This window comes from Macrotis lagotis, chromosome X, assembly GCF_037893015.1.
Source record: "Macrotis lagotis isolate mMagLag1 chromosome X, bilby.v1.9.chrom.fasta, whole genome shotgun sequence".
NCBI classification, from domain to species: Eukaryota; Metazoa; Chordata; class Mammalia; order Peramelemorphia; family Peramelidae; genus Macrotis; species Macrotis lagotis.
This window is the reverse complement of record NC_133666.1, coordinates 112,368,583-112,512,761: the sequence shown is the minus strand read 5'-3', so window position 1 is coordinate 112,512,761 and position 144,179 is coordinate 112,368,583.

The following is a 144,179-nucleotide window of genomic DNA, read 5'->3' as shown; positions in this document are numbered from 1 at the left end:
GGCAGCCTACTGCCTGTCGAGGATATCTTTTGTTTTATCTATGCTAGGTATTGATATTTTTTTCTTGTTCACACATTTTGATGATATCCTTCACATTATTCCCACTAGTTTATTTATTGCTACCGGCTTATAAAATATTATTATATCATTAATATAGATAAGCCAAAAATATTAACATTGATTAGGAAACCAAATGAAGACTTATTAAAAGATAGGTTAGTACTCTAGATAAAGATTTGTTTTATTTTGTTTTGGCCTGTTGTTTTCATCAGTACAAGGAGTTTCTTAGTGAGGAAATTCTCTTTACTAATGTAAAACAATGACTGTTCTATAACTTATATTCTTACAGAGTTGCCTGAGGCAATGACATGTTAAATGATCCTCACCAGGGATACACAGTTATGTGTCAGAAGGAGAGAAGAGCTAAAAGTCATTCTGACTCAAAGGAAACTCCCTCTATCTACTATGTTACATTACCTTTCTTCTTGGTAGAAATATATTTGTTCTCTCTAGCTTCAAATGAGATAGCATATATAAAGTACTTTACAAATCTGAATGTATTACAAATGCTTAATATTATTTCATTGTTTATCAAAGAAATTTTGGGGGGATGGCAGGTAAGGAGATTGCTTAGTATTATAGTTTCAGATTTCCAAACATACTGAGAAAATTAAAGATGTATAAGCCACTTCTGGAAAAGAAATAAATGTTGAGCATGCACAGGCATGCTATACCAACAGAAATTGTCAGGTGGAGCCAAGATGGTGGAATAGCAATAAGAAGTAGAGTGATCTTCCTCACCCTTAGGCTCTCGAACAAAAAGCAAACCACACCAAAAAATCTATTCTCCAAACATCTAGAAAATTTACCAAACCAAGACCTGATAATGAAATGCAAGAAAAAGTCATCATGAGTCATTTTTTCTAGCTCAGGTTAGCAGAGAGGACTGCCAAAGGGATCAGCACAGGAGCACACCTTCCAAAACAAGGGAGAGTTTATGCACCGGGAAAAAGGAAATCACAGTCCTGGGGTTCCACCATCATTGGAACAGCACCAATTGACGTTTTTTATCACCCATTATCCATTTCCATTACAGAATTAGAACAGACTGAGGAGGGTAGTACTGTCTAGAGATAGAATTTAGGGACAATGCATGTACACAGGTCCTAGGTAGTGTAACCAGACAGTAACAAGTTCAAAGCAAAGAGCAGCATTGTGGCTCAGATCTCAGGAAAGAGTAGAATCTCAATTCTAGCTTCCAGTCTAATCGGAAATCTGCAGAGGAATACCTAGGACAGGAATACCAGATGAAAGGGGAACCTCTAGTTCTGTAACTCTGAAGCAGAAAAGCTTCCCAGTTGGTTGGTAGTGACTGAGTGCAGTAGAAGTCTACTTGCTTAGACCCAAACCCAGGTCAGGAACTTGAAGAGCATAGGACAAAAGGACAGCATTCAGACTTTGCCCTGGATCAAAGAAGAAGAGGATAGTGGGAGTTATTGATACTTGAATATCATCTCACCTGAGTTGGTCAAAGGAGATAATAAAACATATAGTTACACACACACACAGAGAGAGAGAGAGAGAGAGAGAGAGAGAGAGAGAGAGAGAGAGAGAGAGAGAGAGAGAATACATACACCCAGATGATTAGGTATAGAAAAATATTTCATTCAGCAGGGAAACATAGTGGAAATAAGATAAGGGAGAATTAGAGAGGCAGTAGATTAAGGGAGATGTTATTTTTTTTCTCAAAAAGGACCATAATATTAGGGAGGTGATGTCCTGACATGCAAGTGAATTGAATTTAAGTGAGGCAGGACTGTGTATTAATCCTAAGCAAAACAACTTCTAATTATCGATATACAAAAAATATAGTTCTTTTTGAAGAGATAAAGAATGGGAATCTGAAAAGGTATCCATCATTTGGAGAATGGTTAAATAAGTTTTGGAATATAAATATGTTTGATTATTATTTCACTGTAAGAAATGATGAGGAGCAGCTTGGTGGTAAGGTGAATAAAGTTATGAGCCTGAAGTCAAAAAGACTCATCTTTGTAAGTTCAAATTTGACCTCAAATACTTATTAACTGTAGAACTCTGGACAAATCACTTAGCCCTGTTTGCCTGAGTATCCTTATTTGTAAAATGAACTAAAGAAGGAAACAGTAAACCACACTGGTTTTTTTGTCAAGAAAACCCCAAATGGAGTCATAGAAAGTTGAATATGGTTAAAATGACAACAAGAACAACAAATGATGAAAGGAAGGTTTCAGAGAAACATAGGTAGATTTGTATCAACTACTGTAAAGTGAAGTGAACTGAACCAGGACAATTTTATAATGACAACAATATGTAAAGAGAAACACATTTTAAAGAAATAGAAACTCTTATCAGCTTAATGAAAAAAGATTATTCCAGAGCATTAATGGTGACACATACTATGTCCTGATAGAGAAGTCAAGAATTTAGAATGCAGAATGAATCATATCTCTTTGAAAGTAACCAATGTTGAAATATCGTTTCCATGACTATGTGTGTGTTTGCAATGGTGACTTTTTTTCTTTTTTGAAGTGGAGGGCAGTGGGATTGAATAAGAAGGAGAGAAGGCAAATTTTTGTTGATAGAAAAATGCATATATTTTTATATATATGTAGCATGTAGTTCTTAAAAAGATTACAAAAAATACATGCATACACACATACAAATTGCCTAAAATTTAAATCATAATACCACTGTCCACATATACTTTATTGCCCTAAATTTATGATTTATTCCAAATTTTAATACCATAAATCATACTGCTTTATTACTCCCTAGTTTCCAAACAAGCAGGGCTTTTAATTTCTGAAAAAAAAATCTGTCTCCCCTTACACCATGAAAGAAAACATCAGTTTGATAAATAAAATTGCAATGGAAAACTCCTAGTCCAAAAAACCCTAAACATATTCATATAGACATTTTTAGGCCTAAAGTGGTTTATTTATAAAAATTTCATACATTTATTTTTTCTTTCATATTTATCAAATATATTGTCCTTACAGACTGTGTCAAACTTCATACCAGAGGCATAGCTGATCATTTTTTTGAACACTGACAATTACAAGAAACAAAAGCAGCTTATCACCTGTGCAATCTAATGTATCATTGGCATTGCTCTGGGGTAAAACAAATATAGACTCACCATGTATAATACTGGTCACTAAGAATGTGTGACTGTAAAATGAAGTAAATTGCCTAAGGTTCTAAAATTGTACTGTCTGAGACCCCTCTATCACGTGGATTTCATACATTTACTTTATTTGTGAGAAATTCTGGGAAGTCAGAATCTGTTCAAGGACCATGTAACTTATGAGTCTCTACCAATATCTTTACTTTTACTGAATCAGTCAGAGAATACATCAATTCAAAACAAAGGACATTTATTCAAATGTCCTTACAATACAAAATAATAAGTATACAGATTACCACAACAAAATGTGAAGACTTTTTAAAAAATTTTTATTGAAATCTTTCTTTTACATCATTATAGTTATCCTTGGTTTCCTGAATCTTCCACGTCAGAGAGGGCCATATTATATTACAAATAGCATTTTAAAAAAGAAAATAAATCAGCAAAGCTGATTGATATATTGAAAAAGTTTGAAAGCATGTGTGATATATAACAGCTGTGCATCTCTCTCCTCCACAAATGGGATTGGGGTTGCCTTCTTATATTTTTTTCATTTAAGTCTTGCCTGAGCTTTATTATTTTATTACATTCACTTTCACTTTGTGCGTATTGTTCTTTTCATTCACATCGTTGAAGTTACTGTATATCTTGTTTTATTGGGTCTGCTGATTTCATTCTGTATCATTTCACATTTCTTTCCAAATTTTTCTGTATTAATCACTGACATAATTCTTATGAACCAGCAATATTTAATTACATTCAAATAGCATAATTTGTTTAGACATTCCCCAACTGATGGGCATCTACTTTTGTTTTTCAATTCTTTGATATTATAAAAAGTGCTGATAAAATATTTTTGTTTATATGGAAACTTTTGAAGTCCTTGCTATATAAGCCAAGTGATAAAGTCTCTGTTTCAAAGGGTGTTAATAATTTTAAATTTATATCTAAAAGGGTTGGGTCTTTCACAATTTCACCAATAATATATTAGTGTGTCCATCATAACACAAACCCTTCAACATTGAATATTGTCAATTGCTAAGGTATCTGAATTATTTTGATTCTCTTATTAATGATTTGCAACATTATTTTTTGTAGTTCTGACAGATATTGTGCAATATCTGTTTTTATAACTTGGATGTCAGACACTTATCAGAAAAACTGATACATAGTGGTTTTCCCCTATTTGATCATTTCTTATACTTGGTTTGATAATTTTGCCTACACAGAACCTTTTCAGTTTAGTGTGGTTGGTTTTGTTATATTTGGAAATTGCTTCTGTCTCTTGTTTGCTCAAGAATATATATCCAACCCATATCTAAGACAAGTACAATATCTACCCAATTTTATTATCGTATGATCTTTAATATCAAGATCATGTATCCATTTAGAATACTTTGTAGAATACCATGTAAGATGTTAGTCTAAATCTAATTTCTGTCATATGGTTTCACAATTTGCCCAGCAATTTTAACCAAATAAGATCCCCCTTAGGTAATTTATGCTTTCTACTTTATCAAATATTGAATTATTGAGTTCAATTGTTTCTGATTCCCTCTTGTCTGGCCTGCTCTTTTGACCTTTCTATTTTAAAAGTAATATTAGATGGTTTTCTTGACTACTTTTTAGTATGGCTTGAGATCTGGAAAAGTTATTTCCACTTCTTTGCTATTTCATTTCATTATTTTCCCAATGAATTTTTTATTGTTTTATCACATTTAATAAAGTATCCATTTGATAATTTTATGAGTTTATCATTAAATACATATTAAACTTTGTTAATATTTTTCTTTTAATTATATTGGCATGAGCATTGAATATTTATCCAGTCATTTAATTTTTTTCTTGATTACTTAAGGAGTAGTTGAGTCTAAATGCCTTTTGTGTTCATTGAGGTAGATTGAGGTACAGATATTTTATATATTTTGTTGTTAATTTTGAGTGGGATTTCCTATTCTATTATTGCTCTTTGTGTTCTCTAGTTTTCCTTCTGTGTTTTATATTTCTCTGGTTTAGGGATTAGAATTATATTTGTCTCATAAAAGGATTCTAGTGGGGTGCCTTATTTCTAAAAATTTGAGAATAATTTGTTAAGTACAGATATTAATTATTACTTAAAATTTTAAGGGGTGGATTGGTGGTACAGTGCATAGAGCACTGACTCTGGAGTCAGGAGTACTTGAGTTCAAATCTGGCCTCAGACACTAAATAATTGTTTAGCTGTGTGACCTTGGGCAAAAGTCACTTAACCCCATTGCTAGCCAAAAAAAAAAAAAAAGTTTTGCAGAATTCTCCTGTGAACCCATCAGGAGCAGAGATCCTATCTGCCTCCTCCATCCCCTCCATACCTTTACAGTTTGACTGAAATTTAGCATATCTGATCTTTTGGTTTAGTTACTTTATTTTATTGAAGACATTATTCCATTTCTTTTGTGTATATTTTTTGTTCATGTCATATAACTATATATAAAATATATTAAGATTTTTAACAAATTTCTTTAGGTCTGGTTGTAAAATTTTTACCTTTCTCATCTCATCTTACTGATTTGACTTTTGTTCTCTTCATTTTAATTAGATTAGTTAAAGATCTACCAATTTTATTAGTCTTTTCCAAGGATTGGGTTTTAATTTTATGTATCATTCTGTTATTTTATGACAATTTATCTATTTCTTATACTAAATTTAATTTCTTCTCTTTTCTGCTTATTTTATTTATTTGTTGTTTTTCAAATTTTAAAAAAGTGATCATTAAATTAATTGACACTACTTGTCCCTATTTTGTTAATGTACATTTGTAAGGATGTTCTTTTTTTCTCTGAGGTCTGTTTTAAATGCATTCCAGAAATTTGATCATATTGTTTTATCATTATCTTTTTCTTTCTCCTAATTATTGTTTTTATGTTTTATTCTTTTATTTATTCATTGTTTAAGATTTCATTTTTAAGTGTTTTGTTGGGTCTGTTTTTTTTATTTTAGTCCCTGAACCAATGAAGATTTTTTTATTATATTATTATTTCTTTCTTTTCACATTTTTGCAGTATCTCTGTGGCCTAATAAATACTCAGTTTTTGTTAATATTCCATGGGGTGCTAAGAAATATGTATATTCTTTTGCCATCCAAATTAGAAGATGCCATGAGTCTTTCAGCTAGAGTTTTCCAGCAATTTGTTTAATTCCCTATTGTTTCTTTTGTTTATTTTTCTCTTAGACCTTTCCAAAACCATTAGATGATATTGAAGTCTCCTGTCAGCAATATTTTAGTAGCTATGTCTTCTTATAATTTAGTTCAAATTTCCTTTTTCAATGGGAATGCTAAGACCTTGGAAATGAATAAATTTATTTCTAATATTGTTGTTGTCCAAGAGTCCTTTCAACATAAGGCAGCATCCTTTTTTGTTAATTTTTATTTTTTAAAATAATTATTTTTGATAGCATAATTCTGACTTCAATTTTCCTGAATTCATGTGATGCATTGTAATTTTTCTCTATCTCCTCAGTTTAATTTTGTATATTTCTTTGTTTATTTAATGTTATTTAATGTTATTAATGTTATTTAATATTATAAAAGTAAGTCACAAATTATAGATTTTTTCTCTTAATCTATCACTCAAATTTTATTGGGTTCAATAAATTTATATTTAAAATTATTAGAGCTGTTTATATTTCCCTCTATTTCTCTTTCTATTTTTTCCAATGTGCTTGTTTCTCTTTTCGGAGAGGATTTCTCTCACTCTTTTTATTAGTCACTCTGTCTTCTGACTCTCTCCTTTTCAGTCCTTGGGTGCTACATTTATTCACCCCGTCTGGATTTCTGTTGTCTGAGGTGTTTGAAAAGTAAATAATGATTTCAGGTGTAATTTTCTTTCTAAGAATGTTTGAAATGTCTTTTTATTTTTGGTTATCATTTTTTTCATTTATGGTTTAGCTCTGATTTGCATTATAGGTCACCCTGTTGATGCCATTTTCTCAAATTCCCCTTATTCCTGTACCCTCTGTCTATGTATATTCCCTCTATAATTAGTTCAATATTATTCTAGTTATTTGAATTCTTTCTGATAACTTGTATTATTTTTTTCTTGACCTAATAGTTCTGAAATTTGTATATAATGTTCTTTGAGTTTTTACTTGGGAAATTCTTTTTTCTTTTCACTTAATAGCATTTATAACTATTATTATTATTACCATGTTTATTACTATCACTATTAGTGAAAAAATTTTTAAGAAACCAAGTATTGTCTACCCTATAAAGATATAAAATAGTTTAACTTGTTTTTGTTTCTCTTGGGTCTTGATTTTTGGAGGTCAAATTTTTGGTTTATATCTGGTATTATTTATATTTTTGTCATATTTATATAGGACTTATTTCATAAGGTGACATAAAAGTTTGAATTCCTTCTATTTCACTGAATGATCCTTTATTCTTTTGATGTATCATACTTAATTTTGATGGGTAAGTGATTTTTGATTGTAGTGCTAACTTTTTTGCCTTTTGGAATATCATGATCATAGCCTCTAATTTTTTTAAAGTTGCTGCTGCCAAGTTCTGATTTATCCTGGTTATGGATCCTTGATATTTTAATTGTTTCTTTCTTATGTTATTTTTTTCTTGACCTGATAGTCCTGAAACTTGTCTATAATATTCCTTAGACTTTTTGCTTGGGGAATTCTTTTTTTTCCCCTTTTCATTTAATATATTTTTTCAATTATATATAAAGATAGTTTTCAAAATTCTTTTTGGTAAAATTCTGAGTTCTAAATTTTTCTCCTTCCCTCTCATCCACCTCCTTCCCTAAGGCAGCAAATGATCTGATAAAGATTATATATATATATATATATATATATATATGTATATATATATATAATCATGTTAAACATATTTCTATATTAGTTTTGTTGTGAAAGAAGAATCAGACAAAAAGGAACAATCATCAGAAAGTAAAAGACAAAAAAAATTTTAAAAAGTAATATGCTTCAATCTGCATTCAGACTCCATAAATTCTTTCTCTGGATGTGGATGACATTTTCTGTCACAAGTCTTTGATATTGATGCAATAGTATTCCACTACATTCATATAGCACAATTTGTTCAGTCATTCATCTTATTTGATGGGCATCCCTTCAATTTCCAATTATTTGCCACCACAAAGAGAGCTAAAAATATTTTAGTATGTGTCAGTTCTTTCCCTCTTTTTAACTATCTCTTTGGTATATAGACCTTAGTGGATTCTTTCAATACCTCTTTTAGCCTCCAGTTTCAGGACATCAGGACAGTTCTTCCTTGATAATTTCTTGAAAGATACTGCCCAAGTCTTCTTTTTTGATTATGATTTTCAGGTCCTAATGTTGTCTCTCTTAGATCTATTTTCCAGGTCAATTGTTTTTCCATTGAAGTACTTTACATTTTTTCCCATGGCCAAATCTAACTTTTTTTTTTTTGGTACTCCCTAGCTCCCCTTTTACTGGAGTGAGAGAGGGACCTTTTTTGCAGTTCTTTTTGGACTAAAAGATTATTTTGCCCCATCTTTCAGCTGGTTGTGTTGTTGCAGATTTGTTTAGGGGTGCTATTTTATCATTGTTTGAAGATGAATATGGAAGTTACAGTGACTTACTGCTTCCTCCACCATCTCCAATATTCCCTTGTACAATAAGTCTTCCTTGCTGAGCTAAAGGTGCTCTTTACTGTGACCATTTGATATTGTGCTACAATGCTATTTCTTCTCTTTTTCATTAGTGGTCCAGGGGCTCTTCAATTTACAAACCATAAATTATCTCTCCCCCCACCACTCTCCACACACACACACACACACACACACACACACACACACACACACATAGAATTGTATACCCAGTCAGGTAGCTAATGTAATCCTTAGATATTGTTAAGACTGTGTTTTCTCCCACTTACAGTTTTTTTGTTATCTTAGTCTGAATTCTTGTCTGGATTATAATATGAAATTTATTGCAAACTTTGGTTATATCTAGGCCAAATACCTCTTTAATCATTCTAGAGGCTCCACATAACCAAAATGCCAAAGAGAAGGGATTAACTGTGACAAGATGGTCCTTTTCCAACTCACAGAGTGCCACTTTTTGACATGCACATCAACCTTTTAGCAAAACTCAAAATTGAGAGGTTTTATTAGAGCTTATGAAATTGTCAGATTTTGACTAATTTCTTAATAGCAAGCAAAATCTCTCTTCTGCCTACTTTTCCTCCTAACTTCCTACCACTGTGTGAAAGTTACCATTTCAGGTTATAAAACTATATATTTAGAAAACATTTTTGAAAAAACTCAGTGCAAGTAATAATAAAAACATAGATTCTGTCTTGAAACTACTTAATATGCATAGGATTATATGTCATCTTGTCATCTGACATCAAAGATTTCAGTTCCCCATTAACTATATTGGTTTATCCTTTCATTCTTGAAATTATTCTCTTCAGTACAGTAAAATAGAAAAAAAAGAGATTTTAACATTCTCTCTCTTTTTAATGCATTTTCATTAACTTTATTCACCCTAAGTAGTGAACGTTTCTTTGATTTCTTTGTGTTCTTTATTTCCTGAAACATTTTTTTAAAAGAAATATTAAATTCTTCGTTGTTCTTTTCATGATCTTAAACTCATTCTGGTTTTTAGCTTTTCTAGCAACATGCTGCAGAGCTATATTACTCTCCTAATTTCAGTTTTAGTTACCTACCTCTCATCTACAACTTGTACATGTCCTTTTAAAATCTGAACTAATTAATAATCTCCCTGTTCAGGTTCAGTGGTTCCTATAAACACTCATTGCCCTTTTCTTTCTCAAAGAAATTATTTATGATTCTATTTCACTTTTGAAATTTATTCTCATCATTTTTGAGTCAACTTCAATATTAGAACATCAGGTCATGAAATGCTACCAATTATACTTACAAATTCTTTAAAGATAGTTTTCTAAAACCTAGTGTATATGTAAGACCATACCTAACATTATCCTCCCACTGATTACAAATTCTATGTCACAATTATTATTTCCTAAAGTTTCTGTTAGCGAAAAGTAACTTCTTAATGATCAAAATCGGAATTAGAGTAGTTATTTTTTCATCATTTTTCTCTACCTAAAACAAGTCATCAATAATAATGTTTTTTTCCTCTGTTTTGGGGGCTGCTCAATAACCAGTAAACTGTTGAGTTCTGTTAGCATATATTTTAATACCCTTAAAAGATTATCACATGCTTTTTCCATTCTTTTTTTACTTTAGAATATTCATGTATTTTTATTTTTCCAAAATAAATATATTTCAGCACTCAAACCATTCTATAAAGTATATCTTCTACTGCCTAGATTATCAGTTATTGTCAGAAAGGAGAAGTATGTCTTGTGGGAATATGGTCCTAATATTGATCATTTAATTTGCTTAGCTTTTATTGCCTTTCCATCATGACCTTATTTGCATTATTGCAGTGGTGTGATAATTGGATAAAATGCTGAATTTGGAAATAATTTCAAAAGGTTTTCTAGGAAAAACTGAATTAATCCACAATTCAATTAAGAGGGAAATCCTAACTCTATCTCTTCAGAGACAATCAAACAATGAAATTATCAATATTTAGCAGCATCTCTTGTTTTGAATGAATACTAGTTAATAATTCAATCTTGTTTAATTTGTATTTCTTTGCTTATTTATATTTTTATTCACAATCAGACCCTTCATATTGTAAAATATGCAAGTTTATTCAATTTTATATATCTTAGTGTTAATTCCCCTACATATTTTTAATTCCATATTTTTACCAGATATTTGATAATGCTATTAGTTTCCCCCCATCATGTATGTTTTTTTATTTATAAATTTTTTAAAACAATTTTATTTATTTAAGGCAATGGGGTTAAGTGACTTGCCCAAGGCCACTCAGCTATGAAATTATTAAGTGTCTGAGGCCGGATTTGAACTCAAGTACTCCTGACTCCAGGGTCGGTGCTCTATCCACTGTGTCACCAAGCTGCCCCCAATATGTATGCTTTTTAAAAATTCTGATTCTAGCTACATTAATATAGTTTGCCTAACCTCATACCTTTTATTTGTTTAGAAAATTTTCCCTTAGTATAATTGTGAAAAATAGTTTCCTTTTTGAAAATTATGTGATCTTTTTTCATCCTTTTTTATCTATTTGGACTTTAACACAGTACAAATAAGACATTATATTTTTCTTTTTTTCAAATTACTTTCCAATTTTTTATTTTTGAATGAATCCTTCAATGATTAATATTCTAGCCTGCTTACCTATTTGCTTCTTATTTTTGATTTATATTATACTGCAGATCAATTTTTCTATTTTTTAATTTGCTATCAGATAATTTCGATAAATACTACTTTTCAGTTTAGTCTGAAATGCAGAATTGCCATGTCACCATCCTTAAAATTTATTTCCTTGATGTCACTTGATATTCTTGAAATGTTATTCTTTTAATGGAATTCAGTAATGGGGGAAGGTCAGTTTGGATTATAGGTTTTTTGAAAAGCAATATCAAGTAGTGGAGCAGTTAGATAATGCAAGTGATTGAGTGCCAGGTCTGGAGTCAGAAAGACATCTTTATGAGTTCAAATTCAGTCTCAGATACTTACTAGCTGTGATTCTAGGTATGTCACTTAACATGATTTGCCTCAATTTCTTCATATCTAAAATAAGCTGGAGAAGAATGGCAAGCCACTTCCAAATCTTTGTCAAGAAAGCCTCAAGTGGGATCGCAAAGAGTTGAACACAATTGAAATAACTAAACAATGACACAAATGGTGTAGTGGTAAAGAACACCCAACTGGGAGGGAGGGAGGGAGGTTAAGTGGCTTTGAGCTAGTCAATTCACTTCCCTGAGCAACAGTTTACGTATCTATAAAATGAGAGGGTTGCACTAGATGATTTGGAATCTCTCTTCCAAGTTCCAATATTTAATGAAGAACAAACTCAAGTTCTAAATTAAAGCTTCTCCAAAGCTGCTAGATTTCCAGGAGATGATTATTCAGTTAATTGTAGCAACAGACAGTAAGTAGGGGGCTCACTAGGAATTTTAAGGCTCAGCTGCTATGATGTCACACCTTTGTTAAATGAAATATTCCAGTAAGTTCTATAGACATACCAGTCTTGACTCAAAAAACAAGAATAGAAACCAATATGAATTAAATAAAGCCAGTCTTTTTTCTTATGTCTTTTTTATCTCTAATTCTCAGAATCTTAGCATACTTAAAGGATCTATTCAGAGGCTTTTGGGGGCAGCTAGGTGGTGAAGGGGACAGAGCACTGGCTTTGGAGTCAGGAATTTGAATGAAGTCTCAGATGCTTACTAGCTGTGTGACCATGGGCAAGTTACTTAATCCTGATTGCCTTGCATCCAGGGTCATTTCCAACCATTCTGATTCATATTTGGCCATTGGACCCAGATGGCTTGTTGGTGATTTAAGACAGTATCACCTCACTCAAATCTAGTTCATGTGCTTGCCATGACATCATGTTGTGGTCTTTACAAGAGAAGGACAAATATCATTATTCAGAGGCTTCTCTATGAAACCATCCCTAATTCTTCCAGCTGCTAGTGGTCTTACCTCCCCCCCCCAATTTTACATGTATTTAGGAGTAGGATAGGATTTGGTTGGCCTTTTGATTTTTGTTAGACTTGGCAACTCTTCTCTAAGGAAATTTAGTCAACCAATGCAGGTTAGTTTCTCCTCTGTCATTGGACTTATCTAGAATACTGAGGATTAAGTGGATTGCCTAGGGTCCCACAGGAAGTTTGCATCAGGAGCAGGACTTGTACCCAAGTCTCATTGGCTTTGAGGCCGCCTCAGTCTCATTACTTTACATCATGCTGCTTCTTATACATCTATCTATAGAACTAGACTTACTTTTAAGGAAAGTGCCCAGTTCAACTATATTCACTATTTCATTATTTTCTGGAATCCCTGACTCTGGTATTCTTTGTCCACCGCAAACCATTAACCTTCTTACACTGACATGCCAATCTACCCCTGTGACTTCTTTCTCTGAATACTTGGTTCTTCCTAGAATCATCATTTTAAGAAAAATCCCCAGAGCATCCATTGTCACTCCTTTATTAAATTTTAGGATCCCCTCCTGACTCTCTGGTCTTCATTCTTAACCATTACCCTGCATAGGTACCCTTTCTCCCCCTACTCCATTTTAGCTATGTTGTGTTTACCATTGAAATATAAGCTCCTTGAAGGGACTTTTTTTTTGCTTTTTTACTTATAATTGTATTAAAAGCAACTAGCCCATACGTTGTCACATTCAATGACTCTTGGCTTGCGATAATAGTTGAGTTAACTATTATTATTATCAGTGGCATCATTATTGTGTTTTATATCATTTAATCATATTTGATGATTATATTTCTGAATCTGAGTTATAAATGTTTTATGCATGTATATGTCAACTATTTCTCCCCAGAAGAATATAAACTCCTGGATGGCAGGGACTGTTTTATTTTTTGTTTTTGCTGCACTCCATACTTTACTCAGGCTTTAGAGTAACACCTTTCATACTGAGGTGCTTAGTATATGCTTGTTGAATTGAACTGGGTCTCCTTGTTGAGTAACTGCTATTATTATTCTCAGTGTGTGTAGGCAAATAAAATAGGGCTGATGGACAGGAAATTTTTAAAAGGAGAAAGAAACAATCAGCTAAAGAGAAGAATAATGAGAGATAAGAAAGGATCATTAGAGTATCTACAGGATAAGAGTTAACTGGCTGTTTCTTCTAAGCTAATTTCAAAATGTTTCTGTTATTATTTGTTCTCTAGGAGTTGATGGAATTTTAGGAATCAGAATGAAACCTCAAATTCAATCAGTAGGAGATATTATTAATTCTAATCAATACTTTTATGCAATGTACAATCTTAGTTAAATAGGGCAGAGGTGTCAAATATAGCAGTCCTAGTGGCACGACAGAAACAGATTATAATGTGATTTGGAAATATTTAACAAAATAAATAAAAATCCAATAATATACATATATACATATATACGATATTAATAGGTGATTTTTTTTAAAGTCAATATGCAGCTGACAGGAATCCTTTTGTATGGTTTTTGTAGCATCAATTCCTTTTTTGGGGGCTTTGTTTTGTGGGGCAATAGGGTTAAGTGAGGTTGAATTTGAACTCAAGTTCTCCTGATACTAGGGCCAATACTCTATCCACTGTACCATCTAGCTGCCCTAGTAGTTTCAATTTCTATTTGAATTTGTAACAGTGGTTTAGAGCAGAGCGGTCTAAAATGCTGCCTGTGGGGCCTGTGATTTTATGTGGCCCCCTGAGGGTTTACTAAATACTTAAGTAAATGAATCCAAGCTACTGCGGAGTTCTCACTAAAATGGCAAATCAAAACATATTGTCTATTATTTCAATAAGGTTAGACAGACCTGGTTTAGAGCATTGCAAGATTAAATGATGTACCCAGAGTCACACAGATAGTGTGTCAAAGGTGAAAACTGAATCCAAGTTTTCCTGTGATTCTCTAAAATCCCAAATCCCAAAACTCAACTTTTTGATGCTATTATCTATCACACTTTTCTTGTTCTCTTTTGTTTTTCTGAATATATTTTTATAATATCATCATAGTAATATTTCTGGAGGTCATAATCCTACCCTGATAATCCTTGCATGTAGAATGGGCATGTTGTTTGGAAAATTTGCTTCCTCTATTCTGAAGGGTAGCTTATCTGTCTACCAATTCTGAATTCTCATCTCTTACCCTACCCCTCCATCACTTTCTCCCTATCGCCATCTCTTTTCCTCTTTTTCTCCTTTCCTTCTTTATTCCTTCCTTCTTTCTCCTTCATATTGTTCCTCAGAAAGGTAAAGCTCATAATTCAGCCTACTTCAAAGAAAAAGGAATGAATGACTAATGAGTACAGAGCATTTTGAAAATATGAAGTACTTCATGATTGTTGAGCAATAATAACCACTAGGAAAACAACAAAGTCCCACAATATTCCTTTCTGAAAATGAAAAATGAGGGGTCTGTTCCCTATCCTTTCCTTGTTTGTATAAAGGAAACCCTTATGGAACTTGATGATGATTATAGCTCTTGAAGTACAAAGTTCTGCATTTAAACCTAATTTCAACTATGAGTAGCAATGTGGCATAACAGATAGCTCATCTTAAATCAGGGACACCTATATTTCAAATCTGGGAATTCCTCAATATCTGAAATCACAGATCCAATACTTCTATATTGCCAGAGAATAATCCTAAAGAATAACTTTGAGATAATCATTAATATTTATATTGATATTAAACTAATAATAGTGTAATGGAAAGTATGAATTATTTGAGTCAGAGATCCTGGGTTTAAATTCTGGCTCTCTTATTGGATCTATATGATCTATATAGCAAGTCATCCAATCATGCTAGACCTCATTTTGCAAAATGAGAAGGTTGGGTTAGATGATCTCTTAAGTTTATACCAGTTCTAAATCTATGATCCTATGATGAATCAGTACATATTTATTAAGAAACTAAAATATAAAAGGCATTTTATTAGGCTCTGATAAAAAAAGGAAAAAAATGAAGCAGCTCCTGTCCTCAAGGAGTTCACATTTTATCAGTGAAACATGTAAAGGTAAGAAAATATATACAAAATAACTACTAGTTTATAATTGTTGGTAGACATGGGATGAGGGGCAGGATTAGGAAAGGACTAATTTGGAGGAGGCATTTAATTTGAGTTTTGAAGGTTTTGAAGGTAATACTTGTCCTGGTTCTGGGGAAAGATATTTGATCTTTTCTATTCCCTCCAGCATCACTCTTACCTAACTTCATACTCTTTCTATTTTAAAATCAGAGCCTAGAAATTTAATGGGGCAAACCAGATAATAAAAGTTTACTATCCTTTAGCCTCGGGACAATACAAATGGGCTTCAGATATGATTCCTTTCTCTTCATTTTTTAATAAAAATTCTTAGGACAAAAAGTTATTAATTTTCTCATAATAGCTTGGAACACCCAAATAGGGATATTCCTAACTTTCAGATATGGGTTTAAGTCATTTTTAAAGTTCTGTCTCCTATTTATTTTTCATATTTTCAGGTAGCTATTGGCTTCTTTATATTTGAGATAATACAACTTGGTTAAGAAAACTCTATTACAGTGTTTGATACTGTATAAGAGACTGAGTGATATGATCAGGTGTATGCTTTAAGGAAATCATTTTGTTAAGTTGTATGAAGTACAGATTGGAGAAAGGAGGGCAATGAAGAAGTTATTTAAATAATTTAGGCAAGAGGATAAGGAAATTGATGATGGAGACACTGTAGGCATAAAATTATTTTTTTTAAAAAAGAATTAGCAATGAATTAGCAATGGAGTGAGCAGAGCTCTGATAAATATTCAAAGACAGGATGAAACAAAGATAATGATCCTAAAAAGGACACTGAAAAGAAGTAGTCGGACAGACAGGATGAGAACCAAGGGAAAGAAAGGTCACAGAAAACTCAAAGAGGAGAGACTACTATAGGGGAAGTGATGGCAACAGTGTATATGCTTCAGAGACATTAAGAAGGATGGTCATTGGAAAAAGACTGTTGGAGTTGCCAATTTAGAGACCATTGGTAATCTTAGAAGAGCTGTTTTTATTGAATGAAGAAGTCAGAAATCAGATAGCAAGAAGATGAGAAATAAGTAAAAGCAGTGTAAGTAGAGAATAAGTGCTAAGAGTTTGGCCATTAAAGGAAGAGAAAATATAGGATAATGCCTTGAAGGGATAGCAGGGTCAAAAGAGGGTTTTCTTTTGTTTGGGGAGAGAAAGACTTGGATATGTTCACAGGAACAGAGGGAAAAATAATAGATAGGATATTTGAAGATTAAGTGATGGTTTGGAAAACACTCTCTTGGGAAAAAAATCTTCTTTATGGTACATTTAGTAAAATGATAGTAAATTTAAAAAGTAGTTTGAAATTCCTGAAAATGCAATTTGTGACTGTGTGGTTTTTTTGTTTGTTTTGCCATTTTACTTAGATCCTGCATAGGTAACTTAAATTGCTTCACAAAAATCCATATTTCTAAATAAAACAATTACCAACAACTGTTTAGTTCTTTTCATTTCTGATGCTTTTGTGTCTCCCCATTCAATCTTTATATTTCCAATCCATTTTTGTTAACTTTCTAATTTGGTCTCTAGTAATATGCAGCTATCTCATCAGGAAATACATTTAGCTCAGTGGCTAAATTACTGAGTTGGAATTTCATTTTCTTTGGCATTTTAAGATATACTAAGTAAACTAATAGCAATACTTTCAGGACTATGAACCTCCTTTATCAATTTACTGCCCATTTCTCATTGTTAAATTATTTCTTGAAATGATTAGTTGTTGAGAATGATAAGAGAGACATTAAATGAGTAATGTAAGGATACTTGTAAACACACACAAACACACACATATTAGCTTTAATGTTCAGTTCTTTCAGAAATGTGCTGCATTGCTGGATGCAGAATTTCTCAAATTTGTAATGACCAGATCTGTGAAATTAGCTGCATTATTTAAAAAAGCTATATTATGGATTTTTCCTGTTTAAATAATATTTTAAAAATGAATGCAAAAACCTGGAAATGGATTTATTTTATCCAATTTCCTATTTTTGAGAAGAAGGCTATAAGGATTGTTTTGAATAATGTTACCAAAATGAAATCCTCACAAAAGTACAGAGTTCAGCTATATTCTGGAATGAGATGAAAGAATGACAAACCATAGAGATGACATCTGTAAAGGGGCAAACTTTGAAAACCAGGCTGATACTTTTCCACAACCCTTTTAGTCTGTTCCCTAGATGCTTTCATATGAAAGAAGAAATGAGACCTGATACCAATTTTGGTCTCTTGCTTTACTTTTCAGTGCTTATACTGTTTTATCATTGTTCACTTCTCACGAGGGGACTTTCAAATGTATGACTCTATTGTCATATGTTGTTTTCCTTGATTTTGTATTATAAAAGATTCCTCTGTGTTTACATGCATTTTATATACACATAAATACATTACTTTTCATATATGACATATTCTACATATATAGTATATACTATTAAAATAAATTAAATAGTTTGTAAGCCATAAAATAGTATTTTAATATGAATTATGTGCAGTGATAATACATGCACACACATCTATATCTAGAGAAACATATATATGTAGATATAGGTAAATATATATATATGTGTATATACATACACATACATATGTATATTTATATATACAAGTGTGTGTAGATATCATGAATAAGATAATAAGGATACATATATATACAGATATATATATATATATATATATATATATATATACATACATACAGCATGAAGGTTACCATCTATAGGTCTTTTTTTCATCTCTTACTTTTTTCATACACATTTTTCTAGATGACAAAATTACTGGTTATAACCTCCGAAGAGTGCAAAATTTAGATCAGTCTTCCAAAACTTAAAATGATTCAAGCTATACACATGGTGAAAGACTGTGTTTCTTACCCAAATTTAACGTATTTTGAAAAACTCATCACTGTAAGGTTGACTACCAGGTAACGAATAATTTTAAAATATTATATAAATAAAACAGCATATGCACCAATAAAAAGCAGATTATTTAAAATATTTTACTATTTAACATTGTAAGCAGTATTTTAAATGGACAAATTTTTTGCCATTTTATAATTGACTTTAAAATGTAGAGAACGTTCAGCAGAGACAAGCACAGCTTTATAGACTCTGCTCCAACAAGGTGTCTATCATCTAAGTATCATAGTCATTCAGGATTGCTTATAAGATATAACAACAGAAATAGCTCTGTTTAATGACCCTCTAATCATAAATAGCAGGTGAAGCATGAAAAAGGAAGTGCTCCAAAGATGTATGCCAAGGTTATGAAGAATATTCAATTTGGTGTCTTAGTTGAATGGAAATTCCCTAAGGATGCTGAGGCCTTTTAAGTGTCCCTCTTTGCTGATGACATTGTACTGGTTGACTCAAGTTCTGGAACATTGCAAAACCTCCCAGATGAGTTTTATAACTACTAGAAAGAATTTGACCTCTCTATCTATATAAAACAATATAAATGAAAGATATTTATCACTCAGATTATGCCATTCCTTGGGATGCTCAACTTGTAGATCTTGTGTGTGTGCCACAATTTATGTATTTATATTTGTATATCTACATATGTAACATATATACACATACATATAAACATACATATATACATCTGAGACAGATAAGACAAATGAATAATTAGTTCTGCTCACTATTAAGGAGGAGGAAGAAGGTTAAATTACCTTTAGAAAATTGTAAAACTCATTTTAGGTCTCCACATTTCTCTTGGAAACAAGGGCTTATCTTTTAAATAACAATCTTTTGCTCATGACAGACCAGTCTCCTGTAACTGAATTTTGATATTGGAAGGAAACGTGATATCTCTAAGTAATTCAGTAGTTAACAAAAGACCACAAAAGGAAGATATTCAACAAGGAATGGCAGTAAGGACAACTTTTATTTACTGAGACAGTTATGTAGCATAGTGGATAGTGGACATGGAGACAAAGAAGACTTGACTTCAAATCTCACCTCAGAGCTTCCTAGCTGTTTGGTCCTAGACAAGGCATTTAAGCTAATTGCCTCAGTTAGTCATCTATAAAATTAGTATAATAGTGCCCATATTTCATAGTTGTTATGAGGATCAAATGAGACAATAATTGTAAAGCTCTTAATGAAATACCTGACATGATAGGCATTGTATAATTGTTTATTATTATTATTATTATTATTATTATTATTATTATTATTTATCATTAATCTGATTAAAGGCCCCTTGGCCCCACTCATAGTGATACACTAGCCAAACCCATGAGAACTGAGCATATGATTGAAGCACTGGCATTAAGAAAAACAATGACATACTCCAGAATGTTGGGTGTATTACTTGTGTCAAACTTTTGAAAGGGTTTGTAACATGAATCTCTTAGGATGGATAGTCACAGATAAGTAATCAGTATCATTGGAGGAAGTGACTAAATCAACCAGACAGTAGCCTCATTAATAAGTGTGTTAATATATACTCATGTTATAATTTATTTTTAATTCTTTGGAGAACAAATACAAAATAAAATACCACATAAATTAGCTATTTAATAAATGGAGAAGTATATATTAATTTGACCTATTAAGGATTTATTAAATTTGCACTTACAAAGTGCAAGAAACTGCTTTACTATGGGGATACAAAGATAAAATGAAAATATATCCCTTAAGTCATACAATTAGGAAGTGTCTGTCACAAAATCAAGTCTTCCTGTAAATGAGTTGTGCTCTATGTCCACCAAGTTATCTAAAATAAAACTTGGGTGACAGGTGAACTTGGTTACCGCCAAGAAACAGAATTCAAGTTTTCTTCCTGTTGCTCATATTTTCAGCAGATCTAAGGACATCACTTTTTAAGAGCAAAGTCCATTGAAATGGGAAATGAAAGATATTTGATTCCCATAAGATTAAACTTTATTGGCTTTCCTCAAAAGAGAGAACAGAGGAAAGAGGACTACAGTGTGTTATGGCATAAACAGTGACTAGACAATGACAAATGTGACATTAGATGATTAGATGTACCTTGCTGCCATTATATGGTGTGTCATTTTTAGAATTCTTATTGCCATAACAACATAATACCATTTTAGGTCTTTTTAAATGACAATTCATTTTTTTCTCAGTCAATTTGTTCTTTGATCTAAAGACTTGCTTCTTTTCTCTGAAGTTGTTCACAATGCAGCATGATACAGAGAACATAGATAATAATTACACAGACTTCAATGGGGAAAAATAAGTATTTTAAATGAAAGCTTTCAATTCCTTTCTTGTGTATTCAGTCCATTAAAGATGATTGAAGCAATTCCAGTCTCTTTCTAACATAATACCCCTTTTCCCTTTTCTAAATGTAGCTAAAGAACCAAGATTTAGACTCTTCATGATTAATCCATGTTCCAGGAGAAAATTAGCTATTCTTTTCCTTCTTGTTAGTGTGTGTGTGTGTGTGTGTGTGTGTGTGTTGGGGGGGTTACCTAATGATAGTACAGGAAGAATGCCCTTTAGCTTTTTTGGCATTCAGGAAAAATTTGGTAATATATTTCAACAATGCTGTTCTTCTAACACTTTCTCAGAAATACCTGTATTGAAGTGGGTAGAACTATATCTTGCTTAAGACAAAGATCTCTGGCCTTACTTAAGGAGTTGTTAGGCTGCTATGCTATGGCCATTTGAATGCCACTCTGTGAATAATCATTCATCACCCTCAGATGCACAATTCAGGGCTATTCATTCTATTGTCATTTGTATAGTGTAGAATATATAATATAATAATATAATAAATAATAATATAATCACATTAATATTCCATAATTATTGCATAAAATGACAAATAAAATGTTTGTACAGTGATTTGAAAGTGTCAGAACATTTTCATATATTATCATATGTAATCAAGGATTCAGAAAAAAAGAATACTAATAATCCAATCTTCTCATTTTATAGACTAAATCTATGCTTCTGGTCAATATATAAAAACCAGATTTCACTGGCAATCCTTGATGGGTTGCAAAATGCATTGTGTAGATTACTCCCCATTGGAATGGAAACTCTTTATGGTTATGGACTGCCTTTTCTGCTTATATTTGTATCCCCTTAATTTAGGACAGTGCCTGGTATATAGTAAGAGTTTATAAATGCTTATTCATTCACTATCTTTTTTTTAGAATTTTACTACAATCAGGTACTATTATCCTTATTTTGTATATGGGGAAACTGAGATTCAGAGAATTTTTGACTATCAGAGATTATGTACTGAGAAAAAAGTTAGTACTAGGACTCAAATTTAGACCTTTTTACTCTAAATCCAGTATCATTTTAGTCACAGAATATTTTTTACAAACTTAGTTTTATTAAGTAAATAATATGCATTCCATCAACTACTATGGGCATTAGATTAAAGGTGGCCTAGCTTTCTTCACAATCTTAATTTAAGTATTCTTTTCATGAACATACAGTCCATGATTTAACCATGAATTTGTGTAAAATTGAGTTTAAGTATGCATTCTTGAATTCATTTTGCTTTAATTATATTATATATATATATATATATATATATATCTGTAAGTTTCTTTTAGACATTGTATTCAGTAACACAAAATTAAAAGGTTGCTACCACTAATCAATTTGTTTATAAGACATAGAAGGCATATTTAACAATTTTGCATGTGATTGATCTGGAGCCCAAAGAGATAGTAGTTAAAAATATGTTAGATAATAATCAAGATTCCAAAAGATCTCAGCAATCTTAAGCAATGGAGAAGAAAACAGTACTTATTTTTTGTTCAGTATGAACCAGTAACCTGCTAGCAAACTTGTCAAATATCACATATCTGTTGGTTCCTGCCTTATGTTGTCCTTGGGGCTAACACTAAACATTAATCAAGGAAGCATTCATTTCTCAAGTTCATTTTAGACTTCCATTAATCTTGTTAGAAAATGTATTGGTAGCCCTCTAGGTGGTGATACAGATAATGGGGTGGTATAGTTGGGAGGAGAAGGGGTTAGTTGGTTAGATGGAGGGACTCTGTTCAACATAAAAAACAATGAACTTGGCCATGAAAGCTGCAGAAATACCACATCATTCTTCAGCACCAGAGTGTGATTTTAAGCATTAGCTTTAATACTTAACTGGAAATAAAGTTTTGTTGTTGTTGTTGTGTTTGTTATTCTACAGGCATAACATTCTGAGAAATGTGGGATGCTCTACCTTCATATGTGTATCTTTCTGGGTGACTTTAGTCTGTAAGCGTTCCCTTCATATCATTGAAGGGATTGCTGGCTAATATCTTATGAGGAAATGTTGGAAGAACTGGGGACATTTAGGCAGGAGAAGGAAAGATGGGGAAGGTGATGCAATTTGCTTCCAAATACTGTTAGCTCTCTTTTGTGGAATGATTAGAATTAGACAATCTCATTGGGGAGATCAAGCAAATTTCAATTTACAAGAAAGATCTTCTAATGACCAGAATTGTTCAAAAAGAATCTGGACTGCTCTATGAGGTATTGGGCTCTATTTAGCTGGAAGTATCTGAGAAGTTGGAAAAGTCTGGAAAAATGTAGTTAGAATATTTTTATGAAGTGAATAGGTAATGGTAAGGAATTTCTTCTAAAACCTATATTCCAAGAAAGCATAATAGTAGCAATTCTGAAATGTAAGTCAATAAAATTTTCCTTTTTTGGCTGATTCCTTTTATAATACAAAAGTTAATTTAATTTCTTGCCACAAAAAGGTGTGAAAATTAACTTAAACTAAGACATTTTGATATTCTATGAAGGAAAATGTATAGTTTGTGATCTCATAATTCAAACTATCTGACACTTAATTTGTGATCTTGGACAAATCACTTTGCCAAGTGATGGACATGCATGGAACAAGGGCTGCATGCTGCCACACCCAACTTACCCTTCTCTGCATATTTATACTCCTGGATCTCACTTTCTTCATCAAAGAGTTTAGACTATCAGATTTCTAAAAGCCCTATTTTTTTCTTATGCTTCTTGGATCTGTAACTAGAATATGCCCCCCCCCCCCCCCGTTATAAGAATGGAGCACATGCTAGTAACTTCCTCAACTTAGCTCAAAGTTGAGAATTGACATTTATCTAATAGATTTAGAGTGTGCAAATAACCTAACACCTGGTGCTATATAGAAATAATCTGACAAATGTTTCTATCATAGCATATTTAATTCTAAGATTTGAAATTGTAGATAGCAGAAGCCCTTGTTGCTGCCTCTTACACAGAAGCTAAATAGATTTTCTTTGTTTTCTTAACCATTTTTGTCACTGCTTCTTTTTTTTTTAATACTGCCTAGAAGCATTCTATCCTGGCAGTCAACTAACTGTGCAGAAGGATGTAATGAGGTATTTTTTAAAAAGCAATTAAAGTCTTTGGCAGTTATAGGAACTGGGAGAGGCAAGGTTGAATATCAAGTCATATTTGTCTATGACAACTTTATCAGGGCTATGGAAAAATTTCAGGAAATCATGGTAGACCACAAAAAAATGAATCAGTGGCATCTGACAAATATTCATTGTAGCTCTGCAAGGAGCCCTGGCTTCTCAGACATTCTGGCAAGTCAGTCCTTTCTTTAGAAATCTATGGAAATAGTGTAAATTTGGGATTTTTCTTTATCTCTATGCTTCCCTCACCCACAGTATAATCATTTTCAATTTATAGTCCTCCCCTGTAGTCCCTTTTTGTGGAATAGGCCATGATTATAATGTTAAGTAATTAATCAGGGATGAAGACTAAAACTATTATGGAATTCTAAATCATTTTAAGTTTATTCAGTGTCATTAAGTCTCTGACAGAGGAAAATAAAATCCATGATGAAGAGGAAAATTGTAACTTTATTTCAACCATTTAATCGTGGTTTTTAAATATTTATTTTTACAACCAATCAGACTTCATTGCTAAATGATAATCATAGTCTAGCAGACTAGCCTTTCTATAGGGATTAGTATTCCATAAAGTTTCCTAGATATATCTGATCAATATTCAGCACAAGATTATTATTTTCATTTGTTATTAAGAATTGTCATTAAGTTTTAATTCATTAAGTTCATTACGTTGTCATTAATTTGTCATTAAGAATCTGTTTATCAGTGTAATTAACTATATTTTACATATGAACAAATTCCTTTTAAGACAATTCCTCTGTAAAGATCATAAGATCAATCAATTAATCAATTACTCAGTCAAAAAACAAATATGGGGGTTGCTAGGTGGTGCAGTGGATAAAGCACTGGCCCTGGAGTCAGGAGTACCTGGGTTCAAATCTGGTCTCAGATGCTTAATAATTACCTAGCTGTGTGGCCTTGGGCAAACCACTTAACCCTGTTTGCCTTGCAAAAAGCTAAAAAAATGAAACCTTTACTATTTATCAATAATTATGCTGAGAGCTAGAAATAGAAAGGCAAAAACACATCTTACCCACAATGGGTTTATAGTTTAATTGGAGAGATATCAAAAAAAAAGTATATATGCCAATTACATCAGATTAGAAATTTCGAGTTAAAAAGAACCTGAGACCTTCTAATCGACCTCCATTTTTTATAGAAGAAACTGTGTCACAAGAATGTGACCTGTCCAAGAGTCTTGTCAGATGTGGAATTTGTAGAGACAGTGCTCTTTCCACTGAACCCTGCTGCTGTGAATATGAGCTGTATTAATGTCTAAGAAATGATTTATTTAATTGTTGATTCTGTTATAAAAATGACTCATTTTTATAGTGCTTTATAGTGGAAGAAGTTTTACCATCTCTATTTTATAGATGGGGGGGAGGAATGAGACTGAGGCCTTTGATTTGCCAAAAATCACTCAAGTAGCAAATATCAGGGTCAGAACTTGGATGCAGGTTACCAACATTTTTTTCATTACATTACAATATCACTCATGATATACAACTTACTTCAACAGATATAGGCAGAGTGAGAGAAAGCTAGATGTATAGAATAAGAACAAATCCTAATTCACTAAGAATAATTTGAATAAGAACTAAAGTTTATATTTATTAAGCAAACTCTTCAGAATATAAATTAATAGGGCAAACAAGGTCTATCAACAGACATCAATTACAAGAGTCACTAGTTTTATTATCAATATATTAGCCTAGAAAAAAATTGACTGGATTCTCATGTAATTAAACTTTTAGTCATTAATAAATTCACTCCTGAGTAGTTTCAGCTTCTACCTAGCAAAAGAGACTTTGGAATCTAAATATTCAGTTGAAATTTTTAATATAATCTATGAATTTATTGTATCACCTATGAGTATTTGAAATGGAAATAAAGATTTGAATTTAAATCCTTTTTCCAACACTTACTATTTAGGTGACCAGGCTGAGAAACATCATCTCTCTGAGGTTAAGTAACTCCCTAAGATTTAGTTACTGAACTATAGATAGCTTGTAATATGTATAATTAGAAGGGATTCCCATACCAATAGAAGCCTCTATCTTTGAGGAATTGTTAAAGATTGATAAAGTCTGTATACATATCTTTATCTATCTATACACATACTCTCCTGTGACTCTAAGAAGCTGTAGCATGTGCAGAGGTCATACCTCAGTAAACTATCTTGGCAGATGGGATAAACCAGATTTAAGATAATTGACAGATCTCAAATCTGTTTGTGAATTAAGTTATACCTTCCCCAAACATGAATATTTTCCCCAGCAGAATAGAAGATGAGAACAATTTGCTCTTATGGCCTCAAAGACAGCTAAGGCAGACACTGTGGAGCATTTGGAGATTGGCTAGGCATCTAAGATGCAAAGGTCATCCACTGAATCCACTTTTCCATAGCCCTGATAAAGTTGTCATAGACAAATATGGCTTGATATTCAACCTTGCCTCTCTCTCCCAGTTCCTATAACTGCCAAAGAATTTAATTGCTTTTAAAAAAATACTTCATTACATCCACTTAAATCCAATTCATGTGCAGGTCATCAATTGTGATATAATTGAACCTCTTTAAAAGCAAATAGTAAACAACAGATAACAATAATTAATATTTGTGTATATTACAATATGAATTTTATTGCCATAATTTCTTTGCTTAATTTGGTACTTGGGACACAGTAAGCATTTAATAAGTGCTTGTTGGTGGTGTTGATGATAATATTGCTGATTATTTCAAGTAAATGCAACTTTTTCAAATTATAGCCATTTCTACTTCTTAATTTCATGCTTGATACATAATAAATGTTTGTTGATGATGATGAGCATGAGAATAAGATGCTAATAATGATCTCAATTAATTATCAACTTATAGTTTATTCTAGCCTCATTTGATTTTATTTCTGGAATACACTAAGTACTTAATAAATGCTTACTGCTATTGATGATGATAATGATGATTATATCCATTGAAATCTAGGATGGTTATTCTAATCTACCTATGTTTCATCTGTGAAACTTCAAGTAACAATAAAAATGCTTTGATATTAAAAAGTTTTAAAATATTCATAAAATATCACTTTACAGCATTAATTATTATTAGGGAAATAGAGAATCTACAAAAATGTTAATGTTAACTTGCAGTCTGTCACCTTTCTTCCTCCAGCTATTTAATTATAATCAAATCCTGATGAAAAATTAATATTGAAGGTACGGAGAGAATACCTCTCTTGTCATTGGCTTTCACTGTTATTAGAAAGATGCATGCTACATCCCTATTTACATAGGGGAGATGATTTGATCTGCAGCATAACTAAACCTGTGGTATAGATGGGAATTTTATAATGAATTTTTCCTGCTACTCATAAATGTTAGTACTATATCCCTGTAGGATGTTTGTCCTACATCTCCCAAGAGAGATTCAAGAATTTGATGATCTGTGAATGACTTACTATTAGTATTTAAACTTGGAAACTCATGTAAAACAGAAATACAATTGATTTGTATTTCTTTATGAGGTGGTCAAAATACCCACTAAGTGTGTTTACCAAGGAAATTGACAATTGCTTCTCTGCTAAAACTTAAGATAAAATGAAAAGATAAAATTATCCAAACTTCCAACATTGATTCTTTAGATTTAGCAGGTAGAAAAACATTTTCTCAATTTTTCCTGCATCATTTTTTCTTTTGGTGTTTGATCTTCTGGTATTGGAGGAAAATGGACTTCTTTTGGTGACTTTAACTGAATTCAGTTATTTTTTTGAATTTCTGAATAGATATAAATTAAAATCATCTAGTCACTTTACTGCTCAAAAGACTTCAGTTGTTTCCTATTTTACAAATAAAGTTCAAGGTCCTTTATTTGCCGTTCAAGGTGAGAGTTGGCAGTGGTTGAAGGAGATGAGGTTTCATGTTGTTTGTGGTCATAATCTTTTTAATCACTTTCAATAATTCTGAGCTCCAACAATATATTATAGTTCTTAAAATTATAAGAAAACAGAAGTACTTATGCCTTACTATATCTACTTTCCAAACCACCATTGCAGTTTGAGGCAAGATAATATTACTTCCTCTGTATTCAATAATAGCAACAACAAAATTGTTTTACATACTTAAACTATAAATGAGAGAACAACAGTTATGGAGAAACTTCAGTTCTTTAATGTTCCAATCTAATAGTATTCCTAAAAGGGAGACAACAAAACAAGACAAAACTGACTTCTTTCCCAAAGGATCTGACTTTCTCTTATATTTTTTCTCATCTTGTTTACATCATAACTTTTCTTTCTATTGAATCCTTATAAGAAACTATTTGCCTTAAGAGGAAGGGGGAGAACAAGAAGGCAAATCTGCTATCCAGCAAAATTGAAAACCATTGTGATTCAATATCCACTAAGAATTAGCACATTCTACTACAAAATGGACATTGGCATGACTTTAGCATTCTAAATAGGAAAAAAAATAGTGGGAGAAAGATGTTAATCTGCTTTAAAAATAATTTTGAGTCAATTTAGTAATTTGAAAAAGATTATATTTTCTATATTAAGGAGAATTTAACTTTCCTGCCAGTTCATCATCTACCTATCCCTACAGGTTGGAGGAAAAAACTTAAAGCACATTGCCTTAATTGAACAGTGAACCAAACAAAGGGATTTCCTTATAAAACTCTTCCAAATTTCAGGAACTTTAGTTTTGGATTGTTTTCCTAAAGGCTCTTTAGAAGACTTTCCCAAACAAATCAATTACATTTTTATATTAATGTAAACTTCCCTAAATTCCTTATAACTTTGCTGCTTACAACTTTGAAAAGATAATTTCATTTAAATAATCCAAAAGGATAGAAAAATCATCCAAAAGACAGCTAAATTGTCACAATAGCTGCCATAGCTGGAAACTTTGGCAATGAAATATACTTTTGTCATACTGTGAATCTTCATCTGCCATGTTGAAGGTTCAACAAAACACCATTTCTCCCTTTTACTGCCACAAGTTTTTATTATCTTGCAATTCCAATGTACATTCTAAACATTTCAATGAAAAACAGTATTTATTTAAGATTAATCCTGAATAATTGTGGAAAACAATACATTGATTGTCTTGTGAAAAAGCCCTTAAATGAAACAACAAACCAGATTGAAAAAAAAAAAAGGTCACAAAAACAGGATTGCAGTAGAGTAGCACATAAATATTTTTCATTAAACATTAAAAACAACAGCTGCTACTCTCTTTAACACTGTGAAGATTTCACTTTATTAAGTTTTGGGTGGTTAATGACTTTAAAAGTAATTTGCAATTTAAACATGTCTGTATCTCTTGGCTAATTCATGACTAAGCCTTTTGAGTTAATTCTCATTCTTATTAACAGCATTTCTCACTTTTCCCCTTTAAGGGGAAAAAAGTAGCAAAGTAGGAAAAACTATCTTGAATAAATTCTTACCTCAAATTACAACAATGGAATATTTTTATATACTAGAATTTAGATATATCCTATGGTATTTACTAATGAATTTCTCTTCCTTAATCTCTACCCTGCTGCTCCCAAAGTCCTACCCCCCATTACATCCCGAAGGCAAAATATAGTTGCATAGTGAAACTGAAAATATCTCTTAAATTACTCAAAATATTATAATTACATACATATGTATGTGTATATTTGTGTGTCATATATGCACATATTTTGTGGTTATCACCCTTCTTTGTTTCATTTGGATTTTCCTTTATAGTTTAGGAAGCTACAGAGCTCTGCAACAAGGTTACAGAGCAAAAAGTGGCTTCTTTCAAAAGATGACAGTGACCAAAAGTTGGAAATGACCCCTTTTATCCTGCTCTCAAAGTTCTTGCACTTCTGTTGTATTCAGTTTTGTGTTGTACTTATCAGTAGGCAGAGTTTATCATTGGGGCAACTAGGTGTCAAGAGGGATAGAGTGGTCTGGAATCAGGAAGATATCTCTTTTTTGAGGTCAAATTAGACTTTAGACACTTAGTAGCTGTGTGACTGTGGGTAAGTCACTTAACCCTCTTTGCCTCTATTTCCTAATCTGTAAAGTGAGTTGAAGAAGGAAATGGAAATCTACTCCAGTATCTTTGCCAAGAAAAGTTCTACAGAGTCAGACAAGACTGAATCAAAGACTGAATTGAAGAGTTTATCATTCCCTACTAAATTTTAATTTCTTAGAGACATTAACAATGCTTTATTTACATGTGTCTAAATCTACACTTCCTACAAAAGACTTAAAGTATTTAAAGTTTCCTATGTTTTCTATGTTTTTTATTATCATTAGATCCTTCAGCCAATCCTCTGATGGTTTGATTTCAAGTAGGTTCTTCAGAAAAAAAGGACCAAGACTTCCATACTATTTCCTGATCATTTCCTTACCATGCCATGGTATACTCTGGTCATTATTTTTATCTCCCCCAACTCTTAGTATAATCTTTGATTCTGCTCCAGACAGGCTGAGCTCTGGTAGATAAATTTACACTGTACCTTGCCAGAACAAAGTCTCCATACTATTTCTGGATCAGCTCTCATCATACTACTCCCCATTTAGTTATTTGAGGGAAGATATTGGTATTGCTACAACTTAGCATGGTGCTTGCAGCATTTTAATGGTTTAATAAATGTTCTGTTAAGTTAGGTTGTCTGTCTGTCTACCTAGCTATCTCTCTTCACTATTTTTGGTCTCCTCGAGTAGATTGAATAGTTGCTTATTGATTTTTTCTCAAAATGATATGGGCAGATGTGAGCATAATACCTAAATGTGGTCTGGCCCCATTTCAAATGTATTTTGATGTTTCTGTACATAACTTCTATTAATACAATTTCAGATTATATTGACTCTTTTTATTTTGGTTGCTAACTCCTAATTAGCTTGTAGGCTACTGAAGTTACCAAGTCCTTTATCTAGCCACATCTTGACAATCGATGTAATTGATTTTTGGAACCCGACTATGAGACTTTACCTTTATTCCTTTTAAATTTAATTTTTTAAAAAAATGTAAATAAATGATTCTGTACATATATGCTATAAATTTGCCTGTGCCAATCTACTTAAAATTTAACAAGAACTAATTCATTATTTACGATGTGCAAAGTACTGTACTGTGTCAAAAATCTGAAGAAAAACCAGAAAATAGTCCCTCCTTTCAAAGAGCTTGTATACATTTTGCAGCCATTTACCAGTTTCCCCATTATACCTATTGGCACTACCCAAGTGACACCAAATGGCTTGTCTATGTTATGTCTATGGCATTAATTACTCTGATCTAGTAACTATCAAAAAAAAGGAAATGAGAATAATCATTCATCACTTGATATTGGTAAATTTATTCTTGAAATAGTGATTTTCACATCCCTTTATCAACATTCACAAAATAATACTTTCTAGAGCTTTACTAAGAATCATTAAATGTGCTGATATATATTTTGAACACTTACTGTTGTTTCATCATTTGAAGAATTCATCCTTTCTCTCCTTTTAAAAAAATGACCAATTCTTTTTTAGTCATTTTAAGATAACTGACAGTAGTTAATCAACATCATGCTCACAATATTTCAAAAGCCTTAGATACAGCCTTCTGATCTACTGACGAATCAATATTAAGTGTGGCTAAACTGATTCTTACCATTTCCTTTCTTATCTTGAGTTTCAATTCCCTGTTAATCATTTTTGCTTTATCTTTTCACATCTAAAGACCATTCTTCTTGCCAGAGAAAATAGAAGCAAAAATAGTAAATCATGTCTTCCTTTCAGCATTTATTATCTTCTATTCATGCTAAAGAAGTCTGCACTTTCCCTGCTCCTTTTCTTTCCTCCAAAATTATCTAAAAGAAAAGAAAGAAGTTTTCCTCCAGATCTCTACCATTCAGTGAAAACCTCATCTGTTTCTAGGAATTAGGGTTTCTGACATTATTCTTATAGGAGTGTACCACTTTTTTTGTTACTTCTCATTTACCAAGACTGTTTCATCTTTGGAAGCAAGTTAATGTCTTAACATCTGAGTTAGTGAGTGAGATTTCTAAGCAGCTACACAGATCTTTTAAGTAAAACTTCTTTTCTTGCCAAATTGCTCTGAGGGTAGAAAATTAACATCCCTTCCTACCCAGCTATTAGATTCTAAGGAATAAGAATAAGGAAGTTTATGGAGCTCTTCAGAACTCTTAAATAGGAAACATCTTTTTAGCCTTCAATGTAAGAATTCTCTTCTTAAGCACATTCATCTTACTCATTTGTGCACTGAAGCATTACAAATTCTATTTAGTAATGTTTGCGTTGTTCCTCTCCACCCCCTTTAATAGTGTAATAATACAAGTTAGAGTCATATCTCAGACCTTTGGCAAATTGGTCAAAGACTGAAAAAGAAATGAACTGACTAGTCGAAGAAAAAGATAAGCTCTGCTTTACCTTTCTATTACCCATTTTAAAGAGGCGTGGAAATGTTGAAGTAAGTAGAGTGCTAATCTTATAGACAGAAAGACTTGAGCTAAAATCTTGCCTTAGATGGTTACTAGGCATGGTTAAGCCATTGTAGCCTTTCATTCTAGTTTTCTCATCCATTATAGTACCCAGCTCACAAGGTTGTGAAAATTAAAAGAAATAATATTTGTCAAACTTAAATCTATTTAAATGCTAGTTACTATTACCATTACCATTATTATTCTTATTTCTTTTTTGTTTTGCTACAATAGTAGGCATTTCATAAATGGTTTTCCTCTCTTTCTGAAAAAGTATAAAGGTGAGAGGCTTTTACTCAAGTCACTTCTTTTATTTTAGCAACATGGAATAAAAAAGAAGTGTAAAAGTAGGACTCAAATCTAAGAATTCAAAGCCCATTTCAGGGATTTTTCTATTATACTGTTTTATCTGTCCTTGTAACATGTAATTCTTTTGCTGCTGGTGGTGGTAGTAATTCATTGAAGCTTTTATATATATATACCACAAGCACTTATGAATGATCTACCCAAACTCAGCAGAAAAATCCTCCAATGTATCAAAATAGAAATAGAGGATGAGTTTGAAAGTTAGTCAACTTTCCATATTAGTTGTTCCTTTACATCTATTAAAAAGAGGGGAGTATTTCTCTGAAACCAAGATTGATCATTTGACTTAATTCAGTTTCATATGCCTTTTAGTGTTGTTTTTACTCATATTCATGTAATCATAATCATTCTATATATCTTTCCATGTTTCTGTTTTATTTTTTCCTTTTCAGATCATACAAGTCTACCTAGTAATATATTATTATTATTATTATTATTATTATTGTGAAGAGATCTGAAAAATTAAGAAATCAAAAGTTATAAGGGAAAGCCCTTTATAACCTGTGAAGTTTTATAAAGGTGTGTTTGACATTATTGTTTTTTTCCCCTCCATTTCATGATAGATATTTCCAAGCTCCTCCATGGTCTGCAATAACATGAAAGCAGATACTGAAAATAGTACAATAAAAGGCACTAAAATGGGAGATTTGATCATTTAGATCCGGTTCTTATAGCATATGAAAAAAGAGAAGAAACTCACTAGATAGGAACATGGTATTCCTTTCTCTCCCTTTTGTTCTTAAACTCCAATTATTTTAGGTTTATTGGTATGTGCTTATCTAAGGGATTATGAATTTTCTTTCTTACATATGCTGTACTTAATTTAACAGAAAATAAATGAATATTTGCAAATGCTATTAGAAGAATGAAATTGTAAATAAAATCTGTAAATCTTTCTTAAATACAGCCTGCTTTTCTTTTAAGTATCTAAAAACATCATGTAACTGCCAAAGCTATCCTGTTTGTCTATGTTTTATTCTGGCTTCTCATCTTTTATCTTCTGTGCTTTTAAAAAAGTTTTATATGATTCATTCTTCTTTTGGTTTTTATCTTCTCTCTCCTCTCTGTCTCTATATCTCTCTCTCTCTCTGTCTCTCTCTGCCTCTGTCTCTCTTTCTCTTCCTCTCTCTCTCTCTCTCTCTCTCTCTCTCTCTCTCTGTCTCTCTCAGCAACCTTTATTACTCCTCATCCTTGCCAACTCTTCCCTCAATGGAAAAAAAAGAAAAAAGACACAGATATAGATATAAATTTATACAATACTTTTGGAAAAAGAACAAAACACAGATATGTATGAGCAACACACACATATGTATATATGCACAGAAAGTACATATATATGTCTCATACACATATCCTTTGTATATATATATATGCATAAAATATGTATAAGTAATAGTGGATATGTTTTATATAGAAGTATGAGTGCATGCATTTATAGGCATATATTCATATACATTTATATTTGTAAATCTCTAAGCAAAGGATATGTTTAAGTAGATATATACATACATATACTATATTTGCATACATATATACATATATTCACACTTATATATGCATATTCATAAATTTTTCTATAAGGAAATGAATTATATACTTCACATTGACTCCCCAGGTATCATGGTGACCATTGAATTGATTTGAGTAAAGTTTTTCCAATTTGTTTTTTCTTTATGACATTGTTAGTTATAAGTTGCTCTCCTAGTTCTGCTCACATCACTTAAGTATCAGTTCATATTAATCTTCATAGGTCTCTCTGAAATCTTTCATTAGATTTAATGATACAAAAATATTTGATGACATTATCATAATTTGTTTAGTCATTGCCCCAATTCACAGAAACTCCCTTAGTTTCCCTTTTTCTGTTAAAATAAACAAGTGCAAAAAAAAAAAAAAAAGAGCAACTACTAATATTTTTGTGTAGATGTGATTCCTTTTGTCTCACTGTGATGTTTTTAGGATTTAGGCCTAAGGATGGTATTTACTCCTAATGGATCAAAAGCTATTTATTTAATGACTTTGAGGTCATCGTTCCAATTGATTTACAGAATTATTGTACTAACAATGCAGTGAATGTTACTCTTGGACATTCTAACAAAGGCAGTGTAATTTGTTTTGTCATATTTGTCTACCTTAAGCAAGTAAAATGAATTTCAGGGTTGTTTTAGTTTTCATTTCTCAGTTAGTATTGAAACATTTTTCCAAATGTCTGTCAATGGTTGCTGAGATTCCTTCCTATTCATATACATTGACTATTTCTCTTATTAGCTAATAACTCTTTTATCTTACATATTTAAATATAGACTATTTGTGCTCAACCTGTAATAGAGCTTTTTGAGCTCCTTTGATTTTACCAGTCACAGATGAACACAGTACTTTGAATTCAACATAGTGATGGTCCTCTTTAAGCATGTACAACAAATCAGACCTTTATCATAGAGATTTTTTTTTTTAGGTTTTTGCAAGGCAAACAGGGTTAAGTGGCTTGCCCAAGGCCACATAGCTAGGTAATTATTAAATGTCTGAGACCAGATTTGAAGCCAGGTACTCCTGACTCCAGGGCCGGTGCTTTATCCACTGCTCCACCTATCCACCCTATCATAGAGATTTGCTGCAAAGATTTCCCCACAATGAACCATATCCCTTTTAATTCTAACTTCATTGGATGATCCTTTATATCCCTTGTTTGTTCATGAATCATTTCCCTATCTTTAAACCCGAAAGACCAGTTCTTACTTTTTTTCTCTAATTTTTCACATGGAAATTTTATATTTAAGTCAAGGACTTTTTTGAAGCTTATCTTGGTTTATGTATGAAGTATTGTTCAAAACCTAATTTATTTCAGTTAATATTTCAGCAGTTTTTGTCAATAACAAGTTCCTATCCCAAAAGCTACTTACATGTGTTTGCTTATGTATTTATACATATACATATACATATACATATACATATACATATACATATACATATACATATATATATATATATATATACACAATCTGTCTCACTGCTCAATCACCTTATATTTTAAATAGAAGCAAGTTATTTTGATAGTCATTGCTTTATAATATAACTTGATATTTGGTATTTTTTTTCATTTTTCCTTTTAGAAGAAGAATTCTACTAATGCATCTCCTCACTTGATAAAGTAGTAATTTGGTATTTTGCTTGATATAAACTGAATAAGTAAATTAGATTAGTTATTATTTTAATTTTTATTATATTGGTACAGCCTCAACACAAGCAATTAATATTTCTAAAAATATACCCATCTATCTGTGTTCAAATTATGTTTGCTATTTTGCTATATTCCTTTGTAATGGTAGATGGATCCCTAAATGTTTAATGATACTATATTTATCTTGAATTAAATTTTTATTTCTATCCTTCTGCCTGTGTTTCATAGGAATTTTGCAGAACTGCTAATGATTTATGGGGATTTACTTCATATAATATATTGTTATTTATTGATTCAATTTTTAAAAATCTGAAGTATAGGAATAAGATAGAATATATCAATTGTGTGGGCAGCTATGTGGTGCAGTGGATAGAGCACTGGCCCTAGATTCAGGAGGACCTGAGTTCAAATCTGATTTCAGATATTTAATAATTCTAGCTGTGTGACCTTGGGCAACTTACTTAACTCAATTGTCATACATAAATACACAAAAAAGAGCACATCAACCATTGCTTCTTTGTCCATGCCCTGACCTTTTATCTTGTTGTGACTCTGGTATTACCTGAATAATAATCTGCCTCTCTGAATGCTAGTTGGGTCCTATTATTTTTTCTGTCTAGGAAGTGATCTGCCTGCTCCCTGGTCTGGACACTGATTTGCTCCTTTCTTTTTCTGGCCTCTGCCTTAATTTGTGTCCAGCCTAGTGATTTATTTGTTTTCTATCAAAAACTCTTTGATTTTCTTGTGTAGTTATAGAATGGATGAAAGAGTTTAAATCCTTTTTTTTCTTTACCATTTTTCCTTCTGAAACATTTGTAATGTTATTGACTTGTGGTGGATTTAGGCTCTTCTATATCTTTTTCCATTTTCAAAAACACACATGCATTTCTCCTTCCTTCCATACACATACACACAAATACGCATACATACTTGCACAATACACACAAGTACATATACACACAAATACATACATACATATACACAAATTTGAAGACAGGTACTATCAAAACATTCTGGAAACATGGTATTTCCCACAATTAAGGCTAAGCAAGCAGGCTATGCCCCGAATTTGGCACAACTGTAATTCTTTGTGCTCTGTAGGATATCACTCTGACAGAGTGTATTGTTTGGACCAGCATCAGGTGTTTATGGAGGGATTTAACACCATTATTTGCCTGGGCCATTCAACGCATGTTCACAATCCTATTCCTTGTACTGTAACTCATGTTCCCATCCCAGAATTCTATTTCTATACCCTATAGTCCAAAAATTTGAGATAATAACTGTCCCAAGAAATGCCAACCATGAAAGCTATCTAAAGACTGAAGAAGGGGTTGCACCAGACCCTTTCCTATATATAAGCAACCCCAGCCTTAGCAGCATTTTGCCCTCCTTCTTGGTGTGAGGTGTTTCTGCCTGCAGGTATCATTTTCTGAAATGAATTAAACTTCTATTTGTGTCCTGACACACCTACTCTATTTTGGCTCTGAACACCCACAGATTAGAAATGGCTTTGAGTCCAGTTGACAGTACAATAGGCACTAAAAATGGTGGGGAATATTAACTCTTTTCCTTCCTGGGAATTCCATTTCTCTATATTATAGCAAAAGAAGTTAAGAAATAAAAAGTTATACCAGTTTCCCCTCACTCATATAATAATTTTATAGGTTCCTTCTAAGTCAGGAATGGGGAACCTTTTTATGACAAGGACTATTTGATAGTTATGACATAATTTGTGGGCCATAAAAAATTATCAATTTAAACTGCTGTATTTGGTCAAACCATTTAATTAATTCACCCCTAAAATATTCCTATATTTATAGAATTTCAAGTCCTGTCTGCAGTTGGCTTGGTAGCTCCAGACCAAATGATTTCATAAGCCTTATATGGTACATGAACTGAAATTTCCCCACCTCTGATTTAAGTCAAGGAAATAAAATGACATGAACTGTTTTCTTTAAATTATATTTTTTGTGATTTGGATTCAAGTTTTCTCATCATCCTGGCTGCTACCCACAGGATGTACTCCCATCTGAAAAAGCCATTTTAAAAAATTTGGTTCTCAAAACTATATACAGAGAATATTTCATTTATGTTTGATTAAGAAGGATACAGAAAGATTGACTACCATCTTGTTTTTACTGGGTACTCAACCACATAACTGAAGCTTTCCTCATTTTTCTGACTGGGACCAGCTACTATTGTAGCCCTGGAGTCAAGAGGACCAGACATTTAATAATTAACTAGCTATATAACCTTGGGCAAGTCACTTAATCCCATTACCTTGCCAAAATTAAAAGAGAGAGAGAGAGAGAGAGAGAGAGAGAGAGAGAGAGAGAGAGAGAGAGAGAGTTAAACCAAAGTCCCTTGCATACTAATCAATAGAAGTCTTGAATGAAATTAATTTGAAAGTCTTGGAAATAAATTTAAGTTAGTGGGAGAGAATTATATTGAAAAAAAGAAGAAAAAAGAAAGAGAACAGCTTTAAAAGTCATGCAAAACTTAGCATTAGACTGTTTTTGGTTTTTCAAAACTGCAATTAGGAACAGAGAATGGGTGCTGAAGTTTAGTTACTGTATTTAAGATATGTTTCCATTAAAAACAAAACCTAAAGTCCCCACAGGGACAAAATGAGCAAATAGTCTAATAGTGACATATGGATAGCCACAATTGCTCATCAAGGAGAGATATAAGTTGTGAGGAGAACAAGAAATCCTGAGAGAGAAAAGGGAAATCGAAATCTTCAAAAGGGTTTCAGGCTGACTACAAATTGCTTTTTTTTTTAATTTCAAAAACAAAAAACAGCTTTGAGCATGTTCTTCTTGATGAATTGGAAAAGTTCCACACATGAGGGCCAGCAATGTCAGCAAAAGGCAATTGTGAGATTTAATACATCTTTTAGATGAAGAACTAATCTTATATAAACACATTGCAGTATATTTTCAGGCTGTGTAATGACCCCTGCCTCTGTATTGGACCATATTGTTAATGGAGATAACAGTGGCGTGAAACAATTGTGTTTAGTCTAAAGACTAAAGTGGTAGAATGTTTTTCCTCCTTATGTGTGTCTATGTGTGTTCAAATATATATATATATATATATATATATAAAATATATATACATGTAAGCATCCACACAAATATACAGATATACACATATGCATAAATATGTATATATATACATAGAGGTGTGCAGATTATAGTTTGCATATATGTGATTATATAAAACATACATAAGCAATTGTTTGGGTATGCATGCATGTAAATGTGTATAATAAATATGTGTATTATGTGTGTATTTTCATATTCAAAAATGAATTTTGCTTTGCTGCATTAATATGGGTTTAAGAAAACTAAAGTAAAGAGTACTTCATTCCTCAATTAATTTCTTCATTTCTTGCTTTAGGATACCATAAAACTCCAAGGGTTTCTGAGAGGAAATAGGCTCATTTTAAGCTTTCAAAAGCCATCTGTGATACCTAGTATCAGAGCAAAATCAGTTGACCTGCATTAGCTTACCTTCTATTAGTAAGGGGCTTGATTCAGAGTCCACAAGCCCCTGATCCACCTGTCTTGGCTGCATGACACCATTTTATAGCTTATTTTTTTCCCATTTATCAGAAGTGACAGACCTTGCTTGCTCAGGTTTCTAAACTTATTTTGTCCCTCTATTTCTATTCATCAATGTCATTTGCAAAGAACTAGAGAAAAATTTGGAAAGGAGAAGTAATTTTTATTGATGAAAATAGTTATCGATTTATTTTTCAATAGAATATCAATTTATCTATAAATAAAAGATCATTTCTCAATAGAATGAGCACTTAGGGTAGAGCACTTTTATTTTAGCATAACCAGTTTCCAAAACAATATGTTGGAAATGGTAAGTACTGAATAATATTTGTTGATTGATCTTTGATTAATTGACCACTTGAGTAATTAATCAGTTGATTATTGTTGTGAATGTTGATTAATTGACTAAATCAATTAAATTGATTAAATTAAATGAATTAATTCAAGAACTTAGAGACTGATCTCACTACTAACTAATCTTGGACATTGCAGGCTGTTTACCACATCTGAAAATGTGACATTTTAAAAGGCACGTTCATTCATGATTTCAAAACTATTTACATAGCTATAATGAGGTAGCTGAAAAACAGTGTACAGAGTGCTGATCCTGGAATTAGGAACATCTGAATTCAAATCTAGCCTCACTTACTAGCTTGTGACCCTAGACAAGGCACTTAACTTTGCCTCAGTTTCCTCAACTTTAAAATGGGGAGAATAATAATACCTATCTTGCACTTTCTTTACTTAGTTATTTTATATCACTCTTGGTACCCAACAACTCTCCCTGGCTAAAGATGACTCTCCATTATAACAGGGATAGTCAGGAAAATGTATGTTTTATTTCATACTTCTGGTTTGTCACCTCTGCTAAGAAGTTGGAAGCACTTGATCATCTAAAGTCATTGTTGTTGAATTAATCAGAATTCTGAAATCTTCCAGAGTTGCTTTCCTTCATGTTATTGTGGTCATCCATATAGATTATTTTCCCGATCAGCTTGTGGTATTATCAAATTAATGTTATAAAGCAGTAATACTAAATTTCAATAAAACTAAGACTCTAAGATATGTAGGAAGAACTCTTTATTTAATAAGACATAGGAAAATAGAATGCAATTTAGTCAAAAGGGGGGAGGGATGATTTTATGTAACAACTTGTATTCATATATATCACAATTAATTACATCAATCAACAAGCTTTTCATCAAGTATCCATGTGACAGCTATCATGCTAGGCTGCAAGATGAATGAACAGTATAAAGATGAACTGATTAACTCAGGAAGGTGAGGTCAGAGTAGAGCAACTACTTGAAAAATACTGAGAGGTAGAGTGCAAAGTATGGGTTTAGGAGAAGAAAGGCAAAAGGAGAGATATGGGAATAAGAAATTCTGATCAGATAGAAGAATGTCAGAGTTTCTCATGAAAGAAGTGAAATATGTAAGTTAATGTTGAGATCTAGGCTGTACAGGGTTGAGATGGAGTGAAGTAGTTCCTGAGATTTGAGGAGATTGAAGAACTGGCAACCTGAGAAAATTTGCAGATATTTGAGGGTTCATCAGCATAATTTTTGATATTACTAGCATAAAGATAGGAGTTGGGGAGGACAGAAAGGAGGAAGAATAAAACAAGTAGCCATGAGTCACCATATTCTATATACATGAAAGAAATGTGATAAAATGTACTTCAAGGAAGAAGAGCTTTTTGTGAGATTCTGGGGAAGGAATTGGGAAGTTAGTATTCCAACTCTCCCTCTAGGAACAGAAGATATCCTGCAGGTTAGGGGATATGAAAAAGAGTATAGCCAGCTGTAGAGAGGGGGCCTAGAAATACATTGTAATCTTGGGGAAACCAGGGATGAACATAGGGAGAATGGGACATAAGAAGAGTAGAGCTGATCTGAATGGATAGGAGAAAATAGGAGGTGGGAGTTGATGGCAGTTTAATAATAAAAAGTCATTAATTAAGTAATGTAAGCATGGAGAAAATAAGATATTTTTGAAGTTTGCTAGTGAGAATGACTGACAGAAGAATTAGAATGTTGTTGAGACTCCAACAGCTGAATAGGTGGCATTCACAGAAGTATTGTGAGACAAAAGCAAGGAGAAATCTGAATGCAAGTCTGGTGGAGCTTTTGGTTTTGCCTGTCCGCTGAACTAGGTTGAAAATGGGTGGATTCTTGGGAGGGCAAAGTTGAGTGGACCACATTAGGAAAAAAGGGACAAAAGGTATTATGGAAGGAAAACAGACATTCTATTGCATTAAATTGAAAAGGGCTTGCATCAAAAAGAGTTTGCATCAACAATTAAAGATATATGTGGAATTATAATGTTTACCAGCTCCAGATGCCAATGAACAACTAGACAGAATTTATGATAGTATATGATTAAACTGTTTTATAGAGAAAAAGGACTGATATTATGAAAGATTGCTCCAAAATACTAAAAAAATAGTAAATATTAAATCAGGAGATTTAATCATACTCAAAAATTAGCAAAGGCGATATAAGAGAAAGAGATGCAAATTTTGAGAGGTTTAAGGAAGACAGGCACATGAATTCACTGCTCTTAGAAATTTCATTACAAGAAGTAAATTAGAATTGTTAAAAAAAATTAGTAACTAGAATGCACAAGCTCTTTCAGTTGTACACCCTATAGAGGTAAAACTCCAAGACACACACACTAAAAAGTTCCTACATATGGCAATAGTAGTACTCACAGTACTTTAAAAAATATATTTTTTAGTCAGTAGCTGAAAACAAAGTGGTTTGGGGCATGGGTCATAAATTATAAGACAAGAATGTACTAGATTATTAATATTCAGTTAGAAATGATGAATAAAGAATTCAGAGAGAGTTCTATGAAAGTGATGTAAATTGAGCTAGGAAAAAATATATAGACTGAGAAAACCAAATGGAAAGAGAAATGAAAATTAACAGAATAGTATATAATTATAATGACCAAACAACCTCAGAGAAGAGTCAAAAAATACCTACTTTTTTATCGTTGCAGAAATGGGGAAGAATGATCATAAAATGTGTCTATTTTCAAATACAAATGATATGTTGATTGATTTTACTAAATTATTTGTTTTTATGTTCCTTTCTATCTGTTGTTTGTAGAGAAACCTTTGGATTGAGAGCTTTCATTCAGAAATGAATGTGATGTACTATAAAAACGATACATCAGAAAACCTTGATCAATGCAATGATAAACCACAATTCCAGAAGAAGCAGCAGTGAAACATGCTATTTATCTCCTGAGAATGAAATAATTTTTCAAGATGCAGATTTGAATAAAATATGTATATTAATAACATATGCAAATATATGCATATATAAAATATAATGATAAGAACAGAGTATGATATTAAAAACAAAAGACATTAATATAAAAAGAACAAGAATAAAACAATTAGTGTCTCTTAGAATAAGAGTAGCCTTCATGCCAATTAGAACTAGCTTACAGGATAGATTCAAGAGGAAAGAACAGAGGAAAAGCGACCTCAGAATTCATCAGTTTTTGCCTCCAAACAACATTAAAATAATGGCACAAATAGAATTCTGGAGTGGCAAAGCTAGCAAAAAGTCAAAATAAGACACATTCTAGACCCCCAAAACTTAGGAGGTCGGGAGAGGTAATATTGGGGAGGGAATTGGTCTGGAGACCATATGGTAGTCATGCTGATTGTGGGTTTTGGAAGCACAGTAATTGGTCAGAAAGAGATTATAAAGGCAATTGTATTAGTACTGGGCAAAAGACAGCACTATTTGGTAACTCCATTTTCCATAACCACTTTTGGATTACAATTCTAGGGCCAAGAGAAGCACTTTTAGTCTCAAGAGAGCAGGGACATTGAGGAACAGGATTACTTTGTGTCCCAAGGGGACAGGAGCCCTCAGAAGCAATAAGATTTGAAGCTGCAAGAGATCAGGACCCTTCCTCAGTACATAACAAAGAACAGAACTGGAAAGAAATGAGTAAGTCTCTTCCTGGATCACATCACCTTGAAAACCAATAGCTTCTAGAATGATTTTATCAGTTCATAATTCTACCCACAATGTATAGTGTCCCAGTTTTCCCATGTTTTCTTAAATATCTATCATGTTCCTTTTCTGCCATATTAGCTAATCTTATAAGTATGCGGGAGTACTCAGAGTTGTTTTGATTTTCTAATCAGAAGTGATTTGGAGTATTTTTTCACATTTCTATAGATAGTTTTGTTTCTTTATCTGAAAATTGCCTGTTCATATCCTTCAGCCATTTGTCAAATGTGAAATGATTTGTTTCCATATAAATTTTAATAAATTCTCTATGTATTTTAGAAACAAGACCTTTATCAGTGATATTTGTTACAAAAATTGTTTCCTTGTGTTCTGCTTTCCTTCTAATCTTGATTGCATTGCTTTGTTTTACAAAAACTTTTTGATTTAATTAATGAAAATTATTTATTTTATATTTCCTAATGCTCTTTTTCTTATTGATAAAAAATTCTTCCCTTCTCCATAGATCTGATAGATTACTTACTCTTTTAATTTGCTTATGGTATTACTCTTTATGCATAAATCACCTAGCCATTTTGGCTTTATCCTGGTGTGTTGTGTGAGATGTTGGTCTCTAACTCTATATCTAGTGTCTGTCATACTGCTTTCAAGTTTTCATCAAATAGCTTCTAATCTCAGAAGCTGATGTCTTTGAGTTTATCAAACCAAATGAATGTTGTCATTTACTACTGTGCCATGTGTACCTAGACTATTTCTTAGTCAGTACCAGGAAGTTTTGATGATTGATACTTTATAATATAATTTGATACCTGGAATCCCTAGGTCAATTTCCTTTGCATTTTTTTTCATAAATTTTCTTGGAATTCTTGATCTTTCGTTTTTCCACATCTATTAAATATTTTTGGTAGTTTGATTGGTATGACATAGAATAAGTAAATTATTTTAGTTAGAATTATCTCTTTTTTATATTACTCAGGCTACCCATGTGTAGTTGATATTTTTCCAATTATTTTGATCTGGTTTTATTTGTGTGAAAAGTGTTTTGTAATGCTGTTTGTATGGTTCCTGAGTTTGTCTTGGTAGGTCAGTTCTTAAGAATTTTTTATTGTCTGCATGGGTTCTGGATAGTGGACGATGCTCTTGAGATTTCCCATTCACCAGTGGAATGAAATAAGGATGTGTCCTTGCTCCCATGCTTTTTAGCATGATGTTTTCAGTCATTTTATCAAATGCCTTCTCTGAGGATAAACCTGGCCTCAAGCTCAGCTATTGTACTGATGGCAAATTTTCAACTTGAAGAGGCTACAAGTCAAGACTAAAGTAGAGGGAGTGATGATGCATGATCTGTTTATTGCAGATGATTGTACACTCAATGCAGCATCTGAAGCTGAGATGCAACAAGTATGGATCAATTCTCTGCTGCTCTTGTTAATTTTGGTTTGAAAATTAACACTAAGAAAACACAGGTGCTCCATCAACCAGGACCACAACATCCATAAGTGGACCCATCAATTTCAACAAATGAAGTGTTTTGAGTACTGTGGATAATTTTACCTTGGCAGTGTCCTTTTCAAGGAGGTACCCATTGACAATGAAGTTGACACATACATTGCCAGAGCTAGCTCAATATTTGGGAGGCCCTGAAAGAAAGTGTGGGAGACAAGAGGTATTATAATGTCTACCAAACTGAGTTTGTTGTGCTGACTTCATTGCTATATGCCTGTCAAACCTGGTCAGTCTACCAGTGCCATCTCAGGAAACTGAATCACTTCCATTTTAATTGTCTTGGGAAGATTCTGAAGATCACCTGGCAGGAGAAGATACCAGATTACTGAGGTCCTTTCTTGAGCTAAACTATCTAGCATTCCAACATTTCTACAAATAGTTCAACTATGATGGGCTGGACACATTGTTAGAAAGCCAGATGTACATTTGCCAAAAAGACCATTTTATAGGGAACTCACAAGGGTGGAGCCAGAAGAAATGATGCCAGAACACACCAAAGGTCTTTCATAAGGACTTTGCAATTGATTGTGCAACATGGGAGAAACTAGAACAGGAATGTCCAGCATGACCTCTTCAGTGAGGGTGCTACACTCATTTAGAAGGGCAGAATTGAAGCAGTTCAAAGGAAACATGACACATTCAGAATACCAATCCCAGGTATTCACATAGACTATTTGTGCCCAACCTGTGGTAGAACATTCTGAGCTCATGTTGGACTGATCAAGCACAGTCTTACACACTGTAATTTGTCTCAAACAGAGTGATATCATTTTGATCTTTGATAATGAAGAACAAGCATTAAATGGAATTTCTCTATTTCTTCTAGGCTTTGTTGGCAATATCTAACTATTGATCGATCGATTGATTGATCAGTCGATCGATCGATCGATAGATAGACAGATAGACACAATTGCTGAGAATTTATGTTTGTTTATGACCTGCAACTTTGCTAAAATTATTTATTATTTAAAGTAGTATTTTTATTTGATTCTCTAGGACTTTCAAAGTATACCATCATCATCAGAAAAGAATAATAATTCTGTTTCTCCACTGCCAAAGCTAATCCCTTTAATGTCTTTTTCTTCTCTTTATGCTATAGCTAACTTTTATTTCTCTTTTATGGCAGCATTGGATTTTTTATTATTTCTAAATTTTAAATATTTCTTTTATTTTTTCCAACTACAAGCAAAAATAGTTTACAAGAATCATTTTTGGTAAAGTTTGGAGTTTCACATTTTTCTCCTTCTCTTTCCATCTCTCCTTCCCAGATAGAAAATAATCTAATATTTGTTATAAATTTAAAACTTATTAAAATAGATTCATATTATTCATGTTGTAAAATAAGAATCAAATTAAAAAATTAGAGAGAAAAACATAATACATAAGATTTCTAAAAATTGAAAATAGTAAATTTTGGTCTGCTTTGTTTTTTTCTCTGGATATAGATGATATTTTCTATCATGAGTCCTGAAGAACTGTCTTAAGTTATTGTACTGCTAAAATGAACAAGTCCATCATAGTCCATCACACAATATTACTATTAGTATTGCAAGGTTCTGGTTCTGCTCATTTCATTCAGCAACAGTTCATCCAAGTATTTTCAGGCTTTTCTGAAGTTCCATCCCTCATGATCTCTTATCTCATTTATATACTACTATTTGTTCAACCTCTCCCCAATTAATGGACATTCCCCCAATTTCCAATTCTTTGTCACTAGGAAAAGAGCTGTTCTAAATACTTTTGTACATGTGGGTTTTTTATCATTTTCTGTGATCTCTTTGGGATACAGACTTAGTAGTGGTTCGCTAGATCAAAGGTAATGTACAGTTTTATTGTCCTTTGGGTATAATTCCACATTGTTCTCCAAAAATTTTGGATCAGTTCACAACTCCATCAATAATGCATTTGTGTCCCGGTTTTCCCACATCCCCCTCCAACATTAATCATATACCATTTTAGTCATATTGGTATGATGAATAGGTGTGAGGTAGTACCTCAGAGTTGTTTTAATTTGCATTTAGAGCATTTTTTTCATATGACCAAAGATGGCTTTAATTTTTTCATCTTAGAATTTCCTCTTCATATCCCCTGACCATTTATCAATTGGGAATAACAAGTATTCTTATAAATTTGATTCAGTTCTCCATGTGTTGTAGAAATGAGCTAGCTATCAGAAACACTCACTGTTAAAATAACATCCCTAATTACTGCATTCCTTTTAATCTTGATTGCGTTTGTTTTATTTGTGCAAAAAATTTTCAAATTAATGTAATAAAAATTATCCATTTTGCATTTTACAATATTCACTATCTCTTTTATGATAATAAAGTATCCCCTTTCCATAGATGTGACATATAGACTATTCCTTTATCTCCTAATTGGCATGGGATAGCACCTTTTAATGTTTAAATCCTGTACCCATTTTGACCTTATCTTGGTCTAAGGTGTGAGATGTTGGTCTATGCCTAGTTTCTGTCATACTATCTTCCAGTTTTTCCAACAATTTTTATCAAAAAGTGAGGTTTTTGTCTCAGAAGTTGGAGGCTTTGGGTTCATCAAACAGTAGATTGCTATAATCATTTACTACTGTTTCTTTGGTACTTTATCTATTACATTGATCCACCATTCTATTTTAGATCTGGTATAATTAGGCTACTTTCCTCTTGTATTTCTTCATTATTTTCTTGATATTCTTAGCATTTTGTTTCTCCATATAAATTAATTACTATTTTTTGATCATTTAAGGAATTTTTTTTGGTAGTTTGATTGATTTGACATTGAGTAAATAATTTAATTTATGTGGAATTGTCATTTTTATTATATTAGCTTAGCATACTCATGAGCAATTGACATTTGCCCAGTTATTTAGAAATGATTTTATTTGTATGAAAAGTGTTTTATAGTTGTTTTCATATAGTTTCTGAGTTTGCCTTGGCAAAGTAGACTGCCAAGTACTACTTTTACTTTAAATGGAATTTCTCTTTCTTTCTGTTGCTGCTGTGTCTTGTTGGTAATACATAGGAATGCTAATGAATTATGTGGATTTTACCCTGAAATTTCACTAACATTGCTAATTGTTTCAACTAGGTTTTAGATGATTTTCTAGGATTTTCCAAGTATATCATCAATTTATCTGCAAAGAGTAAGAGTTTTATTTCTTATTTATCTAATCTAATTCCTTCAATTTCTTTTTTTTCTCTTATTACCAAAGCTAATATTTGTAATATTGAATAATATTAGGAATAACCTGATGTTATTGGGAATGTTTCTAATTTATCCCCATTACATATAATTCTTTCTGATGGTTTTAGATAGTTATTACTTAATGTTTTAAGGAAAACTCCATCTATCCCTATGCTCTCTAGAGTGTGGGTGCTGTATTTTATCCAAACTTCTTTTTAGCATCTATAAAATAATCAAGTGATTTTTGTTAGTTTTGTTATTGATATGACAGTTTTCCTTATGTTGAACCAACCCTCCATTTCTGGTATAAATTCTACTTGATCAGAATGTATTTGTCCTAGTGATAACTTTCTGTAATCGCTTTGCTAATATTTTATTAAAAATTTTTGCATCAATATTCATGGGGTGGGGAGCAGCTAGGTGACACAGTGGATAAAGCACCAGCCCTGGAGTCAGGAGCACCTGGGTTCAATCTGGTTTTAGACACTTAATAATTACCTAGCTGTGTGGCCTTCAGCAAGCTCCTTAACCCCGTTTCCTTTCAAAAACCTAAAAAAAACAAACAAAAAAATATTAATTAGGGAAATTGGTCTGTAAATTTTCTTTCTTTGTTTAACTCTTCCTGGTATAGAAATCCACACCATATTGGTGTCATAGGATATATTTGGCAGAACTCCACCTTCTTTTTCAAATAATTTATAAATAATTGGAATGAATTTTTCCCTGAATGTTTGGTAGAATTCATTTGTGACTCCATCTGTCCCTGGAGAGTTTTTCTTAGGGATTTCATTGTTGTCTAGTTCAATTTCTTTTTCTGAAATGCTGTTATTTAAGTATTTAATTTCCTCTTCTTTTAATCTGAGAAATTTATGTTTTAGCAAGTATTTATCCATTTAATTTAGATTGTTAAATTTATTGGCATATAGTTGGACAAAATAACTTTGAATTATTGCTTTAATTTCCTCCTCATTGTTGGTGAATTTACCTTTTTCATTTTTGATATGAGTAATTTGATTTTCTTCTTTCTTTTTTTAAATCAAATTAATAAAAAAAATATCTATTTTATTTTTTTCTTAAAGCCACCACTTAGTTTTATTAGTTCAATAATTTTCTTACTTTTGATTTTATTAATTTCTCCTTTGATTTTAAGAATTTCTAATTTTCTATTTAATTGAGGATTTTTAACTTTTGGTATGGGAACTTGCTATGTTGAAAAATACATGTTTTCTGCAAGCTTTATTTGTTATTTAGTTCTTTTAGGTTCATCTATGGGATACTTAGGGAGAAACTACCATGAATTGCAATAATAATTGATAACTTGTCAAATTCATATTTTTTACACAAATTTGGCACAAAATATTAAGCCTTGGGGTGAAAGAAAAAAAAATTTCCTCATTGAAAGAGTTAATGTGTCCTTTCTCTAGTATTTTTAGTTACATGCCCAATTAATTTATCTCCTTTTTCACTATTTTATTCATGTAGGCATTTAAATATAAAATTTCCCTAAAAACTGCTTTGACTGTATCCCACAAGATTTTGTATGTTGTCTCCTTATTTTATTGTCTTGGATGAAATTATTATTTCTAGGATTTCTTGTTTGATCCACTAATTCTGTAAATTAGGTTATTTAATTTCCATTAATTTTGGTTCTATCTCTCTCTTTTGAATATGATATTTATTACATCATGATCTAAAAAGGATGCATTTAATATTTCTGCCCTTCAATATTTGAATGTGAGGTTTTAATGCCCCTATATATGGTCAATTTTTATGTTAGTGCCATGAACCATAGAGGAAAAAGGTATATTCCCTTCTATCCCATTTAATTTTCTTCAGAGGTCTATCATATCTAACTTTTCTAACATTCTTTTATGACTTTAATGTCCTTCTTGTTTATTTTGTGATTAGATTTATTTGATACTGAGAGGGAGGTTGAAGTCCTCTACCAGTTTTATCTTCCTCTAAGAATTTGGATGTTGTACTACTTGGCACATGTATGTCTAGTATTGAATTCAATGTCTATTGTACCTTTTAGGAGGATATAGGTTTCTTCCTTATTCCTTTTATTTGGGCTTATTTTTACATTTGCTTTGTCTGAGATAAGGGTTGCTATTCCTGCTTTTTTTCACTTTAGCTGAAGCATAATATAATCCACTGCAGACTTTTACCTTTATTCTGTGTGTATCTCTCTGCTTTGAATGTGTTGCTTATAAATAGCATAATGTAGGATTCTGTTTTTTAATTACACTCTGTTATCTGCTTCTGTTTTATGGGATAGTTCATCCCATTCACCTTCACATTCAAAGTTATAATTACTAACTCTTTATTACCCTCCATCCTATCTCCCCTCTGTTTATACTTTTCTTCCTTATCTTTTCACCTTATCCCTCCTCACCAGTGTTTTGCATTTGGATACAATCTTCCCCTTTCTATCATCCATACTTATTTTTCTTCCCCCCTTCCCCCTTTCCCTTTCCCCCTTCTTCTTTCCATCCCTCCTTTCTTTTCCCACCTCCCTTTCTCCTAATATCTGAAGGGTAAGACAAATTTCTAAATCCAAATAAGTATATATATATATATATATATATATATATATATATATATATATATATATATATATAAACTTCTTTGAGCCAAATCCTATGAGATTAAGATTCAAGCAGTTCTAACCCTCTCCCTTCATTACCTCTACTGTAATAGCTCCTTTGTACCTCTTCATGTATGTAATTTATCACATTCTGCCTCCGCCCTTTCTCCCATCTCATTGAAATCCCCTCTTTTTAATGTATTAGTTTTATTAATCGTCCCATAAAAATCAACTTAAATCTACACCTTAAGTCTGTTTCCTCTAATAATGTTACAATTCTTAAGAATTATAAGAATCTTCCTCCAAGGTAGAGATATAGCCAGTTTAATCTCATTGAGAACAGAGTTTACCTTTACTCCTGTTTACCTGTTCATGTATCTCTTGAGTCTTCCATTTGAAGATCAAATTTTCTGTTCAGTTTTGGACTTTTCATCAGGAAAATCTGAAAGTTATCTGTTTTTTTATCCATCATTTCCCCTGAAAAAATATGCTCAGTTTTGCTTGGTAGTTGATTTTTGGTTGTAATCCTATCTCCCTTGTCCTCCAGAATATCATATTCCAGGCCCTTTGATCCTTTAATGTTGTTGTGGCTAGGCCCAATATAATCCTAACTGTACCTCTTTTGTATTTGAATTGCTACTTTCTGACTACCTGCAGGATTTTCTCTTTGATTTTATAATTCTGGAATTTGGCTACAATGTTACTTGGCATTTCAATTTTGGGATCCCTTTCAGGAAGTGATCAGTGGAATTATTCAATGATTATTTTGCTCTCTGGTTCCAGGGTATAAGGGCAATTTTCCTTGATGAGTTCCTCAAAGATTTCCAGAATCCTTTTTGATCATGGCTTTCAGGAAGTCTAACAATTCTTAAATTCTCTCTCAAGGTTCTTTTTTCCAGGTAATTTGTTTTACCCATGAGTTGTTTTACTTTTTCTTCTATTTTTTAAAATCGATTCTTGGTGTCTCATGGAATCATTAGCCTCTACTAGGCCTAGCCTAATCTTCAAGGGATTATTTTCTCCAATTATGTTTTGCAACTCCTTTTCCATTTAATCCATTTTATTTTTCATTTTCCAAATTGTATTTTTACAGCATGTTTTCTTCTGTCACTTTTTTCCCTTCAAGATGCTGAATTTCTCTTGCATTGCATTCCTCAATTTGCACACTAGGGCTTTAAAATTTTTGAGCTTTTCCAAGAAATCTTTAAGCTGGATTTCATATTCTCCTCCACAACTTCACATGTAGTAGTATCCCTTCTTCCATCCTTTTCTGATATGATATATTGTCCATACATATCTCCTAAGGTAACTTTCAATAGACCTTGCTTTTCTCTGACTTTTCTTACTCACTTTGATATTTACTACTAAGATACATATAACTTTTAAAAATTTCATCATTATTAGTGTAATTAGAAGGACTCTACATAAAGGATATTGGAGTGAGTGGATTTTAATGAAATCTTAAAAAATGGATAAATGGATAAATGATTAAGAGATATACAGGGAGAAGGAGGAAGCAAGAGGAAAAAATGGGGAACATTATCATATATAAAATAGGCATAAAAGAAAGATTTAAAAATGAAGGGAAAAATCAGGCAGAGTAGACATTTCTGGAAACTTATTTTCACCTGAATTAGTACAAAGAGGAAAGAGGATACACACACACATATATACATACACATACACACATATACACATATATATGTGTGTACATATATTTTCATGTGGACACATACCTAGTAAATTAAGCACAGAAATTTATTTTAGTAATAGGGAAACAGAAAGGGAAATTGAAAGTAGAGACATGGGAGTGATAAAAGGGAGGGTAGATTAAGGGAGACAGTGACCAGAAGCAATACAGTAGTGACAGGGCAAAAAAAAAAAATGAAAAAGAAGGATAAATAAGAAATAGAATGAAAGGAAATGCATAGGTATTAATGATAACTGCACATATAAATGGGATGAATACACCCATAAAAGGCAAGTGAATAAAAGTCAGAGGAGAAGTCAGAATAATATGATATAGTATTTACAAGAGATGTACTTGAAACAGAAAGACATATTCAAGAATTAAAATAAGGAGCCAAAGCAAAATCTATTATGCTTTAGCTGAGCTAAAAAAAGGCAGGGCAGAGCAATCATGATCTCAGCAATATCAAAGAAAGAACAAAAAATAGACCTAATTAAAAGAGATAAGCTGAAACTACATCTTGCTAAAAACTAACATAGAAGTTGAAGTCATATCAATACTAAACGTAGGTGCCCCAAATGGCATAGAATCCATTTTAAAAAATTTTTACACTCAAGGTGTTTGTATCCTATTAGGGGAAATGGAATTTATTATAAAAATTATAACAATTGTTGTAATTTGTCTGATAGCAGTTGTAAGTAACGAATACATTATAATTTGGAGGGGAGGGTATAAACAACTGGGGGTATCAAAAAAGACCTCATGAGGGAACTGATGCTTGTGAAGTTTGAACACAGTATTCAGTGAGAAAATTAAAATTCCATTTATTTCATTTCAAACCAATTCAAAGTATTTATTGTTGTTCTTTCATAATAAAATAAATTTAGTTGGTGTATAAATAAATTATGCAGAAGGTAACTCCAGTACAAAAAACATGAACTCTTTTTTTTGGAGGGGATTTTTTAAAATTACCATCCTTCCTATCTTTTTTACAAAACTTCATGGAAATCAATCCTGTTAAAATGAAGGCAAGAATGTAATACATTCCTTATTAAGTTCATTAATGTAAATATTAGGTGCATAGATAATGGTCACATAATTCTGATCAAAATAATTGTATTTGTTCAAATGTTTTGGCATAAAATTTATGTTATCTCTTCTAGTTATTTTTTTATAATTTACTTGCTTAAATATTCTACTAGCCCCACTAAGTCCTTTAAAGATATTGATATTGAATAAATGCTAGAGTAACTTGTAACATCTTTTTATTTTATTTTTCATACTTAAAAATTTTATTTATTTTGAATTTTACAATTTTCCCCCAAATCTTACTTCCCGCCCCCCCACCAGCCATAGAAGGCAATTTGCCAGTCTTTGCATTGTTTCCATGGTATACATTGATTCAAATTGAATGTGATGAGAGAAAAATCATTTTTTTTTATTTTTAGGTTTTTTTGTTTTGCATGGCAATTGGGTTAAGTGCCTTGCCCAAGATCACACAGCTAGGTAATTCTTAAGTGTCTGAGGCTGGATTTGAATGCAGGTACTCCTGATTCCAGGGCCACTTCTCTTTCCACTGTGCCACCTAGCTGCCCTGAGAAATCATATCTTTAAAGAAGAAAAATAAAGTATAAGAGATAACAAGATCAGACAATAAGATATCAGATTTTTTTTTTCCCTAAATTAAAGTTAATAGTCCTTGGTCTTTGTTCAAACTCCACAGGTCTTTCTCGGGATATAGATGGTATTCTCCATTGCAGATAGGCCCAAATTGTCCTGATTGTTGCACTGATGGAATGAGCCAGTCCATCAAGGTTGATCTTCACCACCATGTTGCTGTTAGGGTATACAGTGTTTTTCTGGTTATGCTCATCTTGCTCAGCATCAGTTCATGCAAATCCCTCCAGGCTTCCCTGAATTCCCATCCCTCCTGGTTTCCAATTGAACAATAGTGTTCCATGACATACATATACTACAATTTGCTAAGCCATCCCCCAATTGAAGGACATTTACTTGATTTCCAATTCTTTGCTACCACAAACAGGGCTGCTATGAATATTTTTGTACAAGTGATGTTTTTTACCCTTTTACACCATCTCTTTAAGGTATAGACCCAGTCATTATATTGCTGAATCAAAGGTTATGCACATTTTTGTTGCTCTTTGGACTTAGTTCCAAATTGCTCTTCAAAAAGGTTGGATGAGTTCACAGCTCCATTAACAATGTAATAGTGTCCCAAATTTCCCACAACCTTTCCAACAATGATCATTGTCCTTTCTGGTCATATTGGCCAGTCTAAGAGGTGTGAAGTGGTACCTCAGAGAAGCTTTAATTTACATTTCTCTAATAAGTAATGATTTAGAGCAATTTTTCATATGACTATGGATTGCTTTGATCTCATCTGTAAATTGCCTTTGCATATCCTTTGAGCATTTGTCAATTGGGGAATGGCTTTTTTTTTAATTCGACTCAATTCTCTGTATATTATAAAACAAAAACATGACCTCTTGACTATTTTCATCCACAAAAAAGAATCATCCAGCCATCATCACATCTGTTTAGTGACCTGTTTCATAAGTGCTACCCATCTGATCCTTTCTACTCTTTTGTTTGCATGTTTGTTCATTTTTATAGGGTAAATGGGTTAATTGAGTTGCACAATATCACACAGCTAGTAAGAATCAAGTATCTGAGATTTGATTTTAACTCATGTCCTCTTGACCTTGGCTGGTGTTCTATCCACTGTGCCACATATTTGTCCTACTTGACTGATCCTTACCAAGAGTCTCTGTATAAATATCCAAATGTTGTGTTATCATTGGGGTCTGGCCCATATACTAAATACCTTGGATGGTATTTTTCTACATGGTGAGGTTAAGGAATCTGCTTTCAGGAGAATCACATTGATGGGTAAAGAAAAGATTTTGGAGTGTCTGTGAAATATGTAGAAACTTGGTAAGAGTCAGCTAACCACAGAAATGGAGATGAGAGTCTTTGATTAGTTAGAATGACAAAGCCAGGTCAGAATAATGCCTCTTTGATCAAAACCTCTTTTGATCTTGGGTGCCAGGCTATGAGGTGAGCAAGACCTTATTTCACAAAAATCTATGGTTTAAAGAAAGAAGGAGGAGCAAAGTGCATGAGATGAGAAAGGGAAGGATGATGAAGGGTGGTGGGGAAGGAAATGAAAGAAAAGTGGGAGAGAAGGAAAAGAAGCTAAGCAGGAAAGGAAGAGACAAAAAGAGAAGGGAACTAAGACAGAAAAGCATGAAAGGGAAAGAGATAGTGGAGGGAGAAAGAGAGGAAGAGAAAGGAAGAAGAAGAAGAAGGAGGAGGAGGAGGAGGAGAAGGAGGCAGGACAAGAAAAGAAAAAGTGGGAAATGAGAGTCTCCACACAATTCTATCAATTATACATGTGAAGTTTTACAAAATATATAATTGACACCATCTCACTTGCCTTCTCAACATATGTGAAAGGGGCAAGAAGAAGAGAATTTGGAATTCACATTTTAAACATAAATATTAAAATAAATATAATTTTAAAATTTATTCAACTTACTGTGTATACTGTTTATGTGATTTTGGAAAAGTGATCTAACTGCTTGGAGTTTCATTATCTGTAATATGCAGATAATTCAACTTTTAAATTTTTCTTTCTTCAGTTCCTTTGCTATTCTTGACCTTTTGTTGATCCAGATAAATTTTGTTACTCTTTTTTCTAGCTCAGTAAAATAATTATTTGATAGTTTGGCATGGCACTGAATAAGTAATTTTTATTATTTTAGCTTGACCTAACTGTGAGCAATTGAGATTTTTTCCAATTATTTAGATCTGTCTTTATTTGTATGAGAAGTGCTTTATAATTGTGTTCATACAATTTCTGGGTTTGTCTTGGGAAACAGATTCTTAAGTATTTAATGCTGTCTCCAGTTACTTTAAATAGAGTTTCTCTTTCCATCTCTTGCTCTTGGCTTTTGCTATTCATATATGGAAATGCTGATGATTTATGTAGGTTTATTGTATATACTGTTACTTTGCTAAATTTATTAATTGTTTCAAGGTGTATTTTAGATGATTTACTTGGGTTCTCTAAGTATATCATCATATTATATGCAAAGAGTGAAAGCTTTACTTCCTCATTGCCAATTCTGATTCCTTCAATTTGTTTTTCTTCTCTTATTATAAATAGCTAACATTTTAAAAACTATTTTGAATAGTAATTGTGATAATGGGCATCCTTAATTTTTAAATTTTTAAAAAATTTATTTAAAGCAATGGGGTTAAGTGATCTGCCCGAGGTCACAAAGCTAGGCAATTATTAAGTGTCTGAGGTCAAATTTGAACTCAGGTCCTCCTGACTCCAGGGCCAGTGCTCTTTCTACTATGCCCCTAGCTGCCGCAGGGCATCCTTGTTTTACCCCTAACCTTATTGGAAATGCTCCTAGTTTATCCCCATTGCATATAGTATTTGTTGAAGGTCTTAGAAACTTCACATTATTTTAAGGAAAATTCCATTTATTCCTAAACATTCTAGTGTTTTAAATAGGAATGGATGCTGCATTTTATCAAAGGCTTTTTCAGCATGTATTGAGATTATCATCTGATTTCTGTTGGTTTTGCTATTGATATGTTCAATTATGTTGTGCGTTTTCAATGCTGTTGGTTCAATTATGTTCAATTATGTTGTGTGGTTATGTTGAACTATCCCTGCCTACTTGGTATAAATTCTACTTCATCATGGTGTATTATCCTATTAATAACTTGCTATAATCTCATTGGTAAAATTTTATTAAAGATTTTTGCATCAATATTTACTAGGAAAATTTGTCTGTAATTTTCTTTTTCTTTTTTTTTTTTTTGGTTCTTCCTGGTTTAGGTGTCAGTACCATTTTGGTGTCATAAAAAGAATTTGATAAAACTCCTATTTTTAAAAATAGTTTATGTAGAATTAGAATTGTTCCCTAAATGTTTGGTAGAATTCATTTATAAATCCATCTGGTTTTGATTATATTCTTCCAAAACTCATATGAAAGCTTTACTCAGCTTTCAGATGACCTTCTTCAAAGAATCTATCATAATTAGTATACCCATACTGATATAGATAGATATAAATATATATGGATATAGATGTAAGTATATAGATATACATATTTATTTCTATATAGCTCTATATCTATCTCTATTGTATAGATAGCTATATCTATAGCATTCCTTCTCTTACTTTTAGGGATTTTTTTTTGTTTATTATTCTTCTTTGACTCTTCTTTTAGGCATTTAAATTTGTTGTTTTGTTAGTTTAAAAATTTATTTTTCATTGGCTATTCTTTTCAGTTGCCTCTTTTTCCATTATGTACATTTTCAGAGATGTAAATTTTCCTCCCAGAATTTCATGAACTGTTTCTCTAAAATGTTGATATGTTGAGACTCATTCTCTTTCATGTAGTTATTTTTCTGATTTTTCTTTCCTTTGACCCACTCATTCTGAATGCTATTATTAAGTCTCACTTTAGGCCAATGTTCTAACAAGTCTTTCAAATCAAAGTTCTTCCATAGAATAATTCCTAAGTATTTATTTTTTGCTATCTTTAAGTTAGATTTTTCTAGTTTTTAGAAGGGAAAATAAATCTCTGAAAATTCTACTAAAATAGAATATGTTTGTTATTTTTCAGTTAAAATGTATTGGATCATATGCTTTACCATTTGTGCATATGTATTTATTATTTATATTGTTTCATTTTCTATGGAATAATGTACTTTCTAATTTATCTTCTGACAATGTGAATTTTAATTTTTGTTTTGTTTAATTATATTACTTCAACTATTAATTTTTTGGAATCACTTGATATGTTGTAAATTTTTTGTATCTCCCTTTCATTTTCATTTGGTAATATAATTTTTATGTGCAGTTCTTCTGTGTGTTAAATTTTTGTTTTCTCATGCATTGTGACATTGCATTGTGACATTCCATTTAATTTTTGAATCATTCAATCTGTTGACATTTCAAGTTATGATTCTTTTGTTTGCATACTTTTAAATTAATTTTTTAATTCTTTCTTAAATCAGCAATTGATTCCTATAATCATTCTTGCTTCTATGACTTTGATACTAGTGGATTTCCAGATACTTGCTCCCAAACTACTCTTGCTCCCATTGACCTATGCCAAATACATTGATTATCATAAATTGCTCCCTTTTTAAATATTTTTGTTTCTTTATCTCCTTTTTTATACCCTTCAATATTTCTACCCCCCAAATAATTCAAAATCTTTTTCTTTATCTTTTATTATATTCTTTTATGATTTTGTCTTTCATTTGTGTTTCCCTCCCCACTTTTATCCTCTGACACCTTTTCTCAATTATGTCATTCATAGCCTAACTCTGGTCATTTGTTTGTCATTTTTTTATGAGACATAGTTTCTTGAATATGAAATTTAAGTTACTTTCTCTTTGCCATATCAATATACTTAAATTTATAGATATTAGCTCTACTTTTCTATTATATATTAATTTCTTCTTTTTATTTTATTTCATTTTAATTTGACCTTTTAATGTGTTTTACTTTTAGAAATACCAATTAATGAAATAAATTATTGTAAGGTGGTTGGAATCACTCTCTACTTCTACAACTTTTCTATCCTAGTGCCTCCTATCCATTGTTTTTACCTTATGCTTGGCAATCCCTTGCCCTTATTAAGAGACTAACAGAAAAAGTCTCTTCTCTGATAACCTCCGTAGTGAATGGTAGAAGCACTGTCTTTAAGCATTGTCTTTATTGTCTCCTTCTGTCCATATGAGCATATTTCTAGTTTGTTATTTTCCCTAAAGATATATAAAAACTCGCTTAAAAGAGATCATAGGGAATAGTCCAAGTCTTCCTTCTCTTCTTTTCTTTGTTCTTTTAAGATCCTAAGAAATCTTTAGTCCTTTGGATATAGCATTTTTTTTCCCTACTTCACGGGCAGTTGTAAAAGGCAGGGTGAATGAGAGTGAGTCATTGTCCTAGGGAAACTAAGTATAAATCTGTGCAGTCACTTGTTTTATCTGTATCTACCACTTGGATGGTAATCTGGGTAGTTGTCTTCTTCCCTTTTTTTAGGGTTACTATCCTCTTTCATTTATGTTGAGTTATAAAAACCCTAGATTTTATTATATTTCCTTCTTTTCTTTTTAGGCACTAAGAAGAATGTGAAATACAATATCTACTTGATTACTAAAAATATTCTATTGCTTGTTAATGCTATAGGCATAAACTTTTTACTTTGAATTTGAATTAATCATGACCTCTGGCTAATTATCAAATAATAAAAATAATATGGGGGTTTACTGTAGATTTTTCTGCCAATAGAAAAATGGGCTCATAAAAATACCCTCCATAGTTATATGGATAGGTTGACAACTCTTTTCATCTGCATGATTATAGACCAGCACTTTTTTTAAAAAAATTATAACAGAGGAATTAAAAGCCCATATCAATAGTTTCCATTAGTATTTATGACCCCCTTTTGTTTTTTTTGTTTTTTGCAAGGCAATGAGATTAAGATACTTGTCCAAGGTCACACAGCTAAGTAAGTATTAAGTCTGAGACTGGATTTGAATTTAGGTCCTCCTAACTCCAGGGTCATTGCTCTATTTACTGTGCCATCTAGCTGCCCCTTATGACCCTTTGTGACTTCTTAATTCTGTTGTCTTTGCAGAGAACTGAACAGAATATACCTTCTCTGAATCACACAGTCATAAATAATCAAATACTCTAAATTCTCATAGTCATTAGGTTTTATGTCTTACAATTAGCATATAATCATAGAATCATAGGCCTTTAGAGTTGGAAAAAATGTTTAAAAGTCAAGTAGTTCAGCATAATCTTTTCATTTTACAGATGGGGAAACATAAGAGATGATTAGTGATTTGCCAAAGGTTATACAACCTGTGAATGATGGAGCTGAGGTCAATATGATAGAATTTGATGGTGGGATATAGGGTGCTCCTGAGAGTCTGGAGTACGTAAAAGTAGACTTATCACAATGATGGAAGTTAGCCAGAAATTCCTTTGAGGGAAATCCTGAGAAATGAGGTTCAGAAGCAGACATTATTAGGTGATAGTAACATTCTGATATATGCTTTGTCAGATTTCATCAGGTGAAACAACACATTTAAGCTGAGGGACTGAAGCTGAGGTGTGGAGAGAGTAGATTATACAAAGACATAAACTATGTCCAGATAGGTTAAGCCAAGTACAGAAGACTAGAAGAGGCCAAATGTGTAAAATCCAGGCAAACCAAATTAAAGTGCCAATAGATTAGATATAGACAGATAAATACTTTGCTTGATATTGGGGGTCTATGGTTTTATGAATACTTTTTTCCTTTGGTTTTTTTTTTGCAAGGTAATGGGGTTAAGTGACTTGCCCACAGTCACACAGCTAGGTAATTATTAAGTATCTGAGGCTGGATTTGGACTCCGGTCCTCCTGACTCCAGGGCCAGTACTCTGCTCACTATGCCACCTAGCTGCCTCAGTTTTTATGAATACTTTAACCCTGCTTTCCCCAGTGGCTATAAGATTAGGAAGCTGGTTAAGTTCTTGAACTATTAATCATGGCCAAATGAATATAAAAGGGCTAAGAAGTAATCAGAATCAAAGTTGTCATTCACTTTGTAACAGTTATCACTGAGCACTTCAGTCTTCTTTGTGTCTCAAATTTGATACAACTTGTTACAGAGTCTGATGACCATTATTTCCCCAGAGACAACAAAACACAAACCGCATAAGGAAATGACCAAAGAATATGGCATCCTGCTGTAATGAGGCCTTACCTGACCCTTTTCCTTTGCTTTCCTGCCTAGATAATGGAATCTGCTACTATAGTATAAGTACCATTTGTTGCATCTGAATTCTCAAATATGCCCTTAGAATGATTAGTTTCAGAACAAGTGCTCTATCACCATTGTGTTCAGGGTTAACTCTAATAGGTCTTCTTATAGTCAGCCCTTACTCATATTAATATCACCCTGACTCAATGCCACAAGATAGCAGACAACTGAAAGGGGCTTGTAGTTGTGTAAACAAATTCACCAGGCTTTCTCTTTGTCAGTTAATGCATTGAAGAAGGGACATATACATCAGGGACATTTTTTTTTTTTTGCTTCAGGATACTCTGAGGAAGTATCAGTTCCTTTCCAAAACTCTAGAGATTCACCTTTCTATTTCTCTGTTCATGATTCAAAGAGAAAAAAAGTAAGCCAGCCTAGTTAAATGTCTCTCCTATCCCTTAAAAATGTAAGTTATGACCACCTTATTAGCTGCCTTCTCATTGAAAGGCTTTTTTGTGCCTGTGGTCTCATCAAGTGTGCCCTGTACACCATTAACTATTTCAAGTTCTGCCAAAAGGGATAGATTGCTAACTTCTGTAGATCTCTTATTCATGATGCTTCTCTCCTTTGTCAACAGGATTAAATTTAAAAGCTGCTTACATTGATACTTTATTTTATCCCCTAACATGGTCCTCTAAATTGCTTGGATTGTATGACAAGGCTCTAGACTATTTTTTGGCTACTATAAGTCAGCTTAATTTATTTATTCAACTCTTTTTTGGCAGGGAAAGTTATGTTGGGGTATGCAACTTCAAGGCAGAGATTGTGTTGCCTAAGGTCATACAAATAAAAATGACATCCAAGTGGAGGGCCCAGTTAATATTTGCCAAAACTAATTGGGCCTATCCAACATACGAGATCAACAGAATGTTTTCTTTCCATATTAGTCCTCTAAGAAATCTCCCTTAAGCTACAACCACTTCCTCTCAGTGGTTCAAGGCCCACAGCTTCATTCAAATGTGATTGACAAAATTTTCTGAAGGCCCCAAATTAACAAAACTCCTTGTAATTATATTGTTTATTGAAGAAGAGGTCTTACTTTTTATTTTGCTTTCTCTCTTATGACAATGAGTCCAGGAACCACCATGCTAGGACCAGTTAAATGGCAACATAGTATACTAAAAAATGAAAGCAAAAAGACATTTATAGAATCCCTGTAAATTAAGGAGATATCTATCAGTTGTGGAATCTTTGAATAAATTGTGGTGTATGGATTAATGGAATACCATTGTGCTGTAAGCAATTAGGGAAAAAGTTTCAAAGACACATGGAAAGACTTGAAGAATCTAGCAAAAATAAAAGTAGAAATTTTCTTTCTGTCTTTCATCCTTACATCTTTTCTTCTTTCTTTCCTTCTTTCTTTTCCATTCTTTGTTTTTGTATCCCCAGAGCTTGTTGATTCAATTCATGCAAAGTCAGAGAACCTATGTTCAAATCATAGCTCTACCATTTACCAATTGTGTAATCTTGAGAAAATCTCTTAGCCTTATTTTCCTCACTTGTGAAATGAGAGGGTTGAGCTTGATGGAATCCATGAGGTATCTCCTTATGGGAAATGTATGATTCAATGAAAACATGAAAATATTTATAAAAGTTCCATTACCATTTTCAGGTCATTAAATGTGGTCTCTTTCAGTATTCTGGGGGTGGTTTTTCCCTTAGCTGTGAGACTGCCATTTTATGTTATCCAAAGATTTTATTTTGGTTAGTACAATCTTTAGAGTCACCACTCTAGGATACAATTTGAAAGTGTCTGATTCACTGTAATGTGATAGATACAATTTAATTCAATTTACCAAATATTATGGTGAACAACTCCTAGATTGTTCTCAATATAATCAGATAAAGAGAGAAATAATTCAACTTATTTTTCAATAAATGATATTAAGCCATGACTATAAGTCTGGTTCAGTTTAATTAACAAATATTTAATAAGTGAATGATATAAGGTCATAGTTTAGTGCTAGAATGGACTGAAAGACCAACTGGTCCAACCTTATAATTTTACAAATGAGAAAATTGATATCCAGAAATATTAATTAATTTACCCAAGGTCAAATGTAGTTAATGTTTATTGTAGGATTTGAACATATCTCCTCTAATGCTAGAGTTCATACTTTTTCCCTTGTAACACTTTGCCACATAAAAGCACTGTGCTAGAAATAAGGAGAAATAAAGAAATTATCTCTATCTTCACCTTACCTTCTACTGGGATAAGAGAATGAACACAACATGAACCTTGATTGGATAACATAAGAAAATTTGAGAATGCTGGGAGCATTAAAAACTGGATAGGTCAGGAAAGTTCCACGTACTGGATGGAAACAGAGATTTTAAGAGGTGGGGGAAAGGAGGAAATGCATTTTAGGTATAGTGAATAGCATGTGGAAAGGTAAAGGAATAGGGGATGGAATGCCATTATAGCAAAACTTTTCTTTTGGAAGATAAGGTACATGAGGGAGAGCTAGATACATTAAATTGAAAAGACCAGTCAAAGCTCAAATGAATAAGGTTTTACATGCCTGGTCAAAGAATTTTTATTTTATTTAAATACACATGGGAGGAACTTCCTGGACAGAATTAAAATAGTGGAGAGAAACTAGGAAGGTCCCTGGGCTTTTCCCAGTTTACCTCTGAAATCACTTTAAATAAAGCCTCTAAACAGACTAGAGTGACAGAACTTAGAAAAAAAGAAAGTGAAATAATTCTCTAGCTTAAGGTATCTTAGAAAGACTTCAATAAAAGTCTGTCTCACTTAGGTGAAAGGGGAACTCAGGTCAGTGTAAATGGGGGAAAGCCAGCAGAAAGCCCTTTGTATATCACTAACCTAGGCCCCTGGGTCCTAGCTCAGCAGACCACCATAAAACAGGCCAGCAATGAGAGTCCTAAGCCCAATGCAGAAAGCATGTTGTAAAGCCCTAAAACTGGATGCAACAGGACTAGACAGGACCAGACTCCTGACCCCCCAAAACAAGAAGCTTGGGAATATTTCCTCTGTGCCCCATGAACAGAACTCAACTTATAAAATGAACAAAAAACAAGAGTCCTAATCATAGAAAGCATCTATGGTGAAAGGGAAGATCAAAACATTATCTCAAAAGAGGAAAAAAGTGACAAAATGTCTACATATGAAACCTTGAAGGAGATTATGAGTTGGTCTCAAGTACAAAAAGTCCTTAGAAGAACTCAAAAAAAATTAAAAATCAAATAATAATTGTAGAATAGAAATTAGGGAAAGATATGAGAATTATGCCAAAGAATTATAAAAAAATTGGAAAAAGAAACATAAAAATGGACTGACAAAACAATACCCTTAGCTGTAGAATTAACCAAGTAGAAAAGCAGATACAAAAGCTAATTGAAGAAAACAAATTCATTTTTTTGTTTGTTTGTTTTTGCAAGGCAATGGGGTTAAGTGACTTGCCCAAGGTCACACAGCTAGGTAATTATAAAGTGTCTGAGGCCGGATTTGAACTCAGGTACTCCTGACTCCAGGGCTGATGCTCTATCCACTGTGCCACCTAGCTGTCCCCAGAAAACAAATTTTTAAAAACTAGTATTGAACAAATGGAAACTAATGGCTCTATAAGGATCCATCAAACAAAATTAAGAGACTGGAAAAGTAGAAGAAAATTAAAAAATACCTCATAGGAAAAATGACTGACCCCCAAAATAGATCCAGGAGAGATAATTTAAGAATAACTAGGACTACTAGAATTGTTAGCTTTAGCATTGAGAGAAGAAAAAGAAAAGGAAAAAGTAGAATGAGTAAACAACAATCTCACTCTTTGCAGATGATACGATGGTATCCTTAAAGAATTCTAGAAAATTGACTAAAATCTACTTGAAGCAATTAATAACTTTAAAAAAGTTTCAGGATATAAAATAATCAAAATAAATTATCAACATTTCTCTATATTAGCAACAAGACCCAGAAACAAGAGAAAGAACGGTATAGTGAATAGCCTATGGAAAGGCATTCATTCAACTGTAGACAACATAAAATATTTGGGAGTTTTGTGCCAAAAGAAGTCCAGGAATTACATAAATATAATTATAAAACACTTTTCACACAAATAAAATCAGATCTTAAGAACTGGAAATTATCAATTACTCATTGGTGAGTGCCAAAGAATTGGAAATTGAAGATATATCCATCAATTGGGGAATGAATGAAAATATTATTTCTCTACCTATAAGAAATCATAAGTAGACAGATTTCAGAGAAATTGGAAAGATTACTATGAACTCATAGTGACTGAAGTGAACAGAACCTGGAGTACATTGTATATAGTAACAACACTGTGTGAAGGTCAACTAAGATAGATTTAATTTCTTTCAACAATACGGTGATCTAAGACAGTTCCAAAAGACTTGCAATGGAAAATGACATCCCCATGAAAAGAAATATGAAATCTGAATGCAGATTGATATATATTGATTTCACTTTTTTAAATTTGTATTTTCTTTTCTTCTTTCTTATAGAATGACTAATATGGAATTATTTGTAACATGATTGTGTATGTATAACATATTAGATTACTTGTATCTTAAGGAGGGAAAAGTGGGAGGATGAAAACTTCACACAAATGAATGATAGGACAGCTAGGTGGCACAGTGGATAAAGCACCAGCCCTGGTCAAGAGGACCACAAATGAATGCTGAAAATTATCTTTACACGTAATTGGAAAAATAAATAACTCAAATAAATGAATACACCTGGAGGACATATATATTTTTGACTAAGTTGATTCTGTGTTCAGTGAGATCTTTGTTTTAGGAATACTATTTTGAAAGCAGTGGTGGATGGATTGAAGAGAGATTGGAGGAAAGTAGCCTGGATGAAAGACTTTTGCAGAAGTCTTAGTGCTGAGAACTTGATCTATGCTAATGACTTTTAAGAAAAAAGAATTCAACAAATGGAAGATGTTTTGCAGATTGAAAAGATAGGGTTTGACAACTAAATGGATACAGAGGACAAGGATTATGAAAGACTTAAGGACAGGAAGATAGCAAAGGGAAAAGATTTTCACCTAGCAAATGGAGGTTCTGAATGGAAGTTTACCTAACACCTAACCTAACGATGAATGAACCAGTTGATTTCCACTATTTTCAACCCTCAAAGTTCTATGATCACTGAGGATGGTATCAGTACAGGGATGGTAGTGTCAGCTTCCACATATTTTTATAAATTCAGAGAAAAGAGACATGCAGTATAGATTTCTTTCTCCTGTAACAGATAAGTAAACAGCTAATTTTGTAAATCCCCAAGGAAAATTTATTTAGGCTTACTGCAAATTCCATAACCTTTCCCACAATGGTAGGGATCAGACATATTTAGAAGATAATATGATGAGAAAAAAAGAAACAATGAGACAAGTTACTTAACTTTTCTGAGTCTCAATTCCACTTTAAAAAAGGATCAGAAATAAGTATCTCAAAGTTCTAATAAGCATTTTCCTCTGCTACATCTGTGAACTGTAAAGTTTTAGAATCAGGCCTTAAAATTTGTACACAACAACTGATACAAAACTGAACATGGTAAATTCACTTTAGAGACAATTAGAGTAACACATGACTTCTGAGGAAGGATCATTTTCAACTACTGTAGGGGAAAGTAAATATCAAATTTCCATTTTACCCCTGGGTAAAATTAGTTTTCATGACTTCCTGATTTCAAAAGGAGGTGATTTTTTTCCCCCTCAGGGATACTTGCAGCTATTCTATTCTCCAGTTTTCCCCCTAAGTTTATTCAACTTTTGAAAAGGCAACTTGTTGGATCCATCTGTAATAAGAACCTCAAATCATTCAAAATCCCCAAACAAAATCCCAGATTGGTAAATGGCTTCCCTGTTCTTAAAGTTCTCATGAAAGAATTTTCCAATAACTTTTTAAACAATGCATTAAAGAGTTTAGCATTCATAGACTCCTTAGTAATAACCCTATCTTTTGCTGATATTATTGTTTAGGGATAAGAATAACCTCTTTTCTTCTATCAGTCATTTTTATCTGATCTCAGCTGGTTTAATCTAGAAATTTGTTTGAACCATACTTGAACAACTTTCCTCCAATTGTGTTGCTTTCTAAAAGACTTTCCTTCTTTCTGCTTCCTACTTGATTTTTTATCATCTAATCTGGTCCTTGGTCCATTATGAAAAATGAAATATGAGAGAGAGAGAGAGAGAGATAGTCTTAAAACCAGGTTAACACTGTGATTGCTTGAATAGTAGCTTTAGCTATGCACTTCAAGGTATCACAATCTTTTTTTTTTTGTTAACATACTATTGACTTCCCAGAGAATGAGAAGATAGAAATCAAAATATGGCAAAGATGAAGAGGGATGATAGAAAATAATAAAGTGAACTGAAAAACAAATGAGTATTAAAGAAGGAAACAATATAACAAGAAAAATAGAGCTAGAAGGGACCTCAAGGTGTCAGCAGGTCCAGTCTTCTGCTTTCAGATAGGCATATGTCTAAATCATTTGGACCTGGACCCTTTAACCTTTTATAACTTGCCATTTTTCATAAAGTCATTGTGTTAATGGCCTCTTTCAATTCCAGAGACCATCAATAAATACTCTTACCAGCCCTTCACAATTAATCAAAATGAAGCTGTTGGGTGAATGTGGTCCATCCTCATTCTTCTTCTCATTCTTCTTTACTATTTGTTAAATATCAATGATGAGTTAAGTATTCTGAATTTTGCAAAGAATTGTACCATCAAGATGTATTAAGAGTCAAGTCAGGCTCAGTTAGTACAGTGATACCAGATAATTTGGTGCTTGGCAGCTGCATTATTGAAGGCTGAGAGGTTATGGAACTATTCTGGAAGGCAAAGGAGCTAGGACAACAGCCAAGAATCAGCTATAAAGAAAATTACTGGGTTATATATTATAGGCATAATACTAAAAGGAGAAAATGGTCATTCAATTAAATAAAAGAATTTCAAACTTTCATAAGGAGAAAGCCAGAACTAAACAAAATTTTTATCTCCAAAATCAAAAACAAGAGATTAAAAAAGGGAAAAAAACAGAAGGGAATCGATTTTACATCCCTGCATGAGAAGATGACACTTGTAATACTTAAAAATTATATAACTAATGGTACAACCAAAGGGAATATACATTGACAGAAGGTATGGTAATAAGGAAATTTTAGAGATTTAAGAGATAAGAGGAGTACAATAGATGCAAAAGATGAAGACAGAATGACAAATTATTTCACATGAAGAGTTATGAAAGATCTATTACAGTGAAGAGAAAGATGGAAGGGTAGGCAATAAGCATTGTTTGAATCTTATTCTCATCAGTTTTGGTTCAAAAGGGAGGGCAGATTAGGGGAAGTGGTGAACAGAAGCATATCACTGGTCATGTGGGAAAGGGTGAAAGGAGAGAGAGGACAAACAGAAGGAAGAGTAGGATAGAGGGAAATACACAGATAGTAATCCTAACTGTAAATGTGAATGATGAACTCTCCCATAAAACAGAAGCAGATAGCAGAGGGGAGCAAAAATCATAATGCTATAGTATATTCTTTATGAGAGACACATTTGAAGCAGAAATACACACACAGTAAAGGTAAGGGGAGAAGTAAAGGAGAATCAATTCTGCTTCAACTGAAGTAAAAAAAGCAGAGGTGGCAATCCTTATTTCAGACAAAGAAAAGGTAAAAATAGACCTATTGTCTAAAATAGTTTAAAAAGCTATGGAAGGAAATGGTATTTTTTGCCCATGCACATTCCCTTTTTTACCTTTTTAGGGTTCTCTTGGTTCTGATATTGGATATTGGAGATGAAATATTTTGCCCTCTTCTTCTAGAATATCAGGGCAATTTTCCTGTAGAAATTCTTTAAAAAATGCCAAGACTCTTTTCCTGAGCCTGATTTTCAGGTAGTCCAATAATTTTTAAATTGTCTCTCTGGATCTGTTTTTTCCAGATCAGTTGTTTATTTCAATGAGGTGTTTCACATTTTCTTCTAGCTTTTCATTCTTTCATATTGAATTATTGTGTTTAGATTTCTGGCAAGTCATCATCTTCCTTTAGCTCCATTCTACATTTGAAGGATGTGTTTTCCTCAGAGAGTTCCTTTCTTATCTCCTTTTCCATCTGGCCAATTCTGCTTTAAAAGCATTCTTTTCTTCATTAACTTTTTTGTATTGTTTTATCCATTTGACCTAAATTGGTTTTTAACATGTTGTTTTCTTTGGCTATTTTTAAGATCTCCTTCACTAATCTGTTGACTTGGTTTTCATGTTTTTCCTGCATCTCTCTCATTTCTCTTCCCAATTTTTCCTCTACTTCTCTTACTTGATTTTCAAAATCTTTTTTGAGCTCTGCCATAGCCTGAGCCCAGCTTCAATATTTCTTGGAGTCTTTAGATGCAGAAACTTGGACTTTTTCATCTTCTGAGTCTGTGGTTTGATCCTCCATGGAACCAAAGTAATTGTCTATGGTCAGATTCCTTTTTGCTGTTTACTCATTTCCCCAATCTGTGCCCTGGTTTTGGGGTACTTTCTGAGCTTTTGAATATTAATGGGACACCCCTGCAAGGACCTCATTTCCTTCACTGTTGTATGAGAGACTCTGACTGATCTCCTGGCCTGTGCTTTGGTCTGTGAATGACCACAAGCAAACCCCTCTGCCCTGTAGTTATTAGGAGGGTTCCTGCTCCACTATGGTAGTATGGGGGCCCAAACTGTGACCAGGGTCTGAATATGGACAAAGCACAAGAGTTCTGTCCCAGAGACAGAGGAGAGACCTCAACAGTCTTCCCCTAACCCCTTACCTTCCATGCACTGAGTTCCCTGGGAGCAGCTGCCAGGTGGCTCCCTGTTGGGTGGGTCTGTGGGCTTGCTTCCATTTCCTGGGATCTATCTGTGATGATGGCTGAAGCTGCACTGAGGACCATGGCTGTGCTGAGAACCATTTCTGCACTGAGAACCAAGCTAACCTCAGCTCTGAGAGAGTTCTCCTTGCTGATCTTCCAAGTTGTGCTTGGTATTCCCTGAGTTGGCAGGTCAAGAAACCAGGAGTTGGCACTCCCAGGGACCCAGGCAGTTAGGGTCATAATTTTAAGGTTTTTAAAAATATTTTGGAGAAAGCTCCTGGGAAAGCCTATCTTCATATTGCTATCTTGACGCTGTCCTCCTCATTGATTCTTGATGTCTGATATAGTCATTAACTTCCAGTCACTTAATTCTAACTTTTAAGGAGTAATTTTTTTCAATCAGATTTGGAGTTTCCTTTGCCATATGACTAATTATGCATTTTAAGATGCTGCTTTCTTCAGTGGATTTTTGTATGTCCTTTTCTATTTAGCCAGTTCTACTTTGTTTGTTTGTCCTTTGTTAGCATTTTGTTTTATTTTTAATTGATATTTTATTTTATTTTTCCTCAACATTCATCCATATGGATATGCATATTTTCAAGTTACATAATTTCTTTCCACCTTCCTTTCTAACTCCCCTTCCTTCATTGGTGAACAGTCAGGTGAATATTATACAAACACATTTGTGTTAAATATGTTTACAGATTAGTCATTTTCAGTATGAGAAGTTAGGATTTAAAAAGAAAGAAATTCATGAGACATGGAAAAATGCATAAGATTTTGAATTTAAACATTTTTTCTAGGGGTGGCTAGGTGGCGCAGTGGATACAACACCAGCCCTGGAGTCAGGAGTACCTGAGTTCAAATCTGACCTCATACACTGTAATAATTACCTAGCTGTGTCGCCTTGGGCAAGCCACTTAACCCCATTGCCTTGCAAAAACTAAAAAGAAAAAATTTCTCATTTCCTCCCTCCCTATCATACTCCCCAAGTCAGCAAGCACTCTTATAAAGGTTGTACATGTATAATCTTGTTAACATATGTAATGAAATAAATAAAAGTAATTTTTAAGATTATCACCTATGTTCACATAGCTATTAACTTTTAGAGTTGAGATTTGAAACATTGTCTTTATTAACATCTTTTGAAGTGAGTCAACCATTGATTATGGCAAATACTGTTTGGTAGAGAGATAGATAGCATTTAAAAAATAGAATGTTGTTTAAGTTTAACACATTAGATATACTCTAGCAAAATGTTCTCTTTTAGCATTTTATAACACCAATTAAAATTCATCATATAATCTTCAACTGCTATAATAATTCTAATTGCCACCTACTTAAGTATAATACATATTATTTGACTGAAAACTTATCCATGATATAATGCATGGAGAATGTAAGAATAGAAAGTTCTATTTCTATCCTAAGACTTTAAAATAATATGACTGTAAGTTAATTATTTAATTTTATCTGAAATACAACATTATAAAGACACATTTGTTATTCCCCATCTTTCTTGCAATTTCTGTGATCATACAATTAGGATAGTATTATATTCATGAGATTCATACATTTTAGAACAAATTTATTTCATCAACCCAGTTTTGTTATCCTCCTCACACATAACTTACATACTAGTTTTGAACAACCTGATTTCTGCTGAAATAGTTTTAAAAATTATCATCAAATTGTCTTAATTTGTAGACATTTTGAGCAGAATGACTATATCATCAAGGAGATATATAACTATAGGGGTCTGTTATATTGAGAAAAAAAGCAAGTTGCTAGTATGTTCCACTGATATCTAGGAAATATTTTAGAAACCTAAAAAAAGCAGTGTTTCCACTAGCATGTGTGGACTCCTTGTAACAAATTTTTAATAAAATAGAAATGCAAATTGCATAGGGTGAGAATGCATGAAGGAATGACATCTGCACCCTTAGAAATTATGTCAATACCAGTGACATCACAGATCCAATTGCATGTGGAAGTATTGATGTATCCCTCCATTAACAATATCACATAGAAAATATATTTAATTATTATAAACTTTTAAAAATGTCATACCAATAGAATCAAAATGATTAGCTAAAGAGACATCTTGAGAAAAGTCTAAAGTGGATGAGTCAGCATAGATGTATTCAAAACTTTGCTATTTAAACAATAGTGACTGACAAAGTCATACAGTACTTTATAAACATTTGAGATTTAAAATAACCCTATAAGTTTGGTACACAAAGTATTCAGTACTTTTTACAAATGAGAAAACCTGAACAAACAAAGAAGTTAAGTGACTTAATTGTATGCACAGAGATAATAAATACAGGGTTAGAATTTAAGAGCTCTGGATGTAGAGTACTGTAGATAGTAGTCTACAGATTATATGTCACTTATTTCCTTGGTTATCTTGGGCAAGTCTCTTTCCTTCTTGACCTCAATTTTCTCTTGTATACATAAAGGACCTCTTAGTCCTGTAGTGCAATGTAATCTGGATTTCCAGACAAGCATGAAGTATTTTGCATAAGACTGTACTAACTGCTAGTGAAAATAATTAAGATCTGTCTGCCTAAGGCCCGAGTTGGTGCAGGACTTTGAAGGGAAAAGATGTTTTCTCATTTTTCAAGGGAGAGATTCATTTTGTTCCAGATTCTCTTGGGGACCAACTCAAAGAAGGAGAGACAAAAAAAAGTGACTTTGAAATCATTAATATATGGGAGATGCAGACACCTCAAAATGCTCCTAATTTCCAGCTGACCTATCCAGAGAATTGGGTGAATCCTCCCTTGGTTGATATCAGGGTCTCTCCCTTAATTGAGTAAGAGTGCAATTCACTTCCATCTAGAGAGGTCATCCATTCAGAAATGTTTCTAATATATTCTAATCTATACAAATACTATGACTTTTGCTCACTCTTTGCTTGGATAAATGCATTTATTCACAATTTATTTTTATGATGATTTTCTATTAAATTAACATTTTTGTGGAAAGGAGTCAAGTCTGAAAGTGTAAGCTTGGAGTACCCTCGTCTAAATTTCAGCTATTGGCAAAGTGACTGCAATAAAATAAATAATACAATAAGTCAGTAATATTTAAGGGGAAGATCTAAGTTTTTCTTTCTCTCAGAGGAGAATAGCCAACTTTATGTCTCCTTCCTCAGGACCCTTCAAGATATCAAGGAAAGAATTAAATCTTGGTTTTTTTTTTTTTTTGGAAAGGAATGAGTATCAGAAGTATCTGTCCACATCTTCCTGCAAACCTCATTTAAACAAACTATATGGACATAAATCTTATATAACATGTCCCATAGTATTCCAAAAAGAGTTATATTAAAGCACTTTAAAATATACAATATATATTTTAGACTTTGTATATTTCACAGTACAGCCCTGTGATATGTGTAATAATTAAGTCCATTCTGCAGATGAGGAAACAGACTGGGAGAGTTTAGCTTATTATCCATTTTACATTTTGTAGTGCTCTCTGTATCTTCTTCGGTCCTAAATCCTTCCTTTATCCATAAATTAGGCAGGCAAATTATTCCAAGCTTTCTTAATTTGCTTATGATATCATCTTTTATGTATAAATAATGTGTGCATTTTGACCTTATGTTAGTATATGATATGAGATATCGCTCTATATGTGGCTTCTGTCATACTGTTTTCTAATTTTTCTGACAGCTTTTGTCTCCAAAGCTTGAATCTTTGGGTTTATAAAACACTATGGTCTTTTGCTATACTGTATTGCGTACCTAATTTGTTCCACTGATTCACCATTGTTTCTTATCCAAATAAGCATGGCATATTAAATATATACCTTCAGAATATACTTTATATTAGGTCAAGCCTAATTTCATCAGACATCTGGGTACACAATGAATGGTAGAAGATATTTCATGCTTTGAAGGAGTCTAAATAGAGAAAACAACATATAAACAAATATGTTTGAATTACATATAAAGGATAAATTGAAGTTAATCAACTGAGAATGTAATAAAATGAAGACAAATTTGGACAAGTTTCTTGTAGACAGTGAGATTTTATCTGGGACTTAAAGGAAATCAGGGATCTGGGACACAGAGAAGGAGGAAGGAAATCCCAGAAAAAGGAAGACAGTCAGTAAGAATGCCTAGAGTTGGGAGATGAGCTATCTTGTTCAAGAGACACCAAAGTCACTGGATCACAGAATACAGAGGGTGGTATGCTAGGTTTAAGAAAAACTAGAAAAAAGGTGGAGATGGCTATTCATGAAATATTTTAGTTGCCAGAAGATTTATTTGGTTCTGGAGGTGATTGGAAATCACTAGAGTTTATAGAATAAGATAGTGACATGGTCGGATAAGCTTTTAGGAAGATTATTAAGTCAGCTAAATAGAAGATAGACTGGAATAGAGAAGGATATATGATAAGAATATCAACTAGCTGGCAACTGCTACAGTACAGGCTTGGAGTGCTGAGACTCTATACCACTAGATTAGACCAGTACTGCTATACTACTAGTAGTATCAGACAAGAGAAAGGGAATCATATAACAAATGTTACAAAGATAGAAAATCAACAGGCTTTGGCAAGAGATTGAATGGAGAGGGAATATGAAATCAAGAATAATATATAGGTTTTGAGCCTGGGTGATTGAGCTTAAGACAGTTCCTGTTGCAGTATAGGTCCTTAATAAAAATTAATTGTATCATGTTATTGTAATGTGTTATATGATACAGTATAGTTGGCAGTACTGTTAGTGGTAATAGGTAAGTTTGGAATGGTAAGCATTTTATTGAAAAGCTAATGAGTTCAGTTTTAGACAAGTTGAGTTTAATTTATCTATAGGCCTGAGCCTGGAGGTTAGCAAAAAATGATGACTGAGACTTAAATTAGCATAGAGATGATAATCAAATCCATGCAAACTCATGAAATCACCAAGTAAAATAGAATGGAGTAAGAAAAATTTTAAAGCATCCAAAAAAATACACCTGTGGAATTTCCATAGAAAACAGGTATGATCTTGATGAACATATGGCAAAGGAACTTGAAAACTGGTTAGAAAGGTAGAAGAAAAACCAAGAGACAGTAGTGTCACAAAAATCTAGACATTCTAGAAGGAGACACTGATGAACAGTTTTAAAAGTTATCACCTTTATAGAGGAGACCAGAAGAAGAAGTTCAAGAAAATGTCATTAGATTTGGCAATTAAGAGATTTCTGAGGCATTTGATTGGGGGTGAGGAGAGCCAAGATGGCAGATTAGAAGAAACTCAGGTGAAATCTCAATTTTCTTCTTTAAACAACTTTAAAACAATACTTAAAATCAAATTTTTTAGTGACAGAAACAATAAAAGATCAGTGTGAGACATTTTTCCACTCTAATAAAACTTAAGAAATGAAATTTGTGACACCATGGTAGGGGTAGAGGAAGCATCATTCCAAACTTCTTGTTCTGGGGATCATGGGTCTACTCACTGACTTTCCACATTGGGGTCTCAGGTGCTAATGGCTTACTCCCTGTGCTTGGGTTGTCCAACTAATTCAGCCTATTGCACTTGTTTTCTGGTGCTTGCAATATGCCTTTTGCAATGGTGATCCGCTGTCCAGCTGATCTGCCAAGGTGGATCCCAGTCACCTCTGTTACTGATGTGTGCTGTGGCTAAGTGTCTCCTGCTGGCTTCCCCACACCCTGCTTGCTCTGGGCTGTATTCTCCTTTTATTCAAGTGAGGCAGACCTTTCCTGTAGTTCTTCCAAGACATCTTATGCTAGAAAATTGTTGTTCTCTGTCTTTTTGTGAGTTTTCTTGTTCCAGAATTTAGCATTGATTTGATTTAGCATTGTTTCTAAGGGAAGCTGGAAGAGCTCAGGGAAGTTATGACTTCTCTCCATCATGTGGGCTTCTTCTTTATAACTTTAAACAGAAACACTCACAAAGATTTTGTTAAGTAACTGACAATAGTTGAAAGTCTGCATAGGGTTGTAAACATGGGATACATTTCAGCACAAGGGTTTGTGTTTCACTGTCCTCTCTTAGGAAAGTAATTTGTAGTAGTATCTTTGGACCATCCTTTCCTACCTACTAACTCATCTGCTAATTGTGCAAGTTTCCATTATATTTTGTTTTGTCAAAATGATTTCCAAAGTTAAGGAACACAATTACAAAGAAAGACATAATATGGATGGCAAAGTATCTTTTTGTCTTGTCTTCCTCTAGTCCTCTTGCTATGTGTAACCAGATTTTCAGATATAGTAAGGTTGTGTGCCAAATCATTCCTCATAGTAAAGTTTTTCTGATGTAAGTTCTCTAGTAAAATTGATCACCATGAAGAGAGAGATCTTGCTAGCAGTCACCCCTGAGATTGTCTCATTCATAGGGGTATGAGAAGGAATTTACTAGTTCCAATTAAGAAAAAATCTGCAAAATAGACATAAAAAGCCTAACTAAAGATTTTAGACAGCAATACAAAATAAGAAAAGAAAGAGAGGTAAAAAACCAGATTAGAGCTAAATGATCAAATTCTTGTTTGTCTTTACTTTTGTGAAAACTTTAAGATAGAGATGAGAAGGATTGGTGCTCCAAGTTTTTCATGCATGTGTCACCAGTTGAATAAAGCTTTTAGGAAATCTCTTCTAGAATTAGAAATTCTATAGAATTCCGATCTTCTGATTACTTTGAAGTTTGCACAGACTATCACCCATGTTCATGAACTTGAAGAAAATTTCTGTATAATATTAGAAAGCATTATGAGGTTCTGAAGTCTCATAATTGCTCTATGCAGTATGACACACTATCTCATTATCTTATGAAGCCTATTCAAATTACATCTATAATAGAAACTGGCTGTAAGATGAACCAGCAAAATTTCCCTTAGAGGGACCTTACATATGAATTAACTAGGATTTTGAAAAAAGATCTAGATAAAATCATGTATAGAAAGAATTCATTATCTGTTTTACCATATATAAGAAAGTGAAAGTAATACTAAAAATTAATTAACTGTAACATTTTTTAAATTTACATATTTAAATCTACTATAATATCAGAATCAGAGACACAGTTTGATAATTTGAAAAATTATGACAAATTCCTAATTAGGTAATATAAAGTCTTTTTGAGTCTGTCAACATCTAGAATAGCATGTGGAAAAGCCAGGAAGAGACAAGGCTATATTTGTGGTAAGTGAGCATTGATTTTTTTCAGTTTTCTTCAACTAGTTGCCTAAAACAGAAGAATGTGTAGTGAAGAGACTGAAAAACATTCTTCAGAACAGCTTCAGTCAGTTCTTTTTTTCTTTGAGGAAAGGAAGCCCTGAGGATGCTTGCCTTAGCCAGGGTGAATATGATAAGAATGAAGAACTAAAATGAGCGTGACTTATAGATAACAGAGGAGGGATTAGTTCATCATAGAGATACTATATGAAACAGAATGATATCTCTCACTCAAAGTTGTGACTTTGCTTAGGAAAAGGATAGTTCAGTATCATGTATTGACCCTAGTGCAAAAACATAGGTTCAAATGTCACCTTTCTGGGAAAATCATTTAACTTTCCTAAGATTTAGTTTCCTGATCTACTAAATGTAGAGTGAAGGATTTTATTATAGGGTACCTGAAGTCTCTTCTTATTAGCAGATAAAAGTCAATGCATTAATTGGTCCTAATGAAAGCTAAGAATGAATAACTGCTTATCATCTGGGCAGAGTTATAATTTCTAGCAGGATATGTTGAGAAGTCTTCAGTGTTGGTAAATAGCAACAGTACTACTCGTAAGGGAAATATATCTGGCAAGCACAATAAAATCCCCAGGAGAAATAAGCATCATGGTAGTATTGGGAATATGAGTTGTTCTACCATACTGTTACACTGGACCACTAACTTTCATGTGTATTTGCAGTATGTGTGATCTGCTTTTCCCACTGAAAAGGTGTACATTTTTGGAGAAGTGAGATTCAAATTTATAAGGAAACTATTCCATTGCTATATAAAAATTCTGAAGTGCCTTTATTTACAAATAAATTTGTTCAGATTTAATGGGATAGAGCCAAGACAACAGAGTGAAGCCAGGAAGTTCCCTGAGATTTTCTCAGTTTTCCTCCAAAACAACTTTAAATGAAGCCTCTAAGTAGATTTAGTAGTGACAAAATGTACAAAAAGATAGAATGAAACAATTTTTCAGTTCAAGATATATTGGAGAAATTATGAAATATCTATCTATAGGTGGGGTATAGTGAAGCCAATGGGGGGCTCTTATTACAGATTACTAAACCAAGGTCCTTGGGTCCTGTCTTGGCAGCTCAGTCTTAGAGCAGGCCAATAATGAAGGCCCCAACTCCGGTGCAGAAGGCATCCTTCAAGTCCGCAAATGCCAGTCCGATAAGTGGGACTGGGTGATTCCACCCTATTCAGGAAACAAACTGCCAGTACCTAAGACCCTAGTGTGACAGGTCAATGACTAGACTTTTGGCCCCCTAAACAAGAAGCTTGGAAGTGTACCTCAGGAACATAACTTTTTTTTTTAGATTTTTCAAGGTAATGGGGTTAAGTGGCTTGCCCAAGGCCACACAGCTAGGTAATTATTAAGTGTCTGAGGTCGGATTTGAACCCAGGTACTCCTGACTCTAAGGCTGGTGCTCTATCCACTATGCCACCTAGCTGCCCCCTTTAACTTAACTTTTAAAATGTGCAAAAATCACCCAAGCAAACCAAAATGAACCCTAACCAAAGCTACTTTGGTGACAGGGAAGATCAAAACTACCAACTCAGAAGAGGAAAGCAGTGACAAAATATCTACATGTGAATCCATAAAGAAGATTATGAATTGATCTCAAGCGGAAAATGTCTTCTTGACAGAGCTCAAAAAAGACTCTAAAAAATCAAGTAAGTGAGGTAGAAGAAAATTTGGGAAAAGAAAAAATATTTTACAAAACAATTATTGAAAAAAGCTTGGAAAAGAAAGCATTAAAATAGACTGAGAAAAGTATAACTTTAAAAATAAAATTGGTCAAATGGAAAAGAATGTACAAAAGCTAACTGAATAAAATAAATCCTTAAAAATTAGAATTGGGGGACAGCTAGATGATGCAGTGGATAGAGCACCAGCCTTGGAGTCAGGAGGACCTGAGTTCATATCTGACCTCAGACATTTAATAATTATCTAGCTATGTGACCTTGAGCAAGTCACAACCCCATTGCCTTTCAAAAACCAAAAAAAGTGAATTAGAATTGGGTAAGTGGAAACTAATGTCTCTTTAAGACAACAAGAATTCATCAAAAAAAAATACAAAAGACTGGAAAATAGAAGAAAATGTAAAATAACTCATAGGAAAAACAACCAAATTAGAAATAGATCCAGGAGAGTAATTTAAGAGTAATTGGTTTAACTTAAAGCCATAGTCAATGAAAAAATAAAACCTGGAAAATTCCTTTCATATTTCCTTCATATAATGTCTTGATATCTTAGTATTGGGGGTAAAGTAGTCCCTGAGAGAATCTACCATTCATCTCCTCAGAGAGATGCCAAAATAAAAATTCCATGAAATATTTTAGCCAAGTCCTAGGATTACCAACTAAAAAAGATAATACTTCATGGATCCAGAAAGAAACAAATCAAATACTAAAGTCACAATATTATTCAATTCAATTCAATATTATTCAGGGCTTAGTAACCTCAATGTTAAAAGATTAGAAAAGCCTGGAATATGTTAAGGCAAAGGAGCTTAGATTAGAACCAAGAGTCAAACTACCCTGTAAAATTCAACATATATATTTTAGGGGAAAAGACAGATATTGAAAGGAATAGGGAATTTTCAAATATTCCTGGTAAAAAGACAAGAACTGAACTGAAAATTTGATCTTCAAATTCAATAATTAAGAGATGCTTAAAAAGGTAAATGGAAAGAAAATAAAATGTTAATTTTACCAAATTATTTACATTCCTACACAGGAAGATAATAGTTCTAACTACTAGGACAATTGGAAGGGGTATTACATAGAAAGAGTTGTCATGTGTTGATATTTAAAAACTTAAGGCATTAATAAAAGGATTGTATTGGGAGAAGAAGGGGGAGGCAGAAGAAGGTAAATCACATCACATGAAGAGTCATAAAGGACCTATTATAGTAGAAAAAGAAGGGGGTGTGTTAGCATTGATTGAATGTTAATGGATTTGGCTCAAAGAGGGAATAACATGCATTGCCAAAAGGATTTAGTAATTTATCTTATCCTGGAGTGACTAGGTGGCAGTGGATAGACTGTCCACCCTGGAGTCAGGAGTACCTTGGTTCAAATGTGGCCTCAGACACTTAATAATTACCTAGCTGTGTAGTATTGGGCAAGTCACTTAACCCATTTGCCTTGCAAAAACATAAAAAAAGAAATTTATCTTATCCTAAAGGGAAGTTGAAAGGAAAAGGAGAAAGAAAAATGAAGGGACTGATAGGAGGCTGGGAAGATGGAGGTAAGAAGTGGTTCAAAGCAAAATTCTGATGAACTTATATATTTGTATATATCTGTCAAGGTATATCATCAGTTGTGAAGGTTTATGAAAAATTATATCACTATTTGGATGCTCGGAGAAGTTCATAAATATTGTATGTAAATTTCATGAGGGCATGACAACCCAGATTCTGGATAGTGGATGCTGCTCTCATGATTTTCTTGTCACCAATGGAGTGAAACAAGACTGTGAGCTTACTCTTATGCTTTTTAGCAAGATGCTTTCAGCCATGTTATCAAATACCTTCACTGAAATTGAATATGGAATAAAGGTCAACTACCACACTCCTGGTAAATTCAGCAACTTGAAAAGGTTACAAGTCAAGATCAAAGTGTTGGTCCATGATTTTCTGTTTGCAGATGATTGTTCATTCAATGCAGCCTTTGAAGATGAGATGCATCAAAGTATGGATAGATTCTCTTTGTTCTTACTTTGATCTTACAATTAATACCAAGAAAGCTCAGGTACTCCATCAGCCAGCACTATATCATTCATATGTGGGACTACTGATTACAGCAAATGGGGAAGTTGCAGTGTACTTTCTAGGGAGGTACATATTGAAAATGAGGTTGACACACACATTAGCAGAGTTACCTTAGTATCTGGGAGGTTCTGAAAGTGTAGTAAAGAAAATGTATTAGACTGACTTCAAAAGTTCAGGTCTACAGAACCATTTTACTGATCTCATTGCTGTATGCCTGTGAAACCTGAACCATATACCAGTGCCATGCCAGGAAACTGAATCATTCCCATTTAAATTATTTTAAGAAAATTCTGAAGATCACATGGCAGGTGAAGATACCAGCCACTGAGGTTCTTTCTCAATTAAACTGCCACACATTCAAATGTTACTATAACAGAGTGAAACTATGTTGGGCTGCTCATGTTTTTCAAATGCTAGGTGTATGCTTGCCAAAAAGACTATTTTTACTGAGAACTCATACAGGGAAACTGCTCACAGCAGGAGAGGGGGCAAAAAAATGATACAGCTATATTCTGAAGGTCTCTCTTAAGACCTTGGGAAATGGGAGCATTTGCAGCATGGGAGATATTGGCACAGGACTACCCAGCATGGTATGCCTTCATCAGAGAGGGTGCTGTGTTTTAAGAGCAAGACAGAGTTGAAGCATCTTCGAAGGAAATGTGAGATTCATCAGTTTAGCGTAAACATCTCAGGTGCTCACAAGGACAATTTGTACCCAACCTTTGATTGTATTGGCCATATCAGTCACTTTGTAACTCATCTCTAATAGTGATGTCATTTTGGTCTTCTTTGATAATGAAAGACAAGAACTAACCAAACAACACATTGAATTAGTGAGCAGGGAAAAAGGGTGAAAGGAGAAAAAAAAGTCTGAAAGGGAAAAACTGGATGAAGAGAATACAGAGTTAGTAAATCATATGAGTATGAATGAGATAACCTCTGCCATAAAATGAAAGTTGATATCAAGGTGAGGTAATAACCCAAATCCTCTAAGATGTTGTTTATAAGAAATACATTTGGAACAGAGAGATACCCAGAGAAAAGATAAAATAACTGGAGCAGATTACTTTATGATTCAGGTGATTTAAAAAAACATCAGAGCCAGTGATCTTGATCTCAGACAAAATAAAAGCAAAAAGAATTCTAATAAGGAATAAAATTACATCATGGTAAAAGGCACCATAGATATTGAAGTAATATCAAGTGGTATCCACATTCTTAGAGGAGAATTTAAGACAATTATAGGAAGAAATAGACTACAAAACTTCACTAGTAGGGTACCTCAATTTCCTTCTCTCAGAATTAGATAAATCTAACCATAAAATGAGTAAGAAATGAAGGAGGTGAAGAGAATCTTAATTTTATTTATTTATTTTTTGTTTCCTTTTGCAAGGTAATGGGGATAAGTGACGTGCTGAAGGTCACACAGTTAAGTGTCTGAGGCTGGATTTGAACTCAGATTCTCCTGATTCCCAGGCCAGTGTTCTATCTACTGTGCCACTAGCTGCCCCAGAGTTAAGAGAATGTTAGAAAAATTAGATAATATATACTGATAAATCTGATATTCTAAGTGAAATAAATGAATAGTTACAAAATGTATATTGACCAAATAAACAGAAGAGAAAATAAAATGCTTAAACCCATTTCTGAAAAAAAGAAGAAATTGAACAAGCCATCAATGAACTCCCTAAGGAAAAAATCTCCAGGACCAAGTGAATTCTACCACATATTTAATGGACAATTAATTGAAATACTATATAAATTATTTGTAAAACTAAGTGAACTACCAATTTCTTTTTTTGACACCAATATATAGGATTGACATCTAAACCAGTGGGAGCCAAAACATAGAAAATTATAGACCAATATTCCTAATTTATATTGATTCAAAAATTTTAAATAAAATATTAGCCAAGAGATTACAAATTATCACCAGGATAATAGACTATGATTAGATGGAATTTATATGAGACAGGCAGAGTTGGTACAATATTAGGAAAACTATCAACATGATTGGCCATATTAATAGCAAAACTATCAGAAAGCAATTGATTATCTCAAAACATTCTGAAAAAGCTTTTCACAAAATGCAGCACCCATTCCTATTGAAATATTAGAAAGCATAGGAGTAAATGGAGTTTGCCTTAAAATGATAAACAGTATCTATTTACAACAATCAGCAAGCTAGAAGTATTCCTAGTAAGATCATCAGTGAAACAAGGATTGTTATTACTACTATTCTTCAATATTATGCTAGAAAAATTAGCTTTAGCAATAGAAGAAAAACAAATTTAAGGAATTAAAAATAGGGAATTAGAAAACAAAATTCTTACTCTTTGCAGATAATATGATGGTATACTTAGACAGTACTAGATAATCAATTTTAAAACTACTTGAAACAACCAACAACTTAGGAAAGTTGCAGGATATAAAATAAATTCACAAAATGATCAGCATTTCTACATATTACCAACAAAAGCGCAACAAGAGATAGAAAAAGAAACCCCATTCAAAATAACTGTAGGCAATAGAGATATATTTATTCCTTAGCTAGATAGTAAAAGTAAACACATCAATGGAGATTTTTGAATTAAATTTCGAACAGGATCATTACCCATACTGAATTTAGAAGTTGCCTATGGGTAGAGGTATGGTTTGAATCCAGAGTGCTATCATTAAATTATAAATTGAAAAACAAAGAAAAAAGGAGAGGAACTTTCATAGAAAATCATATTTTTCTTATTACTGTTACAAATATTATCATCATTCTGGTTACTAAGATTTGAAATTTGGGGTAGCTAGGTGGCACAGTGAATAGGGCACCAGCCCTGGAGTCAGGCGTACCTGAATTCAAATCTGATTTTAGGCATTTAATAATTACCTAGCTGAGTGACCTTGGGCAAGTCACTTAATTCCATTGCCTTGCAAAAACAAAAAAAAAAATAAAAATGATTTGAAAATGATGGATGGAAATGGAGAAATACATAGTAGGTTATAGCAGTGGAAGGAAAAATTGCATGTAGGATGAAGTCTGAAAGACCTTATAACTAAAGAAATTGTAAGGGAGATCAAATGTATGTGACTCATCAAAGAAATTGATTGCTTAGAAAAGACAAGAATAATGACTAAGTTTAGAGAATTCTCTCCAGGTATTCACATGGATTCTTTGTACCTGATTTGTTGTGGAGCATTCTGAGTATTAGTCTGTTCAGTTGACAGCCACACTGCAAGGCTAACATTTTGATCCTCTTCAAGAATGAAAATTAGGGGTGGCTAGGTGGTGAAGTGGATACAGCACTAGCCCTGGAGTCAGGAGTACCTGAGTTCAAATCTGGCCTCAGACACTTAATAATTACCTAGCTGTGTGGCCTTGGGCAAGCCACTTAACCCCACTGTTTTGCCAAAAAAAAAAAAAATAATAATAATAATAATAATAATGAGTCCACCAATGTCTTTCAAGACAAATACAACTTTGAGGACTTTTTTCCCACAAAGTACCAAAAAAAGTACCTAGATATTATTTTTACCTTAGTTCTCAATTTGATTTCTTCTCCATATAGGTTTTCAACCTCCACTAGATAAGTCCCCTGAGTCTAATTCTACAAACAGACTAAAATACTAGGTTCAGCCTCCCGAGTTGAATGCTACAAGTAAACTGAAATAGAAAAAATGTTCATCTATTTTTCTTTCTGAGCCTGAAGCCCACAGAATGAAGCTATAGTCACTGGTTTTTGCCTCTAAACAAGAAATTAATTCTCTCAGCTCTCTTCTCCTGAGACACACACTTTTACTCTTTACCTGTCAGTAATTCTTTGTGAGAGTTGCTACTGTCATGAGACAACTTAGGTAAAAGTATTTGGAATTGATTAATTGACTTTTCACACACACATACACACACACACAAACATACATATATATATATATATATATATATATATATATATATATATATATATATTCCTTTTCTTTTTAAATGAAAGGAAGCAAGAGTTGGACTGGATGATGATATTTAGATTCTCCTACAACTCCAGTATTCCATGAATAAAGATATGATTGCATTCTTTCTTTTCCTTTTCTCTAATTTTTAAAAGTAGTATTCAAAAGTGAATTACTTTTCTTTAGGTTATATGTATTACAGAATTCTGCATTCTGGATTAACCAGTAATTTGTTTCATTTTAAGGATAAAAATAATTTAGATGTATTTCTCATTTTATCTTTACAAAATTCCTCTAGGAAAGTTAGTACAAATATTATCAGTATCTTCATTTTATTTAGCCTGTTCAGACTCTATATATTCTGTGTGTGATACTTGAAGTCCTACAGCAATAAATGGTCACAGCTACAACCAATATGTGTCTGTGTGTGTGTGTGTGTGTGTGTGTGTGTGTGTATAACTTTATGCGAGGCTATTGAAAAGCAAATTGCTTTATTCATTGATTAATAAACCAGGAAGAATTAATTATAATTTGACAACTAGGAGTTTTTGAACTAAAGTCAATAGTCAAGTAGCTTTAAGAGAATATATCTAGTGAAAATATATGATCTTCCCTACTATATTATCTCAACTGTTCATCTTAAATTTTTCCACCTACCATGATATTGAGGTCAATCAAGTCCCTTAAACCCTAGTCCCATTTTAATAATGACCTAGTATTATCAAAATTAGAAAATTTTCTATATTTCATTTCTATCCCACATCTAGGAAAAAATTCAGAAAAAGGGTAGAGTATATATACATATTCTTTATATGCATATACTCTCTATATACATATACACATCTAATAAATGTGTATATCTACAAATATGTGTAGACATTCATATATTTTCATCTGTAATAATCTATGCATATACAATATACATATATTCATGCAATATATATTTGCATGAAGCATATATGCATAAATATATTTCCATCCATATACATATTGACACAAATGAATAAGTGTGTATGTATAGGTACCTATGTAGCAGGAGTTGATTAGGGACCCATAATCAATAGAGTACTCTCAATCTACTTGATTATACCTCATAAATTTAAGGATAGCTAAGAGAAAACAACAAAACATTAAGATTTTGATCCTTTTATATTTGAAATGCTCACATTTATAACTACAACCTAGACTTTTCTAGATTCTGTTCTAATATTAAGTGCAAAGGTGAGCATGCCAATTTTTCCTAAAATAGAGCTTGTCATTTCTCTTATCTTGAAGATGGGTGTAGTCTTCACTGATTAACTGCCTACATCATTAACACTGAGCTCTTCACTCTCCTTTTAACCTATCTTTTCAGCTGTTCCCTTTGACTACTCTTTTCTTCTGTATTCACCATCGATGTCATGACTGAAACACTGAGAGAGGACAGGCCATTGTTCCTCTGTTTCCTTTCTTATTCTCAGGCTCTGAGAAATGAGGTGGAAATCTTTGCTTCTGTTTTGAAACATTTGATCTCAATTTTTAAGTATCAGAATGATGCTAGTAGGACCTGAAGAAGGAGCAACGAGGGTCTTGGAGCCACAACTGTAGGTAGGATGAGGCCACCCCAGCAAAGAAAACCTAAAAAAACAAAGAACCTGGGACTTGGGACTATATTCTACAGACACCTCTCTATAGCTTTAGAACGAATCCCCTTCTTCTCCCCAGATATTGAGTTGCTGAAGGAATAAGAGATGAGTGGCTTTTATCCCATATATGTAGGATAGTAAGTTTGGATATTTGTGATCATATTTTTAGAAGTATATATTCTTTTGCAAAAGATTATGTATATATATATATATATTTCAAAGAGTATGAGATCTTGAGTGATTAACAATTTGAATGTTCTATTCACAGATTTAAAAAAAATGTAAAATATAAAAAATATTTACACCCCATTCTTTCTTTAAGAAATAAAATAATGTTTATGCAATTATTTTTAAAAAGGAAAAAGAAAGCAATAACCCCTCTGGGATAACCCTAGTTGCATAGGGTTGTTTGTTTGAGGGATGACTATCTCTGATACAAGGTTCTCTGTAGATTCATGTTTTAAAAACATACATCAACCATTGTTGAAAAGCATATATTTAATAGTCAGTCAGTTAATTGCTTAATTCAAAGTAGACTTTTATTTAAAATTCATTCATGAAGATTAGTAAGAAAAATTTCTGTTAAAACCTAAGAAACATTCATTCTTTGGGCAGGTAAGTGGTGCAGTGGATAGAGCACTTGCCCTGGAGTCAGGAGGACTTGAGTTCAAATCCAGAATCAGATACTTAACATTTACCTAGCTGTGTGACCTTGGGCAAGTCACTTAACCCCATTGCCTTACAACCCCCCCCCCCAAAAAAAACCACAAAGCATTTTCACATAAATATACATAGCATCACCAGAAAAGAGGCACATACATAAAGAATATACTGGTCAAGGAAAATTGTACCTCTGTCACTGAAAGCCTGCAATACCCTTTCTTTTCTCGTGGTATCCTCATTTTATTCCCCATGCTTTGCTGAGCATGCCTAGCTAATGATTCTCATGGCTTGTTCCTCTATATAATTGAACATTGCTGGTATGATTTAGCTGTAGAATCTTTTAATAAACATGTTGCACTGTTAGAAGACATAATTGAAAGAGAAATTCCCTTCCTGTTTGCATCTATTGTACAATAGAAGAGGTGCAACAGTAAAGATTAATATTAGTTCTCTCTTAAAACAGTCTCTTTCCACCTAGTTAGCTTTTCTTCTACACTGCCATCAATAGCTTATTTTTTCTTTTTTAAAAATATTTATTTATTTTTTTTCAACCTATATATTATGATAGCTTCCAACAATTATTTTTTGTAAGGTATTAAGTTCCATATTGTTTGCCCATCCCTTCTTTCCCTACACTCTCCCTGAGACAGAAAGCAATCTAATATAGGGTACATGTATAACAATGTTAAACATATATCCATATTAATCATGTTGTGAAAGAATCAAATCTAAAAGTGAAAAAAGCAAACATCAGAAGAAAAAAATCATAAAACATAAGTAAAACAAATTTTAAAAATTGAAAACATTATATTTTTGTCTACATTCAAACTCCATATTTCCTTCTCTGGTTATGGATGGTGTTTTCCATTACCAGTCCTTTGGAATTGTCTTTGATTATTGTAGTGTTGAAATGAGCTAGTCCATCATAGCTGAACACTACTCAATTTTAAGTGTGAACAATGTTCTTCTGGTTCTGTTCATTCTCTCAGCAGCAGTTCATGCATATTTTTCTAGGCTTTTCTGAATTCCCATTCTTCATGATTTCTTATAGAAGAATAGTGTTTCATCATATTCTTATAGCACAATTTACACAGCCACTACCTAATTGACGAGCATATCCTCAATTCCAATTCTTTGCCACCTCAAAAAAAGAACTGCTATAAATAATTTTGTACATATTTTTTTTGCCCTTTTCTTTGATCTTTTTGGAATACAGACCTAGGAGTTCTGTTGCTGAATTAAAGGGCATACACAGTTTTATGGCCTTTTGACTGTTGTTCCAATTCATTCTCCAGAGAGGTTGGATTACTTCACAACTCCACCAACAATAGGTTAGTGTCCCAGTTTTCCAATTCCCTTCCAAAATTAATCATTTACTTTACATTTACCTTATATTTGATCCTAGTGTAAGGTAGGTTCCATAATTATCCCAGTTTTTCAGAGAGGAATCAGGCTGAGATAGGCTAAGTGATTTGCCCAATGTCACACAGTTAGAAATTGTTTTAGCAGGGTGAGAACTCAATTTCAATTTGAATTTTTCTGACTCCAGACCAAGCACCACCTAGCTGCCTATTAGGATGCTGAGGCAATAGATTGGAGGTTAGAACACAGCATTAGGTTGAATTACTTAAATATACTGAGAATGAAACTCAAAGCAAGATTAATAATGTAAGAGATAAAGAATGTATTTCTTCAGGAGTGAGTCATGGGAAGAAAAAATAAGAGGTTATGCTCATTAGAGAAATGCTAGTGTTTTCATCATAGAAATTTAAAAACTTCTGAGTAATGATGAAATCCAGAGTACATCTAGGGGAAGCAGGGTAGATAAAGTAAGTTATAAGGTTTGAGGATTCTGAAGGATTAGGAGACTGTGGTGTTTAAAGAAGCTTCAATATGAATGTTGAAATTCTTAAGAATAAAGGAAACTCAGAATCAGTGAGGATAAATGCCAGTCCATAGAAAATGCATTGATGTTATTTGTCCTTTGTTCTCAAAGAAAATTATGACATCAGGGAGGTAAAGCCATGATATGCAAGGGAACTGAATTTAAGTGAGAGATGTCTGGGTAAAATCATCAGCCTCACTTTCTCCTCCAAAGCCATCTTATTTCAGAGACCAGACATAGATCAGGATGTCTGGTGATGACTCTGAGACAACACAGTAATTTGGAAAATTCAGAACTTTTATCTATCTAGTTTTCAGAGAAAGAAATCAAAGCTATCATTAACCATATATTTTTAAAAGTTCTCTAAATTGCTAATATTTAGAAAAATGCAAGTTAAAATAAACCTCAAGTATTACCTCAACATCAGATTACCAAAATTGACAAAAAAAGAAAATTAAAAACTCCAGAAGGTATATTCATAACTCACTGCTGACAAAGATGTAAACTGTTCCAACCACTTTGAAAACCATTTGGGAGCTAAGATTCCAATTTCCATGAAACTATGCAGACTCCTCAATCCAACAATTCTGCTGCTAAATCTACTCTCTCCCAAAATGAAGGAAAGGTAAAAAGGATCCTTATGTACAAAGAGATTTATAGCAACTGTTTTTGTGGTGGCAAAAACTAGAAACTAAAGGAATGCCCATCAGTTGAGAATGGGTGAATAAATTATGGTATATAACAATGATGAAATACTACTGTGCTATATGTAATGATAAAAAAATTTCAGAAAAGTTTGTAAGGACTTTTATGGGTTGATGCTAAGTGAGCTGAGCAGAATCAAAAGAAAATTTTTCAAAATATTGTAAAGATAAATAACTTTTAAAGGCTTAGAAACTCTGATCAGTATAAAGAACAACCACAATTTCAAAAGACCAAGAATGAGATAAGTAATCTACCTTTAGATAGAGAGATTATGGTCTCAAGTTAATATTGAAAAATGTTTTCTTCCTTCCTCCCCCCCCTTAGGAGAGAGAGAGAATGTATAACAAAGCATAATATATACATATATTATATATATTTTATATATACACACAAATATATACATATATATTTATATATATATATTATACATATATTTATACATATATATTTTTCAAATGACTGTCTAAACAGTATTCATATTCTATATCTCATTGGCAAGAACATGATTTGATGATGGTGGCCAGATCAATTATACTCTGTAAAGAAAGAACAGTGTTTTAATTATAGGAAGATTATACCATATCTCAATAATTTAAAACAATTGAAAGCCAAAATAACTCAGTTATCCCACCCCATACCTACTAGCATTTTCTACATTTAAGCTATTATAAAGAATTGCTATTAGCATTTTTTAAAATTTTGGGATAGCTTTTATTTTATTATATTTCTTTTTTATTTTTCTTTAATTTATTAGCAAATTACTAAAATATTCTTATTTAAGAGTGAACCTAATACCCACTCCACCCAGAAAAATATAAAACCTCATGAGAAATAAAGAAAAGAGAGGGAGAAAATGTGTTTCAGTCTGTGTTCTGATACCATCAGCTCAACTTGGGTGCATCACATTCTTTATCATAAGTTCATCATAAAAGTTACTTCCATATTTTTCCACAATTGCTGTTGCTGATTGTAATTCCCTCCATTCACTGCTCCCCACTACCATCTATTATATTTTCTCTCTCCTTTCACTCTGTCCCTCTTCAAAAATGTGCTGTGGAGGACACAGTACCAGCCCTGGGGCCAAGAGGCCCCAGGCCCACATCCCACCCAGAGATCCAGCAACCCCCCAGTCCCATGTCCTGGACAAACCATCCAATCCAAGCACCTTGCAAAAAGTAAAAATAAAATGTGTTATATCTGACTATTGTCTCCTATGATTTATCATCTCCTTTTATCACCCAAATCCCCCCTCCCCCATTCCCCTTCTCTCTTTTTACTTCTAGATGTCTATACCCTATTCATTCTGTATGTTGTTTCCTCTCTGAGACATTTCCAATGACAATGAAGCCTCCCTCATTCCCCCTCACTTACCCCCTTTCATACCAATGCAAAAGATACATGAAATATCTTTTACATGAAATAGCTTAGCCTATTCTACCTCTCCTTTTTTTTACTCCCAGTACATTTCCCTTTCACCTATTGACTCCATTTTTACAATATATTATATCTTCAAATTCAGCTCTCTCCTATGCCTCCATCTATAAAAGTTCCTTCTACCTGCTTTACTAAATGAGAAGGTTTGTATGAGTATTATCAGTATCATCTTTCCATGCAGGCATACACACAGTTCATCATCATCAAGACCCTTCTCATCCATGCTTCACCTGAGTCTTATAGTGAAGGTCAAACTTTCAGTTCAGCTCTGGTAGTTTCAACAGGAACATTTGAAATACCCCTGTTTCATTGAAAGGCCATATTTTCCCCTGGAAGAGAATGTTTAATTTTGCTGGGTAGTTGATTCTTGGTTGCATTCCAAGCTCTTTTGCCTTCAAGAATATTATATTCCAAGCCCTACCAGCCCTTAATGTACGCTATGCCTTCTGTGATCCTGACAGCCCCATGATATTTGAATTGTGTCCTTCTGGTTGCTTGTAATATTTTCTCTTTAACTTGGGAGTTCTAGAACTTGGATATAATATTCCTGGGAGTTTTTTTGGGATCTCTTTCCAGAGGAGATTAGTGAATTCTCTCAATTTCTATTTTTGCCCTCTGCTTCTAGGATATCATGGCAATTTTCCTGTAGAAATTCTTTAAAAATGAGGTCAAGGCTCTTTTCTTGATCTTGACTTTCAGGTATCCTAATAATTTTTAAATTATCTTTTCTGGATCTGTTTTCCAGATCAGTTGTTTTTTCAATGAGATATTTCACATTTTCTTCTAATTTTTCATTCTTGTTTTTTTTTTTTTGCAAGGCAAATGGGGTTAAGTGGCTTGCCCAAGGCCACACAGCTAGGTAATTATTAAGTGTCTGAGACTGGATTTGAACCCAGGTACTCCTGACTCCAGGGCCAGTGCTCTATCCACTATGCCACCTAGCCGCCCCTAATTTTTCATTCTTTTTGTGTTGAATTATCATATCTTGATTTCTTGCAAAGTCTTCAGTTTCCTTTAGCTCCATTCTATATCTGAAGGATTTGTTCTGGGGTGGCTTACCCTTTTGCCTTGCAAAAAAAAAAAGGATTTGTTTTCCTCAGAGAGTGCTTTCTTATTTTCTTTTCCATCTGACCAGTTCTGTTTTAAAGCATTCTTCTCCTCAATAGCTTTTTGAACTATTTTATCTATTTGACTTAAGCTGGTTTTTAACATGATATTTTTTTCAGCATATTTTGGATCTCCTTGACTAAGCTGCTGACTTCATTTTCATGCTTTTCTTGCATCTCTTTCATTTCTTTTCCCAATTTATCTTCTACCTCGCTTACTTGATTTTCAAAATCTTTTTTGGGCTCTTTCATAGCCTGAACCCAACTTCGATATTTCTTGGAGTCTAGATGCAAAAGCTTGGACTTTCTCATCCTCCAATGGTATTGTTTGGTTGTACATGGGACCAAAATAATTGTCTATGATCAAGTTCCTTTTTCTTCTCTTTACTGGTTTCCCCATCCTGTGCCTGGTTTTGGAGTGCTTCCTGAACTGAGTATTAATGGGACACCCCCACCCCACAAAGAACTCAGTGTGAGAGGCTCTGACTGCTCTCCTGGTCTGTGAATGACCATAAACTCACCCCTCTGTCCTGGAGTGTTGCATGCCTTGCTGGCTAACTTATCTGTTACCCATAACCAATACTTGTTAGACAAAGAGGCAAGAGACAAAGATTGGCAAGTTCTTTATTTTACAAAATGTCAGAGCTTAAATGTCCTATTAGTCCCTGGTTTGCCCCAATTCATGTGGAGTTCTCCAATTAGCAAATCAAGCAAAGGCCTTCCCAGCTAGTGAGCAGCAGATGGTAAAGTTTACCTCCTCAGGCTAGTACTTCTCACACAATGATGCTTTCACCAGCTTAGAGTTAAACACAATGCTCCAGGAAGCACCAAACTGGAGGAACAGATAAGATCCAGAGAGCTAACCCAGAAGATTAGGGTGAACCTGGGCAGTTAGGCTATTCCCAGGTAAGCAATGACCGCTCTGTGACCCTCAACAGTCTCTTACACCAGAATCTACAACCAGGGGTCTGACTATGGTCAAAGCCCCTGAGTACTGTTCCAGGGACAGAGGACAGACTTCAACAGTCTCCCTCCACTCCCTTACCTTCTGTGAGCTGAGCACTCAGGACAACAGCTGCCAGGAGGTCCCTGATTGGCAGCTCCAGAGCCTGCTTCAGTTTCCTGGGATCTGGGCCGTCCTGAGTGTCTAGGCTGCACTGAGTGCTTCGGCTGTGCTGAGGACCTTGGCTGTACACTTGCTCTGGCAGAGGTCTCTGTGACAGTTGTGCTTGGTGCTCCCTGGGATGCCAGGTCAGGAAACTGCTTCTGCTGCCAGGAGCAGATGCTCCCAGGAGTCCTGGAGCTGTTCCAGAAAGGCTGAAACTCCTTTGTTCTGAAGCAGTGCCACCCCTCCAACCCCATAGAACAGAGTCTTCCCATTATTTTCCAGGTTACCTTGTGCTTTATAATTGCCTCACTGGATCTTTCTGTGGGTTCTGTCTCTTGATAATTTAGTTAGAGTCATGAGGTTTTTTAAATATTTTGGAGAAAACACTTAAGAGAGGCTCTTCTCCAGATGCCATCTTGGCTCTACCCCCCCCCCTGGTATTTCTAAAAGAATGGAAAGACACTTATTTTTGGACTTTCCAACACTCTGTAGCCACCTCCTTTTTAAAGCCTTCCCTAATAGCCCAGATTGAAAGTGATATCATTCTCCTGAAACTTCTTATAGAAAATTGACTGTTTTTGTCAACTTACCTCTCTATATTTTTTAATAGTTGCCTTAACCCAATCTGATACTCTTTGAGGGCAAGCTTTCTCTCTTTCTCTTGTTTTATCTTTGTATCCCAGTAGGTCTAGCATAAGGTTTTTCCTCTATAATTCTTTGGGTGAGGGGTCTCCCCTATGAAATTCATGAATTGCTCAAGCAAGGTAATGAGGTTTGAGATTTCAGGGAGATCTTTGGAGATAAATGAGAAGCACCTTTCCAATGTGAATATGGACATGCTCACTGTTGTCTTGCTGAGATTTACAGAAATTGAATGCTATTTGGGAAAGGGATATATACCCTTTCCCATGAACTACAAAAGTGTGTAGTTAAACCAGTTTACTTTTACTTTCTTATTTTTCTCCTGTTTGAGGACATAGTGGCATAGAAGATAAAATAATGGACTGGGATTCAAGAATACCTAAGTTTGAAGCTCACCCAAAGTGTTTACTAGCTGTGTCATAATGGGAAAGTCATCTAAATTCTCTGGTTTTGTTTTCCTATCTGTAAAATTAAAAAGATGGACTTGATGATTGCTAATATCCCTTCTAGATCTAAAGCTATGATTATATGATCTTATGATAGTAGTCCCAGTCTGGTTTTGGTAGAAGGAAACTTTTTTGATCCTTTTGAGAATTTTTTTTCAGTTGCTTAAGGCAGGAGCATAAGGAATTATATTTCAATTATGTGAATATTCCATTAATATTAAAGACTTCAAGTCATATAAACCTTCTTATTCCATGTGATTTTTTGATACAGTCTTCCCATAAATCCTCATTGTCAGATCTAACCAAATCAAATCTTAATCCCTTCCGATAGGTCATTTGACATTTTATGGATAGCATTGTCCATATCTATTAAATGCATTTTATATTAGAACTGTATCTCCTCTTTCCAGTGTTTTATTGTTGAGTTCCAATTTTTCCCCAGTTATCATTCTGTTATTAACTTCAAATACTGCACTAAAATGAGATTTGATCAAAGTCAGTGGTTTGAGGGATAAACAGGAAGGACATGCTTGAGCCATGATGATTCCTTGCAAATCGATTAACCTAAACCAAAGGAGGAAAAAGACCCATGCCAATCTCATTTCTAGGTCACTCAGCAATGATTTGAAAAGTCACTCCTCAGGACAACTGACATTTCCTTTTTACTGTAAAGGGAGAAAAAAAGTTTTTCCTTTTTTAAAACTATAGCAGAAATATAATTTATAAAAAAAGAAAAGATTATCATATTATCCTAAAATGATAGTTATCTGTCCTGGCCTTGTCAATGATTTTCGAAGAAATAAAGAAAAATGCATGTAAACATTTTTTCCAATTTGTGATGTACAATCAATAAACAGAAAATGCTAATCATACTAATTTTCTCCTAATCACAAAATGTTGCACAAGTAATCTATTAACATGCAAAGGCCAACAAGGTTAAGCTGTTCAAACATTATCATTGATTTCCTCACTTTTCCAATGTGCTCACATTTGTTTATTCAATGAATACTTATACTTTTTCCCCAGGAATATTGTAAAACGTTGTTCCCTTGAGGCTCTCTGTAAGGCCCTGCTGTTAAAACATTAATTAAGGGGAGGTGAAGTATTTGACTAATCAGCAGACAGAGTCTGTAGGGATCCAATGCTGAATGACAAATGCCAATATCTACTTTAGGTTTGTTGGATCAACCAGCCAATATGGTGAAACTGATCCATCATCTTGTCACCAATTCCCATAGTAGTCTCTGAAGTCTGCCAATTAAAAAAAATTGCAATCACTATATATCACTCAGCAATGATTTCAGCCACATGACAAATAGGATTCTTTCCTTTCTTCTCTGTTCAGCATTTGAGGTGTATTTGAGTGTGTATATTTAAGTTTATGACATTTTTAAAGTTAGTGCATAACTCAAATGTAAAATGAAAGAGCACTCTTAAAGGGATTTTATTTTGGTCTCAGTTTTCTTTTGTTCAAGACAAAAAAATTAACATTTTGTCAAATTTATCAATTCTTGTAGATTTTTGAGAAGTGACTGTCAAAATTCTTTAAGATTCTAACTAATTGTCCAAAACTGAATGATTTAATGAATGCTTTCTTGCATTAAGAGGATTTTATCTTTCTCATTGTGAAAATTAACCAAACTATGGAAAATGGTTCATACTGGAACTAGTTTAACCTTTCAAGATGTTGGTATATGTTAAAATGACTATTTGTGCATACTTCAGTTAAATAAAGAGAACATAAATACCTCAGTACCTTAAAGAAAGAATCAGTCAACCAAATTTCAGAAATGAACTCCAAAGAAAACTACATGGATCTAAAAGAGCGCTAGATTTGAAGATGATTTGGATTCTTTTGATGTCATTTGCAATCTTGAATATTTTGTTTAAATTCTCTGAACTTGCTTTAACTTTCTCATCTGTAGTGGTTAGATTTGAGAATATCTAACAAATTTCCCCTTGAGTTCCAAATCCTATGAAGGTCACACACATCCCTTTTATTATTTTATTCTTTATTATTTTATTATTTGCATTGAAATATTGAGTAGATCTGATGACCAGAATACCTGTCTCAATTTAAAAAAGGAAAAAAGCAGATTTTTTACAACTCAGAAATTTGGCACAGCTAGCTGCCAGCAACTTAAAGGTAGCAGTCAATGAGCCTAAAAATGTGTGTAACTGTTTTCCCTCTATGCCTCAGACTCTAATAATTGCTTGTACCTATAATTTCTTTAACAGGTGTAAGTGCCATTCTGCTCTCCTCCCCAACCAACTAAGTAATAAATGCTTAAAGTTGTTGTTCTTTAACCATTTTGCAAGAGATCACTTGTTCCTCATTGAAGAATAAATGAAATACCTGAAGGTCAATGACCTCTTCTGATTCTAGGACTTCCCTTTGTGTCTCATTTCACAATACTTGGCACTCAATCTATCAATTCCCATCCTAAGTGAAAGAAGACAAGTGTCAATCAATAAGTATCTATTAAAATGCCTAGGACAAGGAGGAGACACATTTCCTGCAACTTCAAATTCACATTAAAAAAGTTAGCTGTAAAAAAACAATTCAAGTTAGTCCTACCTTTAATTTTTAAGCTCTCTTATGTGTAAAACAGGTGTTGGTTGCCTCTAAAAAGGAATCATGGTGGGGGACTAGAGTCCTAAGTAGAAGTACTGATGATATTTTGGTTTAAAAACTATTGTTTCCTCAGTGATAGACCTTGCTGAAATCAGTGATATTTCTTATTTATTTATCTTCTGTCTGAAGAAGGTATAAATCCAGAAATTAAAATTCATTAGACAGAAATGCAAGTGGAGAACTATAGTTATTGTTTTAAATCTTTTATTTGATTTGATGAGCAAAGTAGTATACTAAAGTTCCTCTAGTCATTTTCTTAAATTTACTTGTATAAACAAAATCCTTGCTAAAACATTCACAAACCAAACAAAAATAAATAAGCACATAGAAAGCTAGGGAAATTAAAAATCTACATCTAAACTCCCAGTATTGGCTCTTTTGTACTAACAAAAAGTAATGATTTAGAATGAGTTATTTAAATGTTCAATTGTCTTGTGGATATCTTTTTAGGAACTGCTTCAAACTGAACAAAATTGCTAATGGGGAAGAGAAAAATTGATTTAGGTTTAAACTATAGTTTCTGTTTAAAAATGGATCTTTTGGGCAGCTAGGTGGCATAGTGGATAAAGCACCGGCCTTGGAGTCAGGGGTACCTGGGTTCAAATCCAGTCTCAGACACTTAATAATTACCTAGCTGTGTGGCCTTGGGCAAGCCACTTAACCCCATTTGCCTTGCGAAAACTTTAAAATAAATAAATAAATGAATAAATAATAAAAATGGATCTTTTTAAATAAAAAATAGATGAATTGACATTTCTTAGAGAAAAATGGAAAAGAAGATTTTTTGGACTCTTGTAAATAAAGTATTGTTTTATGCATATTTGCTATGTATAAAATAATTAGATTTTTTTTCACTTCTACCACTTTACATATAATAGCAATTCATATGGCATTTTAAGATTTTCAAAGTACTTTACAAATACCATATCATCTTATTCTCATGACATGAGAATTGTTTTCTATTTTCCCAATTTTACAGATGAAGAAACTAAGACTCACAGAACTTAAATGATATTCCCAGCATCATACAGAGAGTCAGAAGTCAGATTCAGATTCAAGCCTTCCATACTCCAGGTCCACCATGCCATCCTCTGAAGGGAAGGAAGGAGGAGAGAGGAAAGAAAGGAAATGAAAGAGAACAAGAGGAAGAATTAGAAAGAACAAGGAAAGGAGGAGGAAAAAGAGAAGGAGATGAAGAAGAAGGTGGAGAAGTAGGAGGAGTAGGAAGAAGAGAAGAAAGAAGATGATACAGAAAAGTACAAGGAGTAGAAGAAAGGAAAAAAAGTTCTCCACAATTATTTTCATGCTACTCTAAATATTTCATTACAATCATGTTATATTTTGTTCAACTAATAGTAATTATCGGGTATACAGTTTAGTTTTTATTGTTTAATGCTTTAATGTTTATCAGTTATATAGTTTTATATTTCAATGTTAAATGTATAATGTTAAATATTTTTATGTGGGTTAATAATCTCAATAATCTAATTTCTAGGTCAAAGAATATGATAGATGAATGACTTACTAAATTTCACTACATAAGTTTGAATTGTTATCTAGAATGGTTACACCAATTCTTCATGATAGAACTTAGCTTTGCCAATAATGAATTTGTGTGTTAATTTTATCAAAACTCTTAAGAAATGAATTTTTGCATCTTTGTGCAATTTTTGGTAAATTAATATATCTGAAATCATATATCAGGGTTGCTTTGCTTCCTCAGATGATTAGCAATTTTGTTCAGTATTTTCTATAACTAATAATAGTCCATTTTATTAATTTAACTTTTTATATAATTTAATCATTTCATTTTTGCAGAATTAACATTCATCTGACAGATTTATGTCACCTCCCTATGACTCTGGATTTCAAAATTTTATATGAAATATTTAATACCAAGTTGTATGACTTTAATTTATATTTTTTTCTTAGAAATCTAGGTATATTCCTTTTTCATACAAAACTTTTAATCTAATGCAATTGAAATTGTCTTTAATAATCTCTTCTATATTTTTACTGGTTATGAGTACTTTTCCTGTTACTTGTCTAGAAAGATTTAATTTTCCATTCTCTTTTGATTTTTAAATTTATTAATATTTAAATTGTTTGTCATTTTGAGACTTGTTTACAGTATATCATAAGTAATTCTAATGTACATTTTGCTTGCAGTCATGTGGATCAAGAAGGAAAGGGAGGAAGGAAGCAAGTTTTATAAAAATGAATGTTTAAATAAATTCTGGTTAAGTATAAAAAAATTAAATAAAGAACTGGGAGAAAAGCAATTCTGATGTAAATCAATTTGCCTTTCAGTTTTCCCAGTATTTCGTGATTTGTCAGTTTCATTCTATTTTGTCATCTTGGATCATGGAGTAAATAAAATATTTAAGATATTTTCTTTTGGCTTACTTATCTGTCAAATATTATATATATGTGTGTATGTGTGTGTGTGTGTGTGTGTGCACATACACATATATCAAGTTACTTTGAAATCTGTCAGAACTAATACCTTTTTTACTTACTTTTATTATATTCCATTATCATTATATACATATACTGCATTATCTTCATATGTATGTGTATATACTTTATTGGTAACTTTTCTTCCTTATAACATTGTCATTTACAGCAAATGAAAATTCTCCCTTTTAGCAAAGAAAAACAAGTAAAAGTATCTGATACAATAACTGTAATTGATGACATATAAAGTATTCTACCCTTAAAGTAACCTATTTTTCTTATATATGGAGGAAGGCATGTTTTATTATGTTTTTAAAATATTTTTAAAATTATCATGGTTTGTCTTTCCTTTTAGTAATCAATTCATGTATACTATTATACTAATCATATATATTGTTCTCTCTATTTTTTAAAATTTACTTTTCCAATTATATCTTATTTCCTTCCCCCCATTCCAAAGACAGGAAGCAATCTGAATAAATAATACATAAACAATCATGTTAAACATATTTCCATATTAGTAATGAGGTAAAAAAAAATCAGAATGAAAAGGCAAAAACCACAAGAAGGAAAAAAAGTAAAAATCTTTTGATTTGCCTTCAGATTCCATAGTTCTTTCTCTAGAAATAGCTTTTTCCATAATAGATCTTTTAGAATTGTCTTTGATTGTTGTATTGTTGAAAAAAAGCTAAGTCTATCCTAATTAATCATCACACAATACTACTCACTAAGCATTAGTTCATGTAAGTATTTCCAGGTTTTTCTTAAATGTCTGCTTATTGTTTCTTAAGGAGCAATTGTATTCATTATATCCACATAATAAACTTCTTCAGTCATTCCCCAATTGGTGGGTATACCCTCAAAATCCAATTCTTTGTCACCACAAAAAGAGCTACAATGAATATTCTTATACATGTGGGTCTTTTGTCCTTTTTTGTGATGCCTTTGGGATACAGAGCTAGTTGTAGTATTGCCAGGTGAAAGGGTATATTATATACAATTTTATTGTTCTTTGGGAATAATTACAAATTGCTCTTCTGAATAGATGATTCACAACTCCATCAATAGTAATAATTAGTGTCTCAGGTTTCCCATATCATCTTTAATATTTATCATATCCTTTTTCTGTCATATTAACCAATCTGATAACTGGTATCTCAGATGGTATCTGAGAATTGTTTTAATTTGTATTTCTCTAATTAATAGTGGGAGCATTTTTTCATATGACAATATGGATAATTTCTTCATCTGAAAAATGCCTGTTCCCATCCTTTGACCATTTATCAATTAATGAATGATTTGTATTCTTATAAATTTTACTCAGTTCTCTATATATTTTAGAAATGAAGCCTATTTCAGAAATATTGGCTGTAAAAATTATTTCCCAGCATTCCTCTTTCTTTCTAATATTGGTTTTGTTCATGCAAATTTCTTTCAATTTAATATAATCAAAATTATCATTTTTTATTTCATAATGTTCATTTCTCATGTCTAAATTTTGTACCCATCTTGACATAATCTTTCTACAGGGTGTGAAATGTAGGTCCCTGCCTAATCTCGGCCATTTTATTTTCCAGTTTTCTCAGCCATTTTTGTCAAACAATAAGTTCTTATCTCAGAAGCCAGAGGCTTTAGCATATAGTGAGTTGCTATAGTTATTTACTACTGTATCTTATAAATCTAACCTATTCCACCAATCTACCACTCATTTTTAGCAACTATCAAGTAGGTTTTTTTTTTTTATCAATGCTCTTTTATAATATAATTTTAGATCTGGCACAGTTAGGTCACCTTCCTTTGCATTTCTTTTCATTTATCCCTTGATATTCTTGATCTTTTATTCTTTCAGATAAATTTTGATTTTATTTTTTCTAGGTCTATAATATAATTTTTGGCAGTTTGATTGGTATGACACTAAATAAGTAGCTTAATTTATGCAAAATTGATATTTTTATTATATTAGATCAGCCTATCCATGAGCAATTTATATTTTGTTTTAGATCAGATTTTGTGTGAAAAGTGTTTTATAATTATGTTCATATAGCACCTGGGTTTGTTTAGGCAGGTAGATCCCAAAATAGTTTATGTTATATATAATTCTTTGAATGGAATTTCCCTATTATTGCTCCTGGGTTTTGTTGGTAATGCATAGAAAGGATGATTATTTATGTGGGTTTATTTCATATCCTGCAACTTTGCTAAAATTAATTGTTTAAAGAAGATTTTTAGTGTATTCTCTAAGTATACCATCATATCATTTTCAAAGAGTGAAAACTTTGTTTCTTTATTGCCTACTTCAATTCCTTAAATTTATTTTCTATTATTGCTAAAACTAATATTTCTAGTACAATATCAAATAATAGTGGTGATAATGAACATGTTTCACCGCTGATATTATTGTGAAGATTTCCAGCTAATCCCAACTGTGTATGATAGTTGTTGATCATTTTAGATAAATACTGCTCATCATTTTAGGGGGAAAAATTCATTTATTCCTATTCTTAGTAGTGTTTCTAATAGGAATAGATGCTGTATTTGTCAAAAGCTTTTTCAAAAACTATTGAGATAATCATATGATTTCTGATAATTTTGTTATTGATATGGTCATTCCTCCTAGTCATGGTGTATTTTCTTGGTGAAAACTTGCTGTAATCCCTTTTCATATATTTTATTCAAAATTTTTGCATCAATATTCATTAGGGAAATTGGTTTATAATTTTCTTTCTATTGGCTCCTGCTTATATATCAACACTATATCTATGTAATAAAAGGGATTTGTTATGATTCCTTCACCTATTTGTTCATAGTTTATGAAGTTTATATAGTATTGGAATTCATTGCTCTTTAAATGTGTGGTAAAATTCCTTTCTTAATCAATCTGAACCTGGAGATTTTTTTTAAGATAGTGCATTGCTGTCTTGTTCATTTTATTTTTCTTAAATGGGATTAAATATTTTATTTTCTCTTCTAATTTGAGCAATTTGCTTTTTTGTAAGTATTCATCCTTTCATTTAGATTGTCAGATTTTTGACATATAGTTGGACAAAATAGCTTAATTTTTATTAATATTATATTAATGCTTTCATTTCCTCTTTGATGGATTCATATTTTTGACTTTTGATACTGAATTTGATTTTCTTTCTCTTTTTAAAATCATTCATTAACTAAAAGTTTATCTGTTTTGTTGAATTTTTTATAAAACCAAATCTGTTTTATTAATTCAATAGTTTCCTTATTTCAATATTATTATCTCTATTTTGATTTTCAGAATTTCTAATTTAGTATTTAACTGAGGATTTTTAATTTGTTCTTTTTCAACCTTTTTTAGTTGCATGCCCAATTCATTGATCTAGTCTTTCTCTAATATCTTCATGTATGCATTTCAAGATATAAAATTTTCCCTAAGAAATTATTTGACTGCATCTCATAATGTTTTATATGTTGTCTAATTATTGTCATTATCTTGGATGAAATTATCAAATGCTTTTATGATTTTTTTATGTCATCTCTATCTTATTTTTCAAATTTTTTTCATCCATATGCACATATATATTTTTAAGTTATGAAATTTCCTTCCACCCTCCCTTCCCACCTCTCTTCTCTTAGTGATGAATTGTCAGGTTAGCATTGTACATACATATTTTTGATAAACATGTATACAGATTAATCATTTTTTGGTATGAGAAATTAGGATCAAGGGAAAGAGATACAGGAAAGATAATTTTTATAAAGTGTTCATCAGATTCTGAAGGGTTGTTTTGTTTTGTTTTGTTTCTCTCCCTCTGGATTGGGATAACATTATCCATAGCTGAACTAGTTTGGCCGTCCTAGCTCAGTGAACTGCTGAGAGTTGCTGCTTTGATCAAGGTCGATCATCTCACAATGCTGTTGTTAATGTGTAAATTAATCTCCTGATTTTGCTTCCTTCACTCAGAATCAGATCCTGTAAGTCATTCCATGCTTTACTGGAGTTCGACCATTTATGGTTTCTTATAGAACAATAATATTCCATAATATACATGTACCATAACTTGTTTAACCATTATCCAATTGATGGGCATATGATTTGTTTTTTGACCCACTCAAAGATTAGCTTATTTAATTTCTAATGACTGTTTCTAGTTTTTTTGCAAGGTAATGGGGTTAAGTGACTTGCCCAAGGCCACACAGCTAAGTAATTATTAAGTGTCTGAGGCCAGATTTGAACTCAGGTACTCCTGACTCCAGGGCTGGTGCTCTATCTACTGCCTACCTAGCAGCTACCTAGCCACCCCTCTAATGACTTTAGTCTCTGTTTTCATGGACCTTTAGTACATATAATATTTAATACATAATGATACATTAATATTTCTGTCTTTCTACATTTGATTGTGAGATTTTTTTTTGATGCCCTAGTATATGGTCAGGTCAATTTTTTAATAGGTGCCCTGTACTGCTGAAAAAAAGATAAATTCCTTTATATTTCTATTCAGTTTTCTCTAGAGGTCTATCACATCTAACTCTTCTAATATTCTGTTCATTTTCTTCACTTCTTTCTTGTTTGTTTTTGTGGTTGTGCTTATCTAATTCTGATAGCAAAAGTCGAAGTCCCTTGTTAGTAGAGTTTTATGGTTTATTCATTTCTGTAACTCATTTAACTTTTCTTTTTGGAATTTGGTTGCTTTACCATTTGGTGTATATATATTTTAGTATTGATATTTGCATTCAGAAAGCTGTATTTGACCCACTGTGGGGGATTTATCTAATGACAAGGAAAATATTCATGAAGTATGGGTAAGCATTTCTAGATAAAAAAAATCTGTGTCTTTGGAAGAACTTCCAAATGAAGGTACTATGTGTATCTTTGAGTATTTAAAAACTTAAAACAAAATAAAAATCCATGTGTTGTTATTAACATTCTGATTTTTATCATTCCTAATACTATACTTACAGAATTATACAATATTTAAATAATCATATTTTGTTTTCATTTTTGTATTTTATTCTTGACTTTAAGAAAAATTAATCATTGAGATCCTTTAGTTTTTAATATTATTTTTCCAAATACATGACAAGATAACTTTAGCATTCTTTTTATAAGATTTTGAAATTTAAATTTTTCTCCCTCCCTCCCTCTCATTCCTTTTCAAAAATGGTTGGAAATTTGATTTTTAAAACATTTCCATATTAGTTGGAGTTGTGAAAGATGAAACAGATCAAAAGGGGAAAAAAACTAAAAAGAAATACAGTGGAAAAAGGTGTTTTTAAATTGCATTCAGAGTCCATCAGTTCTTTATCTGGGTGTGTATAGCATTTTCCTTCACAAATCTAGGATCATTGTGTTGTTGAGAAGAATTGTCATTCATAGCTGATCATCACACAATATTAATGATACTATGCATAATGTTTTATTGGTCCTGTTCATTTCTCTTTGCATCACTTCATACAAATTTTTTCCAGGTTTTTTCCTGAATGCTGTCTGCTCATGATTTCTTATTGCAAAATAATATTCCATGTCATTCATATCTTATAGCTTGTTCAGTATTTCCCCTGAATTTTCAATATTTTACCACCACAAAAAGGGCTACTTTAAATATTCTTTATATGATCTCTTTGGGATACAGATCTCTTAGTGGTATTGCTAAGTCAAAGGGTATACACAGTTTGGTTGGCCTATGGGGATCAGTTAACAATTCTTCCAGTAGTGGATTAGTTTCCCAAGTTTTCCTGCATTCTCTTCAACATTTATCATTTTTCCCTTTTTTGTGATATTAGTCCATCTGTTAGTTGAGTTACATTTGTTTGGATTTCTCTAATCAAAAGTGATTTAGAACTCTTCTTAAGATATCTATATTTAGTTTTTGTTTCTGCATCTGAAATATACCTGTTCATGTCCTTTGACCATTTATCAGTTGGGGAATGACATGTATTCTTATAAATTTGGCTCAGTTCTCTGTATATTTAGGAAATGAAGCCTTTATCAGAGACACATTTTTGTAAAGCTTATTTCACAGCTTTTTGCTTTCCATTTAATCTTGGTTGCATTGGATTTGGGTTTTTTTGCCAAAACTTTTTTATTTAATAGAATCAAAATTATCTTTTTTACATTTCATAATGCTATCTCTTGTTTGTCATAAGCATGTAATTCACTTAACTTCTTTTTTAAGATTTTGGACATCACTTGGTGCCTATATGTTTAGTATTAATATTACTTCATTGCTTATGGTCCTTTTTAGCAAGATATAATTCATTTGTTTATTTCTTTTTATTAGGTATATTTTTATTTTTGCTTTTTCTGACATCAGGATTGTTATTCTGACATTTTTTACATCATAGTAAATAATAAAAGCATAATAGATTTTTCTCCAGTCCCTTACCTTTACTCTGTGTGTGTGTCACTCTGCTTCAAGTGTGTTTCATGTAAACACAATATTGTAGGATTCTTATTTTTGATCCATTCTGCTATCTCATTCCATTTTATGAGATTTCATTCCATTAATATTGAGTTATTATTACTATTTATTTCTCTCCATCCTATTTTTCCTTCTGCTTGTCTTTTCTCTCCTTTCATCTTTATCACCTGGTGTCCTCAAGCACTGGAGTATTGTTTTACTGGTTGATTGGAGAGTGCCATGGGAGTGGGAGTGGATCAGGGACTGGGAAGGATATTTAAGCACTTGTATTTGGTTTAATAAACGTCATCTTTGTCTCTCACCTCTTCAGCATTCGCCTGAGAACTTGACTGTAGCTGGACTGAGTCAAGCCATAGTTTACGAATAAAGGATAAGTTAGCCAGTAGGCACTCAACATATGAAGCTCATGTGTGGGACACGAAGGCAAGGAAAAAAATTGATTTGTGGGCTATCTGATCAGAGTCCAGGATTAAGGACCAAGCAACATTCCAGGAGACATCCTGGAGCAAAACACTTTGGAGAGGTAACAAGTTAATTGTTACCATGGGGCAGATATTAAGGGCATTTGAAAGGAAGTTGGAACAAGGAGGTGTGGAGGAAATCAAAGTTAAAATGAAAGTATATTCACTTCCATGACCTGAGGCAGAAGAAATAAATATTATCAAGAAAATCCTAGGATTGGGGCAGCTAGGTGGCGCAGTGGATAAAGCGCTGGCCCTGGAGTCAGGAGTACCTGGGTTCAAATCCGGTCTCAAACACTTAATAATTACCAAGCTGTGTGGCCTTGGGCAAGGCACTTAATCCCATTGCCTTGCAAAAAAAAAAGCCTTGGATTAGTCCTACAGCACCTAATGAAGGAGCTTCATATATTAGGAACAATTAAGTGGCACAGGTCAATTTCTCAACAAATAAATTATGGGTTAGAAATATATGAAAGAATTGCTACCTGTGTGAAGAATGCTTTGGGAAGTATTCCAATTCAAAATGAAAAGAAAGAACCATTTACACTTAAGAGACAAAGAAATGATAAGGCTTTTGCAGAGTGTTTGACACCTGATTGCAGGAGGCAGTAGGAAGAACCTTAGGAGATATAGCAGGAATTTTAAGACCTTTATATCAAGTGTCAAACACGGTCCCAAAAATGCTGCATGTTCATGAACCAGATTAAAATGTAATTGAGAAATATTTAAAAAAATAAAAGCAAATACAATGGAACACAGATAATATTAATATTAATGTGTGATTTCTAAGTGAATATGTATATAATGTGTGCATATAATTTATATATATATACATATATATATGTATATATATATATATATATATATATATATATATATATATATGGTCCAGTTTCTATTTAACTTCAAACAACTCCTTTTCTTCCTCATTGTAATTGTTTTTTCTGTTTTTATTTGTTCAGAATTTTTCTGTTTTTATTTGTTCAGAATTTCAATCTTGAGAGTTTCCTATCCTTTCTGAGCTGATTTTACATTGCATATGAGCACTCTTTCATTATTGAAATATTGAGGATTTCTTTATATGTATATGTCTTCTTTGCAACTACTGAATCAACACAGTACTATGCATAGGGTGGTAGCCTGAGTATCAGGAAGATTCCGAATATATGCACTGAATTGTGAGACCTTGGGCAAATCATTTAACTTCTCAGTGCCCTAGGCCTTCCTAAGATTAATATTAAAGTGATCATAGGGGCAGTAGGCAGCTCAGTGGATAGAGCACCAGCCCTGTAGTAAGGAGGACCTGAGTTCAAATCTGACCTCAGGAACTTAATAATTACCTAGCTGTGTGACCTTCAGCAAGTCACTTAACCCCATTGCCTTGCCAAAAATAAAATAAAATAAAATAAATGACCATAGTAATTTAGTTAAGGAAAAATAAACCATTGTCAAATACCATTAATTACAATCATCAACTGACCCTAGAAAAGAGATGAGGAAATGGACTTTCTTCCTCTTGTTGGAGGAAAGAGTAGGGATTCTATGATTTTCAAGACTTAACCTTCAAGTCTCCATTATCTTCTCATCCTCAAACTTCCCTCACCCACTCTGTATTTCTGGCACTGAAACATTCATCTGTTTCTTTTCTTCTTTTCATCTTTCTTCTGCTGCTGAATTCTCTTAGAACTAATTTGAGATAGGAACCATGTCAGCTAAGAGGCCTGAAATGGAATACTTCCCAAAGCATTCTTCACACAGGTAGCAATTCTTTCATATATTTTCTAACCCATAATTTATTTGTTGAGAAATTGACCTGTGCCACCTAATTGTTCCTAATATATGAAGCTCCTTCATATATCCTTCAAGTTTAGAGTCATATAAGTTTAAGACTATTTGTGAGTTTCAATCTGTCTTTAGTCATTACCGGCTATGTGACTTTAGGGAAATCACTTAACTCTTCTTGCCTCAGTTTTCTCATCTGTAAAATGAGCTGGAGAAGAAAAGGGCAAACCACTCCAGGATCTTGGTCAAGAAAATCCAAATGTAATAATGAAAAGTCAAACATGACTGAAAAGCAACTGCAACCAGACCAGTTATCCTATTCTCTCTTAGATCAGTATTTGACACTGAGTTGATCATATACCCCAAGATGATTGCCCCCCGTCATCCCTACTTTTTCAGTTCTTTTTTTATAGACTATCATCCTCCACTATAATGTAAGCTGGCAGGAACTACTTTCTTTTATCTTATATTTGTATCTCCAACACTAACCAAAGTTCCTGAAACACACTAAATGATTAATAAATGCTTTGGTTATTTATTTTTTACTTAGAACGTTAGACATGTCAGATGTAACCATGATAGTGTTAGTTTTGATTAATTTACCCCTGTTTATTACAAAAGAAAGGTCTTTGATGATAGTGGTAGGACAATAGCAGGAGGAAATAAATTATGCAAAAGGCATGGAAAAACCAGTTGCAGAAAATGGCTGACTATATTATTTAGTGATATATAAATAGCTACTGTTCAGTAGGTCATTGGCAGAACTAAAATCAAGAATTCACACACTGTTTTTGCAAAAAGAGGTATTTATGAAGATATTTCTTACTAATTAATTTGCTTTACTATTATTTTGCTTTATTGTCTTTTTTTGGTTTAAAATTTCTTTGCTATTAACAAATATTAGAACAACTTCTTACATATTATGTACTTAATAAAAATTTTGAATGAACAAAATGAATTCATTTGAGTATCAATAGAAATGTAATGCTCAAAAGTCCACAAATAAGGTAGTTGTATGGTTCACTTACTGAAGGGCTAAGATATTTACATAATAAGAGAAAATACAAAAAAATTATGTTACTTTATGTTGGACAAATGACAATAAAAGTTATTGGGTAGCAAAACAGAAACTCAGCAATTTTATATTCTAGATGGAAATGTATTAAAAAAATAAGATAATCTACATTATGAATAGCATGATATAAACTATGTAAATGATCAGACATATTTTCCACCATTTCTACCATAACTGCATGCCCTATATATTCAAGACAGTAATTCTTTCAAGGGATATTGATGACTTCATAAACCATAGAAGCAAAATATTAGTAATTTTGAAATGTAACATGAACAATGCATCCTGCAGAGTTATAGATTTCTCTTATGTTCAATAAAGCTCATATTATTTAGAATCCATTATGAATTTATAACTTTTCATTCATTCAGTTTTTTGAAGCACAGCATCAAAATCTATTTTAAAAACTGGAATTTTAAGAGGTTAATTAGTAGTTCTTATCTTTCAAAAACATTTTCTTTGACAATAATGTCATATATTTGCTGGAGGAGAAAACATTCTACAGATAAATTTAGATAGTATGAAGAATTTCTGAAATTAGTAAAAAATAATTAAAATATAAAATTAATTTCCCCAGTAATACAGAAAAAATTGGATATTAAGAAGATACAAAATAAGTACATTTATATATCTTTGAATATATGTTCCAATTAGGGAAAATGCCAATTTTTAACCTCACAAAATCCTAGTTGCTTTTATTTTCCCCAAAATATTTATTTACATGCATTTAAATCTGCTTTGCAAATACCTTCATCCATGAAAATATTCTTTTTCAATAATATGAGTTTATAAATATTACAAAACACCAGAGAGACAAATTTAGTGCCTCTTATCCTTCCACTGATAGAGAGAAATAAAAAGCATGTCTGCTTAACTATTCTTGGTAACCATTTACTGTCATCTCCTTACTTGCTAGTTATATAGTATGGATATATATTAATTTAGTATTCTCCAACTCAACTCTGAACAGAAGAGCAGGTATTAGGAATTTAGTAATAATAAATCATGTAGCTTTCTTTGGCTAAAAAGCCTGACTTTTCTTGATTCAAAAATTATTTACTGGGGCAGCTATGTGGCACAGTGGATAGAACACAGGCCCTTGAGTCAGGAGTACCTGGGTTCAAATCCGGTCTCAGACACTTAATAATTACCTAGCTGTGTGGCCTTGGGCAAGCCACTTAACCCCATTTGCCTTGCAAAAACTTTAAAAAAATGATTTACTCATTAGTCTTAATATATGGGTTAGAGCTTGAAATGCTTACCTGATTGAACAAAGCTAAAAGAAGCACTCTGAGTAAAAAGTCAAACAGGTCTCCCTGGATTTCTTCAAGGAATAGAGATCAGAAGCATGACTTTTAAACTTATTCTTGGGCAGATTGCAATCACTAAAATTATTCTTAAGGTTCTCTTTCTTCTCTCTCTCTCTCTCTCTCTCTCTCTCCTCTCACACCACTCTTTTTCTTTCTGTCTCTGTATATCTCTGCTTCACTGTGAGTTTCTTTCTCTCTTTTCTCCTCTCCTCCTTTCTCCTCTTCTCTTCTATGCCCCACTTTTCTCTACCCTATCCCTTCTCACCTTTACTTTCTTTGCCTCTCCTTGCTGCTCCTCCATTTCATTCAATTTATGGAGGACAGTTAGATGGTGCAGTGGATACAGCAGCAGTCTTGGAGTCAGGAGGACCTAAATTCAAATCTGGTCTCAGACACTTGATACTTACTAGCTGTGTGACCTTGGGTAAGTCACTTAACCCAATTGTCCTTTGCCCCCCCCAAAAAAAAACTTCATTTTTTTCTCTGTAGTGAAAATGCAAGGCAAGTTATTCTTTATTTTCAACCTAAATCTTTTACTTTTTGGAATGATATTCTTCAAGGTTCTAGTTTCATAGAAGCTTTACAGGTCTTGTTTGCAGCTAATTCTTTAGTTCTTGCATTGCTTTTTTCTGGAAACTTGTAGTAATTTAAAAAAAATTATAAATAAGAACTCTGGATTTTGACTATGACGATCCTGGGACATTTCTTTTTTGGTACTCTGTTTAGGTGGTAGTTAGTAGATTCCTTCTATCTGTATTTTGTCCACTGCTTCTAATAGATTTGGCTGCTTCTGCATATGAGTTCTTGAAATAAAATGCCCAGGCCATTTTAAGATCATAATTTTTGAGGAGTTCTTTTATATTTGATAGCTTGATTTTCTATTTTTTCGATTTTTTGATTGTGTTCTAATATATCTCGCTATCTCAAGGAGACCTTATTTTCTGTATGATCTATTCTAATTTTTAAAGATCCATACTATATTTTTTTTTGGTTTTTGCAAGGCAATGGGGTTAAATGACTTGCCTAAGATCACACAGCTAGGTAATTATTAAGTGTCTGAGGCTGGATATAAACTCAGGCCTTCCTGACTCCAGGGTTGGCGCTCTATCCATTACACCACCTAGCTGCCCCAAGATTTACTATTGTTAAGGGTATATTTGGTATGCTTCTTTGTATGTACTCCCTACCTGAATAAATGACTATTTATTTAATTTTGTTATAGTCAATAAAGTATATATTAATTATTTTTGTCTTTTTACAAAATATCTGCAATATTTTTGCTCTCTAGTATAGTCAATTTTTGTATAAATTCTACATGGTAGTTCATATACACAGGGACAAAATTTACACATAGACTCACAAACACATTCATATTTAAATATATGTACATATATATTTATATACATATATACTTGTGTTGTCCCATTTAGAAGATGTCATTCTTAATTATAGCTTCTCCAGTAATTTTTTCAATTTCATATTTCCATTTTGTTTATATTTCTGTCTGAATTATCCAAAATTATTTAAGTCTCCTGTCACTATTGTGTTACCATCAATGTTTCCTTTTCGATCAGATAATTTTTCCTTTATGAATTTGATGTTTAATGCATTGAAGCAAAAAGATTTGGCTGATATTGAATTTTTGCCCATAATTCCTTTCAGTATAATACAATTTGCTTAATAACTCTTTTTTAAATGTTTGTTTTAACATTATCAGATATAATGGTTGCAACTTGTGCTATTTTATATTCGCTTGATGCATAGGTTTTTTATCCCCTCAATTTTATTTTGTGCATATTTTTCTTTTTTTAAATGAGTTTCTTGCAAGCAACAAATTGTAGGATTTTGTTTTCTTATCAAATCTATTAATTTTTCATTTTATTGGATTGTATAATCTATTTATATTTAAAGTTATGAGTGAGGTTTATATTTTCCTCTATCTGTGCTTCTATCAGCCTATGAGTCTATGAGTGCTCATAGACACTGTGCTAACCATTGGGTTGCTACGACGTCTGGAGACTTTCTGACAACTTAGACTTCTTCAAGGGAGTCTTCTACTTTTCCCCTCCTAAGGCACAATGGTTTGCAGACTCCCATCTTATTAGCTAAGGCTTACTTTATTTGGTGAAGGAGGGTAGGTTTGTTATTGCCCCTATGACTGAACCTGTCTTTAAAGGTAATTCTGAGGGGGAAGAAAAAAATATCTCATTGCATTTCTTAGTCATTGGTCTGTTGTAAATTACATATTTTGCCAGAATAGGTGTGTGAGAACTAAATGATCTATCTTTCATTCAGGTGGTCATCTTGACAGGAAGTTCACATTATTCCCTTTGGTAAATAATTCAAAACTACATTTGTCCTAATTGTTAGATTTTATTTTTTCCCCATTTGTTACACTGTCACTATAAAAATCCCTTTGAATTTTTTTTCTAAAGTTCAAAATTTTGGGCCCAGTGTTTCTTTCCTTGAAAAAATTATAAAATTAATAAATATGACACTGATAGATTTTAGGGGGGAAAATGAAGAGTAAAGCTTGCTTCCTTCACAATACATGATAAACCTTAAAGCCCTTGAAGTTATATTGTTTACACATTAAGTCTTCTCTTCCTAAGACCAAATAGTCCTATTCTTCCAAGTTATCCTCATATTACATAGTTTTGAGTCTCTTCATGATACTAATTGATTTCTTTGACTCTCCAGCTAATCAATGTCCTTCTGAAAAAGTCAGCATTCATCCTGAAGTATATTGATACTCAGCAAACATTGGAAACTGGAATTAATCACAGTGTTAATCTTAGTGCTATTAAAATTATTCAATTATTTATACCTGGACTTATGTGAGTATATAAGTTTCTCATGTCAAACACATAGTCATTGAAGGGAAGTAAATCAGTGGTAGCCCTGGATATTTAAGAATAAATGTTCATACTCAAACTTCTGTTTGCTCTCTGTCTCTCTCTGTCTCTCTCTGTCTCTCTCTCTCTCTCTCTCTCTCTCTCTCTCTCTCTCTCTCACACACACACACACACACACACACACACACACACAAACATATTAGTTTGCCATGAGCTCATGCCATGGGGCTAGTTGGGAGATAGGTTGGCTGCACATCTACACAACATAGGAATTCTTTCCTCTCTCAGTGCTAAGAAGAAAAAGGGAATGATAGATGTTAGGCTTTCTCTTTTGTATACAGCCACAATTCCACCTCAATGTCTCCTGAATCATCAACTCTTCTGGTTCCACAGAAATCTGGAAGAATTTTTGTCAAACTATGTACTAGCCATTAAGGCAAACCTGCAAATAGGCTGCTTTCCACATAATCCCTTGGAGGAATCAAGTAGAGAATATTTGTGCATGTTTAAAGAACTAGATTCACACTTAATAATTACCTAGCCATGTGGCCTTGGGCAAGCCACTTAACCCTATTGCCTTGAAAAAACCTAAAAAGAAAAAAAGAAGAACTAGATTCTCATTGGTCAGTCACTCCATTATTCATAATTATATTGTTATTGGTATCCCATCTCATTCGATATGTAAGTATAGAGGCTACCCTTGGACTTGATCTATTGATCAACAAATAAGTTTGAACTCTTCTATTTATGACTTAATGTAGACCCCTATTAAGCATTAAAAACTGCACCTGGGAACTCCCTAACCCAAGAGATCAAACTGTGTACCACCATTTCCATCTCACACTTCTCATATTAAAGATAGACTAATACATGCAAAAGGAATATTCATACTTAACCACATTCTTTTGTTTCTTTTCTTAAAGGTTTACAGGAGAAATTACCAAACTAGATAAAGGATTCTAGCTTGAGTATAGTTTGACAAATGCATTGTCATGTAGCATAATTGCCATGTATTTTGTATTAACTCTTGATAAAAACATGAACCCTGCAAAGTAATTTGGTTAGTTATAGAAAGTATCAGCTCATTAGGATCACAGAGTTATTATTAAACAATTTTATGATAGTGGTGATATTCAAATGATTCAATTATTTATAACAACTTATGTGAGTATATTTCTCATGTCAAACACATATAATCATTGAAGGAAAGCAAATCAATGTCTCAGAAGTGTGAATGTGCATGTATATGTATTTGTGTTTGTGTGATTTTTCTACTCCTAGGGTGATTAGAATCATTCAACAGGTTAATTTGGAGAGATTCTTCTTTATCCTTTGAATGCTTTATCAATAAATTATGATCCATCTTCAGTAAAACTAGAATGATGTGATTTTCTTGCTCTCCCAAAGATTAAGGGGGGAAAATAAAATGGACTTTTCTTTTATAGTTGATTTACCAGGAAACAAACACGACTTCTTTATAACATGGGAGAGATTATAGAAAAAATAAATTCTAAAGTGAAGCAGAAACTGGAAATGTTTTACCATTTTAGATTCCCTATGAGTAAATAACTTAAAAGCCTGCATGTGTGATAAGCAGTTTGACTGAAGTCACCCTTTATTTTACAGAGTTTGTCTTGCTGAATTGGGATTCTTTTAATTATTACCTGAATTCCTCTGGCAATTTTCTTACCTCTACAATTATATAACAAAAGTAAAATTTTCAACTTGGAATTTAACTCATAGAGCATTCATTCTATCTGAAACATTCATTAGGAATATGAATCTCAGCCAGTTGTGTTCAATATTACAAAACTCCATAAGCATGTTTTGTAATAAAAGTTTGATGGCTTTTCTGAGTCAGTGTTGTGATGTAGAATCTGAGAGCAACATCAGAAAGTGACCTGGAAACAAGTTAAATATTTAGGGACAGAATGGTCTCACTGGAAAAATGAAGTTTTGTTGGTTGAAGACACTTTAAAATGTGTTTCATTTAGTGAACCTGGACAAAAAGGGACCTACCATTGTTATAGGTTTTAGTATTTCCTAAAATCAAAATTCATGATGAAGAGATTTACCCTCAGACAGATTTTACGTACTTTTGTAAATTTGTAGGATTGTAAAATATTGCATAGATTCCTTTATTTTTGCTATTTTTCAGTTATATCTAGGTCACAAAAAAGAAAATGTTAGTTACACGGAAAGATCAAACCATAATGACTTATTGAATCCTTTAAGAACCATGCCCTCTAGAATATCCTAGAAGAGACTGAACATTTACTCACTTTATCCCTTTTAAACATACCATCCAAAAGCAAGACCATACCTCTGTCATCCTAACTAGAAGCAAATCTTCACCTTACCTGAGAGCATCTTTCTATCTAATTCAAAGCCCTGAGACAGTGTGGTATAGTGGAGATCCAACTTTAGAATCGTTGACTTTGAAATGACTTAAAGAAAGAATGGTCATTGGGTCATTACCCAAATCACTGCATAATTAAGGTTCACAGAGCTAGAATTCTTCAGAAGCAAAATTTGAACCCAGATCTTCCTGACTCTGAAATCAATTCTGTCTCCATTATACTTTTTCAATAAAAAAAACAGTAAAAATGGATTCACTGAGAGTCACTACAACATAAGGTATAGAGAGTTGGCTTCAGAGTCTGGACAATCTTGCTTCAGTCTTCTACAGATCTTATGAACCTAGGCAAGTTGTTTTCCTTTTCCATATAAATTGCAAAGAAGGTGTCAAACTTCACTGAAGTAGTATCTTCAGGCAGCTAGGTGGCATAGTGGGTAGAGCACCAGCCCTAAAGTCAGGAGGACCTGAGTTCAAATGCTGCCTCAGACACTTAATAATTACCTAGCTGTGTGACTCTGGGCAAGTCACTTAACCCCAGTCTTGCAAAAACTAAAAAAAAAGTTGTGTCTTCATCAAGTTTCTCAATATACCAATGAAATCACCTGTAGAAAACCACAGTTATCAAGCAGACATTGATTTTATAAAATATCTGACTGAAGAAACAATCTACTCAATGCTTTTGATTATTTGCTCAAATATCACCCACAATAGCTCTGGTATGGGTCTAGACATGAATTTCCAAGAGTCAGGGTGGGTAGACAAACATATCCAAACACGAAAGGTTGGGAAGTGAAAATCTACCAACTTTATTTCTGGAAACTCAAACTTTTTATAGCAAAAACTTCTCAGGAATGACAGGTTAAAAGAGACCCAATTTTACAAGTTCCTGGGTAAATTTACAATATTTGTTCTTAGAAAAATGCATGCTGCTCTGTCAAAGAAACCTTTTACAACCATCCTGAAGCCACAGATTATCCTAGGTCAAGGTTCACTGGTGAACCTATGGATCCATACAATGAGCAATAATACATATGTACTTTTGATGAAGAAGATCACCAAGGATTTGTGAATATCACTCAGTGAGGCTGGCCCTCTACAGATTCCCCCTTCTTAGTAGTAATGCTGAAGCTTTAGGCGGTGTGTCAGGACATCTATGTTTTGTCCCAGTGACAAGAGGCATTTAATACAAATGGGTATAATACACAATATCAACAATAGTGCAAAGATACCAGGAAGCATGCTCACTAATAGTTTCATAAAATGTAAAGGATGAAATCTATTAATGAAGTTAAACAAATTATCAATACCTGAGTCTACTTCCATTCTAGGTGCCAATGCAATATCATTATCAATTTTATGCAATTGATTCATATCCACAGTTATAAACTCATGATACCATATTCCATTCAAATAACCTTTTATATTATCCCATTGAATAAGTGTGGTATTATAACACAAATAGCAGAAAATCTATAATCAAATTGCAATTGTCCTTTACAGAGGTTTGTAATGCATTAATCAAATGATAAAGATATTCATTAATTCTCTCCTGAGCATTTTCTGATAATTCTAGAATATATTTAGCTTACAATTTTTTCTTTATTCCCCACTTGTACAGAAATAGTCACCAAAGTAGCTGCTATAATGGCTGCTACAATACACAATGCAACTAACACATTTCTTCTGCCTAATTCTCCTTAATGTTTTTTTTTTCTAAGAACTCATCAGCAGGAGACATATACCAGTCTTCTACCTTGGGTATTTTAGCAAATTTTGGTTTTCTTATCATGAAAACAACATCATCATCTTCCACTTCCTTATTTATACAAGCTTGAATAGTGCAATTGTAATAGTTAACATTATATACACCTTTTTTCTCTGATAATATTGACATCTTTGAAAGATCCTATCATGAAGGCAATATCTGATCCTGTGCATGCAGTAACAGACAATTTCTTTTCTGCATAAGATATTTTGTCCAACATCTTATTCCATTGTATATATTTTATCTCATCTATAGCTGCCATAGTGTTCCATATCTCTGATTTAGCTAACCCTATTTCTGGGTATATAATTGGTTTTATATAGCCTGGAATACCCCATGAAACAACTCTATCAGGAGAATTTCACACCTCTAGCAAAATAGAACGATCATAAATTCTCCTATTTGGGATATGACAGGCAACCCAGGGTGAAAAACATTCATTTTTGAAATCCCAAGCATTTAAACAAGGAAATTCTGTAGCAAATATCTTTCTTCCTAAATACTTTTTTCAAATGGAATTCCTGATATTTCTAAGGTCCTAAATGTTCCCATGTTATAAATATTTGGATGAGTTGAATGTTGAGTTTTGCTTAATTTAACACATGGTTTAACCATATACATTTTACAAAAACATATAAGTGTCACAGTATTTAAACAAGAAAAATTATGCCTAAATTTTCTTCTCAGCTTCTCTTCTTTGGTACCTCCAATAGGAATTTTTTTATATCCCAAATAATCTGCAGCTTGCTGAACTAATACAATTTCAGCCATACTCTCTTGAACATAAGTCCAATATTCAATTCCTTTTACAGTCCCCAAATTGTTCATGAGTAATGTAAGCATAATAAATTTTCCCATAAGTCCACAATGTGTTCTCCTTTCATCTTTTCCTTTTCAATTTCTTAAGTGTAAGTTATTCATTTTCTGTATTACTTGATTCATCTGGGCTGCAGGTCTAATGTTCCTTTCTGATACCCAGACAGTTTCTCCATCTGTCGACAAAACAGAAGCATACCCTTGACCCCAAGTTAATAATGAATCCAGTCATTTTCATTGTTGATGCCTTAGGATACTTCCACATGACCATGCCCTTCTCTTCATGTTGCATATTCTTAAAAAAATCTTTCTGCAGGTATTAATTGTTTATCATTCAATGCTAAAAATTCATGGTATATAAGGCAAGATTTACTTTCCTTCCTTGTTTCCCCTTTGTCCCTATATATATTCCTCCTTCTTTTGCACTTCCAACAATCTCTTAAGATCTTTGTTTTCTTTCTACTAAATCTAGACCAGTGGGATTATAGGGAATACTTGTAATATGTTTCATATTGTACTATAGTCAGAATTGTTTAAATGCCATAGAAGTATATCCAGGGCCATTATCTGTTTTTATGGATTTTGGTATCCCTGCAATAGCAAACAATGGAATAAATGATCAATCATACCTTGTGTGGCCTCTGAACTTTGTGTTGTCACCATTGCACATGAACCAAATATATCTACAGTAGCATGAATGAATTTCATTTTTTCCAAAAGATGTATAAATGAATCACATCCATCTACCAAAATTCATTAGGAACTTGGCCTCTAGGATTCTTAGAATAATTTGTAAGGGTAAGTAAATGTAATTCATTGTTGACAGGATATTACTATATTCTTTGCTTGCTCTCTAGTGATTTTAAATTCTTTAAATTCTAGTGAAATTTTTTGTGACACTGCCTAGCTTGCTCTTCTACCAAGCTTATAAGAAGTAGAAGGGTTAATTGATCAGCCCTATGACTGCCTTCATATATATAGCCTCAGGCAATTCAGTGTGGGAATGTATATATTCAAAAAGTATTATATCTCTCTCTTATAAGTTCTTATAACTCTTTAAAGACTTGATATAATTTTTCATCAGTGCCATGTTTAATAAAAGCTGTTTCTATGTATCTGACCACATAACTATACTTACTATCTGTAAAATGTTAAGGGTTTGCAGCTTTTCTATTAATACCATTAATTAGGCATATAATTCATTCTTTTGTTTTGTTTAAAAAATTATTTTTAAATTGCATTTATGCTTGGACCTACAGGTCTAGAATAAGGTTCTCCACATTGTTTAAAAATTTCAGAAAACCTAGAGTGTCATAACTTCAGATATTTTCCTTCATTACTTCTACAGAGCAATCAATCATTAACTCCAGGCTCTGACATCATTACAGTAAAATAGCTTATATTGATAAAACTAGATCATATAACTTTTCAACATCTTGCTCATCAGCAAATTGCCTAACTATGGGTTACATAATTTTCAATCTCCAATCATTTTTCAAAGCCTCTCACATTTATTCAGCATTATTGGAAATAATTGCAGTTCTGCTATAAATTACCAATTTCTTATACAGCCTTCTTCTGAGGTTACCAGTTTTGCTTTTTCAAAATTAAACATTAAATTCTTAACCTATATGAAAGATGTTTCCATGCTGACATCTCATTCTCTTAAATTTAACCTTATAACTAAATATCTGTTACACATAAATTTCTTTCACATCTCTGTTTTATAATCTTATTTTCCTCTTGTTCAAATACACTCCTATTTTCAAAAAGAAAATAAGATTCTCTATGAATTTAGTTATATATATATATATATAAAATTTCAAAAAAATCATTGTACAACTTTTATCAATGCCTGGGTTACAGGATACATATATAATTTCCTCTTAAATAGCAGATATTAAATAAGTTACTTTGATCTTATATATGCTGGGGGTGGCTAGGTGGCACAGTGGATAAAGCACCAGCCTTAGAGTCAGGAGTATCTGGGTTCAGATCCGGTCTCAGACACTCAATGATAACCTAGTCGTGTGGCTTTGGGCAAGCCACTTAACCCCATTTGTCTTTCAAAAAACCTAAAAAAAAATGTAAAGTTGATCTTATATATAAATATTCCCTTTAAGAAACACTAGGTGGAAGAGCTCAGCTTTTCACAATCTCTGAACCAAAAGACCTTGAGAAATATAATCTTGTTGGGATGGTATTCTCTAGTTTTCTTATAACAAATCTTTACAAAGGTGATAGATGATACTTCAATTCATCCATTCTTTGTTACTGTAACACAATATTAAAATTTCAAAAAATTGTCTGAATCTGTTCTTATACATTTACTAATTATACATACCACATTTCAATTTAATGTATATTCCAATTGAAAGCTTCTCTCTGCCTGTATTTTAAAGCAAGCACATATAGACACATAAATAGAGACAGAGCATCTAGAACCAGAGAGGCCCCCCCAAATCCAGGGAAACCCCACTCTGCTCTCACACTAGAGGGTCCCTTTAAACATTACACAAAGACAAACAACAGGATAACACCACCAAAGGTGGCAAATCTTCCAAGAAACTAGAGAAAAATGCTGAGAACCTTCCTTTTTCACAATACATTTTTCCATTCAAAGATTCTGATATCTAACACTTCTTGACTTTAATTATAAATAACAACTTTTCAGCAAGCAGTCACTCAAAAATCCTTTAGCCTAATTGGAATATTCCCTGTTCCCTATCAGTTAGAGTAAGCCAAATAACTTCAACAGCCCTAAATCTTTTCTGGGGGGGGGTCTCTTTTTTTATTTAAATCCTCAATCGTCCCATTATATTTTTGTAATAATCAAATTACGTATTTTAAAATGAACCTTATTATCTTGTCTTTTTGAAATTAAACAGAATTTTTAAAAATTTAACATTTTATTTTATTTTATCAAGTCTTCATGAAACAATTCTCTCTCTCTCTCTTATCCAGTGCTTTTTCTTAATTCCTCTCTGTTAACTTCAAGATCTAGATAAGCTGATCATGAGCAAACAAGCTGTCTGATCTCTCTCTCACTCCCATTGCCTCCTTCTTTTTCAGGCAATTTTAGCCATGCCTATTCATGTGCCTGTAAACTATACCCAATTTGATTATTGGCTCCTGCCCATGGACCAGTGCTAGAAAGCATTTTAAATGTTAGTCTTAACCCTGTTGCTTCACTTTTAGCCTGCTAGTACAATTCTCAAAAAATTCAGTTTTCTATATTAAGTAATCTCCTGGTGTAAGAGTAGTTTTTGCTATTGTGGTCCAATCTTCTGGGGCTAATATTTGTCTACCTAATATTTCTATTTTATTCAAAACACATGGACTGGTGTTATCATAAGGCTTTGTTGCTGATTTTAATTCTCTAAATGTTTTAAAATCTAAATTATTGAATTCTCTCAAAACAATCCCTGGAATCCTTGGATTAGGTTTCTCAAGCACAGGAGAAGAGAACAATGACTCTCTCATGTCCCATGGAATCTTCTTTCCCTTATCTATTGCTTTTCAAGTGTCTATTTGAGCAATATTCATATGCCCCTTATCTTTGGTGGCATTTTTTTCTTTAGACCGTAAAAGGAGCAGAAGGTTGGTTATTAGAGTTAGGAGGAGGTGATGCTGGCTGGGGAGCCACCACCACCAGAAGCCCAGGAGCAGCAGCTGCTGCGGCAGCCTGAACAGGTCAGGCCCAGCATCCCTGAGAATCTCCAGTACAAGTTACTAAAGGTGGGGGGGGCTTGGAGGAGGATTCTCCTAGGAAGGTAAGGCCCCTGCCCCCTTGGCCTCCAAACCCCTCCTTCCACCCAGAGACAGGCTGGGGTCTGGAGGTGGTGTTGGAGGTAAAAGCCACCACTCTTTTTTTACTCTTACCTTCCTGTTGAATAGTTTGAGCATCTACATCAACTTTTAATATCCTTTGAGCCAAAGGAACATCTCCAGGTGGAGTCACACAGATTTTTAAAATATTCCCTAATGATAAGACTCCTAAAGGAAATGCCTCATGACCTTCCTGTTTAACATGTTCAGTAATCTGTTTCTCCACAGTTTCCCATTTTTCAATACTTAATACTCCTGGAGACCAAGGACAACACTTTTGTACACATTCACTAAATTCTTCCAATTGTTTTGCTGTTATTAACAAGCCTCTTTCTTTAACTATCTGCTTTATCACTTTCAAATAATGCCCTCTGTCCTCAGATTGTCACTGTTCCATTTTAATGCTCTCTGCTTTAGACCTCATGAAAAAAATTATTTACTTTAATTGCCTGTTGTCCCTTTATGTGTGCTCTTTTGATCCACAGGTGTCCAGGATTTATCTTTCCTTTCAAGATTGATTCCCCTCCAGGTCTGACTGTCCATCCATCCATCTGTCCATCTGTCTATCTATCAGTCACTCCATCCCTCCATCAGTCCCTGTTCAGGCACCAGCTATCTCCCGCAATAGCTCTGGTGTGGGTCTAGACATGAATTTCTGAGAGTCAGGTCAGGTAGACAAACATCCAAAAATGAAAGGTTGGGAAGTGTAAATCTAATAACTTTATTTTTGGAAACTCAGACTTTTTATAGCAAAAACTTATCTCAGGAATGACCTGTTAAAAGAGACCCAGTTTTACAAGTTCCTGGGTAAATTTACAATATTTGTTCTTAGAAGAATGCATGCTTCTCTATCAAAGAAACCTTTTACAACCACCCTGGAGCCACAGATTATCCTAGGTCAGGGTTCACTGGTGAACCTATGGATCCATACAATGAGCAATAATCCATATATACCTTTGATGAAGAAGATCACCAAGGATATGTGAATATCACTCCCTGGGGTTGGCCGTCTACACTCAAATATGTATGGAATAATATCAGTGGCTTCTTCCTTACATATAGTAGGCACTTAATAAATATTTGTTTAAATTGAATTTAATTAAGCATAGCAGTCCCATTTATTAAGTGATATAGTATAATGAGTAAACTGAAATTGTAGTGTACATTTTTTGACTTAGAAATTTCACTACTGCTCAGTGCACTTTCAGTGACAATATTCCTTCCTTATATATTGCATAAGCAAAATATAAATGACAAAACTGAATTGACTGTGGCACTATTGGCCACTCTACTAATGTTCAGTATCCACACAATCCATCAGATTGACTGCATAGCAATTTAAATAAGCTATTCAATGACCACAAATTGTAAATCCATTCTGTCTTGCTTTTATACTTTAATAATTTAATGAATCCATGATCTCATCATGTGCTAATTTTTCTAACAAATAAAATCAGCAATAGTTCCATGCCTTTTCTTCTGAAATGATTCTTAGACATATTCCATATTGGATCTACCTAAAGCCTTTCTTATTTTTTAATCTATTTTTTTGATATTTGAACTACATACACTCCTCTTTGCCAAACACATGATGCCAATTTCTGGGATCTCAGAATATTACAGAATAATTACATGGTTATTCAAGGCCAAGGCTGAGAATCTAAGGAGTAAAAAAAATTATGACTGAAAAAATGTGTTTTTGAAATTTTGTTTTGTTTTTATCTTAAATTTATAGCTAAAGTGTGATTGAGCTAAATCCAGCAGTAGCTTACATAGCCATAGTAGATAGAGGAAAAGCTAGGCCTAAAACTGAAAAGGAAGAGAGTAGATATGGAAAATAGTGCAGTTCCTTTCAACATTCCCATGCTGCTCTATGACACAAAACCCATCTTTCACAATCTGTTTTTTGTTTCTTTATTTTCTTTTTGTACAAGCAGTTCATGGTTTACATTTGTCTTACTTAGATAGGTTCATTACTAATTAACGATGTAACTATGATAACTGACATTTATATCTAACTATAAGATGTATAATGCACTTTACATATATTGTATCATTAGATCTTTACAACTTCTCTATATTGTAGATGCTGCTTATGTATTATTCCCATTCCACAAATGATTCAACATGTATACATTAAACTCTTACTCTGTATTATAGAGGATAAAATTCACACACAGATAAGAAAATGCAAAAATAATATAGAAATACTAAAAACTAGGAGAATCAGAAGAGGTCTTATGTAAGAAGTTCTACTTGCGTTAAGCCTTAAAAATAGCTAGGGATTCTTGGACTTGGATGGAAAAGAAAGCAGGCAACAACTTGTGAAAATGGAATGGGTAGCTAGCTATATGGTGAAAGAGAGCTAGACAGAGAGAGAGAGAGAGAAAGTATAAATGCAGGTCTGCCCAATTAGGTCCAGTTTTTAGAGAATGTTCAATGTTTGCCTACTCCAAATTATGTTGAGCATTGGTGGTCTTGAGTACGTGATAGAGGCATTCTTTTTTACTCCAAGTCTTAGTGGTTTGCTATCTTATAGCTATTTTCTGGTAGTTTACTGCATGGTGCTGGCTTGAGTGTGCATATGAAAGGTTAAAGAGGATTAACTTTCTCTTCTCTGTAAATTGGTGGTAATAAAAAATAAATACTATGGACCTCTGGGTAGGAGAAGAGATAACCAACTATAGATGCCTTATCTCCCCATCCCAATCACCACATAACTATGAAAGCTTCAAGTCTTCTTGCTAATTTTGTCTGTGTTAATTTTTTTTCACATCTTAGGTGAATGAAAATCAAGAACAAAAATCAAAAAGGAACTTGTAAGGTTGAGAAGAGGTATTAAAAGTCCCCATTAATATCTTAATCCATTATTCTGAAGATTCAGCCCTGAGAAGTGACCTGCTTGAGTCATTCCTAGAGTCAATCAACCTGGGAGCAAAGATACCATGTCTTTCAAATAAGAGAGTGACTCATTTATTGGTTTTGCATATTCAGAAATGAACTTACTTAGGAGAATATTTTTTTAGCAATCACTTTAAGTTTGAGTCTATCTACGTTCCTCTTTCTAAAAGCAAAATTGATGTTAATTATTTATTTGTTATTGTAGAGATATCAAATAGTTAATTGATACCAGGGCTAAGGTAAATAAGTGAGTGATAGTAAGGCCACACATATCACAAGGCCTCATAAAAAATAGTATTTCACGTTTAGCCCCTAGAATGCTGAAGGGAAATGCAGGAGTTTTCTTTGGAAAGCCTGACTTACAAGTAAAGATAAGCTTTAGGAGAATAATTTTGTGTGTCAAAATCTATACCACACAGAGAACAACTAGTAGGCCAATCTGCCTGAAATATATAATAATGGAATTGCTATAATATGAGATAAGTCTGAAAACAATTACAAGAGCAAAATCAATAAGGACTTTAAATGCCAAAGAGAGGACTTTGTTTCTTGTCCCAGAAGAAAGAGGCAACCAGTGAAACTTCTTGAACATAGGAATGACTTGGACAGATTGCTTTGGGAATACTAATTTAGTGGCTGTGCAGAGAAATTGATTAGAGAAGTTAGAAATTGAAAAAAGGGCAATCAATCAGGTAGACTATGGCAAAATTTGAATGATAACTTTTGAAGAACTGAATTAGAGTAATAGCTGCAAAAATAGAGAAAAGGATCCATATATGACCATATATGGTAGGTGTAGGAGAGGCAGAATTGATGGAACTTGGCAACCTATATTTGTCAAGAGGGAGAGTGAAGAGGCAAGGATGTCTCTTAAATTGTGATTCTAGGAGCTTAGGAAAGATTATATTAACCTTAACAAAAAAGAAATCTTACTTCCTTCAAAGTGAACTCTTGAGGAAAATTTTTCCTGATCTCCTCAATTATTCTTCTTCTTTTCCAGCCCCCCCAAAGTCACTCTTTTCTTACTCTTCCAACCCCACAAGATCACTCTCACTTTTATAAAACAATGGCATGGGATTGGATATTTATCAAGGAAGAACTGGATTCAAGACAAATCTCTCCACCTCTCAATGAAATGGACAATTCTGTAAGATTATAAATTACAGAAGAGCTGTTAATGCATCGGGAGAGCTTCTTCATCTAGTTTCCTATTTTACATAGTAATTTCCTATATTACATAGACCTTGTCCAGAATTCCCATATTTTAGATATGTTTTTACATGTTGTTTTTGAAATAATGTGAGTTCTCTAAGGAAATAACTATTTCCTTTTTTGTCTTGTATTCCTAGATCTTAGCATGGTATTGTGATATCTGTTATGGACTGGCAATGTTTACTGAAATTAATTTGAATTAAGAATTTGAGAATAAGGAGTAGGTTTAAGAACAAAGATAATAGGTTCTATCACAAGAATGGTTAAATTTGAGACATATTGTTTGGTTTATAATGATGGTAAAGAACATTAGATATGCTTTGAAAATAGAAATGAGGAACTTTTGTAAACAATTCAATATGTGGAAGAAGAATATAATATTGATAGATTGACAGAATAAGTGAATTAAATAGACAACTGTATGTATGATATACAAAGATAAATAGTTCATAGATAGATAGCTGATAGATGAAAAATAGGTAGGTGGACAAACAGGCAGATTTGGAATTGTCTACCTTGATATGAGAATTGAAATTCTAAAAGCTATTAAAATAAAAAAAGATTATAAAAAAGGAAGAAGAGAAGCTTCATATTACCACATTAAGTAACAGCCAGTAACAATTAGGAAATTGATGAAAATCAAGGAAAGGAAAGGAGGAGAAGGAACAAGAAGGTAGGAGAACCAGGAACAGTACCACATAAGACAGTGGTTGGAGAAAGCCTATCTAAGAGAAGATAGTAATAGTAATAGTTTTTGAGTTTAAGGAATCACATGGTATCCTTGAAAACACAAGTTTCAATAGAATAGTGTGATTAGAAGTCTGGCCTTGTAATTGGAAAGCTGCTGGTCAATAGAAGATTTAAGAAGAAAGTAGCACCTAAGTAAATTTTTTTAATGAGGTAGCCATTACAAAAGGTAGATAAAGGAGAGAAGTAAGATTCCACTATTTGGAGAACAGCATGAAGAAACCTACAATGATGAAAGAGTAAGAAAATGAAGGATGATGAGTAGTCCAATGTGACTAGAATATAGAGAATTTGAATGGAAGAAATGAAATATAAAACAAAGTAACCAGATTGTGGAGAACTTTGAATGCCAGTATGGTCAGCCTTTCTTTGATGGCTTCAGAGCAGAGGAATGCCTTAACTACAAAATATTAGTAGGAAGATTATTCAACCAATGTTATGAAAGTTGGAAAGGAGTTGCCAGTTAGGAAGCTGTTAAAATATTATAGGCAAAAGACAATTACAGTTGAAATTGAAAAGAGAGTTTATACAAGAGTTGTTATGGAAGTATAATTAAGATTTAGTAGTCAATGTTAGAGGAATGGAAGAATGGTGTTTTTATTAATAGAACTGGAGAAGTTATGGGGATGGTTAGACTTTGGGGGAAGATAATGAATTCAGTTTTGGATATGAATTTAAGGTATGCATTGGACATCCAGTTAGAGATGTCCCTAGGTATTTTGAAATGCAATATTAGAACTCTGGAAGATATTGAAGTTGAAAATATAGATGGTGTTGGGGGCAATGATCAACCTTGATGGACTTGCTCATTCCATCAGTGCAACAATCAGGGATGATTTGGCATTCTCTGTAATGGAGAATACCATCTGGATGCAGAAAAACAACTGTGGAGTTTGAACAAACACCAAGGACTATTACTTTAATTTAGAAAAAAACTGATATCTTATTGTCTGATCTTGCTATCTCTTATACTTTATGTTTCTTCCTCAAGGATTTGATTTCTCTCTCATCACACGCAATTTGGATCAACGTATACCATGGAAACAAAGTAAAGACTGACAAATTGCCTTCTATGGGGGAAGGGAAGTAAAATTAAAGGAAAAATTGTAAAACTTAAAATAAATATCTTTATAAATAAAGAAAATATAGATGGCGAACTATCTGCATAGAAGCAATATTTAAAACTATGATGGCATATGAAATTACTAAGGTATAGAGGTTTTTTAAAAGGAAAAAAAGTTAAAGTTGGAGTTTTAGGGAGGGGGAATGAGTTAAATTAGGGAGGAACATATGGAAAGGAGAGTAGAGAATACAAATGAAGTATCACAAAAGTGAAACTAAACTGCAAAGTAATTTAACTGATTGCCCATCAATAATATTGCTATTACTGAATTATTTGTCCTGCAGTGTTTTAGGATGAAGCAGCCAAATAATAAATACTTAGGATATGTTTATACTGCTGTGATGTAATTTTATTCATAACTAGGGAAGCTTAACAGTTATCATGCGTCAAAATATAAAATTCATAAAGCCACTGACATTGTTTGTGAAACCAGATTAGTATTTGCTTGCCAAGAATAATTAGTTAAGGGACCACTAAGTGGCACAGTGGATAGAGTCCCAGCCCTGGAGTCAGAAGTAGCTGAATTCAAATCTGACCTCAGACACTTAATAATTACCTAGCTGTGTGCAAGGCCCTTAACCCCACTGCCTTGCAAAAACCTAAAAAAAAAAAAAAAAAAAAAAAAAAAAGAATAATTAGTTAAAATAGGAAGTATGATTTCCTAGAGTGATTTCCTTTGCGAGACAGTCAATCCTACCCTGATTCCATTCCACATGTACTCAATGAATAGCAACCTACTCAGCAATTATTTTCAAGTCTCAGAGGACTCAATCCCATTACTAGAAATTCTCCTTTTTTTCCTCTCTGACCCAACTTGAGGTATATTTCCAGTCACATTTTGAGCCTTTTGATTCATTTACAAAATGCTCTGAGAGTCTTCAGTAATTCATAATGGGTGAAAGAGTTAACTTGCTTCCCTATACAACTGACAATTTAAGAGAGCAATTTTAAACATTAGGGAATTCTGCTTCCAAAAAGTCATACTCTCTGACGCCTTTCTCCTTCTCTGTTTTATTTCCATTTTCCTTTTGCAACCAGTAGTGGCTGACTTTATGAGTGATGAGGGAGGGCGTTACGCTAGTTTCTATGTAACTGAACTCTTTGTGCAAAAAAAAACATCATTTTGGGCAGACTAGAGCTTATTGGAATGCTGACATTCACCCTTCTCCAAGGCTCATTTGAATTGCCACTGTAGCCACAATTTCAGCATATACATAGTAGGATGTATGAAACTAATACAATTACAATCTTCTCTATAAATAATACTCATCATGGAATTTTCTTTTTTGATGTTTTTATAACCAACGATCCTTACACTAGCAGATCCTCACAAATTGTAATTTCCAATGAATCATTTGGTAATAAAGAGATATGTGCTTTGCAAATTGAACCTTCTTTCATGTGACATAAACAGCTTCAACATAAATTATCAATAACAGGTTTATTTGTTGTGAACTACTGCCAAAATACCCTGATTGTTAAGTTACCCTCTGCATCTTAAAGTCCCCATCAAATGGATTTATTGGTTTGTAATTTATGACTTTTGTCTTCAGCAGCTCATCTGCATTTTCATTTTGAGTTGTCCTGAGCATCCAATGGTCACCCACTACAAGGTACTGGAGAGGGTCTGATAACAATGAAATGGTTCCATAGTTCTATATAGAATTCTTATATGACCTATTTCAAAAGTTATACATACTTATATATTCATTACTATGCAAAGTTGAGATAAATTTGCATGGACAATGAGATGAGAACTATTTAACTGACTTTTCCTAATAAAAAACAATTCCTTAGCCTAGAATTAAAAAAAGAAACAAACAACTTTGCAATCTGACTTTTCCTTATGCTTTTAGCTGTATCTTATGCTGTATCTCTGTTTCTAAGCTTTTGCACATGATATTCTTAGAGCTAGAAGAGAACCCAGAGGCTAGTCCCCTAAGTTTATAGATGAAAAAACTGAGGCTGATAGAGGCTAAATATTTATTCTGTATATGCTTACATACCACTTTGTTTTTCTCTTCTATTTGAGCATAAACTCTTGTGAGCTTATGCATTCTTTGAATTTGTATTGGCAACATCTACCAGAGTGCCTGGAATATATTATTTAATATATAAACTTTTATTAAATAGTTGATTGTCCAGGAATGCCCCACTCTTATCCACATTTTTCTTCAAGGTCCCACTCAGGTGGAAACTCCAGCCCAAAGCATTCACTGATACCCCAGATGGAGGTGTTCACTCATTCTTAGTCACTCACCACTCCTCTGAATTTTTTTTTTTTTTAGATTTTCAAGGCAATGGGATTAAGTGGCTTGCTCAAGACCACACGGCTAGGTAACTATTAAGTATCTGAGGCTGGATTTGAACTCAGATACTCCTGACTCCAAGGCCAGTGCTCTATCCACTGCGCCACCTAGCCGCCCTCCTCTGAATTTCTCCCAGCTACTTATTGCATTCTTACTTGTCATAGTTATTCCTTTGTATGCCTTATTTACATATTAGATCATAATCTTTTTTGCAGATAGGGACTAAGTCACATATCATTATATCTGTCACCTCTATCATGGCTTTTTTTGCATAACAGGTATTTTATAGTTAATGATTCAAAGCAAACTGAATTGTAATTCTAAACTTGGAGAGTTCCTGCAAGTGAAAAGAAATGTTTAAGAGAACCTGAATCACATTTGTAAACAAGGGGACTTAGCCATAGTAGTGAATTCTAATGAAATAGTGAAAGATCAACCAAGCTAGATTTTTAACTACGGGGTAGAGGTGTTCTTTTCAAAGAAAAACTAGCTATGGATTGTTTCTCGAGTCTCATCCTTCGATTTAGCCCTGAGAGGTCTTATACAAAACTGAAATAGAGAAATTTCACCATAAAGACTCTGCATAGTATGCAAACTCTCCCCTCCCTCTTCTGTATTTAGCTATATCCAAAAATTTGGCTAATAGCCACCATCACAGGCTTTCAAAAGGATGCGAGTAATTTTTTTAACAAATACATGACAAAGGTATGGTTCAAATATTTAATTTAATTGAAAGCTAAAGGTGGACTTTCAGCTGATCCAACCTAATGCTCATCTGGCAGAAATGAACCTCTGGAAAATAGGTGCTAATAAAAATCAATGTAAGCCCTCTGCCAGCACACCAATTTACTTAATTAAGCTAATGTAGAGTAAGTAATTTAAACATCACCTCCTGTCATCAATCAATCATGTTTTTCAGTCAAGTAGATAATATTATCAATAATGAGTTTCATCTTTTTTTCAAAGTAAGAACTATGGTTTTAAAAAAAATTAGTAAGTACTGTAGGATGATTGAATATTAGATTTGGATTATCCATGTAATCTTCTATCTGTAATAAAATTATCTTAAACATACATTACCTTACTGAACAAAGATAATTGTTCTTGCTCAATCATCTTAATCATGTCAGAATCTTTGCATTCCAATTTAAGATGTTCTTGGTAGAAATAATAAAGTGATTTACCATTTCTTTCACCTCATTTTGCAGATGAGGAAACTGAGAAAATCAGGGTTAAGTGACTTTTCCAGAGAAGCACAGTTAGTGCCTGAGACTAGATTTGAATTTTAGTTTTCCTGACCCCAGACTCAACACTCTATCACCAAAGCACCACCTAACTTGCCTTGAATGATAATGGCTTATCTTCCTTCCTTCCTTCATTTCTCCCTTTATCCTTTATTTTTCCTTCAAAGTAGGATGAAAATGTCTTCTTGGTTTCCTTGATATATTAGTACCATATAAACCAGAGGATCATACATGGTTGGGAACATAAGAATTACAGTTTCCTCAATATCTTTGTTGTTTCAGAGCTCATGCTCTGAAATTACTTTATCAATTTATTTTACACTGGTAGGATAGATCTCCAAAACATGTATACTATATCCCCTCAAAATTTTAAGGATAACTTCCAAAAGTTTGGGAATTCCAGTGCTCTAGTTCATGAACCCTTACTAGTGCATTTTCTACCATGAGAGACAGTTATCATTAGTAAGCTAAATTCATTTAGTTATTTAGAAAGATAGTAGAACTTTTACAATTGGTACAAAATTGCCCTTTCTAAAAAATCTATGATATATTCTCACAGGTGAGGTAAAAGTAAACTCAAGATTAGAGAGAAAATGTAAAAAAAAAAAGTAACTTATAGCTTCTGATTGCTGAAAGTCCTTTGATCCCTTTTGGGATGGTCAAGATATGAGTATAAACAGTTGATCATAAAGTCTACTATGACAGGGAAGAGCAAGCCACAAACTCAGAGTACAATGAAGTCAAAGTAACTGCAAGAAAATTCTTAAATAAAAATTTGAATTAAACATAAGTTCAACAAGACTACCTGGAAAAGCTAAGACAACCACAACAACTTATTTTCAAAATCCACTAAAAATGGTAGTTCACTAAAGAAAAATAGTTCCTTAAAAATTAGTATTGGGCAAGTGAAAGCATCTCCATGAGACATTAAAAAACAAAGTCTAAAGAACAACCAAAAATAGAAGAAAGTGTGAAATATCAGAAAAACAGTTCACCTCAAATATCAATCAGAAAATAATTTAAGGGTTATTTAACTACCTGAGAGACATGATCAAAGAAAGAGCCAAGACACCATATTTCAAGGAATTATTGAGGAAAACTGTCCTTGTATCCTAGAACCAAAGGACAAAACAGAAATGGAAAAAAACTGACTGATCATGCAATGAAAGTTATCCCAGGAGTGGCTAGGTGGCACAGTAGAGAGAGCAGTAGATAGAGCACTGGCCCTGGAGTCAGGTGTACCTGAGTTCAAATCCAGCCTCAGACATTTAATAATTACCCAGCTTTGTGGACTTGGTCAAGCCACTTAACCCCACTGCCTTGCAAAAAAAAAAAAGAAAAAAGAAAAGAAAGTTATCCCAAAATGAAAACTCCAAGTCATATGAAAGTAAAATTCAAAATTACTAATCAAAGAGGAACTTAAAGAAGTCAGAAAGAAACCATTCAAACACCATGGAGCCACAGTTAGTATCAAACAAGATTTAGCAATTGCCAATATAAAGGAATGGAGGAGTTGGAATATAATATTTCAGAAGAAAAAAGATCTTGGATAACACTCAACTAATGAATAAAACTCAGTATAATATGGCAAAAAAAAATATGTAATGAAACAGATGACTTTCAGGCATTTCTGATGAAAAGATCAATGTTGAAAACAAATTTTGATTTTTCCAATTCAAGATTCAAGAAGAACATAAAAAAGGAAATCTGAAAGAGAAATTCTGAGGAACTCAATAATAATAAACTGTTTACATTGCCACATTGGAAGATGATATGCACAACTATAAATTTTATCATTATTCAGGTAGTTAGAAGGATTTCACATAGACAATGGCATGGAATTGTGTTGAGATGATGTTAAAAAAATTGTTTAGAAATAGGGATACCCAGGGAAAATGTTAGGAACTGCTGTGTGTGGGAGTGCTGTGAATTTTCATCACCTTTTAAGCACTTGTATTTTGGTAAATAAATGGAGACCTTGGTGTACAAAGGGAGAACTTGTCTTCATTGTCTCCTGCCCCTTTAATGCTTGCCTAATGAGTCTGAAAAGGGTATCAACATATGGTGCCCGAACAGGGACTTAACATAAGACATCCAAACAGGGACTCAACAAGAGTTATTCTCTTGAGGAGAGAATAACTGAGGAAGGAGAAGAATGGGAAAAATTGTGTTATATAAAAAAAGTTCACAAAGAAGAGTTTTTGCAGTAGATGGGAAAATGGTGGAAGTGAGAGGGCAATGCTTGTACTTCCCTCACATCTAAATTGCTTGAAAGAGAGAAATACACACACACATACACACACACACACACACACACACACACACACACACACACACTCAATTGGAGATAGAAATCTACCTTACTCAACAGGGAAGTGAAGAGAATGGCAATAAGAGAAAGGGTCAGTGATAAAAGGGAGGCAAATTAAAAGAGGGCATATCAGAAGTAAAATAAATTTAAGGGGGAATAGGATAAAAAGAGAGAGAGAGAAAGTTAACTGGAAAAAATAGAATGGGGAGAAACACATAGTTAGGAAGCATAACTCTAAATGTGAATGGGAAGAGTACAACCATAAAATGGAAGTCAAATAAAGAATGAATGAAGATTAGAAAACAGAATCCAATAATATGTTGCTTATAAGAAATACACAGAATTGATATAAGGCATTGAAGCGAATTTAAATTCAAAAAGTGACTAACAAAATTCAAAGAAAAAAGTAATTGAAAAATAAATTAAACTAGTATTTATTTAAAAATAGATAAAATATTGGCTAATTCAATAAAAGAAAGAAGTTAAATTATCAGCATGAAAAATGAAAAGGATGTCTATGATACCAATGAAGATGAAATTAAAGCAATTAGGAATTATTTTGTCTAATTATATAGGGGTAAAACTGACAATTTAAATGAAAAAAAAATGAAAGAAAATAAATTGCTCAAATTAGACAGAGGAAATCATATATTTAAAGAATTCTGTCTTAGAAAAAGAAAACATACCATCAATGAACTGCCCCCCCCCCCCAAAAAAAATTCCTAGAAACATATGAATTTACAAATGAATTCTACCCAACTTCTAAGGAACATTTAAGCTGAATATTGCATAAGCTGCTTAGAAAAACATGTAAAGAAGTTCATAAAATTCCTTTGATGACATGATATAGTTATGCTGCCTAAAGAAGAAAGCACAAAAACAGTGGTGGTGGTGGTGGTGATAAATTTAAATAATTTAACAATTAATAATAATAATTTAATTAGATAATTTTAAAATTAGATGAAATATTAGCAAAGAGTTTACAGCAATATATCACAAAGATCATTCACTCTGACCATGTAGGCTGTATAGCAGGAATTCAGGGCTGGTTCAATATTAGGAAAACTATTTGCATAATTAACCATATCAATAACAAAAACAATAATCATATCATAATATAGATGAATAAAAAAAAGCTTTTGAAACAATTCAGCTCCCATTTTTATTAAAATTACTTGGAACCACAGGAATTTAATGAAGGTCTTTCTTAAACAGTAACTATATCAGTTAGGTGGTGCAGTGGACAGAGCCCTGGCCTTAGAGTCAGGAGGACAGGAGTTCAAATCAAGCCTCAGACACAAGTCACTTAACCCTGATTGTCTTGCATCCAGGACCATCTCCAGTCATGCTGAATCATATCTTGCCGTTGGATCCAGATGGCTCTGAAGGAGTAAGTGAAGTTGGTGACTTGGCACAGCACCTCCTCACTCAAAATCCAATTCATGTGCTTGTCTTGGCATTACCTCCTTGATGTCATGGTCTTTTTCAAAAATGGATAACAAATTAATTCACTCATAATAAAGGAGGCAAATGGTTAATTCAGTGGATAAAATACTGGTCCTGGAGTCAAGAAGATTTGAATTCAAAAATGGTCTCAGACATATACTAACTGTATGACTTGGGCAAACCATTTAGCCTGTATTTTCCTTAATCTACGAGATTAAAAAAATGGCAAACCACTACAGTATCTTTACCAAGAAAAATTCATAGGAAATATAGTTCATGGGATCACAAAGAGTTGGATTTAACTAAAGGACTGTATAAAATGACTATATAAAAACAAGAACAAGTATTATCTTTACTGGATACCCTTGAGGCCTTTCCAATGAGATCAGAGGTGAAGCAAGGATGTCCATTATCACATTATTAATTCAATATCATATTAGAAATATTAGCTATTGTAATAAGCCCCCCAAAATCAAAGGCATAAAAATAAGAAACAAAATTATTCCTCTTTGCAAATGATGTGAGGGTATACTAATAGTACCTTAGAGAATCAACTAAAAAACTATCAAAACAACAATTTCCTCAACATGACAGGATATAAAATAAACCCACATAAGTCATCAGCATTTTTTAATATTACCAATGAAATTCAACAGGAAGAGATAGAAAAAGAAATGCCATTTATAACAATTGCAAACAATATAAAATATTTGGCAAGATAAACTTGGGAATTTATGAACACAATTACAAAACACTTTCCACACAAATAGAAACAAATCTAAACAACCGTAGACTTATTATTTGACAATGTTAGATAGAGTCTATATAATAAAAATATCAATTCTACCTAATTTACTTTTTTCATGCCATACCAATCAAGCAATTAAAGAATTATTTTATAGTGCCAGAAAAAATAGCAAAGTTCATTTGAAAGAACAAAAGGTCAAGAAAGAATCAATATCTAGTGAATCAATAAAAAAGTGGCCTAGCAGTAGCAGATTTTAAACTATAGCACAAAATGGTAATTACAAAAGCAATTTAGTATTGGCTAATAAATAGAATACTGGATCAAAGGAGCAGATTAGGTATACAATGCATTGCAGTAAATTACAACAGTTATCTAGTGTTCCAAGCTTTTGGGATAAGAACTCACCATTTGATAAAAACTAGAAAGCAGTTTGGAAAAAATTAGATCAAGACCAGCATCTACATCCTTACATCAAGATAAGATCAAAATGGAGAGATGATTTGGACATAAAGGTTAATAGCATAAGTGAAATAGGTATTCAGGGGAAAATGGACCTGTCAAATTTATGTATAAGATTTTTTTTTGGCAAAACAAGAGATTAAAAAAGGAACATGGGAAATAAAGAAGTAAAATGGATAATTCTGATTTCATCAACTTAAAAAATTTGGAAAAAAAGAAAATTATGGAGCCAAAATTAGAAGAAAAGCAAGAAACTGGGAAAAAATTTTTTACAGTAAGTTTCTCTGGGAAAGCTGTTCTCTGGGAAAGTCCAAATATAAAGAGAAATGAACCCATCACATAATCTATGCTGTTGATGATGCTTGTTCTTCTATCTCGAAGAAGACTATGACATGAGTTGGTGCCATGACAAGCACATGTGCTAAGTCACCAGTCTCACTTTCTCCAGAGTCATTCTTTAACTGATAACTAGTCAAAGAATATGAAAAGTTTTCAGAAGAAATCAAGACTATCAACAGGCACATGAAAAAATGTTTTAAATTACTATTGTTCAGCAAATTATAATACACTAAGATTTTACCTATTAGATTGGCTAACATGATAGTAAAAGAAAAAGACAAATTCCTGAGAGGATGTGGAAAAATAACAACAACAATACATTGTTATGATAGTTGATTCTGTAGATCAATTTGGAACTATACTCGAAGGTCTATATAACTAGTTACTCATTGTATGTCTTAGATATCAAAATTAATAATAAAGGACTGAAATATAGAGGATTACTTATAGTAATTCTCTTTTGGTGGTCAAAAGAAATGGAAATTGAGGTGTCGTTGATTAATTGGGGAATGGCTAAATAAATTTTGGTATATAATTCTGATGGAATATGATTTTGCTTTAAGAAATCACAAGGAAGCTGGTTTCAGTAAAAAAAAAAAAAAAAGGAAATAAACATCCAAAGACTTATAAATTCTGTGTACTGAGCAAAACCAGAACATAGTACACACTAACCATGAAATTGTGCAGTTTTCAGAATGCTGCAATGATGATCAACTGTGAAGAGTTAGATATTCTGATCAAAACAATAATGCAACCATAAATTCCAATTGATGATGAAAAAATGCTATTGATCCACATAAAGAAAACTGATGAACACTGAAGGTGATTGAAAAATACTTTTTTTTTTTTAGGTTTTTGCAAGGCAAATGGGGTTAAGTGGCTTGCCCAAGGCCACACAGCTGGGTAATTATTAAGTGTCTGAGACCGGATTTGAACCCAGGTACTCCTGACTCCAGGGCCGGTGCTTTATCCACTGCGCCACCTAGCCGCCCCCAAAAATACTTTTTTTAAAAATTTTATTTTGTTATCTTTAATTTATTGTCCATGTTTTCTTTTGTAGCATAGTTAGTACAGAAATACATTTTTCATGATTCTATGTTTGATATAATTATGATTTATATTTTTTCTTATCTTCTCAGTGGGTGAGGGAAGAGAGAAAATTCAGATGCAAAACTTTAAAAAAATAAATGTTAAAATATATAAATGGGGGCAGCTAGGTGGCATAGTGGATAAAGCACTGGCCCTGGAGTCAGGAGTACCTGGGTTCAAATCCGGTCTCAGACACTTAATAATTACCCAGCTGTGTGGCCTTGGGCAAGCCACTTAACTCTGCTTGCCTTACAAAAACCCCCTAATATATATATATATATATATATATATATATATATATATATATATATATATATATATTTAAATTAAAAATATATATTTCTGACCCATTGCTGTGAGAGGTATATAATTCCTTCTATTTTTTATAGTAAGGTATTAATATTGAGGTTACATATCCTTTTAGAATGTGTTGCTGAATATTGAAAGGGAACAGCTTTCAAAGTGTTCATCTGAGCCTAATATCTACCATATATCTTTTCAGTATTTCTAACAGTTTTTATCAAATAAGAAGTCTCTTTTTCTAGGTAAGTGATATTTCTACTTTATCAATTATTGTTATTAAATAAGATTATTTCTAATTTTCCCTTGTCTTGTTTGCGTCACTAATCCTTCCTTCTGTTTTTTAACTAATACCAGCTGATTTTCATGACTTCTGTTTTATAATATAAATAATACCTGGAAGTATTATTCTTCATTCATATCTACTTATTTTTATCATTTCTCACAATGCTTGAGATCTTTTGTTTTTCAAATAAATTTATTTTTAATCTAGTTATTTAAAGTATCCCTTTAGTGATTTGTTGATTTAGTATATAAATATGAATAAATTTTGATAATATTTTCTTTGTATAATATTGTTATGGTCTAACTATAAGAATGCACTATTTCTCCTATTATTTATGTTGCTCTTTAATTCCTTAAATATTACTTTGTAATTGAATCTTTACAAATATTTAATATGCTTTGGTTTGTTGATTTTCAGATACTTTATGCATTTCATAATTATTTAGAATTAAAATTTATGCTATTGCTTCTTGTGTTTTGATTTTATTGTGTAGTAATGCTATTGATTTTTTTTAAATTGTTTATTTAAGGCAATAGGGTTAAGTGACTTGCCCAAGGTCACACAACTAGGCAACTATTAAGTATCTGAGACTGGATTTGAACTCAAGTCCTCCTGACTCCAGGGCTGGTACTCTATCCACTGTACCACCGACATGCTCCAATAGGTTTACTTTTGTAGTCTACAACTTTGATAAAATTATTATTTCAACTAGTATCTTTACAAATTTCCTAGGATATTCCTAGTATAGAATTATAATATCATCAAAAACATGCAGTTTTAGCTCCCCTTTAACCTTCTTTAAGTTTTTTAATTTCTAACTTTTTTTTTGCTATCACTAGCATTTCCCAAACTATGAAAAAATAATAATGAGGAAAATGGTCATTCATGGCTCACCCTTAAGTTTACTGGAAAAGTTTCTAGTGTATCCTCATTGCACATGATACTTGCTTTTGGTTTTAGTTAATATTTTTATGATATTAAAATGCATATAACTTGTAAGATTGTTGGGGGCGGGGGGAAGAGGCTTGGCGGTCGCTTAGAGGGGGAAACATAATCACCTTATAAGGGAATGTTACAGAACTCGGCCCCTCATTGAGTAAGAGTTCATGGGAGGCAGGACAGAGGGGATAAAAGTGTCTGCTGAGAGGTGGGGGGAAAAAAGCGGGAATGTGATCACAGAAGAATAAAGACTCATTACCCACCTCAGGCGCTCTGTCTGGTTCTTCCCCCATCAAAGAGTGGGGGCCGGAGGTACCCCGAAGACTCATCACGCGTTGGACTGGTGAGTAAGAGGACGGACTAGCATAAAGAAGCCGGCGTTGTAAATAAAAACCCGGCAAGTGGCCCCCGGAACAGGGACCTGATTTTGCTAGGGAACGTCTGAATCCGCTGGTCGGATTCTCCAGACAGCCTCGGTCGTTTCTGACCGGGAGGAAGGAGAGGGCGTTTACTCTCAGATATTGCCTGAGGGACATATCCCTATTGTGTTGACTATGCTTTCTTTCCCCTCCCTTTCTCCTTCTGCTCTAATCACGCTCCTTGCGGTGCTGGCCTGTCTGATTGTGCCCTGCTGCCTCCTTCTCTTTTGCCGAACGGGAACTTTCCAGTTCTGCCACCTGTTAGGATTGCAGCCTCGGCTAGTAGACAGCATGGGGGGCCGGAATAGTATTCCCGCCTTTGAGCCGGAGGAAAAAGAGGCCGTTGCAGCGCAGCTTTATAAACTCTGCGCTAAGCATGGCCGTAAATTACCTATCAAGACGTGCCGTGCTTTTGTTGAGAATATCTGGAACATCTGCCCTTGGGTGCAACATAGTGGGATCCAACCAGATAAATGGAAGGTGGTAGGGCAGCAGATGGCCTCCTATAATGACACCTGCCTGGGAAAACTGACCCCCAAGGATTTTACAGTGTATAAGATAGTGGATGCAGCCCTGCATCCCCAAAAGGTGACTTTGGCACGAACAATCAGCACTCAGGTGGGTAGCTCGTTGGCGGGATCGGATTCAGAGAGCTCAGAGGAAGAGGGAAGGCCACCCCCTCCCCTGTATCCGTGGGAGGAACTTAGAAGAAACAATGGGGGAACAAGGGGCCCCCAGGGAGAAGAAAATGCCGCATGCCCCTCCTTACCGAGACAGAATGAAAAGGGGGAGGGCGATGAATGTGGCACACTTAGAGATTCAGGGCCGGAAGTTTCCGAGCGCGGGAAGGGAGGGGTGCAAACAGCCCTCAGGGGTGGCAGGAAGAGGAGCGTGAGTAGGTGGGACCAGGAGGCTGCTGACGAGGAGGGAGAAGTCCGCGCTGATTGGACAGCTGCCGCGCCCCAGGCTTGGCGGCCCAGCCAGGAAACAGAGGCAAAAAATCCCCCGTGTTCCTTGTCCGCCCTTCAGAGATCCCCTCAAGGGCTCCGCCCATCCGGCCTACTTGCCGCGAGTGCCTCCATAGCTATAGAGAAAGGGGAGGAGGTGGACTGGGATGACTGGGGCCTCTACCCGGTATTTACGGACCCCCTTACCGGAGCCCGAGACTACCGCCCTGTCCCTTTTAAGATGCTTAAGGAACTTAAGGAGGCCGTGACTAAATACAGCCCAAGCTCCCCTTATGTAAAAAGACTGATGCAAAACCTCTTTGCTACGCACCCTTGGACCCCTGCTGACTTTGACGAAATTGCAGCCGCGTGCCTGGATGCCTCCTCATATTTAGCTTTTAAGGCTCAGGCCCGCAGAGAGGCCTCTAAGCTGGCAAAATCCCGGGGTTATACTCCCCTGGATTTAGCCATTGACCTCCTGTGTGGAACTGGAGCCTATACTGACCCTGCTGTTCAGGCCCAGTATGGCCAGTTTGAGCTAGAGACTGTTAAAGAAACACATGTTGCAGCTTGGGATAAGATTGGAGCCATGAAAGGGGGGAGAGCCACACAGAAGTTGGTTGGGCTGAAGCAGAGAGCAGATCAGACACCCCTCTCATTTGTGAACGAGGTTAAAGAGACAGTGACTCGTATAATGGGAGACACCCCGGGATCTGATCTACTTATGAGACAATTGATTAAAGAGGGTCTTCGCCCCAAAGGGATCGCAGCCATTAGCAGCCTTCCCCCCGATGCTTCATTAGAAGAAATTGTTGACAAATTGCTGGACATGCCCAGCGAGGATTCAATTCAAGCCTTAGTGACTGCCATGGAGAACCGGGAGGATAGCCTCCTGACCGCCCTTCACGGTATGCAGGTGAGGACCCACCTGTTTTGGGTGCGGAAAGCCAGGGCACCTCAAAGCACAGTGCAGGCAGCGGCCCCCCTCCACTTCAGTTCCGACCTGTTATTCCTGTGGAAAGCCAGGTCACATAGCCAGGTTCTGCCGATCCAAAGGGAAGTCGGGAAAAGGGAAAGGGAGGGGCCCGGCCGCGGGCCCCCCCCCCCCCCCCCCCCCCCGTGCTCGAAGACAGCGGCCCCATTACTGTGACTATCCCCGTGAGGGTTGACTATAGAGAAGGGACACAGCAGAGAGAGATCGGGCCTTGGGAAACCTCGATGATTCCCATTGAGCTAAATATTTTCCCAGCGCTCATCACAGGGGCTGAGAGATGTGTGGACTTAGTCACCCATACCCAGGTCATTTTTGGTCCCGGAAGTCCCACATCCGTAAGGGTCACAAACCCCCACCCCTTTCCCACCTTGGTAAAACAGGGCCAAGAGGTAGGAAAGGCGCTGCCCTTGCGGACCCCTCCCGCTCATGTGAACTGGGTCCACCCGGTCAGCTCTGGGCGACCACTGTTAACCATCACGGTGGAAAATCAGAAGCTCGAAGGGATAATTGACACTGGAGCCGATTGCTCTGTCATAAATAGGGGACAGTGGAGGCGCGAGTGGCCACTCCTACAGAGCCCTCAAGCAGTGACGGGGGTGGGGGGCAATAGATCTGCCATGAAAGCAGCACACGCCCTACGGTGGTCAGCTTTGGAAGAAGCTGGACTCTTCACCCCACTGTGCCTACCCGACCTCCCTTATGCATTATGGGGTAGAGATATCTTGAGCCAGCTTAACCTGACACTTGCCACCCCTGATAGCCTGCGGGGAAATTAATTGGGGCCACTCTAGAGATGAGCTTTTCCCCCAGAATAACATGGATTAATAAGAAACCTATTTGGGTTGAGCAGTGGCCCCTGACAAAAGAAAAGCTCATCGCCCTCACAGACATAGTAATGACCCTCCTGCACGAGAACAAAGTGGAACCGTCCCTTAGCCCGTATAACTCCCCCGTCTTTGTCATAAAAAAGAAAGGGGGGAGTTGGAGAATGTTGATTGATCTTCGGGCAGTAAATGCCAACATGGTACCCATGGGGACCCTCCAACCTGGTCTCCCTATGCCCACTGCAGTCCCGCAAGGGTGGACTATTATAGTGATTGATGTTAAAGACTGCTTCTATAGCATTCCCCTCCACCCGGAGGACAAAGAAAAATTTGCCTTTTCCCTCCCCGCGATCAATTTCCAAGCCCCCAGTAAACGTTATCAGTTCACCGTCCTACCTCAGGGAATGGCCAATAGCCCCACCCTGTGCCAGCTTTACATGGATACTCTGCTACATCCTATCTTTTTAAACAGAAAGGGGGAGTTGGCAGGTCACTGACCCATTCAGACCTGTCTCAGGTACTATTTACCATGAATTTCCTACAAGTCAGGGATGACGGCACTACAGCCGCCCAGAGATTTTTCTCCCCAAAAGGACATGCTAAGAAAGAACCAACGCTCCTGCCCTCTCCCACCAAGGCCCTACCAGGCTCTAAAGTCATGTGGAGAGATGAAGAGGGAGGTTGGCATGGCCCTGTAACGGTAAAGAACAGAAGACAGGGCCACCTGTCATTTCATCCCGAGGATAAGATAGAAGAGCCAGAAAGATGGCTCCCTGTTTACAAGATAAGAGACCTTGATTAATGCCCAACCCTACGGGGTGAGAGGAATTTCTTTCTTTTTCAGGCCTTCTGATCATCGTAGGGATCCTTGGAGGTGCTCCATCTGAAGGAAAT